At 40.9% G+C, this 144,179-nt stretch overlaps 3 protein-coding genes and 1 pseudogene across 7 annotated transcripts; 2 read left to right on the top strand and 2 right to left on the bottom strand.

Moving 5' to 3' along the window:
- Positions 1-10,628: 10,628 nt before the first annotated feature.
- GIMAP7 (GTPase, IMAP family member 7) lies at positions 10,629-17,972 on the bottom strand. The gene is made up of 3 exons (XM_015135272.3): positions 17,681-17,972; positions 16,896-17,021; positions 10,629-11,689 (listed from the first exon to the last, which is right to left on the bottom strand). Exon 3 carries the CDS (start codon positions 11,646-11,648, stop codon positions 10,770-10,772), a length of 879 nt encoding a protein of 292 aa, XP_014990758.1. The 5' UTR covers positions 11,649-11,689; positions 16,896-17,021; positions 17,681-17,972; the 3' UTR covers positions 10,629-10,769.
- A 154-nt stretch (positions 17,973-18,126) lies between these two features.
- On the top strand, positions 18,127-20,844 carry LOC713371 (STE20-related kinase adapter protein beta pseudogene; annotated as a pseudogene). The gene has a single exon (XR_013415712.1). The product of XR_013415712.1 is annotated as an STE20-related kinase adapter protein beta pseudogene (transcript).
- Positions 20,845-23,381: 2,537 nt separating this feature from the next.
- On the top strand, positions 23,382-58,856 carry LOC100428304 (GTPase IMAP family member 1-like). The gene is made up of 3 exons (XM_015135220.3): positions 23,382-23,506; positions 54,938-54,989; positions 57,548-58,856. Exons 2-3 carry the CDS (start codon positions 54,944-54,946, stop codon positions 58,324-58,326), a joined length of 825 nt encoding a protein of 274 aa, XP_014990706.3. The 5' UTR covers positions 23,382-23,506; positions 54,938-54,943; the 3' UTR covers positions 58,327-58,856.
- Positions 58,857-89,910: 31,054 nt separating this feature from the next.
- Positions 89,911-123,087, bottom strand: GIMAP8 (GTPase, IMAP family member 8). Of its 4 annotated transcripts, XM_077997711.1 has the most exons (6): positions 121,504-121,620; positions 115,454-115,548; positions 101,300-101,963; positions 97,982-98,027; positions 94,198-94,824; positions 89,911-92,150 (listed from the first exon to the last, which is right to left on the bottom strand). In XM_077997711.1, the coding sequence occupies exons 3-6, from the start codon at positions 101,933-101,935 to the stop codon at positions 91,462-91,464; spliced, it is 1,998 nt and encodes a 665-aa protein (XP_077853837.1). In that variant the 5' UTR covers positions 101,936-101,963; positions 115,454-115,548; positions 121,504-121,620; the 3' UTR covers positions 89,911-91,461. The 4 variants fall into 4 exon arrangements, with proteins under 4 accessions (XP_077853837.1, XP_001098321.3, XP_077853835.1 ...); XM_001098321.5 differs by lacking the exons at positions 115,454-115,548; positions 121,504-121,620 and adding an exon at positions 122,491-123,087; XM_077997709.1 differs by lacking the exons at positions 115,454-115,548; positions 121,504-121,620 and adding an exon at positions 122,185-122,422.
- Between the last annotated feature and the right edge of the window lie 21,092 nt (positions 123,088-144,179).

Below are 144,179 nucleotides of genomic sequence, written 5' to 3'. Positions count from 1 at the left end.
TTAGTAAATTCATAGGCATATACAACCTATCAAGATTGAATCACCAAGAAATAGAAAATCTTAATACATCAATGACAAGTAAGGAGATTAAATCCCCACCTAACAAAGAAAAACTCAAGACATGAAGGCTCCACTGGTGAATTTTAACAAACACTTACAGCAAAATGAATGTAATGCCAATTCCACTCAAACTTTTCTGAAAATTTGAAGGAAAAGGAATACTTTCAAACTCATTTTATGAGGCCACAATTACCCTAATACCAAAACCAGAGGACACTACAAGCAAAGAAAATTAGAGGCCAATATCTCTGATGAACATAGATGTAAAACTCTTCAATAAAATACAAGCATACTGAATTCAACAGCACATTAAAAAGATTATACACTTTGAGCAAGTGGGATTTATCCCTAGAATGCAAAAAAGGCTCAACATATGCAAATAAATAAGTGTGACACACTATGTTAACAAAATAATGGATAAAAATCATATGATCATCTCAATAGATGCAAAGAAAGCACTAGACAAAATTCAGTATCCTTTCATGACAAAAATGCTCAACTAATTAAGTATAGAAAGAATGTACTTTTATGGTGGCCAAGATGGCCAACGAGAAAAAATTAGTATGCATGGCTCTGATGGAGAGGAACAAAAAGAACAAGTAAATACAGCATCTCAAAGTGAAACATCAGGTACTTGCATTGCATCTAATCAAGGAAATAATTTGACCCTGGAGAATGAAGAAAAGCAAGACAGCATGACGGCCCACACAGGAGCAACACAGAGCCAGGGGAATCTCCCCCACCCAGGGAAGCAGTGAGTGCATGTGTGATCTCAGGAACCCACACTTCTCCCACAAATTTTTGCAACCCATGGGCCAGGAGATCTTCTTGTGAACCCACTCCACTGGGGTCTTTTGTGGACAAACAGAGCTGTGGAATCTCAGCAGAGCAGCTGCTCAGGCATGCATGGAGTCCTGAGAACCTTAGCTACTCAGGATTTCTGGCAAAAGTAGCTGCAACTCCAGCAAAGTGGGAGGTTAGATCCCTGCACATACCCTTAGGAAAGAGGCTGAATCCAGGGGACTGAGCAGTGACAGCCTGCAGGCCCCACTTCCATGGCACCTCACAGGATAAGACCCATTAGCTTGGAGTTCCAGCCAGCCACTGGTGGCAGCATTGCCCTTCCCAGTGATGGAGTTCCCAGGAGAAGGGGCAGGCCACCATCTTTCATCTTTGTTGTTTGAGCTACTTAGCCCCCAACCAAGCCTTCAGAATTTGGAGAGTCTTGGCTGACCACAGGCAGAAGGGACCCACTAAGAACAGCATAGCTGCTCTAACAAAATGTGGCCAAACTGCTTCTTTAAGTGGGTGCCCAATCCCATCACTCTTCCCTGAGTAGGACTTCCCAACCAGGGCCTCCAGCCACCCCCATTAGTGTTCTCCAGCCAACAGAGATTTTAATACATTGGGATGAAGCTCTCAGCATGAAGGGTGGGCCACCATCCTTGCTGTTTGGGCTACTTAGCTACTCCAACATTCAGGCTTTGGGGTGTCTGAGGCAATGGGGAACTGAAGTGGATCCCAAGCACAGCTTAGCTGCTCTATGAAATGATGGCCAGACTGCTTTTTAAAGTGGGTCCCCAATCACATTTCTCCTCATTGAGTGGGGCCTTTCTATCAGGGTCTCAGGCCACCTCCTACAGGTGTGTTCAGGCTAGCAACAGGCCTGCACCTCCCTGGAATGAAGCTCCCAGAGGGATGGGCACGTTGCCATATTTGCTATTTAACAGCCTTCACTGGTGATATCTCCAGGCACTGGAAAATCCGAGGTGACTAGGGACTGGAGTGGGCCCCTAGCATACCGCAGAAGCCCTATGGAAAAGTGGCCAGACTGTCATGTGGGTGCCCATTCCCGTATCTCCTTACCAGACAGGTCCTCCAGGCTTGGCCTCCAGACACCCACCACCAGAGCTATCAAGCCAATAGCAACTCAGCAACTCCCTGGACAGAACCTTCCAGGGCAACTGAAAACCTCTCTGCCCCTGCCTCTGCAATGGAACTGCCTTTGCCACCCTTGGACTAACATAGGAACAAAGACCCTAAGTGCCTTATACACACCTCCAACAAGCTACATTTGACCCAAGAAGAGGAAGCCAGACAATTTTCCATGGGTCCCCCACACCCCCCATTGCTCATCACCAGACAAGGAATCCCCGGCTTGGGCCCACCAGCACAGACCCTCCATCTTGGGCTAATTGCACTGAGCAGCTGCTGACCTGCATCTTTCTGGGGTAGGGCCCCTGGGAGACAAGCAAAAGACCCTTGTCCACAACCACTACTAAGGTCCTTCCTTTCTGCCTCCAATTTGAGGAAGGAACATCAACACTGAGATCACCCCAGAGCTGCAGTGGGCAGCCCAGGAGCGCCAAGCCACGATCTACAGCCAGCACTCAAAGGAGAGAGAAACCAATACTTTCAGAGCATTGAGAGGGAACATGGCCACAACTGTGAGGAAACATAGGGGAGCCACACAACCAAGCAAGAGTCTACAAACTGACCAACAAACACAACTGCCACCTGCTGGATCACACCCTAAACCTTTAACACCAAAAATACCTCACTAACATGCCCTCCTCTGAAACCAGAGACAAGAAGTCAGCTTCAAACAAAGACCCTGCACAAAGACTTGGCCCTGCGAAAACATCCAGAAAAAGAAGTCTATTGATGTATTCAATCTACACTGCAGTTAAAGGAACACCAACACGCAGAGATGAGAAAGAACCAACGCAAGAACTCCAATAACTCAAGTGGCCAGATTGTCATATGTCCTCCAAATGGCACACCAGTTATCCAACAAGAGTTCTTAACCAGGCTGAAATGGCTGGAATGACAGAAATAGAGTACAAAATATGGATAGAAACAAAAATCTTCGAGATTCAGAAGGATGGCAAAACCCAATGCAAGGAAAATAAGAATCACAATAAAGCAATACGGGAGCTGAAGGACAAAATAACCAGTATAAAAAAGAACCAATGCATCTGACAGAGCTGAATAACATAATACAATAATATCACAAGTATTAACAGCAGAATAAATCAAGCTGAGGAAAGAATCTCAGAACTTGAAGACTGGAAATAGGAACACTTTTACACTGTCAGTGGGACTGTAAACTAGTTCAACCATTGTGGAAGACAGTGTGATGATTCCTCAAGGATCTAGAACTAGACATACCATTTGACCCAGCCATCCCATTACTGGGGATATACCCAAAGGATTATAAGTCATGCTGCTTTAAAGACACATGCACATGTATGTTTATTGTGGCACTATTCACAATAGCAAAGACTTGGAATCAACCCAAATGTCCATCAGTGACAGACTGGATGAAGAAAATGTGGCACATATACACCATGGAATACTATGCAGCCATAAAAAAGGATGAGTTTATGTCCTTTGTAGGGACATGGATGCAGCTGGAAACCATCATTCTCAGCAAACTATCACAAGAACAGAAAACCAAATACCACATGTTCTCACTCATAGGTGGGAACTGAACAATGAGATCACTTGGACACAGGAAAGGGAGCGTCACACACCAGGTCCTATAGTGGGGAGGGGGTAGGGGGCAGGGATAGCATTAGGAGATATACCTAATCTAAATGGCGAGTTAATGGGTGCAGCACACCAACATGGCACATGTATACATATATATATATATATATATATATATATGTAACAAACCTGCACGTTGTGCACATGTACCCTAGAACTTAAAGTATAATAATTTTTTAAAAAATCCTATCATCCGCGAAAAAAAAAGCTATTCCACCATGGTCAATTAGGCTTTATTCCTGGGTTGCAAGGTTGGTTCCATATACACAAATCAATAAATGTGATTCATCACATGAACAGAACTAAAGACAAAAACCACATGATTAATAGACACAGAAAGTGCTTTTGACAAAATGCAACATTCTTTCATGTTAAAAATTCTCAATCAACTAGGTATTGAAGGAACACACATTAAAATAGTAAGAGCCATCTATGACAAACCCACAGCTAACATTGCTGAATTGGCAAAAGTTGGAAGCAAATCCTCTGGAAAACAAGCACAACACAAGGACGCCCTCTCTTGCCACTTCTATTCAACATAGGATGAAGTACTGGCCAGAGCAATAAGACAAGAGAAAGAAATAAAGAACATCTAAATAGGAAGAGAGGAAGTCAAACTATGTCTGTTTGCAGACAACATGATTGTATATCTAGAAAACCCTATGGTCATGGGCCAAAATCTCTTTGAGCTGATAAACAACTTCAGCAAAGCTACAGGATACAAAAATCAATGTACAAAAATCACTAGCATTCCTATACACCAACAAGATCCAAACCAAGAGTCAAGTCAGAAAGGTAATCCCATTCACAACTGCCATAAAAAGAATAAAATACCTAGGAATACAGCTAACCAGGGAGGTAAAAGATCTCTACACTGAGAATTACAAAACACTGCTCAAAGAAATCAGAAAAGACACAAACAAATGGAAAAACATTCCATGCTCATGAAGATGAAGAATTAATATTGTTTAAATGGCCATACTGCCCAAAGCAATATACAGATTAAATTCTATTGCTATCAGACTACCAACAACATTCTCCACAGAACTAGAAAAAAGGCTATTTTAAAATTGATATAGAGCCAAAAAAGAGCCCAAATAGCAAAAGCAATCCTAAGCAAAAAGAACAAAGCTGGAGGCATCACATTACTCACTTCAAACTATACTACAGAGATACAATATCCAAAACAGCATAGTACTGGTAAAAAAAAACAAACAAACAAAAAAAAAAAAAAAAAACAAAAAACAAAAAAAAAACAGGTACATAGATAAATGGAACAGATTAGAGAGACTAGAAATAAGGTCACACATCTATGACCATCTGATCTTCAACAAAGCTGACAAAAACAAGAAATGGAGAAAAGACTCCCTATTTAATAAGTGGTGCTGGGATAACTGGCTAGCCATGTGTGGAAGATTGAAACCATTGAAACTGGACCCTTTCCTTACACAATATATAAAAATCAACTCAAGATGGATTAAAGACTTAAATGGAAAACCCAGAAGTATGAACACCCTGGAAGACAACTAGGCAATACCATTCTCAACATAGGAATGAGCAAACATTTCATGACCAAGACACCAAAAGCAATCACAACAAAAGCAAAAATTGACAAACAGTTATCTAAATAAGAGTTTCTGCACAGCAAAAGAAATATCGACAGAGTCACAGATAACCTACAGAATCAGACACATTTTTGCAAACTATGCATCCGAAAAAGGTTTAATATCCAGCATGTATAAAGAACTTAAACAAATGTACAAGAAATAAAAAACTACCCCATTAAAAAGTGGGTAAAGGACATGAACAGACACTTTTCAAAAGAAGGCATATATGCAGCCAACAAGCATATGAAAAAAAGCTCAACATCACTGATCATTAGAGAAATGCAAATGAAAACCACAAAGAGATATTATCTCATACCGGTCAAGATAGCTATTATTAAAAAGCCAGAAAAATAGCATGCTGGTGAGGTTGCAGAGAAAAGGGAATGCTTATATGCTGTTGGTGGGAGTGTAAATTAGTTCAATCACTGTGGAAAGCAGTATGGCAATTTCTCAAAGAGCTAAAAGCAGAACTACCATTCAACCCAGCAATCTCATTACTTGGTATATACCCAGAGGCATATAAATCATTCTACCATAAAGACACATGCACATGAATATTCACTGCAGCTCTATTTACAATAGCAAAGACATGGAATCAACCTAAATACCCATCAATGACAGATTTGATAAAGAAAATATGGTACATATACACTATGGAATACTATGCAGCCACAAAAAGAATAAAGTTTTGCCTTTTCTGGGAACATGGATGGAGCTGGAGGCTGTTAATCCTTAGCAAACTAATGCAGGAACAGAAAACCAAAAACCGCATGTTCTCATTTATAAGGGGAAGCTAAATGATAAGAACTTATGAATGCAAAGAAGGAAACAACAGACACTGGGATCTACTTTAGGGTGAATAGTGGGAGTAGGGAGAGGTGCAGAAAAGATCACTATTGGGTACTGGGCTTAATACCTGGGTGATGAAGTAATCTAGTTTAATTTACCTAGAAATGGTAGTTTACCTATGTAACAAACTTTCACATGTATCCCTGAACCTAAAATAAAAGTTGAAAAAAGAAAGAAAAAATGTACCTCAACACAATAAAGGCCTTATATGACAAGCCCACAGGTAACACCACACTCAATGTTGAAAAGCTGAAAGCATTTCCTGCACGATCAGGAACAAGACAAGAATGCTCACTCTTGCCACTTCTAACACGGTGGGAAGTTCTAGCCAGGGCAATTAGGCAAGAAAGAGAGATAAAAGATATCCAAATTGGAAAGAAAGACATAAAATAACCTCTATTTACAGATGACATGATGTTATACATAGAAAACTAAAGACTCCACTTGAAAAACAAAATACAGAAATCAGTTGTGTTTCTACCTACTAACAATTCACTATACAAAAAAGAAATTAAAGAAACAATCTTATTTACAATAGCTACCCCTAAAATATTCACGAATAAATTTAACCAAGGAGGCAAAAGACCTATCCATTGAAAACTATAAAACGTTGATAAAAGAAATTGAAGATGACACAAATAGATACAAATATATATATATATTTGTATATATATATATCTATATAGTCAATGAAATTCTGTCAAAATTCTAATATCATTTTTCACAAGAGTTTTAAAAAATCCAAAATCTATATGGAACCACAAAAGACCCTAAGTAGCCAAAGCAATCTTCAACAAAAAGAACAAAGCTGGGGCCCTCACACTACTTAATTTCAAAATATAGTAACCAAAACAAAGCTGTGGCAATCAAAACATACTATTATAATTAAAACAAAGCTATAGTAATAAAAAATATGCTACTAGCGTAAAAATGGACATAAAGACCAATGAACAGAATAATAAACCCAGAAATAAGGCTACACATTTATGGTCAGTTGAACACAGAACATACAAAGAGAAAAGGATAGTTTCTTCAATAACGGTGTTGGGAAAACTGGATATCCACATGCAGAAGAATGAAATTGGGCCCTTATCTTAAAAAAAAAATCAACTCAAAATGGATTAAATAGTTACATGTTAGGCCTAAAACTGTAAACTACTAGAAGAAACACAGGGAAAATCTTGATCTGGGTGATGATTTTTTATGACACCAAAAGCAAAGGCCACAAAAGCAAAAATAGACAAACATGGTTACCTCAAACAAAACATATCCTGCATAGCAAAAGATGCGATCAATAGTGTGAAGAGACAACCTATGGAATAGGAGAAAATATTTGTAAATCATACATCTCACAAGGCGTTAATATCCAAAATACACAAGGAACTTAAATAACTCAAGAGCAATTAAACAAATAACCCGATTAAAAAATAGGCAAAGGACCTGAACAGACATTTCTCAAAATAAGACATACAGGTTTCTTTATGACAAGGGTATGAAAAAATGCCCAACATCAGTAATCGTCAATGAAAGGCAAATCAAAACCACAATGAGATATTATCTCATACCTGTATATTATCAAAAAGACAAAAGATATCAAGTGTTGGCAAGAATGTGGAGAAAAAGTAACTCTTGTACACTGTTGGTGGGAATGTAAATTGGTACAGCCATTATGGAAAACAGGATGGAAGTTCCCCCAAAAAATTAAAAATAAGAACTATCATATAATCCATCAAGTTTCTGGGTATATATCTGTTATATTCTGATTGTTTATGTTCCCACAAAATTGATGTGTTTAATGTGATGATAAATCTTCATGCTTAATGTGATGATAACAGGAGGTGGGGCTCTTGGAATGTGACTAGGTCATGGGGGTAGTGACCTCATAAATGTGATTAGTGCCCTTGTAAAAGAGGCTCAATAGGAAGTTTAAAACCAAAAATAAAAGAGGCTCAAGAGAAAACCCTTGTCCCTTTCACCATGTGAGGTTAGAGTGAAAAGATAGATGTCTATGAGGAAGTGGGCCTTCACTAGACACTGAATCTGCCAGTGCTTTGGACTTCTCCACCTCCAGAACTGTAGGAAATAAATTTCTGTTGCTTATAAGCCATGCAACTTATAGTATTTTGTAATAGCGGTCCAAACTAAAAGAGAAAATTGGTACCAAGAACTGAAGGTGCTGCTGTAATAAATACCTAAAATATGCAAACAGTTTTGGAACTGGGTGATAAGTATAGGCTGGGAGTGAGAGGTTTGTGCTAGAAAAAGCCTGCATTGCTATGAATGGACCATTAAGGATGATTCTGCTGAAGTTCAGAAAGCCTCAGTTTTCTTAGTGAATACCTAAGTGGATATACTAATAACTTAGGTTATTGGTAGAAATATGGCTGGTAAAGACCATTCTGATGAGATCTCACCAGAGATAAATGAAGAATGTGTTGTTTGGACAATGGAAGAACAGAAATCCTTATCATAAAGTGGCAAATAACTTGGCTGTGTTGTGTTCTTGTTCCAGTATTTTGTGGAAGGTAGAATTTGTGAGTAATGAAATTGGGTATCTGGCTGAGGAAATTTATAAGCAAAGCGTTGAAGGTACAGTGTGGCTTCTCTTCACTGCCTATAGTAAAATGTGAGAAGAGAGAAATGAAAATGGATTTGTTAGTTAAAGGGAAGTAGCATTGAAACATTTAGAAAATTCTTAGTCTGTCCATATTGGAAAAAGATAAGAAAGCTTTATCAGAAGAGAAAATGATGTGGCCTATTGATCATTTGATAAAGAAAATTAGTATGGATCAGCCATCTCAATGGAAGTCATGTGCTATTGACCAAGGCAGTGAGCCATCTAAACCCAAGCGAGGACCTATTGTCCAGGACAATGGGAAAATGACCCCAAAGGCATTTCAGAAATCAGTAGGGCTGACTGCCGTCACAGAATGCTAGGGCCCGTGGGATCAGAACAATTTCAAAGGAGGGGCCACTGCTGCCCAGAGTTACCTCACATTGTGGACTCTGCTCCCCACACTCTGTTGCCATGCTGCTCGGCTCCCCTCGGTGCTGCTCTGGCAGGCTCTGGTGTGGTGTGTGCTGAGCTCAGCAAAGCTGTGGGGACAGGCAAAGCTTTGGAAGCTGGACTACTACCAAAAAGGGTCCAAAAGGCAGGACCTCCATATCAGTGGGCCTTGAGAGCATCAAACCAAAAAAGATTATTCTTGAGTCACAGGGTTTTGGACTTGCGTGGTAACTGTCACTCCTTTATTCATTTTTATTTTTCCCTTTCAGAATGAGAATGTCTATCTTATGCCTGTCCCACCATCATATGTTTGAGGCTCATAATTTACTTGATTTCACTGATTCACAACTGGAAAGCAATTTGCCTCAGAATGAATTATACCTTAAGTCTCACACATATCTGATTTAGATGATAATTAGATGAGACTTTGGAGTTACATGTGAAAATTGATCCTGAAACAAGATTGTTGAGGCTACTGGGATGAAAGTAATGTATTTTGCATGTGATAAGGGCATACATTTTGGGGAGCCAGGAACAGAATGTTATGGTCTAAATGATTACATCCCCCCAAAATTCATATGTTGAAATCCTCACTCCCAATGGGATAGTATAAGGAGGTAGGCCCTAGGGAAGTGATTAGGTCATCGGGTCAGAGCCTCCAGAAATGAAATTAATGCCCTCATAAAAGAGGCTGAAGAGAGACCCCTGAATATATATTCCACTGAATATATATATTCTAGTGGATAAAGATATATTTAATTTCCTTTAGGTATTAGCCCATTCGGGCTGCTATAAAAATATCATGAACTAGGTGGCTTATAAACAACTATATATATATAATATATATGTATATTTTATATATATATAATATATATGTATATTTTATATATATATATTCCACTGAAATGTATCTTTATCCATTGTGAATAATGCTGCAATGAGCATTATTATAGAAATATCTGCACTCCCAGGCTCACTGCAACATTATTCACAATAGCCAAGATATAGAAATAACTCAAGTGCGTCCATGGACAGATGAATGGATAAAGAAAATGTGGTGCACTATTAACATTCCATTAACAATGGAACACTATTCAACCTTGAAAAAGAAGTAAATCGCGTCATTTGCAACAATATCAATGAACCCAGAGGACAGTATGCTAAGTAAAGTAAGCTAAGCACAGAAAGACAAGCACTGCTTGATCTCACTTCCATGTGGAATTTGATAAAGTAGAATGCACAGAAGCAAAGAATAGAATGTTGGTTGCCAGGGGCTGGGTGTTGGGGGAAATGGGGAAATGTTCGTCAAAGGGTACAAAACTTTAGTTATGCAGGATGAATAACCTCTGGAGATCTAACATACAGCATGACAACTATACTTAATAATACTGTATTGCATTTTTGCAATCTGCTAAGAGAGTAGACCTTAAATGTTCTCACCATACCAAAGAAAATAGTAACTGAGAGGTGCTAGATGTGTTAATTACCTTGATTTAATTATTTCACAATGTATATGTGTATATATACACATATATATTAAAAATCACATTATACACATTAAACATTTAATTTTTATTTATCAATGATACCTTAATAAAGCTAAAGGGAGGTAGGTATTTCTGTAACTATCTTGCAAAATACAATTCATCACATTAACAAATCATAGTAAATTAAGAAGAATAAAACTTACATTACTACCAAAAGAAATGCCATATTTTTGAAATCATCTTCAAAATCCTATTTAAAACATCTGCAAATATATTTTTTTCAGCTTCTTCCCTTATATTTTTTATTTTTTCATCACATTTTATTTTTAATAATTTTATTTTTTCCTCCTTTTCTGCCTCTGATTTATGCTCATCCTCTTTTACTAGTTTAATTTCTTCACTTAATTGATCAATGTAGATTTTCCTCAAAATCTCTTCCCGTTGTTTCAGCCTTTCCTCTGTGTCCTTGTATATGGCGTCAGAAAAGTAGGCCCCTTTGTTGCACTGCACCATTTTCTCTATCAGCTCCACCAGCTCCTGCACTTGACCTTCCTTCTCTGCCTCACTGGTTTGGCTGCTGTTGCTAAAGGCACAGCAGCGGTTCCCGCACTCCTGGACGATGCTTTTTAGGTTCACATCCGCATCTGCTATGAAGTCACTCAAGCTCTGGCCCTCCAACTCTTCTTTGCGAGTGAACAAGATGACCATGTGCTTCATGGCTGGCTTCCCAAAGACAGCCTTGATCAATGCAACAGTTTTCTGCTCTTCCTCTGTGTAGCGGCCCAGCTGCAGAACCAGGACAATAGCATGGGGCCCTGGGCAGGAGGAGATGACGCAGCGGCTGATTTCCCTACAGGTGGTTTCCAGCCTCTCCTTGGTGTCAAAGAGCCCTGGAGTGTCAACAACAAGAAGGTGTCTCCCCTGCCATTCCCGGGATGCTTTTTGACAGGTCTTGGTAACAGCTTGGGCAGCAATTCTAGACTCAAAGATTTTCTTTCCAAGGATGGTGTTCGCTGTTCCACTTTTCCCACTTCCAGTTTTCCCTACCAGAACGATCCTCAGAGAGGGGTCCTCACTCTCAGCCATGCTCACGTCAGGAGGCTCTGGAACTTAGGCACGTACAAGACCTTAAAGAGGGGAAGATAGGAAAAAAAGCCGGTTTTGGTAAGTGGGATCCATTCCCAACCTTCTTTTCTGCTTTCTCTTTCTTCCTGAAAATTTGTAACATCCTATTATCCATATTAATCCCAGTAAAGACAGAAGGATGAAATAGTCCGATTAATATGGAAGAAATAATAGAGAAAGCAGTTAAAGAGTTTCCCCACAAAGTAGTACCAGGTATAGATGGTTTCACAGGGGGATTCTATTAAACCTTTTAAGATCTGATCATCTCAAAGCTACCTAAAACTGCTCCTGGCCATATAAAAAGAAGGAAAAAGTTACATTTTTTTCTATGAAGCAAGTATATTGATTCCAAAGGCTGACAAATATTTCATCAATAAAGAAAACTACAGATGTGTCTCATTTGTGAATATTAATATAAAAATCCTAAATAAATTATTAGACTCTAATAAATAATAGACTGTGATTAAGTGTGATTTATTTCAGAAATACTATGGTGGGTCAAATATGAGAATGCTGATTGTTACAACACATCCCATTAATAGGTTAAGAAGAAAATTAGCTAGATGCAGGAAAGATATTTGGCCAAATTTAACACGGATTCGTGTTTAAAGTAGTTTGTAGAACAGAAAAAATATATATTTCTTTAACATGATTTTATATAAATATAATTTTTTAATTTTGTCATCTTTATTTTTTTTCTGGAACTAAAATAGTTGATTATAAAGTTCATTTGGATGAAGGAAAGTGCAAGTTAGCCTAGACAATCAAGGAAAAGAAGAACAGGGAAAGATTAGCTCTACCAGACAATTAAACATTATAATCTCTATAATTAAAGCAGTATGATATTGGTGAGTGAACAGAGACGGGCCATGAAACAGAAACAGAATTCACAAATAGGCCATTGCTCATTTTACATTCATTATATTCAATTCAATTACATTAACTTACATTCTGTGAAGCAACACCTCATACCAATGGGAAAGATGATGGACACTTTTATTAGTAACACTGAAATAACTATACCACCATATAATTTAATGCAATTTTATCCTTAAAATGTCATACAAATTCCAGATAGATCAGAAATTTAAATGTAAAAAACTATCCATATAAATAATAAGAGAAACACAGGTAAATTCCTTGTAACCTGGGAGTGGAGAGGATGTTAATAACTAAGATTTAAAATAGTATAAGGAAAAGACTGGTAAGTTTGATTACACAAAAATCTAAAAATTATGTAAGCCATACAACACTATAGACAAAACACAAATATCAAACTAGGAAAACATTTTTTCCAATTTATCTCAAAGACGGCTACTTTTCCTATTGTACAAAGAATATCTAAAAGTAAAGAAACAAAAGACCAATGACTTGATAGAAAATTGGGCAAAATATAAATATGCAGCCAAGGAAAAAATGCAAATTATCCTTGAATACATAAAAAGATATCCAAGTTCATTCACAATAGAGAAGAATAAATTAAAAACATAGAAAAAATAAAAAATTCTCAGAGATAACTCTTTCTCAACTATAGGTATGGCAAAAATCCACACATTTCCCAGCGTAATCTGGTGGTAAAGGTATGGGGAAAACAGGTAATGTCCTGCATGACTAATGTGAAGGAGAAAACAACCTAACACCTATAGAGGAGAAAGTAGCAATACCTTGGAAAATTACACATGCATTTACTCTTTGATTATCAATCCCAATTTTAGGATTTATCCCAGCGCTGCACTGACAAAAATACAGAAAGATATATGCATGTGGTTATTCATGCAGTACTATTAGTAATAGCAGAAGATCAAAACCCTATCAGATGGCCATCAGTGGGGACCAGTTGAATAAACTAAGGTATACTCATACAGAAAAGTACTATCCAACTGCAAAAAGGAATGAGAAATAGATCGATATACCAGTATGAAGAGATCTCTGGGATATACTGTTAAGTGAAAAAAGCCAAGTGAAGAAAATAACGTATCTTTTACTACCATTTATATAGTAAGAAGGAATATTAGTTTTATGTATAAATAATTTTTATGTGCATGTGAAAAAGCAATGGCAGAACCATTTGAAAACTAAACAAATGAAAGAATTATTTATATGAAGATGGGAGGAACAAGGTACAAGGGACAGGAACAGAAAATGGTCATTAGACTTCTTTGAATATCCTTTGTTTTTGCAAATTTGATCTTGAGACCATTTCAATGGTTTACATAATTGTACAATAACAATTATATTTTAAAACACCAGTAAAAGTTAAAAGAAATGGAACAAATAAACCTAATTGCATTTTGTGTCAAGGATGAACCACACAAAGATTTGTCCTGAGAGGCTTGAAAATATAGTATTAATAATTTCACTGTGTGTGTGTGTGTGTGTGTGTATGTGTGTGTACTGTTTTGAAGTCCATCTAAAAGGCATAAACCATGGTCAGCCAAGTAGCAATGAGTGCACTTAACACCCAGATTGTGATCTTCAAATGGCATTTCCCACAAAATAAATTAGGACTACTAGGAAAAAGTACTGATTGCAGGTCTGGGCCAGTAAACATACAAGTTTAGCCTATAACATCTTTCATACTAGAAAGCAGGGATGTTATCAAAAATTACTTAGTTTTATCAGAAGAACTTGGAAGCTATCTTAAAGAGGTTCCAACTGGACAAAGATGGAACAATTTGAGCATCACTAATAAAGATTGTTCCAATGGATTAAAATATACCAAATATATTGAAATCCAGTAGTTTATAACAACACCATGTTCCTGAAAGAAGCTAATTGCTCCCTTGGAAGTATGCTAGGAAAGTGACTCATCATGCTGAACAATGACAACTAAAGGGAAAGAAGCATTTATTTTGTCTTTCATACATCTCATCTTTTAACTATATCTCACAAAAGTGAAAGAATCGCTGAATGAAAGTTCCTTTGCATAGGACTATTCCATCTAATAAATGAATAAAGAATGATAGAATATCATCTTTTGGTAACTTTTAATGAAACAAATTCATTCTAGACAATCATTAACATCTGCTAACATCACAAAAAGAGAGACACTCAAATATTATGTGCCTTCTAATGGAAGTTTAGGATAGCATCTATGAAGTATTCCCACTAAAAAAACAAAGTCAAACTTTAATCTGATCCAACCTCCCCATTAATATAAATTCACAGAAAACACTAGAGCTAGAAGTGAATGTTAAATGACATTGTTAGGATGCATTCAGCAGTATGAATACTGTCCAGTTCTGTTGGACAAAAGACCTTCCCTTCCTTAAACAAAGAAATTTAACACAACATTAAGTGAAACTTAAGAGATGTCAAACAATTGTAATGTATGAATTTTACTTAGATCCTACCTCAAATGATTTTAAAAATTATGAGATCTTCAGGGAAATCTGAATACAACTGGTAGTATTAAAATTTATAATTGTCTTTTGAAGCCTGTTTATGAAATTGTGGAAATGCTTTTAAATGCTCTTTATCTTTCAGAGACACATATGCAAATATTTACTGATAAAATGATGTAATGTCTGACATTTGCTTCAAAATAATCTGTGATAGAGTTGAGAATAGGAGCAGATAGTTGAACAAGACTGGCATAAATTGACAACTGTTAGATTGTAGTATAGGTACAAGGAAGTTCCTTATATTATTTTTACCTTTGAATAAGTATAAATTTTCCTCAAATAAAAAAATGAACCCATGTATAGTGTAACCACTATCGAGTATATAATGCATATCAGAACACCCTGATAAAACATGTTTTGTATATTTCGTTTACTCTTCAAAAATACTCTACAGTGAAACTAATTTTATTATTCTAATTTTTTAAATGAGGAAGCTGGTGTGGCTCAAAAATTCTGGGAAACATGCCTCTGGTCACTGTGCTAATAGGTATTGAGCAGAGAAGACATTCGATTCAAAGTCTGTCTGACTCTACCATGCTCACTCTTAACCTTGCACTCTACCGCCTGTTCTTGGTTACTCTCAGGCCATGATTCTAAATTTTCATTGACATGGCATCAGAGATAGATCAGTGGAGGGCAAAGGAGATGATCCACACTTTCTGCAAAAAAGTGAGCTGGGAGCCAGCCTGTGATAAGGGAACCGTGAGGAGGGCTCTGCATTTCTCATGGACTTTTCCATCTCTCCCATATTGAGAAGCCAAACGTGAGAGAGACAGTCAGAAAAATCACTTTAAAACTTTCTCAAGTGGTTCTTGGAGATCCAGAGGACCTCCAGCTAAGAGACAGGCTGAGAAGTGACAAAAGCATTTACAACAGAGGTGGACAGTTCTAAACTGTGGCCAGACCCAACAGTTCTAGAAAATTTCATAAGCTCCTTGAGATTTAGTTCCCTCCGCTATAAAAAGGGAAAATAAAACCAATCTTGCAGGGTTGTCCTTAGGCTTTCATAGAGTGATTTCTATAAAGGTCTTTTATAGCAACTCTTTTTGTATTGAATGGCGGAGCAGCCCCACAAGTTATACTGTTAGGGACACAGCTTGTCTCTGCTTAATGCTGGAAAAACTCAGCAGGCTGAATTCTAGTGTTCCTCTGCCATGAGTGATCTGGGTACCCCTTGGATTTGGGATTCTGGGTTAGGATTCTGGGTACCCCTTGAATTGGGATTCTGATTCTTTTTCAGTAAGAAGAGGGACTTAGACAGGTGGACCCTAAATTGCCTGTCACCTCTACGAATCTGCCTTAGGAGCCCTTAATTTCTTATGCAGGTTATCAGGCAATACTCTGTGTCTATCACAACAGCCAGTGAGTGGAGGGTGCACTATGCAGCCACGCATGTTCTGTTACATATGAGATGCATAGACTCAGCAAACACATCTCCTCACTGCCCTTCCTTCTCACCCCTCCCACAACACCTTCTATGCAGTGCTGCTAGCACAGTGCCCTGTCCCTCCTCAGGGCAGAGTCCACTCCACCCACACACCCTGTCTTCACTGCCCTTCACAGCCCAATAGCACCAAGCCCTCTTCTCAGCCAGGCTCATCTTCTCTTGAACAAGTTGAGTTTTCAAGTGCAAATAAATCTCCTCACTCCCCTTCCTACTCACCCCTCCCACAGTCCCTTCTCTGCAGTGCTGCTGGCACAGTGCCTTGTCCCTCCTAAGGGCAGAGTCCACTCCACCCACACATCCTGTCCTCACTGCCCTTCACAGCCTGATACCCCCGGCCCTCTTCTCAGCCAGGCTCACCTTCTCTTGAACAAGTTGAATTTTCAGATTTTCTCCAAGGAGGCTGCTTGAGCTGTTGCTTTTGCTTTGACTATGAGGCAGAAGTGCCTGCACCCCCACCAAAGCCTCTAAGTCAGGAAGCTCAGACTGGGTGGAGCCACAAAAAAAAAAAAGTTTGTCTTTAAAGAAACAGAAATACTGATCCATAATCTGGTGATTGCTTCAATTTTGCTGGTTGAAACCTTTTGCCCATGGGCCTGCTGTAAACACCATTTCCAAAGCTACAATTTTTGCTTCAGGTTATAGTGATGGGTGCAAAAAAGCCTTATTAAACGACCCAAATATTGCCTAGAAAACAAGGCACAGGATCTGATTCTCTTCCCTGGGTGGAGTGGGAGGCTGAGGGGTGATTTGGGGAAGAAGGGAGACAGGCATATACCTTGCTGTTTCCAAGCGTAGAGCTGGGGGTTCTTACTGATTGTGTAATATGGGTTTTTAATTGTAGTCTTTCAGGAAGGCCTCAAGTTACTCATTCAAAAGTTAACAGCACTGAGGCTCAAAGGCAGAGTCTAAATCATTAGGAACCATGGAAAAAAAGGAAGGTGAGGCCTGGAAAAATAATCTGCCCTTGACCACATAGTTTCTCTAGTTGCTTTTCATATAATTCTTCCAAGTTTGAAAATACGCATGACCTAACAAGTAAAGATGCACCCATGGAATAGATCCTACATCCCTTCCCCACCTTCCTCTCTACCCCACATCTTCCTACTCCAGTCTCAGGCAGAGATAGATTTTCCCAAATTTACCCAGTGGATGGTTCCAATCTGCTCTGGAGGTTTCTTGAGGTGAGAGGCATGCTCCCAAAGCTCTCGCAGTTGACCAGATATTCCGGTTGGCTCCATAAGAATACTATGTTTAGAGTTCCAAGCCCATAGCCCCTGTCGCGGCCTTGCCACCCTCCAGCACCCCATGCCAGGAGCGGGCCTAGAGCACTCGCCTTGCCCCTCCATGATCCGGGCTCCGGCACCTGCCCAGGTCCGCACCACTGGCAGCCTGAAGGGAGTCGCTGGCCGTGGTCGCCGCTAGGTATGATGTATCTGCATCTTGAAAGGAAGATGAAACAAAAGCCTTCTTTTGAATATTTGGATTTTTGTCACTTTCTGTGAACTAAAGCGATTTGGTGTCTCCTTTGGATTGTTTCTGCACTTCAAGAACACAAGTTGGATCACTCAAACCCAAAACACAAACCTGAAACCAGCATCCATCAATACTTGGTCGATGAGCCAACCCTTTCCTGGTCGGGTCCATCCACTAGAGCCAGTGAAGTAGTATGTTCCATCAACATTTCTCACTATGAGCTCCAAGTAGAAATAGGAAGAGGATTTGACAACTTGACTTCTGTCCATCTTGCACGGCATACTCCTACAGGAACACTGGTAACTATAAAAGTTACAAATCTGGAAAACTGCAATGAAGAATGTCGAAAGTTTTACAGAAAGCCATGATTCTATCCCACTTTTTCTGGCATCCCAATATTACAACTTATTGGACAGTTTTCAGTGTTGACAGCTGGCTTTGAGTTATTTCTCCATTTATGGCCTATGGTTCAGCAAGTCAACTCTTGAGGGCCTATTTTCCTGAAGGAATGGGTAAAACTTTAATAAGAAACATTCTCTTTGGAGCAGTGAGAGGACTGAACTATCTGCACCAATATGGCTGTATTCATAGGAGTAGTAAAGCCAGCCATATCCTCATTTCTGATGATGGCCTCGTGACCCTCTCTGGCCTGTCTCATCTGCATAGTTTGGTTAAGCATGGACAGAGCCATAGGGCTGTGTATGATTTCCCACAGTTCAGCACATCAGTGCAACCATGGCTGAGTCCAGAACTACTGAGACAGGATTTACATGGGTATAATGTGAAGTCAGATATTTACAGTGTTGGGATTACAACATGTGAATTAGCCAGTACGCAGGTGCCTTTCCAGGATATGAAGAGAACTCAGATGCTGTTACAGAAACTGAAAGTTCCCCCTTATAGCCCATTGGATATCAGTATTTTCCCACAATCAGAATCCAAAATGAAAGATTCCCGGTCAGGTGTAGACTCTGGGATTGGAGCAAGTGTGCTTATCTCCAGTGGAACTCACACAGTAAATAGTGACCGATTACACACACCATCCTCAAAAACCGTCTCTCCTGCCTTATTTAGCTTTTTACCACTGTGTTTGCAACAAGATCTGGAGAAAAGGCCATCAGCAAGCAGTTTATAGTCCCATGTTTTCTTCAAACAGATGAAAGAAGATAGCCAGGATTCAATACTTTCACTGTTGCCTCCTGCTTATAACAAGCCATCAGTGTCATTGCCTCCAGTGTTACCCTGGACTGAGCCAGATTGTGATTTTCCTGATGAAAAAGACTCATATTGGGAATTCTAGGGCTGCCAAATCATTTTATGTCCTATATACTTGACACTTTCTCCTTGCTGCTTTTTCTTCTGTATTGCTAGGTACAAATACCAGAATTATACTTGAAAACACAGTTGGCGCACTGGAGAAGCTATTATTTTAAAATCACTCTGTTCAAAGGGGCATCAGTTTGTAGTCCCTTCGGTTCACACAGAGTGCTATGACAACTCCAAGGAAACATCAGAACTACTAATCTAGCTAGTGTTATTTATTCTGGAAATTATTCTAAGCTGTGACTAACTCTCTTGATCTCTCAATATAATTTTTGAGTCAGTTAATTTTTTCAGTATTTTGCTGTCCTCTTGGGAATGGTCCTTCAGAGGATAGTGCTTCCAAATACATCTTCTCCCAGATTCTCTGGCCTTTTTAATGAGCTATTGTTAAACCAACAGGCTAGTTTATCTTGCATCAGACCCTTTCATGGTAGAGGGAAAATGTCCTTACTTTCCCTTTTTCTTCTGTTAATACTTATGGTAACATCTAACTCGGCCTCACTCACATTAAATGATTCACTTGAAATATATAAAAAAGAATACTGTGTTTAAAAATAAAAATAAAAAAGGAATATTATGTTTTTGATTTTGTGTGTATGTGTATATGTGTGTGTGCACAAAACTCGGGGCTTTTTTTCTGCTGCCACAATGCTAGATAAATGCAAAGCTTAACTTATTAAGATAGTGCAGAAATAATAACAGGAGATGAAAGGTATAGTACTGTTCTAGCTCTTACACAAATTAACTATGTAACCTTCGAGTATCAGCTTGCTATTGCTATCATGACAAATTACCAAAAATGTTGTGGCATAAAACAACATAAAATTTTCCTCTTACAGTTCTGGAAGTCAGAAGTCCAAAATGAGCATTATGGGGATAAAATCAAGTTAATTAGCAGGGCATCTTCTAGAGGCTCCATGGGGGAATCTGTTCCTGGCCTCTTCCAGCATCTCTATGCTACTAGTGTTCTTTGGCTTGTGGCTGCATAGCACCAATCTCTGCTGCCATCTTCACATTGCCTTCCTTCTTTGACTTTCTTGTTTCCCTCTTAGAAAGATCTTTGTGTTCAGATTTAAACTCATCTAGATAATCCAGTCTCCTCACTGTGAAAGCCTTAATTTAATCACATCTACACATCTACAAAGACTCTTTTGCTATATAAAGCAACAGTCACTGGTACCTCCCAATATCAAGTTTGTATTAGTTTCCAGGACTGCTGTAAAAAATTACCACAAACTGGGTAGCTTAAAACAAGAAAAAATTATTGTCTCACAGTTCTTGAGGCCACAAGGTGTCAACAAGGCCACACTCTCTCTGAAGACTCTAGGGGAGGATCCTTCCTTGCCTCTTTCTGGCTTCTAGTGGTTTCTGGCAATCCTTGCTACTCTTTGACTTGTAGATGTGTCCCTTCAATCTCTGCCTCCGCAGCTACATGGTTTTCTCCCCATGTGCCTATTCAAATTTCACTCATTTTCTGAGGATAAAAGTCATTGCATTAGAAGAGCTTGCCCCAAAACCTCATCTTAACTTGATTACATCACAAAGACTGTTTCCAAATAAGGTCACATTCTCAAGTATTAGGGTACTAGGGGTTAGATCTTGAACATTTCTTTTAGTGGATACAATTCTAAATTGTGATAGAAAATTGGTTGTTAAAAAAAAGGACAGTGTACGCATTTTAAGAGTGAAACACTCTAGATCTCTCCCTTTCCAGTCCCCGTTGCAATGAATTGGTGAAGCCTACGCAGACAGTCCATGTCATGGTAGTTGGAAAGCTCTTACTGCATAAGATTTAGCATCCTTATTGCTAAGCCTGGAATTCAGCTATTGTTGCAGTGTTTCAATCTTTCTTTCTGGGCCAAATCTTCCTCTATTCCTCTCCTTGAGAGGCAATTTAACACAATGTTTCAGTGGAGCTCTGCTTACCTAAAATTCCAATCACAGTTCCTGTTAATACCAATTTCACATGGCTAAAGGAGACAGAGGTATAAAGGCAGTTTCTGAAATGTCACAGGTACTCAGTAAATGCTTTTAATGATCCCATCTTAGTTTGTATGGACTGCTATAGCAAAATACTGTAGAATGAGTAATTTATAAGCAACAGAAATTTGTTTCTCACAGTTCTGGAGGCTGAGAAATCCAAGATCAAAGTACTGACAGGTTTGTTATCTGGTGATGGCCTGTTTCCTGATTCATAGATGGTGCCTTTTTGCTGTGTCCCCACATGGTGGAAGGGGTGAAGGGTCTCTCTCCAGCCTATTCTAACGGCACTAACTCCATTCATGAGGGCTCCACCATGATGAACTAAGTACCTTCCAAAGGCCCTACCTCTTAATACCATCACTTGGGGATTAGGCTTCAATACATTAATTTGGAAGAGGATACACAAACATTCAGACAGCAGCAGATCCCTCCTCAAGTTGGTTAATCTTCTCTGTGTCTCATAGTCCCACCCCTGAGGCTTTGCTTGTGATATTTCTGTGTTTCCTGTTAAAGTAAAATTAAAAGAAAAAAAAAAGCAAGGTCATGATTTTCATGCAAATTTAAAATACATACATGTAAAAGATTTTACTTAACTTATTGATTAATGAGGAAACCAGTAAGATATTATAATTAGTTCAAAGGACATTTGTAAGGGGATAAGGTTTCCCGTGTGCCCATTTAATGACTGTTCCTAAGATGGTCATTGTATTAGTCTGTTCTTGTGCTCCTATAAAGAAATTCCTGCAACTGGGTAATTTAAAAAGAAAAGAGGTGTAATTGGCTCACAGTTCCATGGGCTGTGCAGGAAGCATGATGGCTTCTTGGAAGACCTCAGGAAACTTTCAATATGTTGGAAGGAAAAGGGGAAGTATGCATGTCTTATATGGCTGGAGCAGGAGCAAGAGTGGAAGGTGGCAGTGCTACACACTTTTAAACAGCCAGATCTCGTCAGAACTTACCCACTATCACAAGAACTGCATCAAGGGATGGTGCCAAACCGTTCCTGAAGGACCACCCCCATGACCCAATCACCTCCTACCAGGCCCCACCTCCAACATTGGGGATTACAATTTGGCATGAAATTTGGGCAGGGACATAGACCCAAACCATATCAGTCATAAAATGTAATTTTGGGGTATATGTTCTGCCAGACAAAAAAATTATTTACTTGTCTATAAGCAAAATTGCAAGTTACCTCTCAACAGAGTTGTAGTATCTTAGACATCAGCCAAGCCTCGAATCACACGGAAAGAATACCCATTAATCTATTTTGCTTATTTCCATATGTTGGATCATTTTAATGTCATTTACTACCTTGTAATCATACATAATCTCCAACAATGATTCTTGATCCCTCAACACCATTATTATGTATGGCTTGGTTATTTACAAATATACAGCAAGAGTTTTAATTAGCCAGATAGGCCTTCCTAAGCTTGCTCAGGAAATCCAGAGCCTAACAGTGTTAAATAACTACCAATGCCAAAGAATGAACTTCTGTTTGGAAATTTTCAAAATGAATCTTGAATTACAATCTTGAAAAGTTCTATTATTTGTTTTCTATCACAAATGTAGAAAACCAAGACAAAGACACTTTTTCCAATAGATTTTACATGCAGTTCTTATAAATGTAGGTGAATTTTACTTTTTTGTGAGGTCTCCAAAATTTGCAGAGGTTCCCAGCCTGACAGGTAGCAGACTGACTTACTGCCTGTGAGACTAGGAGCCTGGATGACAGGTACAATGTCAATTTTCTTGGGAGGGTTTTGGAGGCATTAGTCTCACATAGAATATTAATCACTATTCCTCAGTAGTGGCCTTATTGTACCTGATTAAATGAAAACCACTCTCAGATATCACAGTCTAAATAAGGCCCTAGTGCTGGTGTCCCTGGCTGCCTTCATCACCCATCATCTATCTGACGGTCCAGATAAAAGACAAACTGGGTCAGGCCCAATGTCTGTCCCCACATTGATCCCTGCCTGAAGGAAGGGATGTTTTGTAGCAGAAGTTTATGATTTTGCCTTTTTTGAAGACTTAGGAGGGAAGTGTTTTCAGATACATAGGCAGAGGAGGAGCTGCTGAACCACAAATCAACAGCAACTGAGAACTTTCGTATCTGCTAGTAAGGCACAGTCCTTTCTTGGAATTGGAAGGTGAGGCTGTCTGCAGTGTATAGGTAACACGAGGTAAGTGTTTTCCAAGTCTGCCACCTCTGTCTCTCCCTTTAGAGCCTTCAGTTCTATTTATGTATCTGGACACCTATGATGTGAAATTATATAATACATGAGCTTAAGGAGACCAAACCATGATCCTGAGACTGACATCAAGAGTATTACCATTACCATCACTATTGCTGACACCACTACTACTGGCTGACACTTGCTGATCACTTACTGTATGCTGAGTACCCTTCTAACCCCTTTATAGATACTACAGGCACACCTCAGAGATACTGCAAGTTCAATGCCAGCCACTGCAATAAAGCAAATGTAACTATAAAAAGAGCCACATGAATTTTTTGGTTTCTCAGTGCATATAAAAGTTATGTTTATACTACACTGTAGTCTATTACATGTGCAATAGCATTATGTCTAGGAAACAATGTATATGCTTTAATTTAAAAATACTTTATTGCCAAAAGATGCTAACAATCCTCTGAGCCTTCAGTGAGTCATAATCTTTCTGCTGGTGGAGGGACTTGCCTCAGTATTGATGGCTGCTGATTGGTCAAGATGGTGATTGCTGAAGGCTGGGGTGGCTGTAGCAATTTCCTAAAATAAAATAACAATGACATTTGTCACATAGAATGACTCTTCCTCTCACAAAATGTTTCTCTGTAGCATGTGTGATGCTGTTTGATAGGATTTTAAGTGTAGTAGAAATTCCTTCAAACTTGGAATCGATCTTCTCAAACCCTGCGGCTGTTTTATCAAGTTTATTTAATTATTCTAAATCCTTTGTTGTCATTTCAATAATGTTCACAGCATCTTCACCAAAAGTAGTTTCTTTTTTTTTTTTAAGATGAAGAAGGAGATTTTATTTATTTTTTATTTCAATAGGTTTTGGGGGGTCAGGTAGTGTTTGGTTACATGGATAGGTTCCGTAGTCGTGATTTCTGAGATTTTGGTGCCATCACCTGAGCAGTGTACACTGTGCCCAGTGTGTAGTCTTTTATTCCTCACCCCCTCCCACCCTTTCCCGAAGTCCCCAAAGTCCATTGTATCATTCTTATGCCTTTTCATTCTCATAGTGTAGTTTTCATCTCAAGAAATCAGTTTATTTGCTCATCCATAAGAAGCAACTCCTCATCCATTCAAGTTTTATCATGAGATTGCAGTAATTCAGTCACATCTTCAGCCTACATTCTTTTTTGTTGTTAGAGACAGGGTCTCACTCTGTCACCCAGGCTTGAGTACAGTCATGTGATCATAGCTCACTGCAGCCTTGAACTCCTGGGTTCAAGTGATGCTCACACCTCAGCCTTCCAAGCAGCTGGTACTATAGGCACACACCACCATGCCTGATTAATTATTTTTTGTAAAGACAGGATCTCACTGTGTTGCCCAGTGTGGTTTCAAACTCCTAGTTTCAAGTGATCCTCCCACCTTGGCCTCCCAAATTGCTAGGATTACAGGCATGAGCTAAAACACCTGGCCTCCACTTCTAATTCTACTTCTCTTGCTACCTCCACCATATCTGTAGTGATTCCCTCCAATGAAGTCTTGAACCCCTCCAAGTCATCTATGAGGGTTGGAATCAACTTCTTCCAAACTCGTTAATATTAATATTTTTATCTCCTCTCATAAATCATGAATGTTGTTAATGGCATCTAGAATGGTGAATCCTTCCCAGAAAGTTTTCAATTTACTTTGCCCAGGTCCATCAGAGGAACTATTTATGGCAACTATAGCCTTACAAAATGTATTTCTTAAATAATAAGGCTCAAAAGTCAGAATTATCCTTGATCCATGGGCTGCAGAAGGGATGTTGTATTAGCAGGCATGAAATCTCCTTGTACACCTCCATAAGAGATTTGGGTGAACAAATGCATTGTCAATGAGCAGTAATACCTTGAAAGGAATTTTTTTTCTAAACAGTAGGTATCAACAGTGGGCTTAAAATATTCAGTAAGCCATACTGTAAACAGATGTGCTGTCATCAGGCTTTATTGTTCCATTTATAGAGCACAGGAAGAATAGATTTAACATAATTCTTAAAAGCTCTAGGGTTTTTTGGAATGGTAAGTGAGCATTGACTTCAACTTAGTCATCAGCTGCATCAGCCCCTAATGAGAGAGTCGGCCTGCCCATTGAAGCTTTGGAGCCAGGCATTGACCTCTCCACTCAAGCAATGAAAGTCCTGAATGTATAATCTTCCTACAAAAGTCTGTTTTGTCTCCATCGAAAATCTGTTGTTCATTGTAGCCATCTTCATCAGTGATCTTAACTAGATCCTCTGGATGACTTGCTGCAGCTTCTCCATCAGCACTTGCTGGTTCACCTTCCACTTTTATGTAATGGGGACAAGTAATTTCCTTAAACCTCATGAACCAACATCTGCTAGCTTCAAACTTATTTCTTGCAGCTTCCTCACCTCTGTCCGCCTATATAAAATTGTGGGGTCTTTGCTCTGAATTAGACTGTGGCTTAAGGGAAAGTTGTGGCTGGCTTAATCTTCTATCCAGACCCATAAAACTTTCCTTATATCAACAGTAAGGCTGTTTAGCTTTCTTATCATTCATGTATTCACTAGAGTAGCACTTTTAATTTCCTTCAATGACTTTACTTTGGCATTCAAATTTGGCCAATTGTTTGGTGCAAGAGGTCTAGCTTTTGGTCTATCTCAGCTTTTCACATACCTTCCCCACTAAACTTAATCGTGTATAGCTTTTGGTTTAAGGTGAGAAGTGTGCGACTCTGCCTTTCATTTGAACACTTAGAGGCCACTGTAAGGTTTTTTTTTTATTATTATTATTATACTTTAAGTTCTAGGGTACATGTGCATAACGTGCAGGTTTGTTACATATGTATACTTGTGCCATGTTGGTGTGCTGCAACCATCAACTCGTCAGCACCCATCAACTCGTCATTTACATCAGGTATAACTCCCAATGCAATCCCTTCCCCCTCCCCCCTCCCCATGATAGGCCCCGGTGTGTGATGTTCCCCTTCCCGAGTTCAAGTGATCTCATTGTTCAGTTCCCACCTATAAGTGAGAACATGCAGTGTTTGGTTTTCTGTTCTTGCGATAGTTTGCTGAGAATGATGGTTTCCAGCTGCATCCATGTCCCTACAAAGGACACAAACTCATCCTTTTTTATGGCTGCAATTCAATATTGTTGTGTCAGGGAATAGGGAAGCCTGAGGCAAGGTTGAGAGACAAGGGAACAGCTGCATGGTGGAGCAGTCAGAACACACAATGATCAATTAAGTTCATCTTCTTATAAGGTGCAGTTTGTGGCACCCCAAAACAATTACAATAGGGACATCATAGATCACTGATCCCAAATCATCAGGACAGACAATAATGAAAATGTTTGAAATACTGTGAGAATTGTCAAAAAGTGACACAGACACAAAAAGTGAACACGTGTTGTTGGGAAAATGGCACCAACAGACTTGCTTGATGCAGGGTTTCTTCTATTTGTAGAAAGCACGTCATCCACAAACTGCAATGAAGTGAGGTACAATAAAATGAAGTGCACCTGTACATCCTTCCTCATTCCTCATCCACATATCTGGCCCAGATGGAACATGAAACTCTCGCTGATGAGAGAAGTAGCTGTGGGCTTTCTCCGAAGGTCATTTTAGACATTACCTGAGACTGTTCCTCGGGTACTTTTCATTTGCCGGGTCTCTCTGACTCTGCAGCTGCCTTCAACCCACTCCCTTTTACTTTACCCTTTCCTACCTCAGATCCTTTGGCAGAAGTATTTAACTTTTGTCATCAATTTATAAACACCAAGACAAAAAAAAGTGTTACCTTTAAAGACAGTCATGGGAAATTAAGGTGTGCAAACAGGCCTTTGAATCCTATGAGGAGCAGACAGACAGTTGAAACAGGAAGAGCTGAGCAGCTTATAAGGCCACCTCTGCCTAAAAGCATGTCCCAGTCTCACCAGCAGGAGCCGATTGCCTACTCTTACAGAATTTCCAATTTATATCAAAACAACTGTTTTATCACTAAAGAGGAGGGTGTTATCCCTTAAAATGAAACAAAACAAGCTTTAATGCATTTAAATATACAGGGGATTTCTCCCTGGGGGACACTGTCAGCACAAGATTACTAACTTTATCTGAGTTGTTTAAGAGTAAACGGTATCTTCCTGTTAGCCCAATGACGCCTGCTTTGTTCCATGAGCTCCAGTAGTAGATTCTCAGGTTAGCATATCAGCACTGGATGTCTCCCATTACTATACAAAACGCAGTGTCAGTGGAAAAGTGTATGAGTCTGATTCTGCCACTGGTAATATCTATGGCTTTAAAGGGGAAAAATGTTACTAAGCACCAGTATCTTTAGGCCTTACCCAATGAGTACAAATTCCCAGACTCTCTCAAATCATGAGCCCTGGCCCACCTACCCACAGTACTTCTCAGATGTTGGTCAGAACATAGTTACAAACCTACAGGGTGGTATGTTGGTCAGAACATATTTATAAACCTACAAAGTGGTGCAGAGAACAATGATCCTCAAAGAGAGACCACAAGGGACAGAACAGTCCTAGGACTTCTCTTGAGGAGTCCGACATGAGGGAGCAATATTAGTACAAGCCCTCTTCTCCCAGTGCCGTTGAGGCCCTATGGTCATGTGAGTAATGTGCAGACAGTTACAGATACCAGCTTTATGTATTACTCGGCACAGAACAGCCAACAAAGCATGAAGCAAGGAAGCAGGTATTTTTCTTCCATAGGTTTCTGCTACTCTCTCCACACCCCAGATTCCTTCCATACTTGTTTACACAGTCTTTTTAGCCCCACCCCTCTAAAATCCAGGATTTGCTTATACACTCCTGAATTCTTAGCCATTCCATAATACTAATTGTGGAAGCAAAATATGCTTAGGAGAACAGAAACTGGGGAAATAATTAAGAGGTTGCCATCGCCACCAGATAGCATTCAGTAACTTACCCTCTCTCTAGAATTTATAATTAGGCTTGTGCGATTTCTGCTATTATCTTAATTTCCTCATTTTGTTTTCAATTTAACACCCTTTCTTCTTCTGTTTCCCGTAATCCCTTATATCTTCAAGAAATAAGCTACAAGATGATTTATTGTAAATTCACTGGTTCATTTAAAAAAAAAATGCATCCTGCCTCAGCCACAGCCATTTCCTGCCTTACCTCCTTCCCATTCTGTCTTACCCATCACTTAAAGCTGTGGTCAAATCACAGGCTAGAAAGGTTATGCTACAAGGCCCAGGTCTCCATCTTTGCATCTGCTAAAGTATTCAGAAGAAATCTGAAAGAGACAGACAGTGCCAAGAAGAAATATCACCATGGAGACTGCTTTCAACTGTGCTCTGTCTCCTCCTTTGGTCCTTCTTCCAGTTGGTGCTGGCCCAGAGATGAGGCAGAAGAGTATTCCTCTGAGTCTCCAAACCCACACCAGTGCCTTATTCGGAGGTGCAATCATTATCATTCTTGACTCTGACATGAGCTAAACAAAATAAAGTTTGCTGTGAATTGGAACAGGTGCTTATGTGTGTTGCTACTTTTCTAAACCCTAACAATGAAGTTCTGAAAACTTATGTAGCTAATAAACAGTGGAGCAGACTCCGTGTTTTTAAATTGTTCGTTATGAGGAAAGATAATTTGAAAATAGTATTTAAATGACACATTTCTAAGCTGAGAAATATTATAAATGACTATCTGAAAATATAAAGAGGCATCAGCAGTTCTCTTTTTTATTGTTATATATTCTTTTTTTTCATATATATATATATATATACTTTAAGTTCTAGGGTACATGCCCACAACATGCAGGTTTGTTACATAGGTATACATGTGCCATGTTGGTATGCTGCACCCATCAACTAGTCATTTACATTAGGTATTTCTCCTAGAGCTATCCCTCCCCCAACCCCCACCCCACGACAGGCCCCAGTGTGTGATGTTCCCCACCCTGTGTCCAAGTGTTCTCATTGTTCAGTTCCCACCTATGAGTGAGAACATGCAGTGTTTGGTTTTCTGTCCTTGAGATAGTTTCCTCAGAATTATGGTTTCTAGCTTCACCCGTGTCCCTACAAAGGACACAAACTCATCCTTTTTTATGGCTGCATAGTATTCCATGGCATGTATGTGCCACATTTTCTTAATCCAGTCTATCATTGATGCACATTTGGGTTGGTTCCAAGTCTTTCCTATTGTGAATAGTGCCACAATAAACATACGTGTGCATATGTCTTTATAGTAGCATGATTTATAATCCTTTGGGTATATATACCCAGTAATGGGATTGCTGGGTCAAATGGTATTTCTAGTTCTAGATCCTTGAGGAATCACCACACTGTCTTCCACAATGGTTGAACTAGTTTACAATCCCACCAACAGTGTAAAAGCATTCCTATTTCTCCATATCCTCTCCAGCACCTGTTGTTTCCTGATTTTTTAAATGATCACCATTTTAACTGACATGAGATGGTATCTCATTGTGGTTTTGATTTGCATTTCTCTGATGACCAGTGATGATGAGCATTTTTTTCATGTGTCTGTTGGGTGCATAAATGTTTTCTTTTGAGAAATGTCTGTTCATATCCTTTGCCCACATTTTTATCGGGTTGATTTTTTTTTTGTAAGTTTGTTTAAGTTCTTTGTAGGTTCTGGATATTAGCCCTTTGTCAGACGAGTAGATTGCAAAAATTTTCTCCCATTCTGTAGGTTGCCTGTTCACTCTGATGGTAGTTTCTTTTGCCATGCAGAAGCTTTTTAGCTTAATTAGATCCCATTTGTCTATTTTGGCTTTTGTTGCCATTGCCTTTGGTGTTTTAGACATGAAGTCCTTGCTTATGCCTATGTCCTGAATGGTATTGCCTAGGTTTTCTTCTAGGGTTTTTATGGTTTTATGTCTTACATTTAAGTCTTTAATCTATCTTGAATTGATTTTTGTATAAAGGGAAAGGAAGGGATCTAGTTTCAGCTTTCTACATATGGCTAGACAGTTTTCCCAGCACCATTTATTAACTAGGGAATCCTTTCCCCATTTCTTGTTTTTGTCAGGTTTGCTAAAGATCAGATGGTTGTAGATGTGTGGTGTTATTTCTGAGGCCTCTGTTCTGTTCCATTGGTCTATATCTCTGTTTTGGTACCCATGCTGTTTTGGTTACTGAAGCCTTGTAGTGTAGTTTGAAGTCAGGTAGCGTGATGCCACCAGCTTTGTTCTTTTGGCTTAGGATTGTCTTGGCAAAGCAGGCTCTTTTTTAGTTCCACATGGACTTTAAAGTAGTTTTTACCAATTTTGTGAAGAAAGTCACTGGTAGCTTGATGGGGATGGCATTGAATCCATAAATTACCTTGCGCAGTATGGCCATTTTCATGATATAGATTCTTCCTATCCATGAGCATGGAATGTTCTTCCATTTGTTTGTGTCTTCTTTTATTTCATGGAGCAGTGGTTTGTAGTTCTCCTTGAAGGGGTCCTTCACATACATTTTTAATTGTATTCCTAGGTATTTTATTCTCTTTGAAGCTATTGTGAAGGGGAGTTCACTCATGATTTGGCTCTCTGTTTCTCTGTGATTGGTGTATAGGAATGCTTGTGATTTTTGCACATTGATTTGGTATCCTGAGACTTTGCTGAAGTAGCTTATCAGCTTAAGGAGATTTTGGGCTGAGATGATGGGGTTTTCTAAATATACAATCGTGTCATCTGCAAACAGGGACAATTTGACTTCCTCTTTTCCTGACTGAATACCCTTATTTCTTTCTCTTGCCTGACTGCCCTGGCCAGGACTTTCAACACTATGTTGAATAGGAGTGGTGAGAGAGGGCATCCCTGTCTTGTGCCGGTTTTCAAAGGGAATGCTTCCAGTTTTTGCCTATTCAGTATGATATTGGCTGTGAGTTTGTCATAAATAGTTCTTATTATTTTGAGATATGTTCCATCAATACCTAGTTAATTGAGAGTTTTTAGCATGAAGGGCTGTTGAATTTCGTCAAAGGCCTTATCTGCTCTACTAATTGTGGTTTTTGACCTTGGTTCTATTTATGTGATGGATTATGCTTATTGATTTGCATATGTTGAACCAGCCTTGCATCCCAGGGATGAAGCCAACTTGATCTTGGTGGATAAGCTGTTTGGTGTGCTGCTGGATTTGGTTTGCCAGTATTTTATTGAGGATTTTCACCTCGATGTTCATCAGGGATATTGGTCTAAAATTCTCTTTTTTCCATTGTGTCTCTGCCTGGCTATGGTATCAGGATGATGCTGGCCTGTCTTTTTCTATTGATTGGAATAGTTTCAGAAGGAATGGTACCAGCTCTTCTTTGTACCTCTGGTAGAATTCGACTGGGAATCCATCTGGTCCTGGACTTTCTTTGGTTGGTAGGCTCTTAATTATTGCCTCAATTTCAGAGCCAGTTATTGGCCTATTCAGGGATTCAATTTCTTCCTGGTTTCGTCTTGGGAGGGTGTATGTGTCCAGGAATTTATCCATTTCTTCTAGACGTTCTAGTTTATTTGCATAGAGGTGTTTATAGTATTCTCTGATGATAGTTTGTATTTCTGTGGGATTAGTGGTGATATCCCTTTTATCATTTTTTATTGTGTCTATTTGATTCTTCTCTCTTTTCTTCTTTATTAGTCTTGCTAGCAGTCTATCAATTTTGTTGATCTCTTCAAAATGCCGGCTCCTGGATTCATTGATTTTTTGAAGGGTTTTTTGTGTCTCTGTCTCCTTCAGTTCTGCTCTGATCTTACTTATTTCTTGCCTTCCGCTGGCTTTTGAATTTGTTTGCTCTTGCTTCTCTAGTTCTTTAAATTGTGGTGTTAAGGGGTCTATTTTAGATCTTTCCTGCTTTGTCTTGTGGGCAGTTAGTGCTATAAATTTCCCTCTACACGCTGCTTTAAACGTGTCCCAGAGATTCTGGTATATTGTGTCTTTGTTCTCATTGGTTTCAAAGAACATCTTTACTTCTGCCTTCATTTCGTTATTTACCCAGTAGTCATTCAGGAGCATGTTGTTCAGTTTCCATGTAGTTGTGTGGTTTTGAGTGAGTTTCTTAATCCTGATTTCTAATTTGATTGCACTGTGGTCTGAGAGACAGTTTGTTGTGATTTCTGTTCTTTTGCATTTGCTGAGGAGTGCTTTACTTCCAGCTATGTGGTCAGTTCTGGAAAAAGTGTGATGTGGTGCTGAGAAGAATGTATATTCCGTTGATTTGAGGTGGAGAGTTCTGTAGATGTCTGTTAGGTGTGCTTGATGCAGGGCTGAGTTCAAGTCCTGAATATGCTTGTTAACCTTCTGTCTCATCGATCTGTCTAATATTGACAGTGGGGTGTTAATGTCTCCCATTATTATTGTGTGGGAGTCTAAGTCTCTTTGTAAATCTCTATGGACTTGCTTTATGAATCTGGGTGCTCCTGTATTCGTTGCATATATATTTAGGATAGTTAGCTCTTCTTGTTGAATTGATCCCTTTACCATTATGTAATGGCCTTTTTTGTCTCTTTTGATCTTTGTTGGTTTAAAGTCGTTTTTATCAGAGACTAGGATTGCAACCCCGGTTTTTCTGTTTTTGTTTTTGTTTTTGTTTTGTTTTGTTTTGTTTGCTTTCCATTTTTTTGGTAGATCTTCCTCCATCCCTTCACTTTGAGCCTATGTGTGTCTCTGCACGTGAGATGGGTCTGCCGAATACAGCACACTGATGGGTCTTGACTCTTTATCCAATTTGCCAGTCCGTGTCTTTTAATTGGGGCATTTAGGCCATTTATATTTAAGGTTAATATTGTTATGTGTGAATTTGATCCTGTCATTATGATGTTAGCTAGTTATTTTGCCTGTTAGTTGATGCAGTTTCTTCCTAGCATTGATGGTCTTTACAATTTGGCATGTTTTTGCAGCGGCTGGTACCGGTTGTTCCTTTCCATGTTTATTGCTTCCTTCAGGAGCTCTTGTAAGGAAGGCCTGGTGGTGACAAAATCTCTCAGCATTTGCTTGTCTGTAAGTGATTTTATTTCTCCTTCATTGATGAAGCTTAGTTTGGCTTGATATGAAATTCTGGGTTGAAAATTCTTTTATTTAAGAATGTTCAATATTGGCCCCTACTCTCTTCTGGCTTGTAGGGTTTCTGCCGAGAGAGCCGCCATTAGTCTGATGGGCTTCCCTTTGTGGGTAACCCGACCTTTCTCGCTGGCTGCCCTTAACATTTTTTCCTTCATTTCAACCTTTGTGAATCTGACAGTTATGTGTCTTGGAGTTGCTCTTCTCAAGGAGTAACTTTGTGGTGTTCTCTGTATTTCCTGAATTTGAATATTGGCCTGCCTTGCTAGGTTGGGTAAGTTCTCCTGGATTATATCCTAGAGATGTTTTCTAGCTTTGTTCCATTCTCTCCATCACTTTCAGGTACACCAATCAAATGTAGATTTGCTCTTTTCACATAGTCCCATATTTTCTTGGAGGCTTTGTTCATTTCTTTTTACTCTTTTTTCTCTAAACTTCTCTTCTCACTTCATTTCATTAATTTGGTCTTCAATCACTGATACTCTATCTTCCACTTGGTCAAATCGGCCACTGAAGCTTGTGCATGCATCACGTAGTTCTCATGCCATGGTTTTCAGCTCTGTCTGGTAATTTAAGGTCTTCTCTACACTGTTTATTCTAGTTAGCCATTTGTCTAATCTTTTTTCAAGGTTTTTAGCTTCCTTGCAATGGATTCAAGCATCCTCCTTTAGCTCAGAGAAGTGTGTTATTACCGACCTTCTGAAGCCTACTTCTGTTGACTTGTCAACGTCATTCTCCATCCAGCTTTGTTCCATTGCTGGCAAGGATCTGCAATCCTTTGGAGGAGAATAGGCACTCTGTTTTTTAGAATTTTCAGTTTTTATGCCCTTGTTTCTCCCCATCTTTGTGGTTTTATCTAACTTTGGTCTTTGATGATGGTGACTTAATAGATGGGGTTTTGGTGTGGATGTCCTTTTTGTTGATGTTGAAGCTATTCCATTCTGTTTGTTAGTTTTCCTTCTAACAGTCATGTCCCTCAGCTGCAGGTCTGTTGGAGTTGGCTGGAGGTCCACTACAGGCCCTGTTTTCCTGGGTATCACCAGCAGAGGCAGCAGAACAGCAAATATTGCAGAACACCAGATATTGCTGCCTGATCCTTCCTCTGGAAGCTTCGTCTCATAGGGGCACCTCAGTGAATGAGGTGTCAGTAAGCCTCTACTGGGAGATGTCTCCCAGTTAGGCTACATGGGGTCAGGGAACCACTTGAGGAGGCAGTCAGTCCATTCTCAGAGCTCAAACACTGTTCTGGGAGAACCACTGCTCTCTTCAGAGCTGTCAGATAGAGACGTTTAAGTCTGCAGGAGTTTCTGCTGCCTTTTGTTCAGCTATGCCCTGCCCCCAGAGGTGGAGTCTATAGAGGCAGGCAGGCCTCATTGAGCTGCAGTGGGATCCACCCAGTTCAATCTTCTGGGCCACTTTATTTACCAACTCAAGCCTCAGCAATGATGGACACCCCTCCCCCAGCCAGGCTGCCACCTCACAGTTTGATTTCAGACTGCTGCATTAGCAGTGAGCAAGGCTCCATCAGCATGGGACCTGCTGAGCCAGTCACAGGATATAATCTCCTAGTGTGCCGTTTGCTAAGACCATTGGAAAAGCACAGTGTTTGGGTGGCAGTGTCCCGATTTTCCCAGTACAGTCTGTCACGGTTTCCCTTGGCTAAGAAAGAGAATTACCCCAACCTCTTGTGCTTCTCAGGTGAGGCAAGGCCCTGCCCTGCTTCGGCTCGCCCTCCGTGGGCTGCACCCACTGTCCAACCAGTCCCAGTGAGATGAACCAGGTACTTAAGTTGGAAATGCAGAAATCACCCATCTTCTACATCGATCACACTGGGAGCTGCAGACTGGAGCTGTTCCTATTCAGCTAGCTTGGAACCAGTCTTCAGCAGTTCTCTTATCCTTTATAAGCACAACAGATTTGCAATTAGTGGGAGACCAATGACTTACAGATAAATATAGTAACCCAGAAGACAATGTCAATGGATAATTATTTATTGTATTAGAATAAAATTGCTAAATGGCTACCCAGGTCCCCATTTAGCAATTTTATTCTAATACAATAAATAACAACAAAAAGGGAAAAATCAACCTCTGCAAAATCCACGCAATCAACAGGAAGAAGAGAGGAGTTAGCAATGTGACCAAAGTTTGATCTAAAACTACTGACAGGCTATTTCCATAGTACATTATAGACCTATACATAGATTCAATTAGCAAAACACATAGATTCAATTAGTAATTTTAAAAATTACCTACAAAGAAAACCCAGGCCCAGATGGCTTCACTAGTGGATTCCACAAAACATTTAAGAATAATTAATACCATTTCTTCACTAACTTCAAAAATTTAGAAGAGGAAGAACACTTCCCAACTCATTCTATGATACCAAACCAGAAAGAGACAAGCAAAGAAAAACACATATCATTATCTCCTATAACTACAGATTCAGAAAATCCCCAATAAAAATACTAGCAAAGAAAATTAAGCGATCTACAAAAAGGAATATACATCATGACCAAGCGGAATTTATCTTAGGAATGCAAGATTGGTTTAACATCCAAACCAACCATAATGCTGACCAAACATTATGTCAGCAAAATAATGCAGAAAAAAAAATCACATGATCATTTCTTTCTGTGAAAGAGAACTTCTACTACCTGATGAAGGGCATCTATGAAAATGTGATTACTAATACCATATTTAACAGTAAAAGCCTGAAAGCTTTCCCCCACCCAGGAACAAGACAAGAGTTCTTCTCTAGTCACATCAATTTAACATTGTATGGGAGGTTTTTATTGCTATATCAGTCTATTTTTCTTCTTGAGATAGAGTCTCACTCTGTCACCCAGGCTGGAGTGCAGTGGCATCATCTTGGCTCACTGCAACCCCCATCTCCTGGGTTCAAGTGATTCTTCTGCCTCAGCCTCCCAAGTAGCTGGGACTACAGGCACACGCCACCATGCCCAGCTAATTTTTGTATTTTTCGTAGAGATGGGGTGTCACCATATTGGCCAGTATGGTCTTGATCTCCTGACCTCAGGTGATCTACCTGCCTCGGTCTCCCAAAGTGCCAGGATTACAGGCATGAGCCACCGCACCTGGCCTATACCAGTCTGTTTTAAGCTGATAACAACTTAACTTTGATCACATTTTTTTAAAAACTCTACAGTTTTACTCAAATACACCACCAACATTTTTGATACCATAATTTACATCTTTTTATATTGCATATCCTTTACAAATTATTGTAGCTATTATTATTTTTAATAGTTTTGTCTTTTAACCTTCATACTAATAATATAAGTGGTTTATACATCATTGTGGCATTAGACTATTCTGATTTTGACTATATATTTACCTTTGCTGGTGAGTTTTATACATCCATATGTTTTTATGTTACCACTTAGTGTCTGATATGATTTGGCTGTATACCCACCCAAATCTCATATAGAATTGTAATCCAAATTGTAATCCTCACGTCAAGGGAGGGACCTGGTGGGGGGGTGATTGGATCATGGGGGCAGTTTGCCCCATGCTATTCTTGTGATAGTGCATGCATTCTCATAAGACCTAGTTGTTTGATAAGTATCTGGTGCTTCCCCCTTTTTGCTCTCTCTCTCTCTCCTGCTGGCATGTAAGACATGCTTTGCTTCCCCTTTGCCTTCCGCCATGATTATAAGTTACCTGAAGCCTCCCCAGCCATGTGGAACTGTGAGTCAATTAAACCTCTTTTCTTTATAAATTACCCAGTCTCAGGTAGTATCTTTATGGTAGTGTGAAAACAGACTAATACAGTGTCTTTTAGTTTCAGAATGAAGAACTCCCTTTAGCTTTTCTTGTAAGGCAAATCTAGTGGTGGTGAACTTTCTCAGATCTGTTGGTCTGGGAAAGTCCTTATGTCTCTCTCATTTCTGAAGGACAATGTTTCTGGGTAAAATATTCTTGGTTGACTGTTCTTTTTTTCCCTTCCATTACTTTGATTATAGTATTTGATTATAGCAGAACTTCTGGTCTGCAGGCATCATTGATAGCCTTATTGGGATTTCCTGGGATGGGATATGCTTCTTTTCTCTTACTGCTTTCAGTATTCTCTCTTTGTCTTTGATTTTTGATGGTTCATTTATAATGTGTCTTGGTGAAGTATTCTTTGGGTCGAATCTGATTCTAGACCTATAAGCTTCACATATCTGGATGTTCATATCTTTCCCCAGATTTGGGGAGCTTTAGCCATTATTTCTTTAAAGGAGCCTTCTGTTCCTTCCTCTCCCTCTACCCCCTCTAAAACTCCTAAAATGTGAATGTTAGCTCTATATGGTGTTCCATAGGATCTACAGGCTTTTTTCATTCCTTTTCATTAGTTTTTTTCTTTTTTATCCTCTGACTGGATGATTTCAAATGATCTATCTTTGAATTTACTTATTATTTTCTTGATACAGTCTGTTGTATTTTTAGTTCTTCTATTTTCAGCTCCAAAATGTGTTTGGTTGCTTTTTGTTTTCTGTCTCTCTGTTGAGCTTCTCGTTTTGTTCATGTATTATTTTCCTAATTAAGTTGTTTATCTGTGTTCTTTTGTAACTCACTGAGATTCTTTAGAACAATTATTTCGACTTCTTCATTTTTTGGGTCAATTTTTGGGGTTCTTCAATCTTTGGGGTCAATTACTGGAAGTTTATTGTGTTTCTCTAATAGTGTCATGTTTTCTTGGTTGTTTTTGATTCTTGTAGTCTTGCATTCGTGTCTGTACATTTGAAAAAGCAGTCATTTCTTCCAGACTTTATGGATTGACTTCATTAAAGAAAGGCCTTCATCTGGGGTGGGGGAATGCTGGAGTGTAGTGGAACCAGATCTAGTCATTCAGGGAATCATGTGTGGAGGCATGTAGTGGCTCCAGGTTTAGGAGGTGTGATGTCTTATCAGATCAGGTAGCTGGGGTCCATCACATCAGCAACTGTGTAGTTCTTGGTGGCAAGAGCTGTGGGAGGTCCCAGTGGCTGCAAGGGCTACTGGAGTGCTCAGCAGCCCCTCTAGATCCAGAGACAGAGGACAAGGGCAGGCACATTTGGGGCCAGAGCCTAAAACCCAAAGTGATATTGAAAGGAGTTCCTTCTTCTGAAGGTTGGGCAGGACAACGATCATCTACAGAACCAGGCATCCAAATACAATCATTAACATAGACTTCGATAGGAGTGTCCATCCATGTCCTGGCTCGAATAAGAGGAGGAAAAGGAATACAGGCCCAATATGTACAGTTTTTAACAGTTGTGGGGTGACAGAGGGTAGAAGGATCAGTGTCATCAGGAGTAGGCAGAGGTTGAGCCAGACCTGGATCGCTGGAGACAAGTTGTTCAGGATGGCTGACTGGATTGTCTGTTGTAAAGGAGTTAGTGTGGTCATTTTCTTCTTTTTGACAATTGGATGTGTTAGTTGTTTCCTGCTGTGGTGCTTTTTCAGCAAATTTCTCTGTCTTGTTGTTGCAGGCATCTTCAGGACACAATTTCAGGTGTCTAGCAGGAATCCAAACAGGAGATGGATGTTCACCTGGGGAAACACAAGCATAGCCTCTTCCCCACGTTAAAATAGAACCTTTTGACCATATACTAGATTGGACGTCTTTCCACCATACCCTTCCTTGGTTTACCGTAGGATGGTTACCAGGGAAATGTTTTTCAGTAGCAGTAATAGAACTAGATTTAGGAATATTAAAAAAATTTAACGTCAACAATGCCAAGTTTACTTGTATGTGAGGGATAGACAACTCCTTATCCCCCTCTTTTTGTTTAAGTGATCACAATTTTAAAGTTCTGTTACTTTTTTCTACAATAGCTTGGTCTTGTGGGTTATAAGGAATACCAGTAAGATGTTTAGTATGCCACTGATCAAGAAAATTTTTAAAAGCTTTACTGCAATAGGCTGGACCATTGTCTGTTTTGAGCTCACTGGGAATTCCCATAACTGCAAAACATGAAAACATATGTTTTTTAACATGAGAAGTGGCTTCTCTGGTTTGACAGGTAGCCCAGATGAAATTGTAAAAGGTGTCAACTGTGATATGCACATAAGCTAATTTTGCAAAAGAAGGAACATGAGAAACATCCACTTGCCAGATAACATTAGGAGATAGGCCTCGGGGATTAACTCCAGGAGATTGTGTGGGTAAGACAAGAACCTGACATTGAGAACAGTATTGTACAATTTGTTTAGCTTGTTTCCAACTGAGAGAATATTTATATTTAAGACTTGAGGTATTAGTATGAGTGAGTTGATGAAATTGTTCTGCATCTGTAATGGCTAGAGAAACTAGAGTATCAACTTTATGATTACCACTGGATAAAGGTCCCGGCAAGTTAGTATGAGAACGAATGTGAGTGATGAAAAAAGGATGGTTTCAGTTTCTGACAGTTTTTTGTAACAAAGAGAACAAGGAAAACAGATTAGTGTCAGCAATATTTTTGATGGTAGCTGTTTATATTGCTTTAGTGGCATGGACTACAGAAGCTGAGTCAGAGACAATATTAAGAGGCTAATCAAAATCCTGTAATGCAGAGATAACAGCAAACAACTTGGCTTTTTGAGCAGAAGTATATGGAGTAGAAATGACTTTATCTTTTGGTCCTACATACCCTGCCTTTCCATTACTGGATCCATCAGTAAAAATGGTAATGGTTGTCTCTAGTGGTGATGAACAAGTAAGTTTTGGTAGAATACCGGAATTATTTCACAGAGACTGAAAGAATTTTGACTTAGGCAAATGATTATCAGTAGTGCCAATGAAGTCAGCCAGATTAGTCTGCCAGCACAAAGATGTAGAAAAGGCATTTTCAACTTCATTTTTTGACAAAGGGACCACAATAATGTTTGGATCAAAGTCGGAAATTTTAGTGATATATTGACGTTCTAACCCAAGCAAAGTGGCTATTTGATCAAGATATATTGAAAGAGTTTTAGAGGCTGAATTAGGAAGAAATACACATTCAACTAGAGAATTGTTTTGTACTGTAAGTCCCGTAGGAGAGTGGATGGAAGGAAAAACTAAAAATTGTAAAGGTAAATTTGGGTCAATACGAGAGACTTGTGTCTCTCTCACTCATTGTTCTACAAAAGACAACTCTTGTTTTGCTGGTTCAGGTAAAGAGCGAGGACTGTTTAAATCTGTATCTCCTGATAAAGTGGCAAATAGATGAGATAATGCATAAGCACAAATGCCTAGGGTTGGTCTGAGATAATTGATGTCATCTAGTAATTTTTGAAAATCATTTAAGGTGTTTAAATTGTCAGTACGAAGTTGGACTTTTGGGGGCTTAATGGAGCGAGCTCCTAGCTGCATTCCTAAGTACAGAAAAGGAGTGGCTTGTTGAATTTTATCAGGAGCAATGTGGAGTCCTGCATTGGCAACAGTTAATTTTAAAGAGGTAAAACATTGAATTAATCCATCTTTAGTGGGGGCAGCAATCAGTATATCATCCATATAATGAAGAATGTAATTATTTTTAAAAATCTGTCGGATAGGTTGTAACACAGTACTGACAAACAACTTACAAATAGTAGGACTGTTAATCATTCCTTGAGGTAAAACTTTCCATTGATATCTAGTTGGAGGAGCAGAATTGTTAATGGATGGTATAATGAAAGCCAATTTTTCACAGTCTGACTTGTCTAAAGGAATATGAAAAAAAGTAGTCTTTATGGTCAATGATAATTACAGGCCATTCCTTAGGAATCATGGAAGGGGAGGGCACACTGGGTTGTAACGCCCCTATAGGTTTAATAACTGCATTAGCAGCTCTTAAATCTGTTACTATTCTCCATTTTCCTGACTTTTTTTGTACAACAAACACAGGTGAGTTCCATGGAGACAAGGAGAGCTCAATAGTGTTTGCTTGCAGTAAATCATTAACAATTTCCATTAAAGCCTCCAATTTGTGTTTGGAGAGTGGCCACCACTCTACCCAAACAGGTGACTCACACATCCATTGTGCAGGGGCAGAGGAAGAGAAGGAGACTGAGGGTGCTGGGATGCAGACTGGGGGGAAGCAGGATTCCAAGCCTCTGAAAGAAGGGGTCCCGGAGTGCCAAAAGAAACAGTAGGCTTAGAAGAGAGGAGAGTTTGAAAAGGACGAGAGGAATGAGAACAAGACCATTTAAATGAATGCCACATGTCCTCCTCTGGCAGAGGGGGAAACGGCTTAGTAGAAGAAGAGTTAACATATACAGGTTCCAAGATAGGAGGCAGAGGGAGGGGATCATCACCAGGTTTCTCCTCTTAGGGAGAAAACAAGGAGAGATCAAATTCTTCCTCATCATCAGGAGGGCCAGTAGGGGGGTCAGCTACCCGAGGTAAAGGGAACGGTTCACCATCCATGTTAACTTCTGGCAGTTGAAGAGGATCACCAGACTGAAAAGGAAGTAAAGCAACACGAATAAGAGCCCAGTCAGTCCAAACAGAAATAGGAAGTAAAACACCATCTCTAATGAGTTGGTGGAGAGTGGTGGCAACTCTATCCCAGTCTAACAGATCCATAGAATCTTTGTCAGCAAACCAAGGACAATATTTTTCAATAGTCTGAAATAAGAGAATAAGGTTATTGGAATCAGCTTGATTCCACCCTGTTTAAGAAGAAGTTTAATAAAAGACAGATAAGCCTGGTGTTTAGACTGCGATTGTCCCATAATGACCCTGGAATATTACCGGTTGACAAATCCAAAAAGAGGGGAGAGTCAGAAAAAGCACACCCGGAGACCTTATCATCAAGTCTGAAGACTAGCCATCATGAACCCGCACTCAGAGTGCACTGAGCTGAGGAACAAAGAAGGCCACGTTGGGCACCAGATATTACGGGATCTGGCCAGCAGCCCACAATGCAATGGGGCTCCCTCTTTGTTCCCAGGTGGACTGGCAGGTCGAGAAATAATAGACACACACAAGATAGTGAAAGCTGGGTCCAGGGGGTCACCGCCTTCTGGTCCCGTAGTGCCAACAATGTGCTGGATATGTTAGCATTTATTATTAAGTTTAGTGAGGGCAGGGGTAGGTTTGTGAGGTATTTAGGGTCATTTGATTATGAGGTGAAATGGTCACATGGGGATGAAGTAATTATTTAACATAGCATCTGTATGCAGCAGTATATACAGATACAAATTTACAATATAGTGTGTGCATCAGTAATTTCTAACAGAGCCTTAAAACAAGAATATAGCCTTTCCATAACCTATGATTAGCAAGATATTAATCAGCAGTAACAGTTACAGCAAAAGCTGGTTACAAACAATTCATAGAAACAGGACATGAAGTTAGACAACCGGTTAGACCAGAATTTCTCAGAAGGGAGTATGCCTTAACCCTAAAGAGGCCTAGAAGAGCCGCAGCAAGATGAAGGCGTTTATAGCCCTATCTTATCCATATGGACAGGCGCCCCCATGCGTCTGTTTATAGGCTCTCCACGAGGGTCACATTCTATTCCCAGAGCTATGAACATCTGCTTTTCTGGGATAGGAATCTTGGTGATGTGAAACCTCCCTGACTGCAGGTCCATTCATAGGCTCTCTGCAGGGGGAAGCACATCACGCGCTGTTGGCCCATTCTGGCAGTCCAACCTGGCATTGTCGTTACACAATCCTGCATGCAATTTTGTATTTACAATAATCAGGAGCATTTCATCTTTTATTCTGTAGCAATAGTTTCAGGGGGTCTCCCTACAGCTGTGCAGAAGCTCTTTAATTAGATCCCATTTGTCTATTTTGGCTTTTTTTGCCATTGCTTTTGGTGTGTTAGTCATGAAGTCTTTGCCCATGCCTATGTCCTGAATGGTATTGCCTAGGTTTTCTTCTAGGGTTTTTATGGTTTTAGGTCTTACACTTAAGTCTTTAATCCATCTTGAGTTAATTTTTGTATAAGGCGTAAGGAAGGGATCCAGTTTGTATATGTAAATATATTTAAATATATAATTTAAATATCATTCATAAATATACATAATATAAATTTAGGTGTTTATATAAATGTATATATTTAAATATATGTACATATAAAGAAAATTTGATATTTTATAATATGAAATATTTAATATTTAATTAAATATACTATATATATCATATATAAATGTATAACATTTTCTTTATCCAAATATTCGTTGATGGATACTTAGGTTGATTCCTTACATTTGTAAATAGTGCTGCAATAAACATGAGTGCACGTGCCTTTTATATAATAATTTCTTTTCCTTTGAGTATGTACCCAGTAGTGGGATTGCTGGACCAACTGGTAGTTTCACTTTTAGTTCTTTGAGAAATCTCCATACTGTTTTTCATAGTGGTTGTATTAATTTACATTCTAGCAGCAGTATAAGCATTCTTTTTTCTCTGCATCCTTCCCAGGATCTATTATTCTTTGTCTTTTTAATAATAACCATTCCACAATTCTAACCAAAAAAGAAAAAAACTGGAGACATCATGTTACCTGACTTCAAATTAAACTGCAAGGCTACAACAACCAAAACAGCATAGTACTGGTACAAAAACAGACACCTAGACCAATAGAACAGAATAGAGAGCCCAGAAATAATACCACACACCTGCAACCATCTGATCTTCCACAGAGCTGACAAAAGCAAGCAATAGGGAAGGAACTCCCTATTCAGTAAATGGTGCTGGGATAACTGGCTTGCTTTTTGCAGGAGGTTGAAACTGGAACCCTAACTTTACACCACATACAAAAATCGACTCCAGATGGATTAAGACTTAAATGTGAAACCTAAAACTATAAAATCTTTGGAAGACAACTTAGACAATACTATTCTGAACACAAGACTTCACAAAGATTTTATGACAAAGACACCAGAAGCAACTGCAACAAAAGCAAAAACCGACAAATGGAATCCAATTAAACTAAAGCTTCTGAACAGGAAAAAAAAAAAAAAAGAAACTATCAACAGGGTAAATAGTCAACCTACAGAATGGGAGAAAATATTTGCAAACTATCCATCTGACAAAGGTCTGATATCTAGAATCTATAATGAACTTAAATTAACAAGCAAAAAACAAACAACCCCATTAAAAAACAAAGGATATGAACAGACACTTTTCAAAAGAAGACATGCATGTGAACAAACAGCATATGAAAAAATGTTTATCACAGCAAATCAAAGCCACAATGAGATTCCATCTCACACCAGTCATAATAGTTATTATTAAAAAGTGAAAGAAAAAAAAAAGATGTTGGCAAGGCTGTGGAGAAAAGGGAACACTTATACACTGCTAGTGGAAATGTAAATTAGTTCAGCCGTTGTGGAAAGAGCAGTGTGGCAGTTCCTCAAAGAACTTAAAACAGAATTACTATTCAACCCAGCAAACACATTATTGGGTATGTACTCAAAAGAATATAAATTGTTCTACCATAAAGACACATGCGTGCATATGTTCACTGTAGCACAATTCACAATCGCAGAGACATGGAATCAACCTAAATGCTCATCAATAGTAGCTGAATAAAGAAAATGTGGTACATATACACTATGAAATACTATGCAGTCATAAAAAAGAACAAGATCAAGTCCTCTGCAGCAACATGGATAGAGTTGGAGGCCATTATCTTGAGCAGGATAGAAAAGCAAATACCATATGTTCTCACTTATAAGTGGGAGTTAACAACAAGAACACATGGATCCTAGGAGAGGAGTAACAGACACTGGGGCTTACTTGAGAGTGGAGGGTGGAAGGAGGGAGAAAACCAGAAAAAATACCTATCAGGTACTATGCTTACTATCTGGATGACAAAATTATCTGTATACCAAACCCCCATGACACATAGTTTACTTACATGACAAACCTGCACATGGACCCCTGAATCCAAAATAAAAGTTAAAATGACAATAATAGCCATTCTACTGGTGTAATATATCTCATTGTAGTTTTAATTTGCATTTCTCTGATGATTAGTGATGCTGAACATTATTTCATACGCTTGCTGACCATCTGTATGTCTTCTTTTACAAAATGCCTGTTCAGAAAAAGAAATAATAAAAATTAGAGCTGAAATCAATGAAATTAAAAATAGAAAATCAACAGAGAAACTAAGCAAAAGCTACTTCTTTGAAAAGATCAATAAAATTGATAAGCCTCCAGCCAGGATAAGAAAAAAAAAAAGAGAGGGCATAAATTACTAACATCAGAAATGAAGGAGGTGACATCATGCAGATCCCATTGACATTAAAATGATAATAAAGAAATATTATGAACAATTCTATGCCCACATATTTGGGCATAGATGAAATGGACCAATTCCTTGAAAGATTTTGTATGCTAAGATTTAGACAAGCAGAAATAGACAATCTGGATAAGTTTATATGATTAAAAAAATTAAACCATTGGGAGGTTGAGGCGGGCGGATCACAAGGTCAGGAGATCGAGACCACCCTGGCTAACTACAGTGAAACCCCGTCTCTACTAAAAATACAAAAAATTAGCCAGGCGTGGTGGCAGGCACCTGTAGTCCCAGCTACTCGGGAGGCTGAGGCAGGAGAATGGCATGAACGCAGGAGGCGGAGCTTGCAGTGAGCTGAGATCACACCACTGCACTCCAGGCTGGGCAACAGAGCAAGACTCCATCTCAAAAAAAAAAAAAAAAAAATTAAAACAGTTATTAACCTTCCAAAACAGAAAGCATCAGGCCCAGGTGGGTTCACCAGAGAATTCTACCAAACATTTAAGGAAGAAATTCTTAAATTCTCTGCAATGTCTTTCAGAAGATGGAAGCAGAATGAATACTATTTAACTCATTCTATGAGGCCAGACTCACCAAATTATCAACAACAGACAAAAACATTACCAGAAGAAAAAAAGCTAAGATTAAAATCTCTCATGAACAAAGAGGCAAAATTCCTCAGCAAAACACTAATCCAACAATGTGTAAAACAAATTATATATCATGACCAAGTGGAATTTGTGCTAAGTATGCAGATTGATTGCAGGTAATTGAAAAATTCAATTAATATAATTCATCACATCAACAGACTAAAGAAGAACAATCACATGATCAGATCAAGACACAGAAAACACATTTCACAAAATCCAACATCTATTCATGACAAAAACTCTCAGTAAACTAGATGTAGCGGGGAACTTCCTCAACTTGAAAAAGAATATCTAGAAAAATATCTAGAAAAATAGCTAACATCATACTTAATGGTGATAAACCAGAACTTTTCCCACTAAGATTGGGAACAAGTCAGGGATGACTCTTCTTATCACTCCTTTTCAACATTGTGCTAGAAGTTCCAGCTAATGCAATAAGAAAAATAAAGGGGAAAAAAGTATACAGATTGGGAAGGAAGAAATAAAACTGTATTTGTCTTATGATGTCATGATGTCATGATTGTCCATGTAGAAAATCTGAAGAATCAACAACAAAAAAAAAGCTTCTGGTACTAAAAAGTGATTTGAACAAGATTGTAGAACACAAGGTCAGTATACAAAAGTCCATCACTTTTCTATATGCCAGCAATGAACTAGTAGAATCTGAAATTAAAAACATAATATCATTTACTTAAGCAACCCCCACAATGAAATATTTGGTATAAATCTAACATGATATTATAAAATGTATATGAAAAAAACTACTAAACTCTGATGAATAAAGTGAAAGAACTAAATAAATGGGAAGGTATTCCAGGTTCATAATAGGAAGACTCAATACTGCCAAGATATCAGCTCTTCCCGATTTGATCTATAGATTCAATGCAATTCCAATCAAAATGCCAGCAAGTTATTTTATGGAGATTTACAAACTAGTTCTAAAGTTTACATGGAGAGGCAGGAGACCCAGAATAGCCAACACAATATTTAAGGAGAAGAGCAAAGTTGGAGGACTGACACTACCCAACCTCAAGCCTTACCATAAAGCTACAGTAATAAGACAATGTGGTGTTGGTGAAAGAATAAACCAATAGATCAATGGAAGAGAAGAGAAATCCAAGATATACACCCATATGAATACTGTCAATTCATTTTCAACAAAAAAGCATAGTTAATATAATTGGGAAAAATTAGTGTTGACAAGACACTGGAACAGTCAGACATCCACATTTAAAACAATAAATCTAGACATAAACCTTATTCCCTTCACACAATTAGGGAATTGTGAATTAGGGGTCAGTCTCCAGTGTAAATGCAAAAGTAAAAAACTTTTAAAAGTTAACATAGGAGAAAATCTAGATGACCATAAGAATGGCAATGACTTTAGATACAATACCAAAGGTTCAACCCATGAAAGATTGAATAAGCAGGGTGGCACCCAAGATGGCTGAATAGGAACAGCTCCAGCCTCCAGCTCCCCGCGTGAGTGACGCAGAAGACAGGTGATTTCTGCATTTTCAACTGAGGTACAGACCGACACATCACACCTCACACGACTGGGTACACCCGGAGACAAAGCTTCCAGAGCAAGAAGCAGACAGCAATACTCACTGTTCGGCAATATTCTATCTTCTGCAGCCTTCGCTGCTGATACCCGGGCAAACAGGGTCTGGAGTGGACATCAAGCAAACTCCAACAGACCTGCAGCTGAGAGTCCTGACTGTTAGAAGGAAAACTAACAAACAGAAAGAACACCTACACCAAAACCCCATCAGCATGTCACCATCATCAAAGACCAAAGGCAGATAAAAACACAAAGATGGGGAAAAAGCAGTGCAGAAAAGCTGGAAATTCAAAAAATCAGAGCGCATCTCCCCCTCCAAAGGAACGCAACTCACCGCCAGCAATGGAACAAAGCTAGATAGAGAATGGCTGATGAGTTGAGAGAAGAAGTCTTCAGTCAATCAAACTTCTCAGAGCTAAAGGAGGAACTACGTAACCAGCGCAGAGAAACTAAAAACCTTGAAAAAAGAATGGATGAATGAGTAACTAGAATAATCAATGCAGAGAAGACCTTAAAAGAACTCATAGAGATGAAAGCCATGACATGAGAATTACGTGACAAATGCACAAGCTTCAGTAACTGACTCAATCAACTGGAAGAAAGATTATCAGTGATTGAAGATCAAATGAATGAAATGAAGCAAGAAGAGAAATGTAGAGAAAAAAGAGTAAAAAGAAATGAACAAAGTCTCCAAGAAATATGGGATTATGTGAAAAGACAAAATCTACATCTGATTGGTGTGCCTGAAAGTGATGGGGAAAATGGAACCAAGTTGGAAAACACTCTTCAGGATATCATCCAGGAGAACTTCCCCAACCTAGTAAGGTGGGCCAACATTCAAATTCAGGAAATACAGAGAATGCCACAAAGATACTCCTCGAGAAGAGCAACTCCAAGACACGTAATTGTCAGATTCACCAAAGCTGAAATGAAGGAAAAAATGTTTAGGGTAGCCAGAGAGAAAGGTCGGGTTACTCACAAAGTGAAGCCCATCAGACTAACAGCAGATCTCTCGGCAGAAACTCCACAAGCCGGAAGAGAGTGGGGGCCAATATTCAACATCCCTAAAGAAAAGATTTTTCAACCCAGAATTTCATAACCAGCCAAACTAAGTTTCATAAGTGAAGGAGAAATAAAATCCTTTACAGACAAGCAAATGCTTAGAGATTTTGTCACCACTAGGCCTGCCCTACAAGAGATCCTGAAGGAAGCAATAAACATGGAAAGGAACAACAGGTACCAGCCATTGCAAAAACATGCCAAAATGTAAAGTCCATCGATGCTATGAAGAAACCGCATCAACTAACGAGAAAAATAGTTAGCTAATATCATAATGACAGGATCAAGTTCACACATAAAAATATTAACCTTAAATGTAAATGGACTAAATGGTCCAATTAAAAGACACAGACTGGCAAATTGGATAAAGAGTCAAGACCCATCAGTTTGCTATATTCAGGAGACCCATCTCACATGACACACATAGGCTCAAAATAAAGGGATGGAGGAAGATCTACCAAGCAAATGGAAAACAAAAAAAAGCAGGGGTTGCAATCCTAGTCTCTGATAAAACAGACTTTAAACCATCAAAGATCAAAAGAGACAAAGAAGGCCATTACATAATGGTAAAGGGATGAATTCATCAGGAAGAGCTGACTATCCTAAATATATATGCACCCAATACAGGAGCACCCAGATTCATAAAGTAAGTCCTTAGAGACTTACAAAGAGACTTAGACTCCCATACAATAATAATGGGAGACTTTAACACCTCACTATCAACATTAGACAGATCAACGAAACAGAAAGTTAACAAGGATATCCAGGAATTGAACTCAACTGTGCGCCAAGCGGACCTAATAGACATCTACAGAACTCTCCACCCAAAATCAACAGAATATACATTCTTCTCAGCACCACATCGCACTTATTCCAAAATCGACCACATAGTTGGAAGTAAAGCACTCCTCAGCAAATGTAAAAGAACAGAATTTATAACAAACTGTCTCTCAGACCACAGTGCAATCAAACTAGAACTCAGGACTAAGAAACTCAATCAAAACCGCTCAACTACATGGAAACTGAACAACCTGCTTCTGAATGACTACTGGGTACATAATGAAATGAAGGCAGAAATAAAGATGTTCTTTGAAACCAGTAAGAACAAAGATACAACATACCAGAATCTCTGGGACACATTTAAAGCAGTGTGTAGAGGGAAATTTATAGCACTAAATGCCCACAAGAGAAAGCAGGAAAGATCTAAAATTGACACCCTAACATCACGTTTAAAAGAACCAGAGAAGCAAGAGGAAACACATTCAAAAGTTAGCAGAAGGCAAGAAATAACTAAGATCAGAGCAGAACTGAAGAAGATAGAGACACAAAAAACACTCCAAAAAATCAATGAATACAGGAGTTGCTTTTTGAAAAGATCAACAAAATTGATAGACCGCTAGCAAGACTAATAAAGAAGAAAAGAGAGAAGAATCAAATAGATGCAATAAAATATGATAAAGGGGATATCACCACCGATCCCACAGAAATACGAACTACCATCAGAGAATACCATAAACACGACTACATAAATAAACTAGAAAACCTAGAAGAAATGGATATTTTCCGGGACGCTTACACTCTCCCAAGACTAAACGAGGATGAAGTTGAATCCCTGAATAGACCAATAGTAGGCTCTGAAATTGAGGCAATAATTAATAGCCTACCAACCAAAAAAAGTCCAGGACCAGATGGATTCACAGCCAAATTCTACCAGAGGTACAAGGAGGAGCTGGTACCATTCCTTCTGAAATTATTCCAATCAGTAGAAAAAGAGAGAATCCTCCCTAACTCATTTTATGAGGCTAACATCATCCTGATACCAAAGCCTGGCAGAGACACAACAAAAAAAGAGAATTTTAGACCAATATCCCTGATGAACATCGATGCAAAAATCCTCAATAAAATACTGGCAAACCGAATCCAGCAACACATCAAAAAGCTTATCCATCATGATCAAGTGGGCTTCATCCCTGGGATGCAAGGCTGGTTCAACATACACAAATCAATAAACATAATCCAGCATATAAACAGAAGCAACCTACAGAATGGGAGAAAATTTTTGCAATCTACTCATCTGACAAAGGGCTAATATCCAGAACCTATAAAGAACTCAAACAAATTTACAAGAAAAAAACAACAACCCCATCAAAAAGTGGGCAAAGGATATGAACAGACAGTTCTCAAAAGAAGACATTCATACAGTCAACAGACACATGAAAAAATGTTCATCATCACTCGCCATCAGAGAAATGCAAACCAAAACCACAATGAGATACCATCTCACACCAGTTAGAATGGCAATCATTAAAAAATCAGGAAACAACAGGTGCTGGAGAGGATGTGGAGAAATAGGAACACTTTTACACTGTTGATGGGACTGTAAACTAGTTCAACCATTGTGGAAGACAGTGTGGCGATTCCTCAAGGATCTAGAACTAGACATACCATTTGACCCAGCCATCCCATTACTGGGGATATACCCAAAGGATTATAAGTCATGCTGCTTTAAAGACACATGCACATGTATGTTTATTGAGGCACTATTCACAATAGCAAAGACTTGGAATCAACCCAAATGTCCATCAGTGACAGACTGGATTAAGAAAATGTGGCACATATACACCATGGAATACTATGCAGCCATAAAAAAGGATGAGTTTGTATCCTTTGTATGGACATAGACGCAGTTGGAAACCATCATTCTCAGCAAACTATCACAAGAACAGAAAACCAAATACTGCATGTTCTCACTCATAGGTGGGAATTGAACAATGAGATCACTTGGACACAGGAAGGTGAACATCACACACCAGGTCCTATTGTGGGGAGGGGACGGGGGGAGGGATAGCATTAGGAGATATACCTAATGCAAATGACGAGTTAATGGGTTCAGCACACCAACATGGCTCATGTATACTTATGTAACAAACCTACACATTGTGCACATGTACCCTAGAACCTAAAGTATAATAACAAAAAAACAAAAAACAAAAACAGAAGCAAAGACAAAAACCACATGATTATCTCAATAGATGCAGAAAAGGCCTTTGACAAAATTCAGCAGCCCTTCATGCTAAAAACTCTCAATAAATTTGGTATTAATGGAACATATCTTAAAATAGTAAGAGCTATTTATGACAAACCCACAGCCAATATCATACTGAATGGGCAAAAACTGGAAGCATTCCCTTTGAAAACTGGCACAAGACAGGGATGCCCTCTCTCACCACTCCTATTTAATGTAGTGTTGGAAGTTCTGGCCAGGGCAATCAGGCAAGAGAAAGAAATAAAAGGTATTCAGTTAGGAAAAAAAGAAGTCAAATTGTCCCTCTTTGCAGATGACATGATCATATATTTAGAAAACCCCACCGTTTCAGCCCCAAATCTCCTTAAGCTGATAAGCAACTTCAGCAAAGTCTCAGGATACAAAATCTATGTGCAAAAATCACAAGCACTCTTATACACCAGTAACAGACAAACAGAGAGCCAAATCATGAATGAATTATCATTCACAATAGCTTCAAAGAGAATAAAATACCTAGGAATCCAACTTACAAAGGATGTAAAGGACCTCTTTAAGGAGAACTACAAACCACTGCTCAGTGAAATAAAAGAGGACACAAACAAATGGAAGAACATTCCATGCTCATGGATGGGAAGAATCAATATTGTAAAAATGGCCATACTACAGAAGGTAATTTATAGATTCAATGCCATCCCCATTAAGCTAACAATGACTTTCTTCACAGAATTGGAAAAAACTGCTTTAAAGTTCATATGGAACCAAAAAAGATCCCGCATTGCCAAGACAATCCTAAGCCAAAAGAACAAAGCTGGAGGCATCATGCTACCTGACTCCAAACTATACTACAAGGCTGCAGTAACCACAACAGCATGGTACTGGTACCAAAACAGAGATATAGATCAATGGAACAGAACGGAGCCCTCAGAAATAATACCACACATCTACAGTCATCTGATCTTTGACAAACCTGACAAAAACAAGAAATGGGGAAAGGATTCCCTAGTTAATAAATGGTGCTGGGAAAATTGGCTAGCCATAAGTAGAAAGCTGAAACTGGACCCTTTCCTTACTCCTTATATGAAATTAATTCAAGATGGATTAGAGATTTAAATGTTAGACCTAAAACCATAAAAACCCTAGAAGAAAACCTAGGAAATACCATTCAGGACATAGGCATGGGCAAGGACTTCATGTCTAAAACACCAAAAGCAATGGCAACAAAAGCCAAAATTAAAAGCGAGGTGCTTATTAAAAATACAGATTAGTAAGCCACAATCTGTAAGAAATAATGCTTTTCACCTTAAAGAGTCCTTTAGACAATTTCAAAAGGTAGCAGTTTGGGGAAGCATTGAACTAGATAATTTTGGAGATACCTCAGAGTTATACAATTATAGGATTCTACACATTTTACAATCTCCATTAAATATATGCCTTTTGTAACTCCATATTTTGGCACTTAAGAACTCTGCACTAACTTTTGAAACTGTATCCCAAACTCTGTGGGAAGTTCCAAATGGCCTACCTGATTTCTCCAGGTCCCTGAGGCACACTTTCGCCTTGTCGTCGTTGACAAGTACTTTTTGATTCAGTCAAATTCTTGTCCTTTGCTCTGAATCTTGTGGCTGATTCTTCACTTTCTGCTCTGGTGTCAATTATGGTCATCTGTTAATTCCTACACACAAAATAATTAATCACATTAAGGCCCACGGAGTGAACTTTATTGGAGACTTTGGCGGGGGGAGGTTAGGGGAGTTCCTGCAGAGATACAAACAGCTTTGGAATGAGTACAAGGCAAACCTGTTCCAGAAGCCTTCAGCCAGAGACAAGTTACTCAGGCAGCCTCTCTCTCTGCCCTTCCTTCACGTATGGTGCCGATGGGAAAAAACACAGGTACCTGAGTGACCAGGGTGGAAGACACAAAGAGGTGAGTTTGACATGGATGGTGAGGCACAGACAGACGGTTGGGGAGGATCAATAATCCTAGGAGGAGAAGCAGAGCAGGTTGGAGGCCCTGAAATCTGCTGTTTGTGGAGTAGCTGACTGAGTAGGGGATCGGCTGGGAATTAGGCTGGAGACGTAGAGGCAGGGAGAAGTACATTTGTGTTCAGGAGCTTGTGTGATCAGGCAAATTGGATCACAGAGTGTTAGTTATATTAAATAATGTTAGGATTGAGCACAATTACTTTATTTAGAAAAGCCGCAGATTTGAGTAGAAGGACATCAAAAGGTGGAGGACAGCATTTGAGCCTCCACAGCAGAGTTCATATTCAGACAAGCAAATAGATACTTGGCTTTGTGAAAGCAAAGCTAAAAGCTCTGGTGAGCTTGTTGTATGTATTTGTGAACCCAAGAAACTTGAGATTTTTCCAAGTGTCTTCTCATTTGTTTGCTAGGCCAGTTCCCACTAAGGCAATTCCCTGAGTTACCGAGTACATGTTCTGACACTCAGAGTTTTTACTGAAGTCTCTTGTAATCCCCAAATTCCCTAGAAAAAAATGTATTTCTACAGTTCATGTGTCATTGACATAGAATATCCTCTTATTTAGTTTCTGAACCAGAAACTGAAAACATTAAACGGTTCCAAAATGTCCTTCTAACTCAGGAACAGGATGGGTGCCCTTATTCTTTCCTTCCAGATCCTAATATCCTAATGCTAACATTCAATATCTTAATGTCACTCCTAAAGTAGGACTTATCACTGATTCCATTTGTATTCTTGCCCCTCCCCATCCCATCCCAACTCCTACAAACACACACCACAGTACACAACTAGATTCTAAGACTCTTGAAGGCAGGGACAATGTCTTCTCGCTGTGGTTTCCCCAGAATCTTGTTCTCCTCCTGACTTTAGGTGATATATACCTATGTGACAAATGAATGGACAAATGAGCTGTGTTTGTGACTCTTCCAGGTGAGCATGGGACAACAAGGGAAGATGGGAGGCAATGAGGAGCATGTCCATGGTAAGAACTTGTATCTGGAGGGCACGTATGCCCTCTGTGTTTGTGCCTGGATTGGGTACAGGGGTGCAGAATGACTCAAGGCTGAAGACAGCTAAGATATGTTTCTTTTGGGAGAAAATTCCTTTAGCTATCTTCTAAAAGATAGAGGGGTTGTGACCAGTAGGATATCACAGTGAAAGCCCTGGCACCAACTCTGCTCCTGGTCTGCTGTGTGATGTTGTGGAAAGTCTTTTGACTGCTCTGGCCTCAGTAAGAGAGCATAGTTGAGGCTCTGTCCTTTTCAACAGGGTGAGGACCAAGGGTATAGAGGATAGAGTAAACATGATTTACCAAAGAAAGTGTTGGAGAACAATGAGTAAGAGTTAAAATATTAGGAGAGCTCAAGGGAGAGAAAATGAGGGAGGGAGAAAGAGAGAAGAAAGGGAGACTGAGAGACAGAAGATGGGAAATGGAGACTGACTGATAATGACAAAGAGAGCACCTCTCTAACATGGTTCTGCTGTTGGATTTTACAAACTAAGATCCAAGTCAAGAAGGGGAGACGAACGGGGATTCACATGCATCATTTCCTCTCAATGACCGACTTACATGGTGATGTAAGAGCGGAGTGATGACAGAGCCCAGTGAGGGCACTTAGTTGGGAGAGAGATGACATCCTGACTGAACAGGAAAAGGGGGGGTGGAATAAATCCCAATCATTTATTTCACATCCCACCTTAAAAGAAATGTCTCTGCCTACCTTCCATTTTGGCGGGGCACTACTTATTCAAATGATAAAGGACTCACTTGGTCAGGAAGCCGGCACTGCAGGACAGCCTGTGGATCAGGGGCATCATGAGTAGTTCAGTGTATGACAGGCTCTGTATGCAACATCCCACTTAATCCTCAAAGGAATCTTTAAGGTAGGTTAAACAGTTATTATCTGCATTTTTCAATATGAGGAAACTGAGGATAGCAGAGGTAAAGTAAAGTCAGAAATAATTACTGAGAAGAGCTATATATGGAAAGAAGTGACTTTTGCCATACACTACAAAATAGTTGACTTGGAAATATTGTGTGGTACTAGGATGGGTAATGAGTCATGCTAGACTCTGTGACAGAAATGAACAAACTTTGAAATTTACCAAGAGAAGTGATACAAGATTTTGGAAGGGTATATTTGGAGAGCACCTCAGGGATTATCAAAATTCAACCCCCTTCATTTAAAATGTGACAAAAGTGAAATTCAGAGATTTTCCTGTACATGGACTTCAGACAGCAGCAGGGCAGATGCCACCATTCAGGTGTTCTACCTTCCAGGTATGGGCAGCTCTTAACACCCTGTAGGTGCCTCTCTCCTAATCAGAATCAGAATCAGAAGTCAATTAGTGACTTTTGAATGGGACTAAGAAAATTCAGGAGCACTGGCTTTGTAATTTCCTTACCCCTGTTAATACAATGGCAAAGGCTGGTATGGCCCAGTTGATTAGGAATAAAGTGTTAGGCTTTGATCTCTGGGGTGGGATGGTAGATTCCACTCTGTCTGCCACTGGCCTAGATAACTTTAGACCTTGAAGTCCCCAGAGCCCCTGCAGAGAATAATGCCAGCCCTCAAATGCCCAGAGCCGGATGGACAGGGACAGAGATTTCAAAAGAAGTTGATCTTAGAGAAGTGAAAACCAATATATTGCCTCACTCTCTTAGGCTCTGTATACAAGGCTGACCTAAAAACAGTTGCCTTGTATCAGCTCAGCTTCCCAGAGATTGGCTCAAAATCACAGACAGGGGCCTTAGAAATGGCACCAAGATCTGAATTTTAGTCAGGAGACCCCCAGATCACATTCCTTATCTACCACCCAAGCTGACATGGTCTCTTATTCCCAGCCCTCTGAAAGCAACGACTTAGATTCACTAAAGATGTTCCACGTGCCAGCCACTCTGCTCAGCATGTATGCAGATTAGCTCATATAACCCTCTCAAGAACCCTCTGAGGAACCATGGATATTATTACTCCCATTTTACAGAAGAAGGAAATTAAGGCTCAGGGAGATTAAATAACTTCCCACAGCTACCCGGTTAGCCAGTGCAGAGGCGGTGGTTCAAACCCAGGGGCTGAGCTGACTCTAGCCCCCACTCAGATCCTACTCCCACTTCCAAAGGGTGGTTTCTGGAAGACTTGTTAGAGAGCCCACCACAGTTGCAGTTGTCCAGAGTGGGAAGGCCAATGCGAAAGCAGGGGAAATAAATCCCTGTGCAGCCTGCATGTGTGCAGATGACCAGAGAGAGCTACTGTCAGATGAGGTAATGGCCTGAAACTATAAAGGGTTCCCCCTGGAGAAAGGTTCCTCAAGCTCTGGGACATCAACAGGGGCATGTGGTGAAACCAAAGGGGACAGGACTGGATGAGTAAGGACCACCCGGGACGGTAAATCTCTCATTAGATCACCTCAGTGAAGGTTTGCTTTAAAAAGTGAAAGTCGAACGCACTCTTCTCCTTGATTCAGAAGGCATCCAAGAGATCCATTTACCTAGGTATGCTGGCTTAGGTTTGAAAGCTTACAAATAATTTACTCTCGCAGGTTCAGCAGAGGACACCCAGTCCCGGCAGGAGCCCACGCTGAGGCTCCTCCTTGTTGGGAGAACAGGGGCCGGAAAGAGCGCCACTGGGAACAGCATCCTGGGCAAGAGACGGTTCCTCTCCAGGCTGGGGGCCACATCTGTGACCAGGGCCTGCACCACGGCCAGCCGCAGGTGGGACAAGTGGCATGTGGAAGTAGTGGACACTCTGGACATTTTCAGCTCCGAAGTGCCTAAGACAGACCCCGGCTGTGAGGAGAGAGGTCGCTGCTACCTGCTCTCGGCCCCCGGGCCCCACGCGCTGCTCCTGGTGACCCAGCTGGGCCGGTTCACCGCCCAGGACCAGCAAGCGGTGAGGCAGGTGAGGGACATGTTCGGGAAGGACGTCCTGAAATGGACTGTCATCGTCTTCACCAGGAAGGAGGACCTGGTGGGGGGCTCCCTGCAGGATTACGTGGGCAGCACAGAGAACCGGGCCCTGCGCAAGCTGGTGGCCAAGTGCGGGGGCCAGGTCTGTGCCTTTGACAACCGGGCCACTGGCCGGGAGCAGGAGGTTCAGGCGGAGCAGCTTCTGGGGCTGGTGGAGGGCCTGGTGCGGGAGCACGAGGGCGCCCACTACTCCAACGAGTTGTACGAGCTGGCGCATCTCCTGCGCTGGGCAGGCCCGGAGGAGCGGCTCCGGAGGGTGGTGGAGGGCGTGGCCGCCCGCATGCGCAGGAGGCTGTGGGGCGCCTGGCTGCGGGCCGGGTTGTGGGCGTGGCCGAAGCCGCTCTGGAGCTAGAGGCTGGGCCTGGCCCTGCTGCGGGGGGGCGCACTCCTGTTCTGCGTGCTGCTCCACAGGCGCTGGTCGGCGGCCTTTGCTGAGGTCAGATCTGACTGACAGATTGTAAACGTGGCTCTGACCCCTCAGCTGATAATCGCTTTCATCTTCCTCACTTGGTGTTCAGAGCTCACAGACTCTCCTCTCCTCCCTCACCTCGCCTTAATCCACCACCGTGAGAGTTCTGCCGAGACCCATCTCCCACCAAAACCGTCTCATACCACCCAGCCTCCCTAAGCATTCTCACTACTGAAGCCAAAGACCACTGTTGCTTTGCCTCTTCTCCAGTGGCCTTGGCTGTCTTTCCCTGCACTGAGTTTTCTTCTCTCCAGAGAACAGATGAGGGGTGCTTGTCCCCCATTCCCTGCAGTCCCCACAGGACCACAAGCAAGAACCATCCCAACGCAGAGCTTCAGTCCTTTGCACCCTTGTTTATTCGAATGGAATTTATTTCCATAAATAAATATACTGCATGATCACATTGTGTCAAAGGAAATCAGTCTTTGTGGATGTTTGCTTATCTGTCTTACATGCCCCCTGAAAAAAGACATGACTCTGTCATCCTTACCAGCAAAAACATGCACAGAAACACACACACACACACACACACACATACATTCTTGTGTGTAACCATAAAAGAAAGTATGTTGGTGTAAATTTGCCATCTGCACCAGTTGGGGAGTGTCTCCCCATACATCCCCACTCAGACCCCTCAACAGTTGAATGCAGATGATTCTGCAAGTCCAAGGAGAATATAACTAGAGGCTCAATTCCCAGGGTTTATTGAGGGCTTGCACAAAGCTTACTTCAAGGAGGCTTATATACTCACAGAGTAAGTTATGCAAGATGAATTAGTTCTTGAGATCTGTTCAACTCAAAGATAAATAAAAAAATTAAGAGGTTTGGAAATTTTTATTTTACTAAAAAGGGGCAAACAGGTTTTTGTGGACTGAGAACCAGTGATACGATGATGGAATAGAGACTCCTCTTCTGACCCACACATACCTGGGAGAATCAGATTTCTGGTCCACGTAAAATGAGGCAGGTTAGCTTGTGCTGTCTACCCCTACAGTTCCTCCACATTCCTCCACCCATATTGACTTTGTCTCCAACCCCACCACTCTCACCCACAGATTCCAGCTCATCTCTTTGGTGTTGCTCTGTAATTCCAAACCTCTCCCCTACAGCATCTACCACCCATTGCATTCACAGCCAGAGAGACCCAGGTTACTGATGGCCTCAATGACTGAAGAGACAAGCAAAAAGGGAAAATAAGCTGCAACACCTGAGCTCATGCTGGAGAGCAAGCACACAAGTCCCTCCTGGAAGCCATTGCACACATCAACAGGAACACCAGTGCCAATTGCTGAGACTTGACATTTCCTCAGCAGCAGGGGCTTTTAGGGAGTTGGTTTAGGGAGTTGTGAACAGATCTTAGCAGAGGCCTTGGTAGGAAATCACTTTTCAATATACTCTTGCCACGAACAAACAGAGAAAAGTTCTGCCATTGGCAGCCTGAAGAGAAAGGGAATGATCATTGATGAAAATAAGTGTGAAAAAAGAATAGCAAAGTGCCCATTGTAAGCAGTTGAAGGTTTTAACCCTTGACCCAAATCAAGTGAGAAAAACTAGATTCTTGCTCTTTGGTTGAGGAGGAATGGGCCCAGACAATTCCTAAGGGGCAGTGACTCAGCTGGTGGGAATGTGGAAGGAGCACTCCAGGAATCCCAGAGAGGAAGTTGATTATCTGGTTCAACTGACACCCAGCTAGGGCTGAATGCAGGACCTGCTAGGGAAAAGGGTGTGTTTAGTATGCAGTGTGTTACAAGGCTGTCTGTAAGTAGTGGGATATACACAAAAGGATAAAGGATGTCATGAAAAATACCTGAAACAAATTAATGGGTAAAAACAACCTACAGTGCGGAGACAACTGTATATCCACATACGAAAGAATGTTGAACCCCCTACCTCACACTATATGCAAATATTAACTCAAGGCAGATCAAATACCCAAATATAAGAGTTAAAATGATTAAAGTCTTAAAAAGAAAACAGGTGTGTAGCTTCATGCCCTAGGACTAGGCAACAGTTTCTTAGATATGACACCAAAAGCACAAGCAACCGAGGAGAAATAGATACATTAGGTTTTCTGAAGTTTTAGTAAGGTGTACTTGACAAATAAAAATTTTATATACTTAAGGCATATAATTTGGTGTTTTGATATGCATATATATTGTAAAATATCACCACATAGTTACCTTTGTGCGTGGTGAGAACACGTAAGATCTACCCTTTTAGCAAACTCCAAGGACAGTAAGGAATTGCTTAATGACTGGTATGTGTTCGGAGATATGCATTATTAGGCAATTTTGGCATTGTGCAAACATTATAGAGTGTATTTACACAAACCTAGTTGGTATAGCCTACTACATACCTGGGTTATATGGCATAACCTATTATTTCTAGGCTCCAGAGAGAATGGAGTCCTCACTCTGTAGAGAAGGGAACAGAGGTGGCACACCTTTGAGAGATATATCAAGCTCTGCTTCCATCATAGTGTAGGGTTATATCCAGATTTCTCACCAGAAACCATGGTGGCCAGAAGTGACACAACATTTTTCAAGTGTTGAGAGAAAAGGGTTGTACAGCATGTTACTGTACCGAATACTGTAGGCAATTATGACACAATGGTAAGTATTTTTGTATGTAAACACATGTAAACATAGAGACATAGAAAAGGCATAATAAAAATACAGTATAAAAGATAAAAAATGGTACACCTGTATAGGGCATTTACCATGAATGGAGCATGCAGGACTGGAAGTTGCTGTGCGTAAGCTAGTGAGTAAGTGAATGGTGAGTGAATGTGAAGGCCTAGGACATTACTGTACACTACTGTAGACTTTGTAAACACTGTACACTTAGGCTACAATAAATTTATTTTAAAAATAAAGTAATTGCACTATGATTTTATGACAGCTAACATATTACTAGGCGATAGAAATTTTCAGCTCCATTATAATCTTAGAGGACAACCATCATATATGTGATTCATCATTAATTGACCAAAACATCATTATGCATCACATGACTACAACGCTGTTAACTATAGTCATACAACTTTGTTAACTATACACATGTTAACTATAGTCACATTGATTACATTAGAGCTCCATAGCTAACATTTTTCACTCTTTGACCAATATTGCCATATTTTTCATTTGCTTTAGCCCCAGGCAACCACCATTCTATGAGTTTGACTATTTTAGACGTCACAAATGAGTAAGACCATGCACTATTTGTCTCTCTGTGTTCAACCTATTTCATTTAGCATAATGACTGGATTTCTTCAAAATTAAAAATTTTCCCTATCAAAGAATGCCACTAGGAAAATGAAAAGACAACCCCTAGAATAAAGCAAAATATTTGAAAATAATATATCTGTAAAGACCAAGTATCAGAATATATAAAGAATTCTTACAACTCTAAAAATGACAAATACTTCAATTTAAAAATGGGCAAAAGATTTGAATAGACATTTCTCCAAGGAAGATACAAAAATGGCCAATAAACATATGGAAAGATGCTCATTATTATTGGTCATTAAGCAATGCAAATCAACAACCAAAATAAGATGCCACATCAGATCCACTGGGATGGTTATAATATTTTTAATGAAAAAATTAACAAATATTGATGAGGATGTGGGGAAATTAAACCCTTATACATTTCTAGTGGCTATATAAAATGGTACCACTGCTGTGGAAAACAATTTGGCATTTCTACAAAAAGTTAGACATAGACTTACCATATGACTCAGTAATTCCATTCTTTGTATGTGCCCGAGAGAAGTGAAGGCATACGCTCATACAGAAACTTCTACATGGATATTCACAGCAGCACTACTCATAATAACCCCAAAGTGGAAACAACACAAATGTCTATCAACTGATGAATGGACAAACAAATATGGCATATTCATACAATGGAATGTTATCTACCCATAAAAAGCAATGAAATACAAGTACATGCTACAATATGAATGAACCTTGAAAGTATTATTCTAGGACAAAGAAGACTGACACAAAAGATCATATAAATACATTATTCCACTGACATGAAACCTCCAGAACCAGGGTGGACTCATAAGAGTGTTCTTCAGAGGATTTTAACTTTAGTTTCTTGCATTCTGTTGACATTTATATTCTGCTTCACTTTTTAAGTTTTTCTCTACTCTTATGGTTGAATTATGTTCCCCGCAGAAAAGATATATTGAAGTCCTAACTCCCATGCCTGTGAATGTGACCTTTTTGGAAACAAGGTCTTTGCAAATTTAATCAATTTAATCAAGTTCATATTTAGTTGAGTTAAAATTAAAGTCATAAGAGTTAGACTTAATTCAATTTAATAGGTATCTTTATAACAAGAGGAAGATTTGGACAGAGACACATGCAGAGAAAAGACAGCCATGTGAAGTCGAGGCAGGGATTTAGAGTTTTACTACCACAAGCCAAGAAACACCTGGATCTATCAGAAACTGAAAGAGGCAAGCAAGGATTTTCCTTCGGCGGCTTCAGAGGGAGCACAGCCTTAACAACACCTTGATTTCAGACTCTGGACCTCTTGAATGGTGAGAGAATCAATTTTTATTGTTAAAGTCACCAAGTTTGTGATACTCTGTTATGGCAGCCCTAGGAAACCAGTATATCCTCCATGTTGAGATTCTCTAGTTAATCCTGGTCAACACTAATAATTATATGTTGATGCCATTCCGGGGATGAAAGGGAGGGTAGTATATAAGTGTGGGTAGGCAGGGCAGTGAGGGGAATACAGGCTGCCTCCAACCACCCTCCTCTGAGAAAAGCACGATGGTAGCAGCAGTGACCAAGGGAGCACATTGATCCTGAAGGACCAGGTGATGTCCAAAACCAAAGCAAGGCAAGGCCCACTATAGAACTAAGGGACATTCAAGCACAAAGTGATCCTGGAGAAGCAAATACACAAGGAAAAACTTAAAAGTCCTATGACACTTATACTCCCGACACATAAATATATTGGGATGGGGAAAAGGTGCCTAAAATCTGTAGAGAGAGAACAGAGGTGGCACACCTTTGAGAGGTATATCAAGCTCTGCTTCTATCATAGTGTAGGATTATATCCTGATTTCTCACCAGAAATCATGGTGGCCAGAAGTAAGTGACACAACATTTTTCAAGTGTTGAGAGAAAAGGATTGTCAACCCCAAATCCTATAGCCAGAGAAAATATTTTTCATGAATAAAAGAGGAGTCAAGGTATTATTATATGAAAAGAAATTACGAGAATTTGTCACCAGCAGACCTCTCTGCAAGACTAAGAGAAGTCCTGTACACAAATAGGAAACAATGCAAGAAGGAACTTGGAACAGTAGGACGGAAGAACTCAGTAAGCAACAATATGAAGAAATGCAATAGATGTTATTCTTTTGAGTTTTCTAAATTATGATTGATGGTTGAATAAAATATTACAACACTGTCTGGTGTGGTTCTAAGTTTATGTAGAGAAAACATTTATGATAATTTATATTGTAAATAGGAGAAGTTAAAGGGATGTAAAGGAAAGTAACATTTGTGTGTTTCACACAAACTGGTAAAATGATAGCATCAGTGGACTGTGATACGTTATGTATCTATATTTTAATACCTAGAACAACCACTTAAAAAGTTACACAGAAAAATACATTGAAAAAACATGATATATGGGGTAAGCATACATAATTATCACTTGTCAATTGAAAATAAATTTTAAGGCTGGGTATGGTGGCTCATGTTTGTAATCCCAGCACTTTGGGAGGCTGAGGCAGGCATATCATTTGAGACCAGGAATCTGAGACCAGCCTGGGCAACATGGTAAAACCCTGTCTCTACAAAAAAAATAAATTAACCAGGCCTAGGGTTACATGTGTGTGGTCCCAGCTACTTAGGAGGCTAAGGTGGGAGGACCACTTGAGCCTGGGAGGTCGAGGCTGCAGTAAGCTATAATTGCACCACTGCACTCCAGCCTGGATGACAGAATGACACCCTATCTCAATAAATAAATAAATAAAAATAAAATTTAAAAACACTGTATATTAATCAAAATAGAATTCTAAAATGTATTCAAGTAACCCATAGAAAATGTAGGAGATATATAAAGAAATGAAAATCAGAGAAAAATAAACTAAAATTCCAGAGAAAAATAAACTAAAATTCCAGACTTATGCCCTAATACGCCAATAATTATATTAACTATAAGGTGTCTAAATACACCAGTTAAAAGACAAAAATTGGTAGCATAGATATGACCTGATTCCATGATTTTACAAAAAAAATGTTTCTAATACAATGATAGAGATTGAAAATAAAAGGATGAATATATATATTTAATATATGCTATTTGAATAATATATATTATTCAAAAGAAAAAAATGAATGCTTATATTAATATCAGATATAGATAAAGGAGACTTCAGAGCAAATAAAATTACCAGATACAGAGAGAGACATTTTATAGGCCAACCCACCAAAAAGACATAGCAATTCTAAATGTGTGTTACCAAACAACAAGCTGCAAAAGATATGAGGCAAAACTAATAAAACTAAAAGGAGAAATAGACAAATCTACAACTATAATGGGAGACTTTATACTCCTCTCTCAGCAATCTGTAGAACAACTTCACAGAAAATGAGCAAGGATATAGAAGAATTCAACAACATCATCAACCAACAAGATCTAATTTGTATTTGTAGAACACCCCTCCCAACAATAGAATACACATTATCTTCAAGTGCCCATGGAGCATATACCAAGATAGACCATATCCTGATTTTTAAAAAAACTCAACAAAATTATAAAAATTGAAATCATACAAAGTATGTTCTCTGACCCAATGGAATTGATAACAAAAATAAGAGAAATATACAAACACTTAGAAACTTAACAACACACTTCTAAATAATCTGTAAGCCAAGAAGAAGATCTCAAAAAAATAAAAAATTATATCAAACTCAATAATGTGAAAATAAAATATATCAAAATTTGTAGGACACATCTGAAGCAATGCTGAGAGGGAAATCTATAACACTAAATGCATACATTTAAAAAGAGGAAACTTCCCAAATTAATAATCTAAACTCCCATCTCAATAACCTAGGAAAAGAAGAGCAAAATAAGCCTCTTGCAAGCAGAAGGAAGGAAATTACAAATGTGAGATCACAAATCCATGAAATAGAAAAAAAAATACAGAAAGTCAATGAAACAACAAACAAATTTCTTGAAAAGATCAATAAAATTGAAAACTCTCTAGCAAGAGTGACCAAAAAAAGAAGATACAAATTACCAATACAAGTAATGAAACAGGGGCTATCATTATAGACCCTATAGACATCAAAAGGATAATAAGAGAATACTATGAACAGCTCTACACACATAAATTTGACAACTTAGATGAAATGAGCCAATTCCTAGAAAAAAAGAAGGTGCTGCAACTCATTCCACTTGAAATGAGTAATTCGAATAGCTTTATAACAACTAAGAAAATTGAATTCATAATTTCAAAATACTAAAAATGACATCTGCATGTTCAAATGGCTTCACTGGAGATTTCTACCAAACTTTTAAATAATTAACACAAATTCTACAATCTCCTCCAAAAAATACAGAGGAGAAGACCCTCTCTCACTCATTTTGTGAAACTAGTGTTAATTATTCTGATATTGAAGCCAGGTAAAACTAGTACAAAGAAAGAAAACTACAGACCAATATTCTTCAAAGATACAGATGTAAAAAAAGGTTAACAAAATATCAGCAAATAAAATTCATCAACAAATAAAATTCAGCAGTATATAAACATCATGAACGAGTGGAGTTTATTTTAGGGATTTAAGGCTTATTCAATATTTTAACATCAATCAATATGATCCACCACATTAGCAAGCTAAAGAAAATTATATAACCATATTAATCAATGCAGAAAAAGCATTTGATAAAATTCAACATTTAAACATAATAAAAACTCTCAAAAAATAAAGAGTATCTACCAAAAAAAAAAAAAAAAAAAAAAAAAAACCCTTACAGTTAGTATTCTACTTAATAGTAAAAGAATGAATCATTTCTCCCAAGATTGAAAACCAGACAAGGTATCTACTTTTGCCACTCTTAGTGCTGGAAGTTTCAGTCAGTGCAATAAAATAAGAAAAAGAAATAAAGGGAAAACAGACAGATAAGGAAGAAATAAAACTGCATCTATTTTCAAATGACACCATTGACTATGTAGAAAAGGTCAAGGGACCTATTAAGAAAATCTCCTAAAACTAATAAGTGAGTTCAGCAAAGTCACAGGAAATGAGATAAAAATGCAAAAATAAATTGAATTTCTATACACTAACAATGAACATGTAGAAACTGATATATAAAATACAGTACCATTTCTAATTGCTTACAAGCATATGAAATACTTAGGTATGAATATAAAACCTGTACAAACTTTTTGTACACTGAATACTACACAAAACTAATGAAAGAAATCAAAGAAAATTAGGTAAATGGAGAAACATACCATTTGCATGGATTGGAAGACCCAACATAGTAAAGAGATCAATTCTCCCTAAGATACAGCAATATTTTTGTAGATATAGATAAGATTCTTCTACAATTTATATGCAAAGGAGAATGAAGTAGAATAAATGAAACAGTTTTGAGAAAAGAAGAATAAATGGGAGGAATCAGTCTACCGAATTTCAAGATGTATTATATAACTATAGTAATCAAAACTGTGTGGTATAAACAAAGAGACAGATACATAGATCAATGAAACAGAACACAGAATCAGAAATAGATTCTCACAAATATTCCAGACTGATTTTTGGCAAAGATACAAAAGCAATTTATAGGAGGAAAAGTAGCCTTTTCAACAAATGGTGCTGGAAAAAAATAAATACCAATAGGCAAAAAATGACCTTGAAGTACATCTCACACCTTATACAAAGATTAACTCAAAATGTATCACCAACCTGAATGTAAAATGTAAAGCTGTAAAACATTTTTTTTAAAGAAAGGAGAAAATCTTCTGGATCTAGGACTAGGAGAAACGTTCTTAGATGATATACCAAAAGCACAATCCATAAAAGAAAAATATGATATACTGGACTTCATCAAAACTGAAAAAAATATGATCTGCAAAAGACCTCCTTGAGAGAATGAAAAAATAAGCTACAAACTGGGAGAAAATATTTGCAAAGCACATATCTGACAAAGAAACGGTATCTAGACTAAATAAAGAACTGTCAAAACTCAACAGTAAAACAACAATCCAATTAAAAAGTAGACAAAACACATGAACAGACATTTCACTGAAGAGGATGTATAGATGATTTTTAAAAGTGCATGAAAAAATGTTCAATATCATTAGCCATTAGAAAATACAAGTCTCAATAAATTCAAAAATCAAAATCATATCTAGTATCTTCTCAGACCACAGTGGAATAAAATTAGACTCAATGCCAAGAGGAATTCCTAAAACTACACAAATACACAGAAACTAAACAACTTGCTCCTAAACAACTTTTGGGTAAAAAATGAAGTTAAAGCAGAGATCAAAAAAATTATCTGAATCAAATGAAAATAGAAACACAACATAGTAAAACCTCTGGGATACAGCAAAAGCAGTGCTGAGAAGAAATTTCATAGCATTAAATGCTTGAATCTAAAAGACAGAAAGATCTCAAATTAATAACCTAACGTTGCACCTCAAGAAACTGGAAAAACAAGAATAAACCAAACCCAAAACTAGCAGAAGAAAAGAAATAACAAAGATCTGAGCAGAACCAAATGAGACTGAGACCAGAAAAAGGTTAATTTCATTTATCAAAGGTTTAATGAAATAAGTTTAGTTCTTTGAAAAGATAAACAAAGAATGAAAAACACTTTGTAAAACATTTAGTATGTAACTGCTGTTTCTAACATATAATAAATCCAATTATTGCAGACTTACTTTGTTTTTCACAATCTCTCTGTTATATGACTGCTCCTTTGGTGCTTAAACCTCAGCAAGACGCATCTGGAGAGGTTCCAAGATGGCCAAATAGGAACAGCTCCAGTCTACAGCTCCCAGCGTCAGCAACAACACAAGATGGGTGATTTCTGCATTTCCAACTGAGGTACCGGGTTCATCTAACTGGGGCTTCTCAGACAGTGGGTGCAGGACAGTGGATGGAGCCCATGGAGCATTAGATGAAGCAGTGCAAGGCATCACCTCACCAGGGAAGTGCAAGGGGTTGGGAAATTCCCTTTCTTAGCCAAGGGAAGCCATGACAGATGGCACCTGGAAAATTGGGTCACTCCCACCCTAATACTGTGCTTTTCAAACAGTCTTAGCAAAAGGTACACCAGATTATATCCCGTGTCTGGCTCAGAGGGTCCCAGGCCCATGGAGCCTCCCTCATTGCTAGCACAGCAGTCTAAGATCAAACTGCAAGGCGGCAGTGAGACTAGGGGAGGGGCACTCACCATTGCTGAGGCTTGAGTAGGTAAACAAAGCAGCCGGAAAGCTCAAACTGGGTGGAGCCCACCACAGCTCAAGGAGGCCTGCCCGCCTCTGTAGACACCACCTCTGGGGGCAAGGCATAGCTGAACAAAAAACAACAGAAACTTCTGCAGACTTAAACGTCCCTGTCTGACAGCTTTGAAGAGAGTAGTGGTTCTCCCAGCACAGAGTTTGAGATCTGAGAATGGACAGACTGCTTCTTCAACCGGGCCCCTGACCCCTGAGTAACCTAATGGGGAGGCACCTCCCATCAGGGGCCAACTGACACCTCATACAGTCGGGTGCACCTCTGAGATGAAGATTCCAGAAGAATGATCAGACAGCAACATTTGCCATTCTGCAATATTTGCTGTTCTGCAGCCTCCGCTGGTGATACCCAGGCAAACAGGGTCTGGAGTGGACCTTCAGCAAACTAACAGACCTGCAGCTGAGGGTCCTGACTGTTAGAAGGAAAACTAACAAACAGAAAGGACATCCACACCAAAGTTCCATCGTACATCACCATCATCAAAGACCAAAGGTAGATAAAACCACAAAGAAGGGGAGAAACCAGATCAGAAAAGCTGAAAATTCTAAAAATCAGAGTGCCTTTTCTTCTCCAAAGGAACGCGGCACCTCGCCAGCAACAGAATAAAGCTGGATGGAGAATGACTTTGACGAGTTGAGAGAAGATGGCTTCAGACGATCGGTAATAACAAACTTCTCTGAGCTAAAGGAGGATGTTGGAACCCATCGCAAATAAGCTAAAACCCATGAAAAAAGATTAGATGAATGGCTCACTAGAATAAACAGTGTAGAGAAGACCTTAAATGACCTGATGGAGCTGAAAACCATGGCACAAGAATTACATGACACATGCACAAGCTTCAGTAGCTGATTTGATAAAGTGGAAGAAAGGGTATCAGTGATTGAAGATCAAATAAATGAAATGAAGCAAGGAGTGAAGTTTAGAGAAAAAAGGGTAAGAAGAAATGAACAAAGTCTCCAAGAAATATGGGACTATGAGAAAAGACCAAATCTATGTCTGATTGGTGTATCTGAAAGTGACAGGGAGAATGGAACCAAGTTGGAAAACACTCCGCAGAATATTATCCAGGAGAACTTCCCCAACCTAGCAAGGCAGGCCAACATTCAAAATCAGGAAATACAGAGAATGCCACAAAGATACTCCTCGAGAAGAGCAACTCCAAGACATATAATAATCAGATTCACTAAGGTTGAAATGAAGGAAAAAATGTTAAGGGCAGCCAGAGAGAAAGGTCGGGTTACCCACAAAGGGAAACCCATCAGACTAACAACAGACCTCCCAGCAGAAACCCTACAAGCCAGAAGAGAGTAGGGGTCAATATTCAACATTCTTAAACAAAAGAATTTTCAACCCAGAATTTCATATGGAGCCAAACTATGATTCATAGGTGAAGGAGAAATAAAATCCTTTGCAGACAAGCAAATGCTGAGAGATTTTGTCACCACCAGGCCTGCCTTACAAGAGCTCCTAAAGGAAGCACTGAATATGGAAAGGAACAACCAGAACCAGCTGCTGCAAAAACATGCTAAATTGTAAAGACCATCAATGCTAGGAAGAAACTGAATCAACTAATGAGCAAAATAACCAGTTAACATCATAATGAAAGGATCAAATTCACACATAAAAATACTAACCTAAAATTTAAATGGGCTAAATGCCCCAATTAAAAGACACAGACTGGCAAATTGGATAGTCAAGACCCATCAGTTTGCTGTATTCAGGAGATCCATCTCACGTGCAGAGACACACATAGGCTCAAAATAAAGGGATGGAGGAAGATCTACCAAGCAAATGGAAAACAGAAAAAAGCAGGGGTTGCAATGCTAGTCTCTGATAAAACAGACTTTAAACCAACAAAGATCAAAAGAGACAAAAAAGGCCATCACTTAATGGTAAAGAAATCAATTCAACAAGAAGATCTAAATATCCTAAATATATATGCAACCAATACAGGAGCACCCAGATTCATAAAGCAAGTCTGTAGAGACCCACAAAGAGATTTAGACGCCCACACAATAATAATGGGAGACTTTAACACCCCACTGTCAATATCAGACAGATCAACGAGACAGAAAGTTAACAAAGATATCGCGGAATTGAACTCAGCTCTGCACCAAGTAGACCTAATAGACATCTACAGAACTCTCCACCTCAAATCAACAGAATATACATTCTTCTCAGCACCACATCGCACTTATTCCAAAATCGACCACATAGTTGAAAGTAAAGCACTCCTCAGCAAATGTAAAAGAACAGAAATTATAACAAACTGTCTCTCAGATGGCAGTGCAATCAAACTAGAACTCAGGATTAAGAAACTCACTCAAAACCGCTCAACTACATGGAAACTGAACAACCTGTTCCTGAATGACTACTAGGTAAATAACGAAATGAAGGCAGAAATAAAGATGTTCTTTGAAACCAATGAGAACAATGACACAACATACCAGAATCTCTGGGACACATTTAAAGCAGTGTGTAGAGGGAAATTTATAGCACTAAATGCCCATAAGAGAAAGCAGGAAAGATCTAAAATTGACACCCTAACGTCAAAATTAAAAGAACTAGAGAAGCAACAGCAAACACATTCAAAAGCCAGCAGAAGGCAAGAAATAAGTAAGATCAGAGCAGATCTGAAGGAGATAGAGACACAAAAAACCCTCCAAAAAATCAATGAATCCAAGAGCTTGTTTTGTTAAAAGATCAACAAAATTGATTGACCACTAGCAAGACTGATAAAGAAGAAAAGAGAGAAGAATCAAATAGATGCAATAAAAATTGATAAAGGGACGAGTTGATGGGTGCAGCACACCAACATGGCACAAGTATACATATGTAACAAACCTGCACGTTATGCACATGTACCCTACAACTTAAAGTATAATAATAATAAATAAATTTAAAAAAAAGGAAAAAAAAATTGATAAAGGGGATATCACCACCAATCCCACAGAAATACAAACTACAATCAGAGAATACTATAAACACCTCTATGCAAATAAACTAGAAAATCTAGAAGAAATGGATACATTCCTGAATGTACATACACTCTCCAAGACTAAACCAGGAAGAAGTTGAATCCCTGAATAGACCAATAACAGGTTCTGAAATTGAGGCAATAATTAATAGCCTACCAACCAAAAAAAGTCCAGGACCAGACGGATTCACAGCCGAATTCTATCAGAGGTACAAGGAGGAGCTGGCACCATTCCTTCTGAAACTATTCCAATCAATAGAAAAAGAGGGAATCCTCCCTAACTCATTTTATGAGGCCAGCATCATCCTGATACCAAAGCCTGGCAGAAACACAACAAAAAAAGAGAATTTTAGACCAATATACCTGATGAACATCTATGCAAAAATCTTCAATAAAATACTTGCAAACCAAATCCAGCAGCACATCAAAAGCTTATCCACCATGATCAAGTGGGTTTCATCCCTGGGGTGCAAGGCTGGTTCAACATATGGAAATCAATAAATGTAATCCATCATATAAACAGAAACAAAGACAAAACCTACATAATTATCTCAATACATGCAGAAAAGGCCTTCAACAAAATTCAACAGCCCTTCATGCTAAAACTTCTCAATAAACTAGGTATTGATGAGATGTATCTCAAATCAATAAGAGCTATTTATGACAAACCCACAGCCAATAACATACCGAATGGGCAAAAACTGGGAGCATTCCCTTTGAAAACTGGTACAAGACAGAGATGCCCCCTCTCACCACTTCTATTCAACATAGTGTTAGCAGTTCTGGCCAGGGCAATCAGGCAAGAGAAAGAAATAAAGGATATTCAATTAGGAAAAGAGGAAGTCAAATTGTCCCTGTTTGCAGATGACATGATTGTATATTTAGAAAACCGCAACGTCTCAGCCCAAAATCTCCTTAAACTGATAAGCAACTTCAGCAAAGTCTCAGGACACAAAATCAATGTGCAAAAATCACAAGCATTCTTATACACCAATAACAGACAAACAGAGAGTCAAATCATGAGTGAACTCCCATTCACAATGGCTTCAAAGTGAATAAAATACCTAGGAATCCAACTTACAAGGGATGTGATGGACCTCTTCAAGGAGAACTACAAAACACTGCTCAATGAAATAAAAGAGGACACAAACAAATGGAAGAACATTCCATGCTCATGGATAGGAAGAATCAATATTGTGAAAATGGCCATACTGCCCAAGGTAATTTATAGATTCAATGCCATCCCCATTAAGCTACCAATGACTTTCTTCATAGAATTGGAAAAAACTGCTTTAAAGTTCATATGGAACTAAAAAAGAGCCCGCATTGCCAAGACAATACTAAGCCAAAAGAACAAAGCTGGAGGTATCACGCTACCTGACTTCAAACTATACTACAAGCCTTCAGTAACCAAAACAGCATGGTACTGGTACCAAAACAGAGGTAGACCTATGGAGCAGAATACAGCCCTTGGAAATAAGACCACACATCTACAACCATCTGATCTTTGACAAACCTGACAAAAAGAAGAAATGGGGAAAGGATTCCCTATTTAATAAACGGTTCTGGGGAAACTGGCTAGCCATAAGTAGAAAGCTGAAGCTGGATCCCTTCCTTACACCTTATACTAAAACTAATTCAAGATGGATTAAAGACTTAAATGTAAGACCTAAAACCATAAAAACTCTAGAAGAAAACCTAGGCAATACCATTCAGGACATAGGCATGGGCAGGTACTTCATGTCTAAAACACCAAAAGTAATGGTAACAAAAGCCAAAATTGACAAATGGGATCTAATTAAACTAAAGAGCTTCTGCACAGCAAAAGAAACTACCATCAGAGTGAACAGGCAACCTACAGAGTGGGAGAAAATTTTTACAATCTACCCATCTGATGAAGGGCTAATATCCAGAATCTACAAAGAACTTAAAAAAATTGACAAGAAAAACATCAAGCAATCCCATCAAAAAGTGGGCAAAGGATATGAACAGACAGTCCTCAAAAGAAGACATTTATGCAGCCAACAGACACATGAAAAAATGCTCATCATCACTGGCCATCAGAGAAATGCAAATCAAAACCACAATGAGATACCATCTCACACTAGTTAGAATGGGGATCATCAAAAAGTCAGGAAACAGCAGGTGCTGGAGAAGATGTGGAGAAATAGGGACACTTTTACACTGTTGGTGGGACTGTAAACTAGTTCAACCATTGTGGAAGACAGTGTGGCGATTTCTCAAAGATCTAGAACTAGAAATACCATTTGACCCAGCCATCCCATTACTGGGCATATACCCAAAGGATTATAAATCATGCTGCTATAAAGAGATATGTACATGTATATTTATGGCAGCACTATTCGCAATAGCAAAGACTTGGAACCAACCCAAATGTCTAACAATGATAGACTGGATTAAGAAAATGTGGTACATACACACCATGGAATACTATGCAGCCATAAAAAGGGATGAGTTCATGTCCTTTGTAGGGACATGGATGAAGCTAGAAACCATCATTCTGAGCAAACTATCACAAGGACAAAAAACCAAACACCACACGTTTTCACTCATAGGTGGGAATTAAGCAATGAGAACACTTGGACACAGGGTGGGGAACATCACACACTGGGGCCTGTCATGGGGTTGGCGGGGGGGAGAGCATTAGGAGACATACCTAATGTAAATGACGAGTTAATGGGTGCAATACACCAACATGGCACATGTATACATATGTAACAAACCTCCACGTTGTGCACATGTACCCTAGAACTTAAACTATAAAAAAAAATTAAAAGTACTCACATGGTATCATTGAGATGAGCTCAGATAAGAAGATCCGCAACATATAATTTCTTGTTACTAAATTAAAGTAAGCCCAAACAAGATACTATCACTTTTAATGTATTCTCAGAATGTACTTTGTGTTTTGGGAAAATCTGATTAATGAATGAATAAAATCAAGCAAACAAAAAAAAGAAAAAAAGAAAATGTGGCACATACACACCATGGCATACTATCCAGCCGTAAAAAAGGATGAGTTCATGTCCTTTGTAGTGACACAGATGAAACTGGAAACCATCGTTCTGAGCAAACTATCACAAGGACAGAAAATCAAACACCACATGTTCTCACTCATAGGTGGGAATTGAACAATGAGAACACTTGGACACAGGGTGGGGAACATCACACACCAGGGCCTGTCGTGGGGTGGAGGGAGGGAGGAGGGATAGTATTAGGAGATACACCTAATGTAAATGATGAATTAACGGGTGCAGTACACCAACATGGCACATGTATGCATATGTAACAAACCTGAACATTGTGCACATGTAACCTAAAACTTAAAGTATAATAAAATAAATAAATAATAAATAAATAAATAAAATATTAAATAATATTTTAATATTAGTATTTTAATATTAATAAATAAAATATTAAAGAAAGAAAGAAAATATAACTGTCCTCCATAGAAAAACACTTAAGTACATAGATCACTGACACTGTAAAGCAACTAAACAATCAAGTCTGCATAATAACCAGCTAACATCACAATATCAGCATCAAATCTGCACATATGAATATTAACTTGAATGTAAATGGGTTAAATGCCCTACTTAAAAGGTGCAAAGTAGTAAGTTGGATTAGGAAACAAGACCCAATGAAAACTAGAAATTAATAACAAGAGGAATTTTGAAAACTATATAAATACATGGAAATTAAATAATATGCTCCTGAATGACCAGTGGGTCAAGGAAGAAATTAAGATAGAAATTGAGAAGTTTTCTGAAACAAATAATAGTGGTAATACAACATACTAATACCTATGGGATACAGCAAAAGCAGTACTAAGAAGGAGGTTTATAGCTATAACTGCCTATATCATAAAAGAAAAGAAAAAAATTTAAATAAACAATCTAGTAATGCATCTTAAAGAACTAGAAAAGCAAGAGCAAACCCAAAATTAGTAAAAAAGAAATAATAAACATCAGAGCAGAAATAAATGAAAATGAAATGAAGAAAACAATACAAAAGATCTATGAAACCAAAAGGAGATTTCTTTGAAAAGTTAAACGAAATTGACAAACCTTCAGCCAGACTAAGAAAAAAGATAAAAGATCCAAAAAAAATAAAATCAGAATGGAAAAGAAGATATTACAATTGATACTGCAGAAATTCAAAGGATCATTAGTGTCTACTCTGAGCAGCTATAAGCCAATAAATTGGAAAATCTAGAAGAAATGGACAAATTCCTAGACACAACCTACCAAGACTGAACCAGGAAGAAGTCCAAAACCTGAACAGATCAGTAACAGCAAATGAGATCAAACCCATAATAAAGAAATGCCTGGGACCTGATGGCTTCACTGTTGAATTCTATCAAATATTTAAAGAATAACTAATATCAATCCTGCTCAAAATACTCCAAAAAATAGAAGAGGAGGGAAAACTTCCACACTCCTTCTTCAAAGCCAGTATTACCTTGATACCAAAACCAGACACAGACACATCAAAAAAAGAAAATTACAAATCAATATCCCTGATGAACATTGATGCAAAAGTCCTAAACAAAATACTAGCAAATCAAATTCAACAATACATAGAAAGATCATTTATCATGATCAAGTGAGATTTATCCCTGAAATGCAAGAATGGTTTAACATATGCAAATCAATCAATGGAATACATTGTATCAATAGAATGAAAGACAAAAACCATATGATAACTTGAATTTATGCTTAAAAATTATTTGATAAAATTAAACATCCCTTCATGATTAAAAAATACCCTCAAAAAACTAGCTATAGAAAGAACATATCTCAACATACTAAAAGCCATATATGACAGACCCACAGCTAGTACCATATAGAATAGAAAAAAACTGAAAGCCTTTCCTCTAAGATCTGGAACACAACAAGAATGCCAGCTTTCATCCCTGTTCTTCAACAGAGTACGAAGTCCTACCTAGAGCAATCAGACAAGAGAACAAAATAAAAAGCATCCAAATTGGAATGGAGGAAGTCAAATTCTCCTTGTTTGCAGATAATAAGATCTTATATTTGGGAAAACTTAAAGACTCCCCCCACAAAAAAAAAATTGTTAGAACCAATAAACAAATTCAGTAAAGTTGCAGGATACAAAATCAACATACAAAAATCAGTAGCATTTCTATATGCCAAGAGTGAACATTCTGAAAAATGAAAATTTATAATTTCCACAAATAAAATGCAATACCTAAGAATTAATTTAACTGAAGAAGTGAAAGTCCTCTATAATGAAAACTATAAAACACTAATGAAAGAAATTGAAGGAGACACCAAAAATTGGAAAGATATTCCATGTTCATGGATTGAAAGAATCAATATTGTTAAAATGTTCATACTAACAAAGCAATCTACAGATTCAATGCAATCTTCATCAAAATACCAATGACGTTCTTCACAGAGATAGGAAAAAAAATCCTAACATTTATATGGACCAACAAAAGACCCAATATAGCCAAAGCTATTCTAAGCAAAACAACAACAACAGCAACAACAAAACCACACACACACACACAAAACTGGAGAAATCACATTACCTGACTTCAAATTATACTACAGAGCTAGAGCTATATAATAATCAAAACAGCATGGTACTGGCATAAAAACAGACACATGGACCAATCCAATTGAATAGAGATCCCAGAAACAAATCCACACACCTACAGTGAACTAATTTTCAGCAAAGGTGCCAAAAACACACACTGGGAAAAACACAGTTTCTTCGATGAATGGTGCTGGGAAAACTGGATATCCATATGCAGAAGAATGAAACTAGACCCCTATCACTTGCAATAAACAAAAATCAATCAAAATAGATTAAAGACTTAAATATAAGACCTCAAACTATAAAACTACTACAAGAAAACATTGGGGAAAATCTCCAGGGCGTTGGTCTGGGCAATACACCACAAATATAGGCAACCAAAGCAAAAATGGAAGAATGGGATCACATCAAGTAGAAAAGCTTCTGCACAGCAAAGGAAATAATCAACAAACTGAAAAGACAACCCACAGAATGGGAGTAAATATTTGCAAACCAACCATCTGAAAAGGGATTAATAACCAGAATATAAAGGAGCAAAAACAACTCAATAGAAAAAACTCTAATAATACAATTTTAAAACAGGCAAAAGATCTGAATTTACATTTCTCAAAAGAAAACATACAAATGGCAAACAGGCATATGAAAAGGTCCTCGACACCACTGATCATCAGAGAAATGCAAATCAAAACTACAATGAGATATCATCTCACTCCAATTAAAATGGCTTATAACCAAAAGACAGGCAATAACAAATACTGGTGAGGATGTGGAAAAAAGGGAATTCTAGTATGCTGTTGGTAGAAATGTAAAGTAGTAAAACCACTAGGGAGAACAGTTTGGAGGTTCCTCAAAAAACTAAAAATAGAGCTATCATATGTTCTAGCAATCCCACTGCTGAGTATATACCCAAAAGAAAGGAAATCAATGTACTGAAGACATATCTGCACTTCCATCATTGTTGTAGCACTGTTCACAAGGGCCAAGATTTGGAAGCAACCTAAGTGTCCATAACAGATGAATACACAAATAAAATGTGGCGCATATACACAATGAAGTACTGTTCAGCTATCAAAAAGTATGAGATCCTGTCATTCGCAACAACATGGATGGAGCTGGAGATTACTACGTTAAGTGAAATAAGCCAGGAACAGAAAGACAAACATCGCATGCTCTCACTTATTTGTGGGATCTAAAAATCAAGACAATTGAACTCATGGACACAGAAAGTAGGACAGTTACCAGAGGTGTGAGGAGGAGGTGAGGATAGTTAATGGGTAACAAAAATATAGTTAGAATAAATAAGACCTAGTATTTGAAAACACAACAGAGTGACTACAATCGATAACAACTTAATTGTACATTTAAAAAACAACCCAAAGAGGCTAAATGGATTGTTTATAACACAAAGGATAAATGTTTCAGAAGATGAAAACCCCCTTCTCCATGATGTGATTTTTACACTTTGCATGCCTGTATCAAAATATCTCACGTATTTCATAAATATATACACCTAACATTAAAATTTTTTTTAAGTTTTAAAAAGAACAGCAATGTTCTTTATCCACTCATAATAACTGGAGGGACTCCAGCTTTCTTTTCAGAGATGGCAGAGAGACTACTATTATTTTCTAACAGAGGCGGAAACTGAGGCCCAGAAAGCTTAGATGCATAAACAAAGCCACCCACTGTGCGAGATCTGGAACCCTAATCTAAAATGGTTCATTCTCCTTCTGTCCCTTCATGCATCTCTTCAGATCTCAACCCACCTACTTAGTAATAAGATTATGGGAAATCGGGAAATGATACCTCAAGTCAAAGATTGGTGTGCAGGAATCTGAATTATGAAACAGTTTCTCTTTGGTCATCTGTGCTCAGTCTTAGGGAAAAAAAGTCCTTACAGATGTTTGGAAATAGTATACATGATTAAGAAAGTTATGGTGAAATCTCCAACTATAATTGTGAATTTGTCTGTTTCTCCATTTCTGTCAATTTTCACTTCTTGAATTTTGAAGTTCTGTTATTTTTTGAAGCTGTTAGTTATTAGTTAGGTGGATGCACAGCCAGTATTATTGTCTTGTTGATGAATTAATTTATTATTATTATACTATTTATTATTATGAAGTATTCTTCTTTATCCCTGGTGAAGAGATAGCACTGTTCTAAAGCCCACTTTGTCTGATAACTAATATAGCCATTGCCGTTTTTGTATGTCTAATGTATGCATCATATATATCTTTTTCAGTTCGTCTACATTTAACCCATTTGTGCTTTTATATTTAAAGTGACTTTCCTTTAGATAGCATACAGTGAAGTCTTGCTTTCTTATCCAATCTGACAATGTGTCTCTAATTGGAGCATTTAGAAATTTACATCTAATATGATTATCAATATGGTTGTGTTTAAATCCATCATTTTGCTATTTGTTTTTATTTGTTCCAACTATTCTTTTTGATGCCAACTTTGTTGTTTATTTTAAAATGGAGTCTTGCTCTGTCACCCATGCTGGAGTGCAGTGGCGCGATCTCGGCTGACTGCAACCTTCGCCTCCTGGGTTCAAGCGATTCTCCTGCCTCAGCTTCCCAAGTAGCTAAGACTACAGGAGTATGTCACCACACCGGGTTAATTTTTGTTTTCTTGTTTGTTTGTTTGTTTTTGTTTTTGTTTTCTGTAGTAGAGATAGGGTTTCACCTTGTTGACCAAATTGGTCTCAAACTCCTAACCACAGGTGATCCGCCTGCCTTAGCCTCCCAAAGTGCTGGGATTACAGGTGTGAGCCACTGCACCCAGCCTTTTATGGCAACTTTTTAAAATTTCTTTTTATTCCCACTATTACTTTATTAGCTGCACCTTATTTTATTCTCTGTAACATCACATTCGACCATCAGTAAATATTATGTCACTTCATCTGTAAGACCTTTATAATATTATACTTTCACTCCCTTCCTTCCATCTTCTGCATTATTGTTATCAAACATTTTACATTTACATAAAAGGTAAATACTATGAAAATGCTTTTAAGAATCTATCAGCTATCTTCCAAAGAAATGTTAAATGATAAAAATAATATTTTATATTTATCCAAGTATTTACTATTTTTGATCTCTTATTCTTTTGTGGAAATCTCAGTTGACATCTATTTTCATTTTCCACCCACTTGACCTATCTCATGAATCAGTCCTGAGCAGCCTATTGTCCAATGTCTGGAAACAATTCCTTTATATATTTTACCATTTTTCTGGTTGTTTATGGAAGGAGGGTAAGTAACAATTCCCATTACTCTATCATGGCCCAAAACAAAAGATTCTTCCCCCATTTCTTTTCTTGCAACGTATTCATTTAAAAATACCATATAATTTGTACTACTGATTTTTCTCCATTCTGAATTTTTCTGTTTAATATCACTTGCCATGTTCCTCAGTCTCATACATTTTTATAAACTGGAATTTAGTTGTAGTTGATTTGATCAAAGAGGTCACAATCAAGTTCAATTTTTCGACAATATTACTTGTAGATGGTGTTGTATGTTTCCATCAGGGGGCACTTGATGCTTTGCTTTTTCTCTTTTTATGTTAGCAGTTATTCATGAGCGTTGTGTAGATGCATTACCTTATTGGATATTGTGAACTGGTGATATCATATTCTAACATGTCCTTTCTGTTAAGTAGCTAGAATATTTTTTATTAAGATATTCTCTTCCTCTTCAATTGTTTAGTAGCTAGAAGAACAGTTTATGCAGGCAAGGGAGAAGAATTGCTTGATAAACATCAGGATGAATTACAAATGAATAAAACATTTAAATGCTAGAAAAAAATGTCTTAAGTCCTAGAAAGAAACAAAACAATTCCATTAAAATCTATACATGTGGAAGGTATGACTCAAAAACCAGAAATACATATAATTTGATTAATTTGCCTGCATAATAGTGATACACTTCTACATAACAAAAACAAAGTAAAATATGACAACCTGAAAAATAATATTTGTAACTCACAGAATAGACAAGTGACTAAGCTCTTCTTGTGTAGAGTGTCAGGCTGTGTTTACTGCTTATTACAAATGTATCACTGTGGTGCTGGATGTCAACAGCTGGGGATGCTGGGCATGTGTGAGGATAGGGAGCGTATGGGAACTCTGTGCTTTCCACTCAATTTTGCTGTGAATCTAAAACTGCTCTAAAAAATAAAGTTTGCTGATTGTAAAGATACAAAAGTCCAACAATTCATTGTAAAAATGGACAAAATATGTGAAAAAAATTTAACAGAAAAACAAACTGATATTAAACATATAGAAAAGATGCTTAATCTCACTCACATGAAGAGAAATGCAAATTCATCAGATTTTCAAAACCCATAATAGGAGAACAAACACGCACCTTCACACTTCATTAGTGAAAATACAGGGTGGCACAACCTATGTGGAGGGAAATGTAGCAAACAATGCAGTACTGTTTGAAACTGCAAAGTTTTAGAAATATCTCAGATGAAACAGTTTAACACAAATGCAGGTATTGATAGACAAAGGACTACTATGCAGTTGTATGAAACTGTAGATACTGAGATGGAGCAATCCCCATGATATGTTGTTAAGTGAAAAGAACAAGACATAGAGCCATATAAACAGTATACTACCTTTTATGTTTTAAAAAAAAAAAAAAAAAAAGGAGAGAGAAGAAATTAAGAATCTATGGCCAGGCACATAGGCTCACCTATAATCCCGACACTTTGGGAGGTCGAGGTGGGAGGATTGCTTGAAGCCAGGAGCTCAAGACCAGCTTGGGTAGTACAGTGAGACCCTCCCTGCCCCAGTCTCTGCAAAAAAAAATTTTTTTAACTAGCTGGGCATGATGACACTTGCTGGTAGTCTTAGCTACGTGGAGGCTGAGGCAGGAGGACCATGAGCTCAGGAGTTCAAGGCTGCAGTGAGCTATGATCATGCCACAGCACTCCAGCCTGGGTGACAGAGGGGTCTCTGTATCTGAAAAAAGAAAGAAAGAAATTAAGAACGTGTGCTGTGATTTGTTTATATTTTTAGAAAGAAGCAATGTAAGTATACCCAAGAAACAATGGTTATTTTTTAAAAACTGTGGGAGAACCAGGCAGACAAGGTGGAATCAATATATCTTAATGTTTGCCTTTTCATATTCTTTTGTTGTTTGAATCACGTAAATATATTATTTATTCAAAAATTAGATATGAAAAGAGTCCCCAGTCTTCCTTATCACAAAGTCGTAATATATTTTTTACACTTAAATTTATTTTATTTTTTCCAAAGGAAGTTGAATGTAACATCTGTGCTGTGTTGCAGCTGCCCCAACAACCAAAGATTGCTGTTGTACCCTTATTTGTACAGAATATAATTCTCTAGCTGAACCTTGTCTGATGTTTACAGTCTGTTTTATTTTATCTCACAGATGCAAAGGGAGAAGTGGATTTTCAGAAACAGTCGTCCATTAATGAATAAAACTTAAAACAAATATCACAAGCCCCAGAGTTTGTCTTAAAAAATTATGTACTAAGAGTTAGTAGTAGCTAGAGGTGATTTGTTCATTAATTAAAAGGGGAAATAGTTTGTAATGCTAAGCTAATATCAGAGTACTTTTGGGGAAGATAAATATGATTGAAATATTTTGGTATGCTCTTGGAGTGAAACAGAAAAACAGATTGTCTACCCCACCAGGCATGACCGTTGATATACTTAGACAAAACCTTGGCTTGCAATGTTGTTGGATTTATTCAAAGCCATTTTCTTAAAATATTTGAATCTGAATATTACCTTTATTTTTCTCTTGGCATCTCTTCTGTAACCAAACATATCTTAATTTCACCTGAGGACAGATGGGTGCCTCCAACAGAATTTAGGATGTTCATGTGCTTAGAAATACTAAAAAGTAAGCATGTTAATACTTTTCGAACCACTATTCACATGCCAGGTATTACTGTTTAGATTCAGAGTGCCGATGAGCCCCTTCTTTCCTCGATAGCTCTGAATAATAGCATATATGCATAAAGAATGAAGTCAGTTGGGCAAATGATAACCTTTTCATCCAAAACACAGAACCCCCTAAGATGTTGGAGTGAAGAACACAGCAAGAATCAAAGTTCAAAATGAGGCTTCCCAAATCTTCTTTCTAAATGGAGTAGCATGAGCCCACAGTACAACTCAGCTAACATCCATACCACATTAGACTGAGAAAAGTAAACCTGAAGAGAAAAGGTTAGCCTGAATCTGCCGAAATAGACCTACTCCAGTCAGCTTATAACATGGAAACAGGAAGCCCCAGGCAGGCTACCTACACATGGGTGCAGGGAGATCTAGGAACCCAAGAGAAGGAACATGGAATCCTGGTTTGAGGCAAAGTAACATTAGTAGTGAGATCTAAAATACAATCTAAAAGTTAACAGTGAGCTGCTACTAGGTAGTACAGCTGTCGACAAAAAAATAATTTCCAAACCAGGAACAAAACAATACTTTCCAAAACAGGTTCCAAACCAGGAAACTGTTTCCTGGTTTGAGGCAAACTAACATTAGTAGTGAGAACTAAAATACAATCTAAAAGCTACCGGTGAGTTGGTAATAGGTATGCAGATGTCGACAAAACCATAGTTTCCTACTGTCAATAACAAACATGTTTCTATATTGCAACAAATAAAATGCTATAATGTAAATACTGAAGAGTGATCCCATTTTTAATGAATTGGGCCTTCTAGGCAAACTCTTGTCAAAGCAGCAATTCTCTACTTGCTGTGTGATTGTAAACTTGACTTTGGAACTGGCTCTTGTAATACAGTCTACTGCAGCCTTCATACATATTGCCACTGTATTCATACATATTACTACTGTAGGGGTTTGGAAATCAAGGGGACAAATTGTGGGGTGTTAAAAACCACAGACTATTTTCCAAACCTATAGCTTCAAATTTTACATACTTTGCTTGGTGCCCAGATAAAGGGCAGTACAATGTTTATTCTGCATCCAATGAGATGATTCTGCAATTTTTGTCCTTCATTCTGTTAATATGGTGTAATACATGACTGATACTTGTATACTGAACCTGTCTTGCAACGATTACTACATGTGCCCCCAGGTTATGTGTGAATAATAGGTGCGAGATTTTGCATTATACTAGCTCTATCCTGCACAAGAATAGCATGCCATCAAGTGCAGAAATCCTTAGCGAAAAATTCTGGACATAGTATTTCCAATAAAATCAGTAACTCATCAAGCAGTTCTAAGTACCCTGTGAGGAGCCAATATTGCAATGACTTTTAGAACTCCAGTTAGAAGAAATGAACAAGTCATTGATCTTAAGCTGCATGAGGAGGGGCCACAGAGAATATGAAACTAGAAGGGCAAACAATAAGCCATTTCCCAAAACATCCCCTAAGAACAAAGGAAGTATGAGGCCAATCGCTGCAAAACAGGAAACACACCCCAAAATATCTTCTGTCAGCCAACATTAAGAGATTTTAAGATAGCGGGGAAAACATGAGAACCTAAGAAACTGAAAACAATCAAACAACTGAAATAATAAGCAGCAACCCGCAAACAGCTAGGAAAAAAAGCAGCTGGAGAAAATTCAAAAAGAAACAGCCCTTCTCCAGGAGCTAGAAGATTTAGAAACGAGTCTTTTAGATATTTCAGGAACATAAACGGAATGCCAGAAATCAGTATAAATATATCTTCTTGTTAAACCTAATGGGGTACTCTAAACATTCTTATGCCCATACTTGATGATCATTTATAATGTATCCAATATTCTGAATACATGGGGTTTTTAAATGTTTATTAAATTGACTTTTTCTACCTTTCAGTATAATGTGGAAGGGGGTAGGAATGAGTTTTCTTAACCAAAGCTTGACAGACTAAAAGAGAGATATTATTATCCACTAAAGAACAGTCTCTCAAAGACACAAATAAAAGCATCTTACACTTTTTTAAAAGAGAAAGGAGCAAAAGGAAGAGTGATCAAAATCAGGAAGGAAGGCTGTGTGCTGACTTTGCATGTTCTCTGCAGAATCTCCAGTAAAATTTCCTGAAACTAACACAACAGGAAAGAGAAAAAGTTGAATAGGAATAATTGTGCGTGTGAATACCAGGTTTTTTTGTTTGTTTGTTTGTTTTTTAAGTAACAGTAAAAACACCACATTTTAGGCTTTCGGAGTCTTGCACCAACAAAGAAACAGTGCAGAATTCCATAGGACTGAGGATGTAGAGGAAAGGCTGAGGAAAAAGAGGACTCTTAGAAAGTGGAGAGGATTTCAGGATTTTTCTTTCTTTTAAATTAGTTCTATATTTATTCTTTTTCATTACATTGCTCCTTTTTTAATTTTTATTTTTATTTCAATAGTTTTCAGGGTACAGGTGTTTTTTTTTTTTTTGTTACATGGATAAGTTGTCTAGTGGTGATTTCTGAGATTTTAGTGCACCTGTCACCCAAGCAGAGTACACTGTACCCAATGTGTAGTCTTTTATTCCTCATCCCCCTCCCAATCTTCCCTGCTCCCAATTCCTCAGTCCATTATATCATTCTCATGCCTTTGCGTCCTCATAGCTTAGCTCCCACTAAGAAGTGAGAAAATACACGATTTGGTTTTCCATTCCTGAGTTGCAGGTGGGATCTCCCAGGGCACCACTAGACAGATCAAATAATGACGTTTTTCTAGAAATGGGACTTTTAACGGGGTCTAACTCCATTCAGTTCCCTTCAGTGGCTTCCAGGCTGCTAGTTTTCATAGTGATTTTAGTTTTTTTGGTTTTCGAGGTTACCACGGAGTTGGGGGTAATGAGAAAGGGGCAAGTTGAAACATGACAGAACTCACTATTCTTACTACTTTTCTTGAATGAACCCTCTCAATATTGCTTCAAGCCTTGGATTGATACCCAGAGTTCTGGGAAAAAAAAAAAAAAGTTGATTCTGACTATTTTTGACAGTGTTCTCTATTTTTGTGGAGATTTTTGGAGGGCATTATTCTGCTATTCCCACTGACATCATCTCACAATTATATTTGTCTTATAAATATATAGCATTATGTTTGCAGTGTAAAAGATAATTTGAGAGAAGCAAGCCTCAAAACAGGTCCAATCCAAAGAAACAGTTGCAACAATCCAATCCAGAAATGATGGTGACCATAACTCGAGTAGAGATAAGGAAAAAAAAAATCTGGATGGGATATGAAGCCTTTATAATACACAACTCTTTGTTATTTATTGGAAGAAACAGTCAAGGCTTCTGGCTTGGACAACTTGACAGACTATGGCACCATTTGCAAAATAGGAAACCCAAGAACGAAGGGATGAACAGCCAGTGGAGCCAAAAGTGGTGCCCATGAGAACCTCATTACCCAGTGAAAACACAAATAGAGGAAAGACCAAAGGTGTTTAGCGCATGCTCCAACACCCAGTAGACCTTGCAGTGTTGACTTGAAGCTATGGTGGCCAGCAGGATTAAAAGGCATGCTTTGTAGTTAACAGTGCCTAGTAAGCAGCACACAGTGGAGAAGGATTTGGATCAGGACAAAAGTAAAAGATAAATGCCACGTGACAAGTGACAGAAATTTTCGGTAGCTAATGTAACTCATCCATTGGGAAACCTCAGAAATAAATTGAGGGGAAACAGGAACTTGCTGGCAGCCCATAGTGCTGCAAGAGCAGGTGGGTTGTAAGCTGGGAAAACATTCATAATTACTATCGACACGATGTCATTTTAAACTTCAGGTTACTGATGATTTTCGAAGGACAAATTACAAATATATTCCCAGAGGGTCTTTTAGGCATGACACCTTGGCCCTGGCTTAACCCCTTTTAATCTAGCCTACACACTGCCCTGTAATCTGTGGGTCAGGAAATGCAAGCCCGCCACACCACCACCCACCAGCATACATGAGGACGATGTGAAGTGAAGAACAATAAACAGGAGCTGTTTGTAGCTGAAGAGGAAAATACATCATGCTGATCAAGCTGTTCACAACTAGATTTTACACCAGCCTGTTGAGCATATCCTGTGTGTATTCACAGAAATACAGAGGTGCAAGAGTGAAAGCCACAGAGGTTTGTCACGAACATCAAGCTGCCTCTCATGGGAGAATGAGAGGTGAGGCCTGCCAATGCCTTCATCTGCTAGGGAGGATGATAGTGCGCTAGTGGTAGAGGCTGGACCAATGGGCCCATGGAACAAACTAATGTAATGATGGGCTAGGAAGGAGAGGGCTTTTACTGAAAAGGTGGATGCTTCATTTGAGGTAGGAGGAGAAGAGGCTCATAGCTAAGTGGCCTGGGGATTCTTCTAGGGAAGTGAGCTTGCTGGCAGGCTTCACAGATCATGTCAGCAACTCAGCTGACTCCCTTGCAGAAATTTAGCCAAATTTTATGGGATTTTCTGTCTTTATGGTATCATGAAACTTTTTTTTTTTTTTTGCTCTTTATGCTAAGCTCATCACAAAAGCCTTGTCCTTCAGTACATCTTTCTCAGTGCAGGAAAAGAGAGAAATGAAGTGAAAAGGATTGCTATGAGGAAGGAGAGGAGGCTGGGGGTGCTGGAAGACACTTTGTGAAAAAATAAGCATGTTCTTAGTGCATTAGCAAAACAGAGACACTGTAAATAGGCAAAAACCACTTCCTTAGAAGTTACCTCTCCCACTGTCTAGTGAAAAGAGGTTTGGACCATCTGTATGTCCTGCAATCTATCACATTGTTCACTGTATCAGGGTCTCTCAGCCTCGGCACTATTGACATTTTGGTCCAGATAACTCTTTGTTGTGGGAGACTGTCCTGTGCCTCTTAGGATGTTCAGTAGCATCTCCCGACTCTATTTACCACATGCCAGTAGCACCCGCTCCCTGTTGTGGCAACTAAAAATTTCTCCAGGAGGCTGGGCACAGCGGCTCACGCCTGTAATCCCAGCACTTTGGGAGGCCTAGGTGGGCAGATCACGAGGTCAGGAGATCAAGACCATCCTGGCTAACACGGTGAAACCCCATCTCTACTAAAAATTAAAAAAATTAAAAATTAGCCGGGCATGGTGGCGGGCGCCTATAGTCCCAGCTACTCGGCAGGCCAAGGCAGGAGAATAGCCTGAACCCGGGAGGCGGAGCTTGCAGTGAGCCGAGATCGCACCACTGCACTCCAGCCTGGGCGACAGAGCAAGACTCCGTCTCAAAAACAAAACAAAACAAAAAATTCTCCAGGAATTGCCAAATGTCTTCTACAGGGCAAAATTGTTCCCAGTTGAGAACTAGCACATTACCTCAATAACGTCACATTTAAGAGGCAGGACAAGCAATAGGTGCCCAGCATGATAGCGGCCTTGGTAAGGCACATATGTTTGAGAGAGCAGAATATCAATTCTGGACTTCCAGCTCAAGGAGGGTCTTCAGTGAGACATGGAGGATGTCAGCCAATTACGCCAGTGAGGAAGGGATGCCACTCTTGAAGGCTTTCACTTCAAAAAGAAACTTGCCATTCAGCTCCAAGGAATGCAGCTAGCTGGCAGCCTCCAGCTGCAAGGCTGTCAGGTCCCACCTCAGCTTCTGAGCTGAAGCCATGCTTTCTCCAGCCAGTCCCTAGCCTAAAGCTGAGCACAGCAGAGCTCCTAGTGTCTGTCCAATGCAGGACTTGGCTGTTGATCTGTCTTTGCCCCAGAATTCCCTACTGAGCTGGCCTGGGCTTTGCCAGGCTCTCCCTGCTCAACTCAGCTCCTCCCCACTTTCCTCTTGCAAGTGTCCAGTCTAAATGACAGTCTGAAGGCTTTCCCTGACCAATTCTGCTTCTTCCCTCTTTTGTCTTCCATGGGCATTCCCCACAAATAAACCTCTTGTGTTCCTAACTCTTTCTCGGCATGTACTTCTCAGAGAAACTGACACAGCAGTATTGTCGCCCTGCTCAGACTCAGACCTAAAGAAAAACAGCAAGGTATGTTAGAGCCAACCTGTGAGAGGATGCCACATTGCTTAGCCCACACATCACCCGCCTTGTGCAGCTCCCAGTGTCACCTGCTCAGCCATAGGTAGCACACTGGGATTTGTTTCTGTCTTCAAGCAGACGGGAAACTCAGGGAAGAAGCACAAAATGCCTTTCAGACTTTATTCCTCCCATGTTTCTGGTTCCAATACTGGTTATGTTTATTTGTCCTTGCTATAGTAAGATGTCCAGAGTGAAAGATAACTGAGCTGTCTGGGACCTGCCACCCAAATGGCTGTCACCCAGTCTAAATAAATGTCCTCAGGCACCAAAAATACAAAAACCTCGCCTGAATCAAGGCATCTAAACATCTCAATTGTTTCTTCATGAAGGTATGCTCCTTCCCTAAATCAGAAAAATAGAAATCAGAAAGAGAATATGAATTCATAATCTGATTCGTCTTTATTATTTGATTCAACTAAATATATTTACACACTTTTTTTTTACTTTCCAACTTTTATTTCAGGTTCAAGGGGTACATGCACAGGTTTGTTACATGGGTAAGTTGTGTATCACAAGGGTGTGGTGTACAGGTAATTTTGTCACCCAGGAAACCAGCATAACACCAAATATGCAGTTTTTCAATCTTCACCCTCCTCTCACCCTCCACCCTCAAGTAAACCCTGGTGTCTATTGTTCCCTTCTTTGTGTCCATGGCACACACATTTTCTAGAAGTTATCATGTTAAGGGTTATATGGAATCCAAAAGTATTAATGGCAACAGTCCATGCTCTTTTAAATGGATTAATGTTGACAGTAACCTGATATTGTCGAGGGGAAGAAAATGGATGACAAAGATTATGCCCTCAAACCATGTACAAAGTGCTCAACATTTAAAACATTTTACCCTATATCTACCCAGAAGAAGTTTCCAGATTTCTCTTCACATATCACCCATCTCTCAAAATAATCTGCTCAGCCATGGAAAGAACACCACTGTCTTGAAACCAAGAAGCAAACTCGAGTGTAGAAGCCACATCCCAGTGCAGGTGGGACAGAAAGATAGAACAAAACTGGGATGTTGACACCCACAGACCCAGACTGCCTACTCCTCGGCTTCCTGACATGAGATACAGGAAGCCCCTGATGTTTTTAAACCATTATGATTGGAGTTCTCTGAGTTTTAACCTGTTTCCTAACCTCAGCAGAAAGAGAGGGAAAAAGAGAAACGCAATGGAGATTCCAATTAACCTTCTCTAGAGGAAATCTAGAACAACACTTAGAATTATAGAACTTCGCAAGATTCTCTGATTTTGGCAATCTTACTGTGCTTCAAATTTCTGTTCTAGTCTCTGTCACTGTGATAATTAGCAATAAAATCATTCAGAACCTCCGTGACTCTTGTCTGTTTCCTCAGGGACAGCCAGCAAGAGGAGACTATGTCCCACTTCACACCTAGGCGTGGAATGTAAAGAGCAGTAAGGAATAGCTACCATGTGAAGAAAGGAACACTCTAGCTCTGAGTCACATCCCAAAGGAGACGGGAGAGCTCAGGGAGCCAACAGCCCTGGACAACAGAGAGGCCCTCTGGAGTCTACTGCCCACTTCTGCCATGCCCAGGAGTGTGCTGAACGCTGCCCTGGTCTCATGTATCTGGATCCCCCGAGTTGTTGCATGACTATCTATATTCTGATGCCAGGTGGCCTCAGCCTTGATCACAGTGGCTATCCTGATTCCAACCTACCTACACAGGTGAGGTGATTCTTGTGACTTGATTCTACCTCTTATTATCAGCCTAATGTCTGAAACCTTTTTCCAGATTTCCCCAACCTGTATCTTCTCTCTCCGTTATAATCCCCTATTATTCACCCCCGCCTGCAATTTATTTATCTATAAATAGCTGATACATCACAAGGCGGGATGTATTTGCCTCTCAGGCCCTTAAAGCCATGAACCCTCTTCCCTTCCCACAAGTCATACCATGTCCCGCCCCTCCCCCCAACCTGAGGGTGTCTCTAACTGAAGAGATCCCAGGCACTTCGGCTACCTATGGTAACTTATCTTTTAAATTTTTAAGGAGTTTTTTGGCTTGGGACATTTCCTGGACATTTTTGGTTAGTTTGCTGACGTTCTCCTGTGTATGGGGATACCCGGACCACCCATTCTTCTTTCTCAGATTATTGACCATTGTTAAAAGAGCTTTCACCTGGGTTTCCTGGGCCTGGCCAGTTTCTTTGTTGTTAAAAGCACAATAACGCCGCTCACACTTTTTAATAATGTTCTTAAGGGCTTTGTTATCTGAGTTCCCGATGAAGTCTTCCAGCTTCCCTGTCCCTAGGTCTTCCTTCCGGGTGAACAGCACAATCGTGTATTTCATAAAGTCTGCTCCAAAGATGGCCTCCAGTTGTGCCACCGCTGTTTTGTCCTCTTCAGTGAATCTTCCCAGCTGGAACACCAGGACAAAAAATGTGTCCCCTTTTTCACAGCAGGACAAACAGCGCTTGACCTCCTCTTCTAACTGGGATGGGTCCTTTTCGACATTCAGCATCTGGTTGAAGGAAGGAGTGTCCACAACCACCACCTCCTGTCCGTCCCAGGTCCTCCTGCCACTCTGGCTGGTCTTGGTGACCGGCTGGGCCCGGAGCTGAGAGGTGAAGATGAGGCTCCCCAGGATAGAGTTCCCGGTCGCACTCTTCCCAGTCCCACTTCTCCCCACGAGGACAATGCTCAGGGTTTCTGTCAAAGGAAAGTGGGAAAGATTCGTGACCATGGGCTGACCTGAAATTGGATTTTAAAGTTATCCCATGAAGCAACATTATATCACTAAAACAAACAGGATGTTCAAACAGCATCAAGGCCTCCTTCTCACCCAAGCAGGGGGATCTCCAAACACGGGAATGACTTGAACCAGTTTGCTTAGTCTGTGGACTCACGGCAGGACTTGGACTACAGTCTCCATCCAGGGTTCATCCACCAATGTGGCACTGTTCCTATCACTGAATTGGCTCTGCTCCCTTTTTGCAGCACCTTCCAGACTCCCTGGCACCTGTGAGTGCCCCCTGGCCTTCTTACTCTCTACTTCCCTCAGCCAGGTCCCGTCTACACATCTTATCCCTTTGTCTTCTGTTCCTGTTACAACTACATCTTCTCACTCCCAACTACTGCTAACTATAGCAACATCTCCTTACAGTATTTAAAGAATTATTCTGTAAAATTGACTTTCATGAAAAAGGAACTCTACATACCACTGATAGATTACCAGTTTCCTTAGTTATATAAAAATTCATTTCTCATTGAAACCACATTGAACTTAATTGCCTTTCACTGATGAGTCAAAGAAACTGCATGGTTATAATAATGAATATCCACTAACACTATTGGGTGTGTGGTGTCCATGACAGAGAAAGAGAATGAATTTCCCTATAAATGGAATTTACAGATGCATAGAGACCTTACAATATGTGTTCTTTGCAGATTGTCCTTATGCTTTTGTACTTGCACTGTGACAGTCCAGTGCTCATTCAAGTCTCTTCATAGTTCTCTTCCATTATGAATTTCATATCAAATAGCTAATATCTACTTCAATGCAAAGGAGGAAGAAAGCACATCTCATGCTCTTCCTTCAAGGGGAAATTATTAACCTGTTTATCCTGAACCTTCAACTTCATAGTTATGCTCAGCAGATAAACAATAGCTTAATCTTCCAACACTCCCATATTTGTCATATATTTCAGTCCCTACTTCTGTACCTACAGAGGGTATGATTCTCATATACCTCTGAAATCCGACCTCACTCCCCATCCCATATTCTCTAATTCAATATTCTTAATATTCAATGTCTTAATCTTCAACGTTCTTGGAAGATTTCCTTTAGAGATGTGAACCCCCATCTCCACCAAGATTATTCTTTTTTGTCCCCTAACAAGTGACATGCTTAGCCTGACATCTTTGCTTCAAATTGCTGGTGTACTCTCTGGAATATCTTCCAGCTTTCTGCTCAGCCATTTAATCCCTACCCATTCTCTAAAACCTGTTTCAAATTGGGTTTTCTACACACAGCCTCTCCTGAATTTCCCACGTATCTGTACTTCTAAAGGAGGGTTCAATAAGAAGATATGCTCCTTTGGGTTTTATACTCTTCCTGGATGAGGGTGTTTGAAGCAGAAAAAAAACGGGATGAGTAAGAATGGGAAAGACCTCAGCATAGGTAAACTGAACATGTAACACTAAGTGGGTGAGGAGTCCTTCTTAAGTAGTAAAAAGAGCAGTGTGCCAAGCTCTGGGCAACAGTACACTGTGGGGAAACAAAGGGTTGGAAAGCATCAGCTCCGTTCCTCAAGACCCACATCATCCAGTTGAAGAGATAGTAGGGATCATGAAAAAATTAAAGATCAGTTCAAGAGAATGCACATGGAAAGGCTCTAACTTCGGTACAATTTGAGAAGCAAAGAGAGAGAAAAGAGTTAGTGAACAGAACAGACCTGTCCTTCCTTTATTTTTCTGCCAGTTTCAATTTCTTTTCTTTTGTAATTCAACTTTTAGTTTAGGTATAGGTACATATGCACCATAGAATAATAGGCAGCCATAAAAAAAGAATGAAATCCTGTCCTTTGCAGTAACATAGATAGAGCTGGAGGCTGTCATCCTAAGCAAATTAACACAGAAACAGAAGACCTGTCCTTTTTATCTTCTCTATGCCTTTTAGAAAATAAAAAGTTATTGTATATTTTATACTTATTTTTAAATTATATATAAAAAATATATATTCTATTCACAGTTTTACCTTTTTCTCTGAAAACACAATGCTTGTTCCCATTCTGATGCACCATGCTCTCAATTTTTTCCAGGAGCTCATCCACCTGCCTTTGCTCTTCTTCTCCTGTTGCCCGGTAGTTGAAGGCAATGTATCTGTTTTTACATTTCTGAATGAGACTATGGAGAGTTTCACTGCTCCTTCTTAAGACTGTATCTAGATCCTGATCCCCTAAATCTTCTTTCCTGGTAAAGAGTATGACCATGTACTCAAAGAATTTTTCTCCAAAACTGCTTTGGATGGTGTTCAGCACTGCCTCATCATTCTTAGTGTAAAAGCCCAGTGGTGTCACCAGCAGGAAGGCATGGGGGCCTGTACAGATGTGTTTTCTAACTTCTGAGCCAATGTTCTTTAAAGTTGAGATGTCCGGAGTATCAGTGATCAAAACTTTCTTTTTTCTCCAGCTTCTGCTCTCAGACGAGAAGCTCTGGGTTACTGACCGCTCACTAAATCCGGTCTGAAAGGCCCGCCTCCCCAGAATGCTGTTTCCTGCTGCACTTTTTCCAGCACCGCGTTTCCCCACGAGGAGAACTGTCAGTTCTGATGTCCCCAGATCCTGCTCGGGTCCTGTGGACTGCAGCTGCCTCTCCCTTGGGCCTGTGGGACAAATGGACAGGTTCAGAGTCTCTTCCTGCAGTTGAATATGGATGTGGGCAGGTTTTATGATTTCTCATCCCTGCCAACTTGTATAGAGAATGGCAACAACACTGTAAACCAGTAGAACTCTACTCTTGGCCAGAGGCTCTCCATCGAGGTAAAAGCCACAAACAGGGGCAGAAGTGAACTAAAAGATATTCATGGAGCTTAAGATTCCCCAGGAACACGAGCATGCCAACTTTGGCCTTCATTGATCTTGGTCCTCAGGGTTCCCCTCATTTTGTTATCAAAGGTAAGTACTGGGACCTACCAAAGGTAAGTACTTACCAAAGGTAAGTCCAGGGGCTAAGGCAGGAGCAGGGAGAATCTGATTTTCAAATGTCCCTTGGTGTTATAAAATCAAATACACTCAGCAATTTTAAAAAAAAAAAAGGTGAACTAGTGATATGCAATATAGATGGATCTCAAAAAACACACTAAGTAAAAGAAGCAAGACACAAAAACTGCATACTATGTGATTCTACAATCTGAAGTTGAAGAACAGACCAAATTAATCTATGTTGATAGAAGTCTGGACAGTGTTTCTCTTTGGTGAGGGGCAGTAAGAATCTCTAAGAAGATGGAAATGTTCTATAGCTTTATCTAGATGGGGACCCCATACATATAGATATAGAAAAAGGTATCAAGCTGTTTACTTAAGATTTGTGCATTTTACTCTGTGTAAATCGTACCTCAGTAAATTGTTGTAAAAACCTACAAACCCGCACCCTACAACTATCTCTCCACACATCCCCTGGCTGAGGCAGCATCAACAGCAGACCCATGTACTGAGCAAAAGGGAGAGTCAGCAACTGCAGGGAGCTTTCTCTGAGGCTGAGTCATCAACAGCCTTCATGGGAAGGGTCTGAGCAGCAAGTTGGGAAGGTGGGATGGACACAGCATCAAAGGCCCTTGCTGTGTTGCCTTGGAAAACTTACTGCTTTGCGAATCTGTTTCCATGTTGGTAGAACAGGAATCTAATGCCCACACTGAGGTTCAAAAGACTAAAGGAAACAGCACCTGTAAAGCCCTTAGGACCTGACTGTTACGGAAGTGTGCATAGAAGGCTTCACAGGTAAGGAGGAACTTGAGTCAGGCCTGGAAGCACCCCTCCCTCCCTCACACTCCCCACCCCCTTCCTTTACAGCCTTCAGGACTTTTGCCCATATGATAGCACTTTCTTTGCCTCCCGTCCTAACTCCTGCTGGCTAATTGGGTTCCTGTGCAAATACAACCTCTTCAAGAGACCTTCACCTAAATTACTCCCTGCAAAACCATACAAATTAGCTGCCATGTGTAATTCCTCTATTCTCACCAAAATAATAATTTTATATTTATTTCAAATATGGACTCTCTTCAATTTGGAGAGACCATACAGTGCAGTGGTTAAAAGTAGGAGTGAGAAGGGATAATAAGTAACCCGTGAGAGCCAGGAGCTGGTCTGGCCTCCACAGCAAGGCCATGGCACCCTCCTGTCTCTCATCCACAGTATTGCAGAAAATCAGACACAAGTCTGTGGAAGACTCGTATCTTCCACAACCACTCTACAATCATGTCTGAGCACACAAAAACAACAGCATTGCCCAAACGTCCCCTGCCCTGGCTAAATAGATGACAGCTTCCTCCTGATAGCTTTAGCCTCGCTCCACCCTTGTCACTTTGGACAGAAGAATTATTCAAACACTTCATTGTGGAACTACCCCCCACTTCCTAAGAGCATCCATCCCGGAGCAAAGTCCCACTTCCCGGAACCTTCCTCAAAATCATCTAACAGGAGCCCACATCCTATAAAAAGTCCTTCCCAGCCCCGTCTTTCTGACATCCCTGTGACTCCCCATGGTGTGCTGGGCCCTCACAGCCACAGGTCAATAAAGGTACTTTTGTTCAGTCACATGTGTGTTCCTGGGGGTCTTGGCCAAAGGTCATTGCCAGAATTTTGAAATCCTTCTGCCTGAGTACACGTATTTCTGGCTGAGTGCACTCAGCTGTGAAATGAGGATGAGGCTCACAACATCTTCTTTACAAGATTGTTATGAGAATTGAACTGTGTATTTTAAGAGGATTATATATGAATATGCTATGAAGATTGAATTACATGTATATAAAAGTTATTTCCCAGGACATAATGTCAGCTGCAATTTTTTTTTTTTTTTGAGACAGGGTCTTGCTCTGTTGCCCAGACTGGAGTGCAGTGGCATGATCTCAGCTTACTGCAACCTTGTGCTCCCAGATTCAAGTGATTCTCATGTCTCAGCCTCCCGAGTAGCTGAGACGACAGGCATGCACCACCATGCCTGGCTAATTTTTGTATTTTTAGTAGAGACAGAGTTTTGCCATGTTGGCCAAGCTGGTCTTGAACTCCTGGCATCAAGTGTTCCACCCACTCGGCCTCCCAAAGTGCTGGGATTACAGGCATGAGCCAATGCACCCGACCTCAGCTGCAATTATTATCAATACTATTAAAATTATGATTTTATTATTTGGGAGATTTTCACGAGGAAAAGGATCTTATCTATCTTATTCATGACTGGATACTCAGAGCTCTCACAGGGCTGACCCAGAAATAACCCACAAATCCATCAGTAAAGGCATGGTTGCATTGGTTGTGTGTGTCCACGTTGTGAAACGAACTGCATCTACTAAATAGAAAAAGGTAGATCTATACATATTGACTTATGCAGATGTGCAGGATCTATCATTACTGGCAATTGTCACATGAATACTGCACCCCATCAGAGAATTCTCCAAGTTGGTGTTGTCCATGAAGGAGCGATTTCTGCTTTCCTAAGAGGAGTCAAAACTTGGGTAGGGCCGGATCCAAGGCCAAAAAGAAGAGTCTGAGTTAGGAAAGAAGATACAAGAGGCAAGCCCAGCTCTGTAATCCTTCAGAAAAGTCCAAGGACACCCTCGCTGGGACCAGGAACTTTGCTGGTGCTATACCTACTCACAAGTGTTAGGAGTTTCCTGGGGGACAGGTTGCGGGAACCAACCTCAGCTAGGTCCCCAGGGTGAATTTTTGTTCTGGTTTATATGGATAATGTTTCCGCTTCGCTTTGGCTGCAGAATGCATTCAAAAGAATACAAGCGTGAGCTTAATGTTTCTTAAAGATCAACTTACCATGTGGCTTGTCTCCCTCTTGAGATGCAGCTTCATTTACACAATCCTAGAAAATAAAGGAACAAAATAGTGCACACAGATCTAAAACTTCATCTTCCACAAACTTAAAAAAAAAAAGGGGGGGGGGGCAGAGTGATCTGTTGAGTCAGATGTGGTCAAATCAAGGCCCTGGTCATGGTCTTTGTTGCTCTTTGTGGACCTTTCCACAATGGCATTGGATCCTTAGATACCCTGAGGCTGCTATGACTGGTTCTCGGAGAAGGTGATGTTTCCAATGTCTCCTTCCCTCACTACTCCCAGTATGGGAAGGAAGCTTCTTCTAACCTGGGGTTAATTGTCCAATATAATTTGGAATCCTGTCCCCCACCCCGCCAAGTCTGGCCAATGGAGACAACAGGATAGAGAACCAAACACATAACTGACATCCCCTTCTCCTGCCTGGGGAATCCTTATACTTAGTTCCAAAATATTTATTGTTGTGGAATCAAGAAAGGAGGTGAAAAAAAAGTATGCAATCTCGATGAACCTGCTAGTCTTAGAAGCTTCCTAGACTTCGTTTTAACCTTATCTTTGTTAAATCTTCATGCCAGCCAAGGAAACCTTTCCTCTGCTTTCTTGCCTGGCTTTGCCCAATATCATTGATACCCTCAACCATCCCTCTCCCTGCATCCTCTCCATTTAGCTGTCATTATCAGATTTATTTAACCTTACATAGCCCAGTTCAAATTCTTTAATGTTCTCCAAATGCAAAAGATCGTTACGAGGTAAATGTCCATAATATAAAAATTAATGATCTTTGCATTCCCACTCCACCAGAAAAGTAACAGTTGTTAACTGGTATATATCCTTCTATCTTTTTCTATGTTCATACAAATACGTACAAGCATACATGAACATATGGAGACTTATTAAGTTATTCGTTCTATAATCTGCTTAACAATGCATTCTGTACATCTGTAAAAGTCAATATAGATAGAACTACATCATTCTTTAAGTAGATAGAATTTATTCCATAGTACGGACATGCATAACTGATGTAACCATCTTTTGATTGATCAATCTTCAGGTTATTTCTGGTTTTACTGTTTCAAATGATGTTGTGCTAACTATTCTTGTACATCTATCTTTATGTATACTAATTTTTTTTTTATTTCCAGGGCATAGAGTCCTCAAACTATGGCTCTGACTCAGTCTCTGGGTTGTTAAAGTTCTTAATGATTCCTTAATTTATTTAATCCTCAGGCATTTTCATAATCATAATAATAACAGCATAATTACTGAACACCTACCAAGTTTCAAGCATTTGTTAACAACTTTGTAAGCATTTCATTTAATTCTCAGAGCAATTCCTGACATACATGTGATTATTATCTCTGCTTTACAGAAGACAAAACTAAGATGCTGTAGTCAACAAAACTACAGTTATGATTTCTTCTGCCCTCATGGAGTTGGTAGGGAGACAACCAGTGAAATCACTTGATATGGTGGTGACATTGTCATGAGGAAAGGAAACTGTGGGGCTCATTCCAAGGCCTGAGAGCCAGGATGGTCAGGGAGGACTCCCTGAGGAAGTGACTTTTAGCTGATGCAGATGGAGAAATAAAAGGAAACCTGGTACAGGGTGGGAGGGGGGAGAGGAAGAGTCAGTGCAGAGAGAATCGCAGGCTTGAGACTCAGGAGTGGATGTGAGTGTAACTCAGGGGAAAACAGGAAGGCCAGCAGGGCCAAGGCATAGACAGCAGAGCACAGGGCAAGGAGTCAAGCCACATTGAGGATTCTGAACTTTACCTTACGATCAGCAGGAAGTCACTGGACTATGTTAAACAAGAGGGTTTCATTGTAGGAAACTTACTACATACCCATTCTTCTCTCTACTGACATCCCTGTTCCATGCAGCCCTCAAGGAAGAGACAGATTGTCACAGAGGAGGGAGCGCTCAGGCTAGGAGATAAGAGAGCAAGTGTCGTCAGCTCTCTTGAGCCTCAGTTTCCTCATGTGTAGAGCATCTCTCCATAGGGTTGTCACGAGGGCTTAATTAATTCATGTCTGTGTCTGGAATTTAATGGGCATTCAGTAAATGATTTCCCTCTTATTTCTATGCTGCTTGGGCTTATTACTCTTCCCTCTGAACAGTCTCTCTCTGACCTGAACGTCCCCCAGGCTCAGCATGTGCCTGCTGTACACCCTCTGGGGCTTCCCCTTGCCGAATCCTCTGTGCTAGCATCCCCCTCACACTCAGCCGGGAGCGCTTTGTTTCTTATGCATCAGCCACTCCAGTTGAAGTGTAAGCACCTCTAAGGCACAAGACTGCATTTTTGTGTCTTCCTTAGTTACAAATACATTTTCCTTTCACGTCAAAAGCTTAAATAAAATCTCACCCTGGCTGTAATGTGTGAGATGGATTGCGGGATAAAGCCCAAGAATACATGAGGAGAAAATAATTACGTTAAAATAGTATAGGCAAGAAATGATGTAGGCTTGGACCAGGTGGTGGGAGTGGGATGGAGAGAAGCAGGTGGATTCTGGGTATATTGATCCCACAAGACCTGATGATTTCTTGGCTCTCCAAGGAGAGCTACCAGGGTAGCAGAGCTGACATTGGGGTGTGTGAGTACAAAGAGCATGGTGAACATCACAGTCCTTTTCTGAAGTATGAAGGAGAAATCTTATAGATTTAAGAGAGAAAATAAAAAATGTGGACATGTTAAGTGTGAGAAAGTATAAGAGAGACAAGTGGAGATCTCCAGCAGCAATTGTGTGAAGGAAGAAAAACTCAGAGGACAGATTTGGACTAGAGTTACTACTCATTTGAAAACTGTTAGTAGTAGATGAAGTTCAATGCCATAAAAGTGTGGGATCATCTGAGAAGAGAGTACAAAGAATTGAGGAAGGCCAGAACCAAGCCCTGAGGATGTTCATTTTTAGAGGTCAGAGATAAGAGAAGGACTCAGCGATCTTTGGAATAGCCAGAAAAAGAGGGAAAAACAAACAAACAAACAAACAAGGAGAGGGCAATTATATTGAAGTCAGGGGAAGAGACAGTCTAACAAATCATTGTGTTGAATAATATGAGGGAACAAGTAAGATAAAGGTTTAAATTTGTCCATTAATTTGCTAACAAAGCCTAAAGTCCTCAGGCTGATACTTAAAGTACCCTACAGTCTGATACCTCTTAATCCTGCAAATTATGTATAAATATCTTATTAAACAAAACCCATGTTCTGTCACACAATGCAATATTTCATTTATTTGTACCCATTTTCATCCCACTAGATTCAGCAACATAGAAATCTTTCAAGATATTAACAAAATTCTTACTTGAAACCTGCTGCCTTCAGTTTTGAAGTTCACACGATAGGGTCCTCCATTCATATTCACCAAACACTCAACCTTACAAAGGAGATCCGACACCTGGGTGATCCGCTCATCCTTACTATCGGCCTTGTTGTTGAAAATGCAGTATCGGCCCTCACAGTCTTGAACCAACTGCTTGAGAGATTTGTTGTTTTCAATGAAATCTTGCAGCAAGTCATCCCCCAAATCATCCTTCCGGGTGAAGACAATAATGATGTGCCTCCTGGCTTCAGCTCCAAACACTTGTTGGATGCCTGTGACTGTTTCCTCATCCTCCCTTGTGAAATGGCCAATGGCAATTACCAAGAGCAGAGCATGGAGGCTGGGGGCAGAGAGCTCCAAGCAGCGTTGGATGTTGCGTTGCTTGTCTTCAGCACAAGTTATTGAGGAGAAAAGGTCAGGGGTGTCAATGACCACAATCTTCCTTTCTCTCAGGACCTGACTCTCTCTCTGGCACATTTTGGTCACTATCTGATCACTGAACTTGGACTTGAACACATCTTTGCCCAGAATGGCATTTCCTGTGGCACTTTTTCCCGAGCGGCATTTCCCTAGGAGGAGGAGCCGCAATTCGGACATCTGGCAGCTCTGCTCCGACATGCTTTCCTGACACAGGCTCCCGCTGGTTCTGTTGGGACAGAAAGCAACACATTAATGTTCAACTCCCACACAGAGTGGACAGGAGAACAGCAAGAAAAGACATTCTCTTTTCGACTCAAATTGCCGCCAATGAATTTGAGCTACTGAAGTGCTAGACCCGGACTAGATTAGAACAAGAAACGCTTTCCCAGGATCTTCCTGTTCCATCTCTGAGACAAACCTAGAGACCTCTTTTAGTTCCTTGAATTTTTTTTTCCCATTGGGAGCCACAAGGAGCCAGATATGTTAGAAACCATAGTAAACAAGCATGTTTCAAAGTTGAAGGAAATCTCATAATTAATAGTAATGGTCAGATGTTTAAAACATACAGATCTCTGGGACCCAACCTAGACCTATTAAATCAGAATCTCAAAGGATGGAGCTTAGAAATCTGTATTCATCAAATGTCACAGTAATTCTAATGAGTAGCCAAGTTTGGGAAGTGTTGCCCTATAAAATGCAATGAAGTAGAAATGTCTAGAGCATACAAGCAAATATAATGTATGGTATACATGATACTCGGAAAGTACTGTCACAGAAGACAAACTAGAAAACTTCGTCTGTGGGACTCATGATGCACCCAGTGCCAGGTGAAGTTAACAGAGAAGCATGATGTGGTGGGTATGACCATGGTCTTGAACTCTGACCTGGTTCACCTTCTGCTCTGCACCCATTAGCTGATTTGTAGAGGCCACTTAACCATTCTGAGACTCAGTGTCCTAATCCATAAGATAGAAGTGGTATCACCTACTTCAATGATATTTTTATAAAACTCAAATGAGATGACACATGAGAAAGTACCTTGCAAGTTTCTACATATTACCTAAATGCAAAGTGGTATTATTTCAGTATATAGATAGTGCTGCTTAGATTTAATTTTCTCCCTGCAAAGGCTTCCACCTGCCAGGCAAGTCAAGTCCAAAACCCTTGAGCTAATGTGCCAAGCTCTTTGCGTCTGTTTCCAGCCCACAGATTCAGCTCTACTTGTAGCCACTCTCCTCAACACACTGTATGCTCCAGTCAAGTGAACTATTCATCTGTATTTATTTATTCAGGCCCCACCTTGTTTGACATATGTTTTGAGCTGATTTGCTGTAACTGTTCAATCATCCTGCCATGCACAATTTCTTCTGGATTGCCCAAGAGTCACTGACCTGAAATCAAGTGAGGCCTGGAAATGCATGGCAAAACTGCTGCTGCGAGGAAACAACTCCCCTCTACCATAATCACAGGTTTTCCCTTTAGGGCACATCAGCAATTAGCTGTGATTCCCACACAGGGTTACACCAGCGATCCTGTGTTCCTCTCCTTAAAAACTTAGTTTCCAAGACTGCAAACCTGGCCATAATGCCCTCCCCTGTGAGGGTTTACCTATGCAGATCTACAAGAGAGTGACTCTCCCTATGAAACCTTCGTACAGCACCCTCTTGGATGGCCACCCCTCCAGGGTCCATGGTGAAGTCAGAAAGTTCTTCATGTTATTTCACACCCTTGGGCAGTGTCTCTGCCCCTTGATGGGTTCCTTCCTCTTCCCACCAAGCCTGCTCCAGCATCCTTTTTGCACTTGTATGAAAAGACTGAACAACAACAAATAAAACTCAGAGATGCAGCAAGCAGATAAGAAGAATGTGACACACATGAGGACAATGTTGTGGGAGCCCAGGGAGGAGTCAGTCACTGGGGACAGATTGGTACCACTCCATAAAAACTGCTCCAGCAGAGAGCAAAGATCCCTTAGCTGCCAGTTCACAATGTGCTTATACTCATTATCTGATCACTCTGCACCATAACCTCTTCATTCTTTGTATTTTTCTGATTATGAAGTTTGGTGTTTATTCTACAGAATTTGGTATATTCTGAAAATTTTAAAGAAAAAAATCTGGCTCCATCTATGGCTCCATCATACATAAGTAGCATTTGTTAAAATATGCATATAACGTCTTTTCTTTTTTTTTTCTGTTTTAGAGACAAGGTCTGTCTCTGTTGCCCAGGCTGTTGTGTAGTGGTGGGATCACAGCTCACTGTATCCTCAACCTTCTGGGTTCAAGTCATCTCCTGCCTCAACCTCCAGATTATCTAGAACTACAGGCACACACCACCATGCCTAACTACTTTTTAAAAATCTTTTGTAGAGATGGGGTCTCCCTATGTTGCCCAGATGGGTCTCAAACTCCTGACCTCAAGCAATCCTCCAGCTTTGGCCTCACAAAGTGTGTGTTGGGATTACAGACATGAGCCACCACGTCCAGCCCATAATTTCCTCATACACACATATATTTGCATCATCTAGCAATAACTTCTCTCATAAAATATATTTTCATTAAATAAGAATAACATATTCCTTAAAATAAGTTGGAAAATAAACAAAATGATGATTGGAAAGTGATCTGCCATCTGCAAAGAATCATATCAATTTGTAGTGTTTTTATTACATGTAAATGAGCATTTTAGGTTTTTTGCCATTTTATCATACTTATATGTATGTGTCCATCTGAAGCTAATGTAAACTCTGTATGAGGAAAGTTTACCCTAGAAATTACTCCAAATATTGAAAATAACAAGTAGTAGTAAAATAATTTACTTTACCCTGCCTATCACAGCTGCCACCGATACCCATACACACTGCCCAGGGGCCCAGGTTCCAGTCAGCCCAGCCCACTACTGTCACCACCATGGCCCATGCATGCCACTTGGGGCTCTAAGGGCTGGCCCACCACTGCTACTGGCACTGCTAGTGCCACATACATCATCCAGGGGCCCAAGGACTGACCCACCAAATCTGCTGCTGTGGCCAACACACACCACCTGAGAGCCCCAATACTGGCCGACGTGGGTCCTCCACCTGCCACTATCAGTGTTTGTATATGCCACCCAGAGGACTGACTACTGACCCACATAGCCCATAGCCACCAATACTGGTGCCCATGTGCATCATCCAGGGTCCAAGGGTGAGCCCACTTGGTATCTCTGTCCCCAGGAAAACCTTACCACAGCCTTCACTAACAACCACAGGCTAAACCACTGAGGAACTTGCAGACATCACTGACATTGATTACAGTCAGAGAAATCATATGAAGACTACACTCCTGCACCTACCCAAAATCAAAGCCAAAGCATCCTACCCAATCAACACTAGAGATACATGTACAGAAAAAAGTCTTTCCCTATGAAAGCCAATGCATAAAATTGAAAGAAGCAACTGTTACACCAGATGCACAGACTGCAAAAACTCAAGAAACATTAAAAAGCAAGGGAACATAATATCTCCAAAGGAACGCAGTAATTCTCTAGTAACAGATCCCAAAAAAAAGAAAATCTTGGAATGCTTGAAGAGGAATTCAAAATAATGATCTTAAGGAACATCAACAATATAAAAGAGAACACAGATTGACAATACAAAAAAAACAGGAAAAAAAAATTCATGATCTGAATGAGAAATTCAATAAAGAGATAGATACTATTTTTAAAAAATAGAGAAGAACCAAATGGAAATCCTGGACCTGAATAATTCAATGAACAAAATATATAACCAAGAGCTTCGAAAAGAGACTAGATCAAGCAGAAGAAAGAATTTCTGAACTTTAAGGCAGGTCTTTTAAAATAATTCAGTCTGAAAAAAAAACTCTTTTAAGAATAAAGAAAGCCTATATGACACATGGGACACCATAAAGTAAACAAATACTTGAATTTTGAGAGTTCTAGAAAGAGACAAGATGGGAAAAGTCATAGAAAATCTATGTAATAAATAATAGCTGGAAACTTCCAAAGTATTGTGAGAGATATAGACATTCAGATACAGGAAACTTAAGATTCTCAAATAGTTTCAATCCAAAAACATCTTCTCTGAAGCATATTGTAGTCAAATTGTCAAAAGTCAAAGACAAAGAGAGAATTCTAAAAACAGCAAGAGAAAAGTGTCAAGTCAAATTTAAGGGAATCTCCATCAGACTAACACCATGTTTTATTAGCAGAAACCTTGCAGGTCGGGAGAGAATGGGATGATATATTCAAAGTGCTGGAAAAAATTTTTTTGGCCAAGAATACTATACCCAGCAACACTATCCTTCAGAAATGAGGGAGAAATAAAGCCTTTCCCATACAAGCCAAAACTAAGGTAATCTATTACCACTGGACCAACCCTATAAGAAATGCTTAATGGAGTCCTACTTCTGAAAGTGAAAGGACAGTATCTACCACCATGAAAATGCACAAAGTGTAAAACTCATTGGTAGAGCAGATATACAAATGAGAACAAGAAAGGAATCAAATGTTATTACTATAGAAAACCACCAAATTTCAAGGATAAACAATAAGAGTAAAATAAAGGAACAATGTGTCAGGCCTCTGAGCCCAAGCTAAGCCATCATATCCCCTGTGACCTGCACATATACATCCAGATGGCCTGAAGTAACTGAAGATCCACAAAAGAAGTGAAAATAGCCTTAACTGATGACATTCCACCATTGTGATTTGTTTCTGCTCCACCATAACCGATCAATGTACTTTGTAATCTCCCTCACCCTTAAGAAGTTTCCTTATAGTCTCCCCCACCCTTAATAAGGTTCTTTGTAATTCTCCCTACCCTTGAGAATGTACATTGTGAGATCCATCCCTGCCTGCAAAACATTGCTCCTAACTCCACTGCCTATCCCAAAACCTATAAGAACTAATGATAATCCCACCACCCTTTGCTGACCCCTTTTTCAGACTCAGTCTGCCTGCACCCAGGTGAAATAAACAGCCCTGTTGCTCACACAAAGCCTGTTGGTGGACTCTCTTCACACGGACGCATGAGACATTTGGTGATGAAGACCTGGGTCAGAGGGACTCCTTCAGGAGACCAGTCCTCTGTCCTCATCCTCACTCCGTGAAGAGATCCACCTACGACCTCAGGTCCTCAGACCAACCACCCAAGGAACATCTCACCAATTTCAAATCAGGTATGCGGTCTTTTCACTCTCTTCTCCAGCCTCTCTCGCTACCCTTCAATCTCCCTGTCCTTCCAATTCCAGTTCTTTTTCCTCTCTAGTAGAGAGAAAGGAGACACATTTTATCCGTGGACCCAAAACTCCGGCGCCAGTCATGGACTCAGGAAGACAGTCTTCCCTCGGTGTTTAATCACTGCGAGGATGCCTGCCTGATTATTCACCCACACTCCATGGGTGTCTGATCACCAAGGGGACACCTGCTTTGGTCATTCAGCCACATTCCCTTAGTGGCAAGTCAATTGCGTGGATGCCTGCTTTGGCTGCTCCCCACCCCCTTCTCCTTGTCTCTACTTTTCTCTTTAAACTTACCTCCTTCACTATGGGCAACCTTCCACCCTCCATTCCCTCTTCTTCTCCCTTAGCCTGTGTTCTCAAGAATTTAAAATCTCTTCAAGTCTCGCCTGACCTAAAATCTAAGCATCTCATTTTCTTCTGCAACACTGCTTGACTCCAATACAGACTTGACAATGGTTCTAAATGGCCAAACAATGGCACTTTTGATTTCTCCATCCTATAAGACCTAGATAATTTTTGTCAAAAAATGGGCAAATGGTCTGAGGTGCCTGACGTCCAGGCATTCTTTTACACATTGGTCCCTCCCTAATCTCTGCTCCCAATGTGACTCATCCCAAATCTTTCTTCTTTCTCTCCTGTCTGTTCCTTCAGTCTCCACCCCAGTTCTGAGTCCTTTGAATCCTTCTTTTCTATGGACTCATCTGACCTCTCCCCTTCTCCCCAGGCTGCTCCTTGCCAGGCCGAGCCAAGTCCCAATTCTTCTTCAGCCTCTGCTCCCCCACCGTATAATCCTTCTATCACCTCCCCTCCTCACACCCAGTCTGGCTTACAGTTTCGTTCTGCAACTAGCCCTCCCCCACCTGCCCAACAATTTACTCTTCAAGAGGTGGCTGGAGCTAAAGGCATAGTCAAAGCTAATGCTCCTTTTTTCTTTATCCAACCTCTCCCAAATCAGTTAGCATTTAGGCTCTTTTTCATCAAATATAAAAACCCAGCCCAGTTCATTGCCCATTTGGCAACAACTCTTAGATGCTTTACTGTCCTATAACCCAGAGGAAGGCCATCTTATTCTCAATATGCATTTTATTACCCAATCCACTCCTTACATTAGAAAAAGCTCCAAAACTTAGATTCCGGCCCTCAAACCCCACAATAGGACCTAATTAACCTTGCCTTCAAGGTGTATAATAATGGAGTAGAGGCAGCCAAGTAGCAATGTATTTCTGAGTTACAGCTACTTGCCGCCGCTGTAAGACAACCCACAACCACGTCTCTAGCATACAAAAACTTCAAAACATCCAAGCCACAGCTCCCAGGGGCTCCTTCAAAACATTCTCATGGACTTTGCTTCACATGCCAAAAGCCTGGTCACTGGGCCTCAGAATGCCCACAGCCTGGGATTCCTCCTAAGCCATCCCTTGTCTGTGCAGGACCCCACTGGAGGTCTGACTGTCCAACTCACATCGCCACTGCTCCTAAACCCCTGGAGCCCAAACCCAATGTTCCTTGGCTGACTCCTTCCCAAATCTCCTTGGCTTAGTAGCTGAAGACTGACACTGCCTGATCACCTTGGAAGCCCCCTGGACCATCACAGATGCCAAGCTTCAGGTAACTCTTAGAGTGAAAGGTAAGTCCATCCCCTTCTTAATCAATACGGGGGCTACCCACTCCACATTACCTCTTTTCAAAGGCCTGTTTCCCTTGCCTCCGTAACTGTTGTGGGTGTTGATGGCCAGGCTTCTAAACCTCTTAAAACTCCCAACTCTGGTGCCAACTTGGACAATACTCTTTTAAGCACTCCTTTTTAGTTATCTTCACCTGCCCAGTTCCCTTATTAGGTCGAGGCATTTTAACTAAATTATCTGCTTCCCTGACTATTCCTAGGCTACAGCCACATCTCATTGCCACCATTTTCCCCAGTTCAAAGCCTCCTTCGCATCTTCCTCTCCTATCCCCACACCATAACCCACAAGCATAGGACATCTCTACTCCCTCCCTGGCAACTGATCATATGCCCATTACTATCTCAGTAAAACTTAATCACCCTTACCTGACTCAATGCCAATATCCCATCCCACAGCAGGCTTTAAAAGGATTAAAGCCTGTTATGACTCACCTGTTACAGCATGGCCTTTTAAAGCCTATAAACTCTTACACTTCCCCCATTTTACCTGTACAAAAACCAGACAAATCTTACAAGTTAGTTCAGGATCTGTGCCTTATCAACCAAATTATCTTGCCTATCCACCCCAAAGTGCCAAACCCATATACTTTCCTGTCCTGAATACCTCCCTCCACAACCCCTCCACGACCCATTATTCTGTTCTGGATCTCAAACATACTTTCTTTACTATTCCTTTGTATCCTTCATCCCAGCCTCTCTTCTCTTTCACTTGGACTGACCCTGACACCCATCAGGCTCAGCAACTTACCTAGGCTGCACTGCAGCAAGGCTTTGTGGATAGCCCCCATTACTTCAGTCAAGCCCAAATTTCTTCCTCTTCTGTTACCTATCTCAGCATAATTCTTCATGAAAACACATGTGCTCTCCCTGCTGATCGTGTCCAGCTAATCTCCCAAACCCCAACCACTTCTACAAAATAATGACTCCTTTCCTTCCTAGGCATGGTTAGGTACTTCCGCCTTTGGATATCTAGTTTTACCATCCTGACTAAACCATTATGTAAACTCACAAAAGCAAACCTAACTGACCCCATAAATCCGAAATCCTTTCCCCACTCCCCTTTCCATTCCTTAAAAAACAGCCCTAAAAGCTGCTCCCACACTAACTCTCCCTAACTCATCCCAACTTTTTCATTACACACAGCCAAAGTGCAGGGCTGTGTGGTCAAAATTCTTACACAAGAGTCAGGACCACACCCTGTAGCCTTTCTATCTAAAAAACTTGACCTTACTGTTTTAGGCTGGCCTCCACCCCCATGACTGTATCTCTCTAATCCACCTAGCATTCACTCAATTTCACCATATTTCCTCCTTTCCTGTTCCTCACCCTGATCATACTTGTTTTATTGATGGCAGTTCCACCAGGCCTAATTGTCATTCACCAGCAAAGGCAGGCTATGCTATAGTATCTTGCACACCTATCATTGAGGCTACTGCTCTGCCCCCCAACCCACTACCTCTCAGCAAGCCAAACTCATTGCCTTAACTCAAGCCCTCACTCTTGCAAAAGGACTACGCATCAATATTTATACTGACTCTAAATATGCCTTCCATATCCTGCACCACCATGCTGTTATATGGGCAGAAAGAGGTTTCCTCACTACACAAGGGTCCTCCATCATTAATGCCTCTTTAATAAAAACTCTTCTCAAGGCCACTTTACTTCTAAAGGAAGTTGTAGTCATTCACTGCAAGGGCCATCAAAAGGCATTAGATCCCATCACTCAGGGCAATGCTTGTGCTGATAAGGTGGCTAAAGAAGCAGCTAATGTTCCATCTTTTATCCCTTATGGCAGTTTTTCTCCTTCTCATGGGTCACTCCCACCTACTCTCCCACTGAAACTTCCACCTATCAATCTCTTCCCACATAAGGCAAATGGTTCTTGGACCAAGGAAAATAATCTACTTCCAGCCTCACAGGCCCATTCTATTCTGTCATCATTTCAAAACCTCTTCCATGTACATTACAAGCCTGCCTCTTAGAACCTCTTATTTCCTTTCTACCATGGAAATCTATCCTCAAGGAAATCACTTCTCAGTGTTCCATCTGCTATTCTACTACTCCTCAGGGATTGTTCAGGCCCTCTCCCTTCCCTACACATCAAGCTCGGGGATTTGCCCCCACCCAGGACTGGCCAATTGACTTTACTCACATGCTTCAAGTCAGGAAACTAAAATACCTCTTGGTCTAGGTAGACACTTTCACTGGATGGGTAGAGGCCTTTCCCACAGGGTCTGAGAAGGCCCCACGGTCATTTTTTCCCCTCTGTCAGACATAATTCCTTGGTTTGGCCTTCCCACCTCTATACAGTCTGATAACAGACTGGCCTTTATTAGTCAAATCACCCAAGCAGTTTTTCAGGCTCTTGGTATTCAGTGGAATCTTCATACCCCTTACCGTCCTCAATCTTCAGGAAAGGTAGAATGAACTAATGGTCTTTTAAAAACACTCTTCACCAAGCTCAGCCTCATACTTAGAAAGGAGGACTCTGACAAGGATAGAGCCCAAAAACTCACTAAACAAGCAAGTAATTATGCTGAATCCCCTTGGGCACTCTGTAATTGGATGTCCTGAGTCCTCCCAATTCTTAGTCCTTTAATACCTGTTTTTCTCCTTCTCTTATTTGGACCTTGTGTCTTCCATTTAGTTTCTCGATTCATCCAAAACCATATCCAGGCCATCACCAATCATTCTATATGACAAATGATTCTTCTAACAACCCCACAATATCACCCCTTACCACAAAATCTTCCTTCAGCTTAATCTCTCCCACTCTAGGTTCCTACATCACCCCTAATCCCGCTCGAAGCAGCCCTGAGAAATGTCGCCCATTATCTCTCCATACCACTCCAAAAAATTTTTGCTGCCCCAACACTTCAATACCATTTTATGTTATTTTTCTTATTAATATAAAAAGGCAGGTATGTCAGGCCTCTGAGCCCAAGCTAAGCCATCATATCCCCTGTGACCTGCACGTATACATCCAGATGGCCTGAAGTAACTGAAGATCCACAAAAGAAGTGAAAATAGCCTTAACTGATGACATTTCCCCATTGTGATTTATTTCTGCCTCACCCTAACTGATCAATGTACTTTGTAATCTCCCCCAACCTTAAGAAGTTTCTTTATAGTTTTCCCCACCTTAAGAAGGTTCTTTGTAATTCTCCCCACCCTTGAGAATGTACATCGTGAGATCCACCCCTTGGCCATAAAACGTTGCTCCTAACTCCACCACCTATCCCAAAACCTATAAGAACTAATGATAATCCCACCATCGTTTGCTGACTCCTTTTTTGGACTCAGCCCACCTTTACCCGGGTGAAATAAACAGCCTTGTTGCTCACACAAAGCCTGTTCATGGACTGTCTTCACATAGACACGTGAGACACAATGGATATATAAAACAATCCAAAAACAACAAAATGACAGGAGTAAGTTCATCTATCAGTAACAACCTTAAATGTAAATGGTTTAAATTCACCAATTTAAAGGTATAGACTGGCTGAATGGAATATAAAACAAGACCTAACTATATGCTGCTTACAAGAAATTCACTTCCTCTGTAAAACACATAGAATGAGAGTGAAGGGATTAAAAAAAAAGATATCCCACCCAAACAGAAACCAAAAACATGCAGGAGTAGCTATACTTAAATCAGACAAAACAGACTTTAAATCAAAAACATAAAGACACAAAGAAGATTATATTATGATAGATCAATTGAGCAAGACAGTATAATGACTATATTTGTGCACCTAATACAGAAATGTCAAGCAAATATTGTTAGGGCTACAGAGAGAGATAGACCCCAATACAATAATAGGTAGAGACTTCAATACCCCAGTTTCAACATTGGACAGATAATCTAGATAGGAAATTAACAAAGAAACATAGGACTTAATCTACACTGCAGATCATGTGGACTCAACAGATGTTTACAGAACATTTCCTCCAACGCACTTTCTTCTTATCAACACATGGAGAATTCTCCAAGCTAGACCATCTGTTATGTCAGCATTATCCTGATATGATTTGAGCATATAATTTATTAGCTCCAATGGTGCTTAAGGTATCAGTAGCCAATATGGGTTATTGTGTGGAGCCTTTGGCAGGCCCTTATAGATAACTCACAGTATAAACCCTAAAGATTTTGGAGCAAGGCCCTGTTATCGTCTATGAATAACTAGTCACCTTTTGGGAAACAACTTTTGGCCTGCCACTGGGCCTTAGTAGACACTGAACACTTAACCATGGGCCACCAAGTTGGCATGAGTATATAGTAAAGTATATAGTAAAGTTGGGTGTGCACGGAAGGACTCCATCATCAGCTGGAAGTGGTATATATGAGACTGGACCTAACTAGGCCCTAAAGGCACAAGTTACATGAAAAAGTAGCCCAACTGCCCATGATCCCTACTCCTGCTATACTGCCTTATCTCTCCCAATCTGCACTCACGACCTCATAGGGGAGTTTCCTACAATGAATTGACAGAGGAAGAGAAAATTCAGAGCTAGTTTACAGATAGTCCTACACAATATGCAGGCACTACCCAAAGTGGACAGCTTCATCACTATAGCACCAATCTGGGACATTTCTGAAGGACAGTAGTCAAGGAAAATCCTCCCAATGGGCAGAACTTTAAGCAGTGTACCTGGTTGTTCATTCTGTTTGAAAGGAGATATGGCAAGATACAATTATATACCAATTCATGGACTGTGGCCAATGGTTTGGCTGAATGGTCAGGGACCTTGAAGAAACATGATTAGAAAATTGGTAACAAGAAAGTCTGGGGAAGAAGTATGTGGATAGACCTCTTGGAATGAGTGAAAAACATGAAGAAAACATGAAGACATTTAGTCCCATATGAATGCTTACCAAAGGGTGATTTCAGCAGAGGAAGATTTTATTAAAATAATCATCAAATTGATAAAATGACCCATTCTGTGGATACCAGTCAGCCTCTTCCCCCAGCCACCCCTGACATCATCCAATATGCTCATAAACAAAGTGGCCATGCTGGCAGAGGTGAAGATTATACATGGGCCCAGCAACATGGTCTTCCATTCACTAAGGCCAATCTGGCTATGGCCACCACTGAGTACCCAATCTACTAGCAGCAGAGGCTAACACCAAGTCCCTGATATGGCACCATTCCCCAGGGTTATCAGCAAGCTACCTACGGCAGATTGATTTCATTGGACCACTTCAAACATGAAAGAGGGAGTATTTTGTTCTTATCAAAATAGACACTTACTCTGAATATGGATTTGCCTTCCCTGCATACAATGCTTTTGCCAAAACTACCATCCTTGGGCTTACATAAAACTTTACCTATTGTTACAGTTTTCCATACAGGCTTACTTCACAGGAACTCACTCCAAGGAACTCACTTCACAGCAAATAAAGTGAGGCAATGAGCCCATGTTCATGGAATTCACTGGTCTTACCACGTTCCCTGCCATCCTGAAGGAGCTGAATTGATAAAAAAGTGGAATGGCCTTCTGAAGATTCAGTTATAGCACCAGTTACATGACAATACCACCTTGTAGGACTGGGGCAAGGTTCTCCAGGAGGCTCTACATGCTCTGAATCAGCATCCAATATATGACGCTATTTCTCCCATAGCCAAGATTCATGGGTCCAGGAATCAAGGGGTAGAAACGGGAGTGGTACCACTTGCTATTACTCCTAGTGACCCACTAGTAACATTTTTGCTTCCCATCCTCAAGGCTTTATGCTGGCCTAAAGGTCTTAGTTCCAAAAGAAGAAATGCTTCCACTTGGAGATACCACAATGACTCCATTGAACTGGAAGTTAAGAATGCCACCTGGCCACTTTGGGCTCCTCATTCCTCTAAATCAACAGGCCAAGAAGGGAGTTTTGGTATTGGGGGGGTGATTGATCCTTACTACCAAGGGGAAACTGGACTACTACTCTACAATGGAGGTAAGAAAGAATATGGAATACAAGAAATCCCTTAGAGCATCTCTTAGTATTGCCACATCCTATGATTAAAGTCAATGGAAAATTACAACAACCCAATCCAGGCAGGGCTACTAATAACTCAGATTTTTAAGGAATAAAGGTCTGGGTCAGCCTCCACCTCCCCAGATAAAAAACCACAACCAGCTGAGCTCACTGATGATGGTAAAAGGAAAACAGCATGGGTGGGAAAAGGAGGTAATTATCAAAACCAGTTATGACCACACGACCAGTTACAGGAATGAGGATTATAATTCTTGTGAGTATTTCCTCCTTATTTTGTAATGAATGTATGTGTGTCAAATATATTTGTTTTCTTCCCTCTCTTATCTCTTTAACATGTAACATAAGACGTATTGATTTTACATTATAATATTTAAGTATGGTTAACTTTACATCATAGTATTTAAGTTATAGGATATCAAAGAGAAGGATAAAAGAACTTTATTTCTTTTTCTGGAGAAGGAATTAGTGCATATCAGTTGTATGCAGGACAGTTGTATCCTGTTAGATGGATTTATGACCTTGTTATTGTCTTTAATTGGGAGATTAAGTGTAGTTTAAGGAGAAGTGTATGGATTCCAGGTGGATAAGGTAAGGACGTGTGCTGGTTAATTTTATGAGTCAATTCGTCTGGGTTATGGAGCCTAGATAGTTAGTCAAACATTATTCCGAATGTTTCTGTGAGGGTGTTTTGGGATAAGATTTACATTAAAAATCAGTGGACTCTGGGTAAAGCAGATTGCCCTCACTAGTGGGGGTGGGCCTCATCCAATCAGTTGAAGACCTGATTAGAATAAAAGGCTTACCTGCCCCAAGCAAGAAGGAATCATTTAGCAGATGGCCTTTGGACTTCATCTGCCACATTGGCTCTTCCTGGTTCTACAGCAGGTTGCCTTTGGACCTAAACAGCAATTCTTTCCTGAGTCTCCAGCCTACCAGCCTCCCCCATCAGATTTTGGTCTCACCAAGTCTCCACAATCATGTAGGCCAATTCCTCAAATAAATATCTTACACACACACACACACACACACACACACACCATTCATTCTGTTTCTCTAGAGAACCCTGGCTAACACACACGGGAAAGGTGCTAAAGTGCTCAGTGCCTTACATCTGAGCAAGACAGAAGTGGTGAGGAGTTGAAGGAACCAGGCATGTGGCTCTCTGAGGAAAGAGTGTTGCAGGCAGAGGGAGCAGCAAGTTCAAAGGCCAGGGCCTGTTGGGGAAGGAGCAAGGAAGGCAGTGCAGCTGGAGTGGAGAGTGGCCGAGTGCAGCTCAAAGAACTGCCCATGAGCAAGGTAGAGCCTGTGGGACTTGCTGGGACTTGGGCCTCAGGGTGTCTGCATCTCTTCAGACCTTAATCTCATCAGACCTTCAAGATCTTACCAATCTGATAGGGGTAAAACAGTATTTCACAAATGTTTTCAGCTGTCAGAATTTATATTTTACATTTTTTCATGTGCTTGTTGGCTGTTTGGGCTGGCCCTTCTGTGAATTTTTAGTTAATATTATTTTCCCATTTGTCCCTATGGGTATTTGTATAATTTATTGATTTGTAGAAATGATGTATATGTTCTGGTTACTAAACCTTTGTTGATTCTACACATTTCATAGATCTTTTCACAGTCTGTGGCCTATTTTTAGGTTTCTAAATATGTCTTTTGTCATACACACAAAAACACTAAATTTTAATCTACTCTTATCAACCCTTTGTTTCATAATTTAAGCACTGTTGCTGGGAACAGGCCCCAAGCCTAGCCATAAATAGGCCATGAGAAACTGGCCATAAACAAGATCTCTGCAGCACTGTGACATGCTCATGATGGCTATGACACACATGCTGGAGATTGCTGGTTTACCAGAATGAGGGCAAGGAACACCTGGCCCACCCAGGGCAGAAAATCAAGGCATTCTTAAACCACAAACAATGGCATGAGTGATCTGTGCCTTAAGGACATGTTCCTGCTGCAGATAACAAGCCAGAACCTGTCCCTTTGTTCTCCGTAAAGAATACTTTTAGTTAATCTATAAACTGCAGAAACGACGGGCTTACTGTCAATAAATAGGTGGGTGAAACACTGTTTGAGACTCTCAGCTGTGAAGGCCGCCAGCCCCCTGATCCCACTCTGCACTCTATTTCTGTGTCTGTGTCTTCATTCCTCTCGCACCACTGGGTTGGGGTCTCCACAACCGAGCTGGTCTCAGTGCATTGTGCATTTTTTTCTTTAAAAATTCTGTTTTTATCATGATATCAAAGAGATATTCTTTACTTTCTTCTAAATATTTCTTACTCAATTTAGAACTTTAATCTCTCTGGAATTTGTTTTTGTGTATAGTATGAGGTAGGCAACTAATTTTATCCTTTTTCCATCTTGAACAAAATGACACTGTTGATTGGCCAAACAAACTAACCCCCTTCTCTTTTACACATCACCCACTATAAATGTTGGGGAGGGGGATCTGAGTACTCTCTGTTGTAGACAGAATGGTCACCAAGGTGTCCATGTGCTAATTCCCAGAATCTGTGGCTGTGTTACTTTACATGGAAAAAGGGACTTTGCCAATGTTATTAAGAATTTCGAGACAGATAATCTTGGATCATCCAGGTGGGCTCAGTGGTCTGTAGGAGGGTCCTTATAACAGGGATACAGGAAAGTCAGAGTGAGAAGGAGATGTGAGGACAGAGGCAGAGGTCACAGAGACAGAGGGACTTAAAGATGCCACATTGCTAGCTTTAAAGATGGAGGAAGGAGCAGGCACCAGGAGTCAAGGGGATGCAGATGGCTTCTAGAAGGTGGAAAAGGCAAGGAAATGGAGTATTCCGTAGAACCTGCAGAAGGACCACATTCCTGCCCAGAAAACCTTGATTTCAGGACTTTTGACCTCCAGAACTGTAAAATAAATTGGTGGGCTTTTAGCCACTAAGTTTGTGGCAATTTGTTACAGCAGCAGTAGGAAACTAATACACTCTCTCTCCCAGCTTCCCTTTTAACTAGGGTTGTCTATGTGACCCAGCTCTACCAGATGATAGTTACATGAAAGTCTGCTTGGAAATTCTGGGAATATTAGTACTATTTCCTTGGTGATAGAGACAGACTCAAGTAGACAGCTCCTGTTGTCATCTCCTCCCCCTTCTTCTTGCATGGGATTGAAGTGTGATATCTGGGATTGTGGCAGATAGTATGGGGCAATAAGGTCACAAATATTAAAACAAAAAGTCAACATTGCACCACCAAACAGAAAGATAAAAGGCACCTGGATTTCTACTGCTATCACTGAGCTCCCAGAACATCCCAGAGACCAACCCTTTGTTAAATGAGCACTTAATATTCTAATGATTTAAGAGCTTGTTAATCAAAGTGCAATTCACAGAGTAGCAACATCGCCAAGAACTGGTATCTCATTAGAACTGCAGAATCAGACCCTGCCCCAGATGTACTGAATCAGAATCTATAATTTAACAAGACCTAGGTTATTCTCATGAGCATTTAAGTTTAACAAGCTCTGGTTAAGCCACCTTTAGTTAAAATTGAGCATTCCTAAATGATCCCACATGAAGAGCCAAGCTTCCCAGCAGCATTTACTGAATAGTCCATGCTTTCTCCAATGATTCTATCAGATGCCAAGTGCCCGTAGGTCCACAGTTCTATCCCTAGGTTCTCTGTTTTGTCCACTGGACTCTTAGTGTATTCCTGAACCAGAATGCCTTCATTACCAAACGCCAATATTACTTAATTAGTATAACTTTAGTATAACTTTAAAATAAGTCTTAGTTAACTGATTGAGCAACTCCCAACACCTTGCTATTATTCGAAACTGTCTTGGCTCCTCTCAGCTTTTTAATCTGATATAGGACTTTTAAAATCTGCTGTCAGTTTCTTTAAGTCCTGTTGAAATGCTGAATGCCATTGCATTGCATTTTAGCTTTGTTGTTGTCTTTCCCTCTACTCTTTGTTGTCTTTCCCTCCATTCTTTGTTGTCTTTCCCTCCATTCTTTTTTGTTGACCAGTTTTAAATATGTTCTAATTTCAATTATGATTTCTTTTTGACCCAAAGGTAAAAGAAGTGACTACTAAATTTCAAAATGTATTGAGACATTGGCCACCTTTTTACTTATTTCAAATGCTGCATTGTGACCAGAGAACAATGTCTGTATAAACTATTTGTCATTGGTTGAGATTTACTTTTTGGCTCAGTAAAACTTTTGTAGGTGTTCCTGTAGGCTCTTAAAGAATGTGCAGCCTGTTACTGTGGTACCTTCCAGAATCAAGGCCCCATCCCTCCGCTGCCACCTTAGCTACAGCTTCTCAGATGGTCCAGCACACCCTTGCCTGCACCCCATCCTCCTGTCTGCCTGGAACGTTCCTACCCATTCTCCATCGCTTAGTCCAAGGACTCTGAGGCTCCATGTCAAGCCTTTCCTGACTTTTCCAGATTGAACTTGTCATCAGCTCTTCTTTGGACTTCTGCAGTAATATTAACACTGCTCCCCTGTTTCCACCCTTCTCCTGCTGTCTAATGTCCATGAATAGCCACAGTTCTCCTCTCCTGTTAAAACAAGAGACAGGTGATGTCACGCTTCATTCCAAAACCCTCCAATGGCTCTTCACTCATTCAAAGTAAAAGACAAAGCCTTTATAGTGGTCACGAGACCCTGTCTTGCGCCCAGCTGCCCTCTGACCTCATTTCCCACTCCCTTCCCCTCACTTTGTCTGCCACAGTCATGTCAGCCGGCGCTATTCTTCAAACATGCTTGCTGTTCATCTGAACTGGGGCATTCTCCCTTGCAGACACGTGCACTTCCCTTAGGTCTCTACCACACTGTCCCCTTGGTACAGGAGACCATCTCCATCCTCCATCCGCTACTAAAGAGCTGTCCGTGCCTCTGTGCCCCACTGACACCCCCGCCCCATACCCAGCACCCACCACTGCCACCCCAAGAGCTGTCCACCTCTCTGTGCCCCACTGGTACCCCCTCCACATACCCAGCACCCACCACTGCCACCCTAAGAGCTGTCCGTGCCTCTGTGCCCCACTGACACCCCCGCCCCATACCCATCACCCACCACTGCCACCCTAAGAGCCGTCCACCCCTCGGTGCCCCACTGGTACCCTCCCCATACCCAGCACCCACTACTGCCACCATAAGAGTCATGACTCCTCTGTGCCGCAGCTGCACCCCCGCCCCGTACCCAGCACCCACTACTGCCACCCTTCACATCTGCATTTACTTGCTTAATGCTTTTTAGTCTCCCACCACTAGAGGTGAGTTCCGTGAGAATAAGGACTTGCTCTGTTTTTCTCACCACCATATCTACAACATAGAGAAAGTATCTGATAAATACTTGTTTCTGGGTTGATGGTTATTGACTTGAAAAACAAGCAAAATGCAGCAGATACGCCAAAGACAGTGAAGAGTGGGAAAGTCCTTTAGCCCTTTTTCTGTGCAGTGATTTGGTGGTTCATACCTTTTCAAAAAATGGGGTCTGTGGCACTCAGGGAAGAGGCCGCACTGCAGGGAATGACCCAGGGAGGTAGTAAAGGCAGTGGCACAGCTCACTTTCAAAAAGGGCGAGGCGAAGCCCATGAGGGCCTTGACAGAGGCCTCTCTCTGGAATCATCTGGATGGCTGCACGGCACAAGGCAGAGCCCACCACAGCCTCAAACACCTCAGAACCGCAGAACCATCCACCAGGGGAAAAATACTTCTGGTGGGTTCAAACCTAATCAGCACCAGGGTCTTCTAAGATCATCTTTCACCCAGATACACCCTATGGAGAGAAGCTTTCACGCTAATGCCCTATCTCTATCTCCTGTCTGTCCTCAATTTTCTAAATAACATTGATTCTATCTGATATTATTTATTATTTTATAATTATTTATTAATTTTATTTTTAAATTTCTAAATTTTCTCTGTACTACCCCTGGTACAAAGCTCCATAATGGCATATGCCAAAACTCCAAACATGCCTGTTTTGTTCTGTGTCCCCAGGCCCTAACATTGTGCCTGGCATGTAGTATATGCTCAATACGTGGTGTTAAATGAATGGTCGATCACAGGAGAGACAGAAATATGAAGAAAAGAAGAAAAACGGTTTTTAGAACTGAGAGGAAGGCCGAGCACAGTGGCTCACTCCTGTAATCCCAACACTTTCGGAGGCCAAGGCGGGCAGATCCCTTGAGATCAGGAATTTGAGACCAGCCTAGTCAACATGATGAAACCCCATATTTATTAAAAGTACAAAAATTAGCCGGGCATGGTGGTGGGTGCCTGTAGTTCCAGCTACTTGGGAGGCTGAAGCAGGAGAATTGCTTGAAATCTGGAAGGCAGAGGTTGCAGTGAGCTGAGATCACACCACTGCACTCCACCCTGGGCGACAGAGCGAGACTCCGTCTCAAAGCAAAAAAAAAAAAAAAGAACTGAGAAGCAGACAAAAGAGATGTCACTTTGAATAGTAAAAGGGAAGTGACTTAAATTGTGTGTGTGTGTATATATATATATATGCAAGTGAAGTGAGATGTCTCTGCAAATTAATGTAAGAAAAAAAGACACTAGTGAGTAAACAGCAAGCTGAAGGAAGCAGAGGCCTCCCACAGGCCTGAAGAAGAAAGAAATTTCTTTCCCAATTAGGCGGCACAGCCTTGCATGGTTCCCCAGCAGAGTATGACCAAACCGATGAATCTTTGCTGGACTCCTGCCTGCAGCTCCACATGATGTCAAGACCTGCACACACACGCACACACACATGCACGCACACATGCACACTCCTACCACACATACAGCTTCCCAGCTGGTAGCCCTTCAGCCCAGCATGTAGAAAGTGCACTTAAGGACAAAAAGGAACCCAAACTCACCCTCCCTCACGCTCTGCCAGCCCACGTTTCCCTCTGCTCAATCTCCCAGGCCACTCTGGAGGCCCCAGCAGAGCAACTGAGAGAAAAAGAGAGCGTTCTTCCTGTAATTCACTGAAGACTGTAAAGGCAGCCTCCGCCTCCTTCTCAGGAAACAGCCCAAGGCAAATGTGGACTCAGGCATCTGAGCACAGCGTCCAGCCATGCGAGGATTCATCCCACATCTAGTCACAGTTCCCACTTATAGAGCAGGGTGGTCAGAGATGGCTCCAGAGCCCAGCGTGGGGGAGACCTTAGGCCCAGCCCAGCAGGGCAACCATCAAGAGGAAGGGAAGGGGTTAACTGCTGAGGGCCAGGTTGGCTGAAATGTAGATGAAATGAGAAATACTGTTTTTGGTAAGGTATTGACCCCTCCAATGCCCAGTTCACAGAATCCTAACTGTGCAAGGGGCAGGAAATACCAGAAAAGCAGACATGGAAAAATCAGCATCCCCCCACCCCCTGCTTTAGGAGCGCCGCTGGCTTCCTCCTGGGGGCTGCTCTGCGGCACCATCTAGCTTCATGGGACTTCTGACAGGCTCCTTCCGCCTGCTTCTTCCTCCCTTCTGCCAGCCTCAGCCCTCCTCCTCTTCAGGGCTCACGCCCACTCCCCCACGCAACTTCTGTCAGGACAGCCACTCTCACCGATGTCTGGGAATGTGCCTCTGTCCCCATCCTGCGGAATCTGCTCCCCACCAGGCTGGGGAGACACGCTTTGGACCAGGAGGAAAGCTTTCCAGGGTCCCTGCGATCCAACCCCACAAGCAGCCTCTTCTCCCATGGCTGAACAGGCGACCTTCCCGGTGCCAAGCCCATCCTCCCCCACAGCTATGCACCAGCACACACATCTACACACGTGTGCACACGTCACACATGCACTGCAGTCCTGTCCCATGGCGTCCCAGTCTCCAGGCTCTGCAATCCACCTGGCTCCATCCCTCCATCTCTCACCTGGGTGGAAGCAGCTGCTGGTCCCCCAGGGCACAGGATGTGAGGAGGGCGAGGAGGGTGAGGGGAGAACACCGGAGAGCAACCCTCTTCCCAGGCCTGGTCCTCCTGGCAGGAGGGTTTCGGGTGTTTCTGCAAAGGAAGAGATTTCTAGAAACAGCCTTCACAATCACAGAGGCATGCAGTTGGAGAGGAAGTTCCGTGTGCAGGCCACAGGCTCAGCACGTCAAGAGCCATCAGGGCTCAGGGAGGAGCCAGCATTGGGGACACACGTGCCTTCCCTGGGTGCTGAGTGCCTTGTGGAGTCACAACACAGCAGAAACTGAGGAGCCTGGCCTCTCCCGCAGCTGTAGACTGAGAGGAGGGAGGAGAAATGACAGCAGAGACTTGGCCAGGGGCTGGGGCACCGGGGCGGGTGCCAGGCTGAGCTTCAGAAGGGCTGCAAGAACAGGGGCTTGGATAGGGCAGGAGAAGGACGTCAAGCCGGTTCCTGTTCCTGAGAGGACAGAGATTGGGGCTCCGCTACAGGCTCCGAGCAAAGCCAGCTCCTGGCCTCTGTGTGCTCTGAAGTGGCCTTTAGGACTTCCTCTAACAAGTCCTTCCTCGCTTCCCTTGCCTTCCCTAAAACCCACAACCCAGGGAACTCCGAGCCTGACAGACCAGCGCTGCTTCTCAGGGAATGAATGCTTTTCCCCAGCTTGCAAAACATGTGAAATGCCATGCTTCGATGCTTTCAAATATTTCACAAAATGAAACCCCTTTTGTGAAAGAACATAGTGTCCCAAATCCCTGGTCTCTACTTCATAAGGAAGTCAAACACGGAGGAAGACTTCTTTAAAAACCTTTACTGGGGTAAAAATGATGTAACATTAAATGTACCATCTTAACCACGGTAGAAAGTACATTCACATTGTTGTGTGCCAGGTCTGCAGGACTTTTCATCCTGCAGCACCCAGATTCTCCCCATTACACCCCAACTCCCCTCCCCAAACCCCAGCCCGGGTAACCACCGTTCTACTTTCCATTTCTATGATTTTTTTTTTTTTTTTTTTTTTTTTTGAGACAGAGTCTTGCTCTGTTCCCCAGGCTGGAGTGCAATGGTGAGATCTCGGCTCACTACAACCTCCACCTCCCAAGTTCAAGCTATTCTCCTGCCTCAGCCTCCCGAGTAGCTGGGATTAGGCATCCGCCACCACACATGGCTAATATTTGTATTTTTAGTAGAAATGGGGTTTGCCATGTTGGCCAGGCTGGTCTTGAACTCCTAACCTCAAGTGATCCACCTGCCTCGGCCTTCCAAAGTGCTGGGATTACAGGTGTGAGCCACCACGCCTGGCCTGTTTCTATGATTTTTGGCAACGTCAGATACTCATGTGAGTGGAGTCCCACAATGTCTGCCCTTCTGAGACTGAGCAGAATGCCCTCGAGGTTCGTCCAAGTGAGTGCGGAACCGTCTGCACTCTGCACGCCGGGCTGTCTTCACGGAATGCAGAGGCTGGGGCCTCGAGGGACTGGAGCTCACTGCAGTTTTCCAAATGTCTGAGGTGGTGCTGAGCTTTCCAAAGGGACCCCACAGAAGGAGGAGCAGTGGGGGTAGCTGAAGTAGAGGGGCATGCTTCAGATATGAAGTCTCTATAGTAGTCAAAACCACAGGCTTTGGGGTGCTGCTGTCAGCCTATCACATCCCAAGGGATCCACCCTCTCCGTGGACTGGTCTTCATGCGCCAGCCTTGAGGGCTGCTCTACCTTGTTATGAACCTGAAGGAAACCCTGGTTATGCTGGGATGGCCCAAGAAGAGGTTTGGGGACACACAGGACACATCTTGATGGGGAAAACTGACAAAGCCCCTCCTCCCATGTCCCACTCCACCTGCCTCCTCATTAAAAGAGGATCTATTTTGGAAGAACCCCCACCCTTCCTTTGCAGTAGGTCAATGCACATAAAATCAACTCATTAAAATGATAAGACAAAAACCCTAAGCCAGGTACTGCAGTTCATGCCCGCTGCAGTACTAACAGAGGCTCAGCAAGAAACTGTTTCCCTAAAATAGAGAAGAAAAGGCTCACTCATTCTTAAATGAAATATTAAGCATCCAGGGATTGCTCTGAGTAAAACTGAAGCTGCAAATAACTCCTCAAAGATTCAGGAAGTCGATTATTTGCTGAGTTGACCATTTTGCAAAATGATCTTTCAACAAATCAGCTTAATTGATTTCCGTGCAGAAGGAAGGTTGCCGGGTTCTGGTTTGGCACCGATCTGAGGAAGGATGGGGGCTCCCTGCCCTCTAGTGGCTTTGTGGTTAATGACAAGTGCAGCAAAATGCTCCGCAGCGGGCTGAGAGCCCTGACTCAGCAGGCAGGTGAAACAGTGCGGAGAAGGACTGGACTTCCGGAAATCGAATAAGCCAGGAAGACACATGTTACGCAAGCAAGGAGAAATCCACCAGGACCAAGCACCGTATTAGACACAGAGGGCACAAAGATTAGCAAGGCAAATTCCTGACTCAAGGGGCCCTAACTCAGTCTGAGAATGGGGAAAAAGACTACGCTGTGGTCACGAAACGAGGTAATATGCTGTGACAGAGATGCGTCCAGGCTGCCATGCAAGTGAAGAGGAGACGATGTAAACCCCACAAAACGGAAAAACAACCAACTGAGGAAATAAACTTATAAACAAATCAGTAAACCCGACATTTCCTGTGGCAGGTACTGCCATGGAGAAGACTGCAAGGCACAGTGGAGCGAAGGCCGCGCGGGAAAGGTAATGCCTAAGTCTTGAAGAGCTGTAAACATTTGCCTGTCAGATGACGGAGAGGACGCCTGAGGCAGAAGGAGAATGGCAAACGCCACCGCCATCGGGGCCCTAAGACAGCCCGGCAGGTGCGGGGAAAAAGCAGTCAGGCTGGAGAGGGAAGGACCCGGAAGGACCAGTCGGAGGCTGCTGCAGCGCCAAAGCTGGAAATGAGAACTAACACAGAGACAGCAGCAAGCGGAACAGATTTATTACAAATTTAGAAAATAGAAACAATAAGGCCGGGCCTGGTGGCTCATGCCTGTAATCCCAGCACGTTGGGAGGCCAAGGTCGGCGGATCGACTGAGGTCAGGAATTCGAGACCACCCTGACCAACCTGGTTAAACTAAAAATACAAAAAATTAGCTGGGTGTGGTGGCCCGTGCCTGTAATCCCAGCTACTCAGGAGGCTAAGGCATGAGAATTGCTTGAACCTGGGAGGCTGCAGTGAGCCAAGATCCCGACACTGCACTCCAGCCCGGGCGACACGAGTGAGACTGTCTCGGAACAAGAAAAAAGAAAAGAAAAGAGGAGAGAAAAGAAGAGAAACAGTAAAAGAATTTTTTAAAAAGATGAATTCACAGTTGTTAACACGATTGGAGCAGTTGCCACATCAAAGGGAGTGCTATTCACTGCAGACGCATCTTTGTTATTTTGGAAAACATGATTATACGCTGTTTCATTTCAAAGATGGAAAATGTGTGTGTTTCCTACAGCTTTGGCAGATGGTAGTAAAGTGTCTTGTGACTAAATTTGTATGTTTTGACAATGTTTTGATGGAATTAAGTATCTTGTTCAAATGGAGTCCATGTCTGTTATAGTAATTAAGAAATATTATACTTATTTTAAAACTTTTAACTTCTCCTGTAATCCCAGCACTTTGGGAGGTCGAATCAGGTGGATCACTTGAGATCAGGAGTTTGAGACCAGCATGGCCAACATAGTGAAACTCCGTCTCTAATAAAATACAAAAATTAGCCAGGCATGGTAGCATGCACCTGTAATCCCAACTACTCGGGAGACACCTTTTTCTGATTCTCATAAAGGGCAGTGGTCACCCAGGCTGCCTGGATGTGGAGCAGCCTGGCATCACAGTACTTTCTAGTGGCCTTTATGGATAGAGGGTTGAGAGGCTGGTGTTTTACTAGAGATGAGCACATCGGCGTGGGGATACTGGGCTTGAGGCTTCTAGAGACAGAGCAAGCAGGGGCATCCAAAGGTCTTGATTGATTCCTGTTTCCCAAGGATTCTTCATGCCCATCCTCCCACTGAAAACAACTAAAAATAAAGAGGATAAAAACATTTTTAAATCTTGTCGACACCATCCAAGGGCCAATGAGATGATAAAGAATGACTTTCCTCCAGCCTGTACTCTTGCTGGGGCGCAGGCACCCTGTGCCCAGCTGCAGCCCTCAACCCCACTCTGTACCTACATTCAACACAGCTCCCCTGAGCTTTGCTTACAGGTTTCCTTTTTCTTTTCTTGTTTGTTTTTGGTTTGGTGGGGGTGGGGGGTGCCGCTATTGCTGCTGCTGCTGGTGGTGGTTTATTGCCAAGTGAGACAAAGTGCCCTCTTTTTATTGCAACGGTGACTTTTCTTCACCTTCTTAGCTGGCAGCAAAGGCCTAAAAGAGTCAAGTTGCTTCTAGAAGATTCTAGAGAGATATAGGCAGGCACAAGAGGCCCACAGACAATAATCAGGAGTGGAAATAGAAAGTTCTTAAACTCTAAGTGATTGATAGTGGTAGCAAACAGCTTTGTGAAGGTAAAAACTATGAGTCAATGGTAGTTAAAAGCTGGTGAGAGACCTGATTTTGAAATGAAAAAATCCACCAAAAGAGAAGGATCACCCAAACAGAGAGGGAGGGGCAATTCCTGTAAAATTCCACGGCAGCTTCATAAGCTCCCAGGGTTTTCCCAGCACCTCACTACTGGTTCTTCTTCCTGGGATTTTCCCAAATTCTCCATATTTTTTCACCTATAAAAAGTGAGGGCCGGGTGCGGTGGCTCACCCCTGTAATCCCAGCACTTTGGAAAGCCAAGGCAAGTAGATCACTTGATGTCAGTAGTTCAAAACCAGCCTGGTCAACATGGTGAAACCCCGTCTCTACTAAAAGTACAAAATTAGCCGGGCGGGATGGAGCACTCCTGTAGTCCCAGGTACTCGGGTAGCTGAGGCAGGAGAATCACTTGAACCCAGGAGATGGAGGTTGCAGTGAGCCAAGATCATACCACTGTACTCCAGCCTGGGCAACAGAGTGAGACTCTGTCTCAAAAAAAAAAAAATTAAGTGAGGACAGCTGGATGTGTCGGCTCTCACCTGTAATCCCAACACTTTTGGAGGCCAAGAAGGGAAGATCCTCTGAGGCCAGGATTTCAAGACCAGACTGGGAAACAAAAAGACACTCCATCTTTACCAAAAAAATTTTTTTAATTAGCTGAGCTTGGTGGTGTGCACCTGTGGTCCCAGCTACCTGGGAGGCTGAGGTGGGAGGATCACTTGAACCCAGGAGGTACAGGCTGTAGTGAGCTATGATTGCACCACTGTACTCCAGCCTGGGTAAAAGAGCAAGACTTTGTCTCAAAAAATATATACAAAAATACAAAATAAAATAAAATATTTAAAAAGTGAGTTTCTGGAATGATTTGAGCTCCACTCCAAATTGTTCCTCTGTAATATTTGATCGAGATGCGTTTCCACAGCGTTGTACCAAACAAAAGCTTTCTGAAGGTGGGGGCTATGTCTGTCTTGCTTATGACTCTATTCCAGCACCAAAACGGGGCCTGGCACACCAGAGGTGGAAGAATGAGCGAGTGAGGAACGAGAAAAACCACCACTCCTTTATTCCAGGGAATGGATGGAACAGGTGTGACCACAGCCCTCACCCCCACCCCTCCCCACCCACTCAGGTCCGGAGGGAAGCCTCAATCCTCATGGCTTAAGCCCCTCTTCCGATGTGGACACCCACCCAGTCCTGAGCCAACTCCTAACACTGGGGACACAGCGAGCAGAGGCAAAGTCCCCCAGTCTCTAACTTTGCCATCCCCTGGGCCTGGCACTAGACCAGCCTGCAGGAGCTCCAGACCCAGGCTGGCCCCACCCCGGAGCTGCATTCAGACACCCCGGGGACACAAACCCTCCCCCAGAGCCACAGCTTCCTGGTCACATGCCCACAGTTCCAACCATATGGCCTTCCCGCAGCCCTGCCCTGTGCCAGGGCCCCTGACACCTTGCCATGGCCGCTGGGCTCTCTGGGGACTCATTCTGCAGGCAGAGAAATGGACACCTGGCTTTCCACTTCAGCCTCTGGAGCTTACTGTTTCTCCTCATAGGCCTTCTGGTCAGCCTGGTTCCCTGGTCCTATAGCAGCAAATGACACAAGGCCTGTGAGGCTGCAGCTGACTGTGGCGGAGATTGTCACACAGGGGCTTCCAGGAACATTCCAGGTGGAGGTCAGAGACCCCGGCCAGCATGTCCTAACTGCAGGGAGTGGCACCTGTGTTCAGAAGGACTTGGTGACCAGGTAAAGTTCTCATTCAGCGTGTAGCCCTGGCCTCCTGCAGATCCTCAGGCATCTGGCCCCTAAACCAATAGAATGGAGGTTTCAGCCAGAACTTGGGACAGAGGAAACTGTCACCCATAGTCCCCATTCATGCAGGGTAATTAATCGGCTGGCAGCAGCCGACAGAGACATTCAAGAGAGTTCCATAACCTCGAAAGGAGCATCAGGGTCAGGAAGTCTGGGGAGCAGCAGAGCCTGAGATAAGGCAGCGTCCTACCTGCATCTGAATCCCAGCCCTGTCAATCACGCCCTGTGTGAACTTGCACAAGCTCCTGAGCTGTGCTGCCTCCCAGTTTTGTCATCTGTGTGATGGGGATACAATTGTTAGCTCATTGCATTGGAGGGGGACCGGAGGACCCAATGTCTGTCAAGCACTAAAGCACTGCCCAGGGTCCCCCATGTCATGGTGGGTGCCACAGCGTCTGTCTCCGGGTAGGGGACTGCCAGAAGCAGGACTGGGGAATGATAGCCGGCACAGCCGGCTATGAGCAGGGACACTGAAGGGCAGAGTCAAGGCTGACTCCACACATGGGGCTGTGCCCCGTGCGGTGAGTGGGGATCTGGAGGAAGAGGCCTAAGAGAGAAGAGGCCACCTGAACCATGAGACCATGAGACCCCAAAGGGCGCCCCTTGCCTCTGGCCAGGGAAACAGAGCCCTTGGCTCCAGGCTTGGGGACAAAGGCCTATTCCTTGGCTCACTCTCCCAGGCTCCTTCTCCTCTGAGAGCCTAACCAGGGTCCCTCTGGAGTCTCAGGTTCCTGCCGCAACAGCCCAGATAGATTCTGCTCTGCCTCTGAATTCCATAGTCACTCCACACAAACCACAAAGGAAATTCCAGCCCTTTCTCAGCTGAGGCCCCTTCAGGAGCTCTGCTTTCTCCATGACAGCCCTCACATTCACTGGGCACAGGTGGTGATGTTATTGTTGTTATCATTGTGGCCCCCTGGTGTTTTCTCTTGAACATAATTTCTACAGGGACCAGAGAAGGGCAGAAGTCATGAGACGCTGAGGGTGGCCCTGAGGTTGCTACTAGCACAGATGCCAAGGACCTAGGAAAAGCCCGGGGCTGGGACCAGCCAGGTCTAGATGGAGCCTGGGCCATTCTCCAGGGGAATATTGTCCCATCCTCTGGTTGTGCCCACTTGCCCCTGGAAGCAGGGGCATCCTCTTCTCTCTCTTCCATCCCGTCTCCTGTGGACATTCCCCCACATATTCTAGCACAGGCTACATGTTACACTCAACCCCTGTCAACAGGAACCTTCAGGTTCCTGCCAACACCCACAGATGAACTGGTGGCAACAAGAGCAAGAGTCGGGGCTCACTGCCATAGGGATCAAGAGATCAGGAGGCTCAAGACCAGAAAGTGTTCTCCAGCGGGAGCTTCCATCACTCCTGAGAAAAGGACATGGGCTAAACACAAATTCCAGGGCAGAGACTGATCACCCAGCCGCCCTGTGTCTCCTTCAGCACCCGTGATGATGCCACACTTCAGAAAGCAAAGGGCCCTCAGCCCCTGGCTCTCCCCAACTGCTCTCACCTCTTCGCCCCCTCCCTGGAAATGCACCCCGCAACCCAGGGCGGAGGTACAGGCTGATCAGGGAGGGTCCCTGGAACTGCTGCCAAAAATACCGTCCTTACCCATCTAGGAGAACTCCTCCCAGCTTCCCTGTGCTCTCTGCTCTGAGAAAATATCGGAGCTGAAGCGGATGAAGCTGTGGCCGCAGCCAAAACAGTGATCGTGTCAGAGGCGGTTGCGGACCCTGGAAAGGAAATGAGTCCAGGAGACACAGAACCAAACAGGAACCTGGGCGCAGGGCATAAGGCGAGTCCCCATGTCATGGCACAGGGTGAGTCCCCACGTCAGGAGCCAGTGCTATTGGCTCCCAGCAGGAAAGATGGGAGGCTACACAGCACCCCTCATGTGGGGACACCCAGCCATGCCCCCAAACTTTTAAACCCTTTCACATAGCCTGTGCCTGGGGGTGCTCTCCACAACGTCAAACTGGAAATGGGTCACAGCACGTGCAAAGGGGCAGAGAGACTGAGCAGCCTCCCCACTCATCTACCAGGAGTGCAAACTGCCTGCTTTTCCAAAGGACAGGGTCTCCCCTGAAGCCCTCCGTGCTCTCAGCTTCTCCCCAATCTCCATTTCTGACCAGTGGAACCTTCCCCTTCTTACACTGCCAACTGCTAAGATGTGACCCGTTAACCAAAATGGCTTCCATTTTTTTCTGCTGCTTCTTCACCTGCAGGTGAGAAGTAGGAAAGGGTTAGAAAAATCAAGCCGCAATCCAGGCATCGCTCGTGGCCACGTTCCTCCCTCCTTCCTGGGGTTCATCACAATAGATAGCTCCCTGTGCCACGGAGCGCTGTGTTGAGGTTTCCACCCGCACACACAGCACTGTCACCCTGGTGGCCCTGCCCTCCCATGTAGGCACTAGCAGGCTCCTGCTCTTTGACGGAAGGGAGAGGTAGAATCAGAAGAAGAAAAGGCCTGAGAGGCAACTTGACCTTGTTTCCAACAGCATCAGCCTCAGAGAGATGACGGGAGCAGGGGATCTGAGAAGACACATGGCCAGGAAGATGAAGGTAGGGGGTACGCTCAGGCCCCAGGTTTTCCCTTTGCTGCTACCCACATACCTGATGGAAGGAGAAAGGCAAGTGAGAGGCGGGCCAGGAAGCCCTGAGAGAAGGGGCCACATCCCACTTCCCAGCAGCACAGCAAGGGTGCTGGGGAGACCCCTGGGAGAAATGGCTCCCCAGGGCTCCTGGGCAGGCAGCACAGGGGCCTCAGAGCAGATACCCATACCCTGAGCTCCCTATGGAAGCTGAAAAGAAAGGCAGATCCAATAGGCCAATGGGCTGGGACCAAGGACTGGTTGAGAGGCGCTCCTGAAGACCTGCAAGGGGTAAAGGGAAGGGGAAGAGGAAGGGGAAGAGGAAGGAGAAGGAGAAGGGGAAGGGAAGGGAACAACAAATATCTCTTATGAATATAGATGTGTGGATGCAAAAGTCCTCAACAAAATGCTAGCATACCAAATCCATAAATATAGAAAAAGAATTATACACCATGAAAAAGTGGGAATTATCACAGGAATGCAAGGTTGGTTTAACATCTGAAAATGAATTAATGTAATACACCATATCAAAAGACTTTTAAGAATACACGCACACACACATACACACACATAATAATCTCAACAGATACAGAACAAATATTTGACAAAATCTAATGTATTTTTGTAATTAAACATTTCATAAACCAGGAATGGAAGGAGACTTCCTCAATTCGATACAAGGAATCTACTACCAAAAAAACACACAGATAAAATTATACTTAATAGTCAAAGATTGGATGCTTTCCCTCAAGATTAGACACAAGCCAAGGATGGCTGTTCTTGCCACATCTATTCAGCATTAAGTTGACATTCTAGCCAGGGCAATTAAGCACAAAAAAAAAAAAAAAAAAAAAAAAAAAGAATTAAAAGACATCCATATTTGAAAGGAAGAAATAAAACTATCTCTATTCACAGATTACATAGAAATTTTCTACACAGAAAATCCTAAGGAATCTACTAAATAAAACTATTAGAATGAATAAATAATTTCATCAAGCTTACAGGGTACAAGGTCAATATACAAAACCAATTATATTTCAAAACAATGCACAATCTGAAAATAAAGTTGAAACAATTCCATTTATAATGGCACCAGAAAGAATAAGAGAAATAAATTTAATAAAAGTTTAAAATTTATACTTTAAAGACTAAAAAACATAGTTGAAAGAATTAAAAGTCTAAATAAATGAAAAATACACCATATTCATGGATCTAAAAACGTAATATTGTTAATATGGCAATACTCCCAAAATTGATCTATACATTCAAGAAAGCCCTATTAGAATCCCAGGTGGCTTATTTGTAGAAGTTGACAAGCTAATTCTAAAATGCATATAAAAATTCAAAGGACCGGCTGGGCGCGGTGGCTCAAGCCTGTAATCCCAGCACTTTGGGAGGCCGAGACAGGCGGATCACAAGGTCAGGAGATCAAGACCATCCTGGCTAACACGGTGAAACCCTGTCTCTACTAAAAATACAAAAAACTAGCCGGGCAAGGTGGCGGGCGCCTGTAGTCCCAGCTACTCAGGAGGCTGAGGCAGGAGAATGGCGTGAACCTGGGAGGCGGAGCTTGCAGTGAGCTGAGATCCGGCCACTGCACTCCAGCCTGGGTGACAGAGCGAAACTCTGTCTCAAAAAAAAAAAAAAAAAAAAAAAAAATTCAAGGGACCTAGACTAGCCAAAATACTCTCATAAAAGAACAAACTGGAGGATTCATACTTCCTGATTGCCAAACTTACTACAAAGCAGCAGTAATCTACATAGTGTGATACTGGGATAAGGATAAACACATAAATCAATAAAATAGAGCTCAGAGTCCAGAAATAAAGCCTCACATATATGGTTAATTAATTTTCAACAACAGTGCCAAAACCATTCAATGGGGGAAAACATAGTCTTTTCAACAAATCATACTGAGATAACAGGATAGCCACATATAAAAATAATGACATTGAACTCTAACTTCACACCATATACAAAAATTATGATGGATCAAAGACCTAAACATAAGAGTTAAAACTACACAACTTTTAGAAAACATAGGGCAAATCTTCATGGTTGGATTTGACAATAGATTCTTAGATATGACATCAAAAGCATGAGCAACAAAAGAAAAAATAGATAAATTGGGCTTTATCAAAATCAAAACTTTTGTACTTCAAATGACATTATTTAAAAACTGAAAATACAACCCATGGAATGGGAGAAACATTTGAAAATCACATATCTCATAAGGGACATGTGTCTAACTAGGCTATACAAAGAAATGTTATGACTCAATAATAAAAAGGCAAATTACCCAATTTTTTTATTATTATACTTTAAGTTCTAGGGTACATGTGCACAACATGCAGGTTTGTTACATATGTATACAAGTGCCATGTTGGTGTGCTGCACCCATTAACTCGTCATTTACATTAGGTATATCTCCTAATGCTATCCCTCCCCCCTCCCCCCACCCCACGACAGACCCTGGTGTGTGATGTTACCCTTCCTGTGTCCAAGTGTTCTCACTGTTCAATTCCCACTGATGAATGAGAACATGTGGTGTTTGGTTTTCTATCCTTGCGATAGTTTGCTGAGAATGATGATTTACAGTTTCATCCATGTCCCTACAAAGGACATGAACTCATCCTTTTTTATGGCTGCATAGTATTCTATGGTGTATATGTGCCACTTTTTCTTAATCCAGTCTATCATTGATGGACATTTGGATTGGTTCCAAGTCTTTGCTATTGTGAATAGTGCCGCAGTAAACATATGTGTGCATGTGTCTTTATAGCAGCATGATTTATAATCCTTTGGGTATATACCCAGTAATGGAATTGTTGGGTCAAATGGTATTTCTTATTCTAGATCCTTGAGGAATCGCCATACTGTCTTCCACAGTGGTTGAACTAGTTTACAGTCTCACCAACAATGTAAAAGTGTTCCTATTTCTCCACATCCTCTCCAGCACCTGTTGTTTCCTGACTTTTTAATGATCACCATTCTAACTGGTGTGAGATGGTATCTCATTGTGGTTTTGATTTGCATTTCTCTGATGGCCAGTGATGATGAGCATTTTTTCATGTGTCTGTTGGCTGCATAAATGTCTTCTTTTGAGAAGTGTCTGTTCATATCCTTTGCCCACTTTTGGATGGGGTTGTTTTTTTCTTGTAAGTTTGTTTGAGTTCTTTGTAGATTCTGGATATTAGCCCTTTGTTAGATGAGTAGATTGCAAAAATTTTCTCCCATTCTGTAGGTTGCCTGTTCACTCTGATGATAGTTTCTTTTGCTGTGCAGAAGCTCATTAGTTTAATTAGATCCCATTTGTCAATTTTGGCTTTTGTTGCCATTGCTTTTGGTGTTTTAGACATGAAGTCCTTGCCCATGCCTATGTCCTGAGTGGTATTGCCTAGGTTTTCTTCTAGGCTTTTTATGGTTTTAGGTCTCACGTTTAAGTCTTTAATCCATCTTGAATTAATTTTAGTATAAGGTGTAAGGAAGGGATCCAGTTTCAGCTTTCTACATATGGCTAGCCAGTTTTCCCAGTACTATTTATTAAGTAGAGAATCCTTTCCCCATTTCTTGTTTATGTCAGGTTTGTCAAAGATCAGATGGTTGTAGATGTGTGGTATTATTTCTGAGGGCTCTGTTCTGTTCCGTTGGTCTATATCTCTGTTTTAGTACCAGTACCATGCTGTTTTGGTTACTGTAGCTTTGTAGTATAGTTTGAAGTCATGTAGTATGATGCTTCCAGCTTTGTTCTTTTGGCTTAGTATTGTCTTGGCAATGTGGGCTCTTTTTTCGTTCCATATGAATTTTAAAGTAGTTTTTTCCAATTCTGTGAAGAAAGTCATTGGTAGCTTGATGGGGATGGCACTGAATCTATAAATTAGCTTGGGAAAATGATATGGATAGTCATTTCTCCAAAGAAGTCACACAAATAGCCAAAAAGCACATGAAAAGATGTGTAACATCATTAGTCATAAAGGAAATGCAAATCAAAACCAAAAGAGAACACGACTTCATACCCACAAGCATGGCTATAATCAAAAAGTCAGATAACAAGAGAGTGAGGATGGGGAGAATGTGGAAGAGGTGAGAATGTGGAGAAATTGGAACCTTCATACATCGCTGGTGGGAATGTAAAATTGTGTAGTCACTTTGGAAAACAGTCTAGCAGTTCCTCACGTGGTGAAACATAATCAAATGATCCAGCAATGACATTCCTAGATATTTACCCAAAAGAAAGGAAAACATGTCTACTCAAAAACTAGTACTTGCATGTTTGTAGCAGCATTATTTATAGTAAGCAAAAAGTGGAAACAACTCAACATCAACTGATAAATGGATAAACAAAATGCAGTATTTCCATACAAGAGGATATTATTCAGCCCTAAAAAGGGATGAAGTACTGATACATGATCCAACATGGATGAACCTTGAAAACATTAGGCCACCTATTATATGATTCCAGTTACATCAAATAGAGACAGAAAGTAGATGAGTGGTTACTTAGAGCTGGGAGGAGATGGGATGAAGAGTGATCCTTAAAGTATGGGGTTTCTATATAAGGCGATAGAAATGTCATTAGGCAGACTGTGGCGCTGGGTTGCACATATCTGTAAATATACTAAAAACCATTGACTTGTACACTTTAAATGGTTGAATTTTGTGGCATGTGAATCATATCTCAAAATTGTCATAAAACAAATGAGACTTTCCTATGGCCATTTTCCTTACTGCTCTGTGATTCCTGCCACAGGTGACCCTTCTTTCTACCCTCCACATCACTCTTTTTGAAGGTGCCACAGATTCCAGCCCCAGGGTCAGCCTAGACAAAATAAGGAGGATTGACTGTGGTCTCGAGCTGGATTGGGGTATTCCTGGGTTCCTAATACAATATCATCTTTTTAAAACAAGATATTACAGGGTGTGAACAAGCATAGAAAATAACCCATGTACTCAACACCCAGTTCATTAAGTCTAAACAGTTTGTCATTTTTGCCTCAGATTTTTTAAGTGAAAATATTTCAGATACAACTGTAGCCCCTTATATACCCTTCCAGTGACGAACCTACAGGCTGCTTCCAATTTTTGCTACTACAAATAAGGTTGCAATTAACACAACTACATGTGAGAGTTCTCCTGGAGTCTATGCTGTAAAGTTAAATTTCTTTGTCTTAGGGAATGCACATTTTAAAATTCACTGGATATCATCACATTGTTCTCCTGTTTATAAAAACTTACATTTCTGTTTGACAGTGGTTGATAATTATCATTTCTCTACGTCCTCACCAATAGTTGGTATTATCAGACTTTTATTGCCAGACTGGTGGGTGTGAGATGGTATCAGGTTGTTTGATTAGCTGTGAGGCTGAGCATCCTTTAAATGTTTATTGGCCAGTCATGTTCTTCTTCTGTGTCTTGCCTATTTATATCCTTTGCCCAATTTTTTATTGGGTTGTCTGCACATTCCCTATTAAGTTATAGGCATTTGATATGCTGTATGTTTTTTATATCCTATATTTTATATTCCACATTTTTACATGTTCTTATTTTTTATTTTTGAGACAACATCTCATTCTGTTGCCCAGGCTGGGGTGCAGTAGTGCAATCTCGGATCATTGCAGCCTCAGTCTCTCGGGCTCAGGTGATCCTCTCAACTCAATCTCCCAGGTAGCTGTGATTACAGGCTTGCACCATCATGCCCAGCTAATTTTTGTATTTTTTTGTAAGATGGGCTTTTCCCATGTTGCCCAGGATGATCTCAAACTCCTGAGCTCAAGCAATCCTCCCACCTCGGTCTCCCAGAGTGCTGGGATTATAGGTGTGAGCCACCACTCCCATTTTTCTATGTTCTATATACAGATAACCCCTGACTTACACTTAGGATTGTTTGACTTACAATTTTTCAGCTTTACAATAGTAGAAAGTGATATGTATTTAGTAGAAACTGTACTTTGCATTTTGAATTTTTATCTTTCTCCAGGCTAGCAATACGTGGCACAATACTTTCTCATAATGCCCCACAGTATTCAATAAATTCCATGAGATTTTTCAATACTTTATTATAAAATGGGCTTTGTGTTAGATGACTATTGCTCAACTATAGTCTCAGGTGGGTGGCTGTTCTGAGCATGTTTAAGGTAGGCTAGGCTAAGCTATGATGTTCCATAGGTTAGATATACTAAATGCCTTTTCAATTTATATTTTCAACTTACAATGAGTTTATCAGGACATAATCCCTTCGTAAATCAAGGAGCATCTGTACTAATAATTTACTCTTTTATGTATTGCAGGTCTTTCCAAAGCCACTCTTTCCAAAGTCTCTGGCTTGTATTTTATGTAGTTTATAATGTCTTCTGTTATACAGAACTTTGATCTGGTCAAAATTATCAATATTTTCTCTTATGATTTGTGCTTTTTGTGTGTACCTTAAAAACTGAAAATCTTCTTCATATTTCTTCTGTAAGCTTCATTTTTTTTCACAGTGGAATATTTTTGTGAATAGAGATAAAAATGTAATTTTCTGGCTGGACCCAGTGGCTCACACATGTAATCCAAGCACTTTGGAAGGCCAAGGTAAGTGAATCACTTGAGGTAGAAATTCGGGATCAGCCTGGCCAACAGGGTGAAACCCCATCTCTATACAAAAAATTAGTGGGGCATGGTGGGGCGCACCTACCAGTTACTCGAGAGGCTGAGCCAGGAGAATCACTTGAACCTGGGAGGTGGAGGTTGCAGTGAGCCGAGACCACACCACTGCACTCCAGCCTGAGCGACAGAGTGTTCTTATTTTTTGTAATTTATAATTATAAAACTTATAATTTAAAAAACTATATATGTAATTTTATTTTTTCATATAAATAATTAATCGTTCTATCATTGTTTATTGAATATTTCATCCTTTACTCTCTACTAATCTGTAATGCCAGACAGACCATCTTTATACATCAAATTATAATCCAGCATTCTTTCTAATAAAGCAATATAAGTGGTATTATAAATCAATGAGAAAAAGATGACATCCTAGTCAAAAAAAATGCTCAAAGCACATAAAAAAAAATTCACAAAACAAGATATGCAAATGGTAATAACTATATGAATAAATAGTCTTATTTAATTAGTAAAGAACAGTAATTTCAAACCACAAGATACAAACGTTCATTTGCCAGTCAGAGGTTCTACCCGGCATCACTGCCAGTGGAAGAGTAACTGATAAGGTTTGGGGAGGGTATTTTGGCAATTTAGCATCCTTTAAATGTACATATGCTTTCCATTTTTAGGAATTCTACTGCCAGGATTTTATACCCACACTTGTAGAAATTATATGTCCACTTCTAATAATTTATGGTAAGGAAATAATTAACAGTATATACAAATATATGCCATAAGCATGTGATTTTAATTATAAAACCCCAAACAACCTAAATTTTCAATTAAGGGATTGGTTATAATGTTACATGGTATATAATTAAAACACATAAAAAGTTTTTAGATGATGATTTTCAACTGGTGATTTTTGTAGCAGAGCCCTGTTTTGCAAATAAGCACGCATGTGAAACCCCAATGTGTGAAAGAGATGGATGTGAGGATGCTCCCGGTGAAGGAGTCAGGTGACCCCACCACCCGCCTCCTTCAACATCTTTAGGAGGGTGCTAAAAGGAAGACTGTAAAACGCGCCACGGAACTCTGAGGACAGCACTAACACCAAGTGCATTTACCATGTATTGTTAAATGAAACAATTGGCTTTTAAAAAAAAAAAAAAGAATTGATTCATTTTTTAAATGTACATAGGAGGAGAGACTAAATGATTATATTCCAACAGTCTAGACACCAGTGTATTCACAGAAGGGTATGGAATTTTGGGGATTCCACCCTTCTTTTTTGCTTCAATGTATAAATTGCAATGCTTTTGTAATAAAGTGAAAAGCAATGGCAAATGAGACAAAACAAAGAGGCATTAATTCAGACTAGAGTACAGAGAAGAAGGAAAAGGGAATATATAGCTAGTGCCAAAATAGTGACATACAGCAAACAACCACAAAAATCGACATGGCACAGATACAGCAATAAACACATTTCTCAGTCATCTGTGGGTCCACTGGCTTCATCTTGTTCATCTTTAGGTCAGCTGGAGTGGCTTTGTCCCATGTGTCTTCATTTCAGGTACCAAGTAGAAGGAACCGAAGCCACTCAGGGAAAGCTCCCAGGCGAGGGCAGAAGCCCAGGAGGCCAGCAGAAGCCTGCAGAGTCTTACAAGAGGTGGGCTGAAACTGGGAACCCTCTCACTTTGCCCCATTCCAGTGGCCAAAGCAAGTCACAAGACCAAACCCAAATTCAATGGGCGGGGAAATACAGTCCACCCAAGATGAACAATGGCATGGGTATGAATGGAGGACAGGAAAGAATAGGAGTCAATCCTTCAATCCCTCACAGTATGGAGGGCAGGGCCTGGTGACAAGCAGCAAGGGGTACCCAGGAAGGCAGGGCCTGGTTGTCCCCACCAGTACCCCAGATACCCACCTCAGCCCAAAGAACAGCTCAGTGCCACGCTTTCTAGGCCATGAAAGGAGAGGGGCCCTTTCCCAGAGCAGACGGCAGAATAGAGACTGGGAGGAAGTTCCAGGAGGAACATGGGAAACCTCACAAGCCTCGTGCAGTTTGGTTTCTGATAACCACTTCTCTTTCTTGGTTTCATGTTCCCCTTCCTTCCTGAAGTTACTAGAAAGTCTGAATGTTTCCTTACCTTTAATTTTTTCTTTAATTTTTCTTTACCTTTTTTTTAAGTTGCCATCTAAACTACCCTTGAAATGCTCTATTCTGTGCCAGTTGTCCATTTCAAGATGGAGTCACTTGTGTCAAACCCAAGCAAAGTAGAGTCAGGAGCCTAAGAAGGGAGGGTTCTCACGCACCTGCACCTACAATAAGAACGATTACAGCCAAACACAGTGGCTCACACCTATGGTCCCAGCTACTTGCGAGGCTGTGGCAGGAGGATCACTTGAGCCCAGGAGTTGAGCCCAGGCTGCAGTAAACTATGATCACGTCGCTGCACTCCAGCTTGGGCGACAAGGCAAGACCCTATTTCTAAAAAAAAAAAGAAAAAAAAAAGAACTATTACAAAGACTCTCTGAAGGCTGTGATGTACATATGCCTGTAATAAGGACTTTTTCCAAGGGTTTTCCAAACTGCAACCTGCCACAGGAGTCATTGGACGGCCAGCCTGGTGTTGGAGCACTCTCGCCTCACATGCCGTCTCCACTAAGAAAGTGACCTCAACTTCTGTGCCTCAGTAACCAATGTTCTCTTTGTTCAAAAACAACTCAACAACTCCTGTGCACTCCTCCTTTTGCCTTTACTTTTTTGAGACCGAGTTTCACTCTTGTTGACCAGGCTAGAATGCAATGGTGTGATCTGGGCTCACTGCAACCTCCGCCTCCCAAGTTCAAGCGACTCTCCTGCCTCAGCCTCCCAAGTAACCGGGATTACAGGCATGCGCCATCATGCCCGGCTAATTTTTTGTATTTTCAGTAGACCTGGGGTCTCACCATGTTTGTCAGGCTGGTCTCGAACTCCCAACCTCAAGTGATCCACCCAGCTCGGCCTCACAAAGTGCTGGGATTACAGGCCTGAGTCACCACGCCCAGTCTTCCTTGTGCCCTTAAAAGCTTCCCCTTGCCTCAGCCTCCTGGATGCACCCATGGCTGCCATGGCACGGGCACTCCGCATCACAATCACGCTGCTCATTTCCAAATAAACTCATCATCTTTGGAGAATCGCTTCCGTTCATTATTTAGGTTGACAATTCTTCAAACAAACAAAAAGTCTATGACTTCAGTGACAAAGAGGGAAGCTAGGGGGTCAGGAGGAAGGTGTGTTAGGAAGAGTGTGTCTGACTGTGGTTAGTTGGGGTGGGACCCTTCAGCCTCGTGAGTAGGAGCAGCAGGCCTGGGGGCAGGGGAGTCTCCCTCCTAGGTCCTATTGCCTAGGCCCACATTATATCTACCTGAGGCATATGCACAAAGAAAAAGTCCTTAACATCTTATTTTTCTCCAGAACAACCTACAGTCCTAGGGACAGACACATCATCCTCCTAAGCTCTATCCCACCCTGGAAAATTGTAACAAAAAGGTGGCTGTCTCCTTGGGGTACTGCCTGCAGCCTTAGCTAGGGGCCGTCATAGTTATCTCAGTTACTCATCCAATCTGTGATCAGCCCTAAGTTCTGGCTCATTCTAGCTTTCTCCTTCGACTTCCTCATCTCTCACACGGAAGTGACTACCCCGACCTACCAGGCTGGTGTGGGAACTGAACAATGTGGCAGAGAGCTGAGCTCAGCATCCTACTGCTCCACGAGGGCCACTGAAAGGCCACTCATCTTTGGCCTGCAATGAGAGAGATTTAAAGTGGAAGCAGATCTAAGCTCACAGAGTCAGGAAGAAGGTAGAATGCTGAATACACTTCTTCCTCCAATCCCAAATGCTAGAGCTGTGTTCCTATTGAAGTTTTGTAATGGACTTTTTAGAATCAGAAAAATGATTAAGAAACATGAGCTGAGATATGCAGGTGCCTTGAGCAAATATGATTTTGTATAGCAGACTCTTCCTGGTCTCTCATTTCCTGAGATCCCCAAAGTGAGAGATAAGAAAGCTGTGGCCACAGCGGAGACTTGAAACGGTAACCAGAGACCAACTCCTCCACAGGCAGGTGTCTGCACAGAAGACTCACAGGGGCAACTGATGAAGATCTGTCTACAGCCTGGTCCACAATAAACATCAGGGGTTGGATGGGGCTGAGGCACCCAACAGGGTGGCTGGAACCTCTCCCTGTAACTATCCAGAAACTTGTGGCCCAGGGTCGAGCGCAAATAAGTGGGCACAGAAAGATGTTTCACAACACGAGCTACACACAGGCAGCCACCTGGCCATCTTCCAGCCACCCGAGGTTTGCAGATGCCCTTGATGCCACCCCCCATCCCTCCCAAGCACTCTCCTATACATGCACACACACGCTTAACAAGAGCACCTATGACTCTCCACCAACCACAGCACCAGGGACACAACGCCCCTGGGAGATGCTGCAACCAAGGCCAGATGGAAAGAACACCCCTGTGTTCTTGCTCCATGGTTGGCATCTGAGATGCACATGCCAGGGTTCCCCAGCAGGATCAAGCTCCAGTGGCCCAAAGTGGAAATGAGTTTCCAGTCATCCTCTAGTGGCCTCCTCTCTTTCTCACTTTCCCACTCCCCCGCCAGGATTTCTCAGGATCCACTCTCAAATAAACTACTTGCCCTTGAATCCTTAATTCAGGGGGAATCAAAACAAGGACAACCAATCAGAGGCAAATATTAACCATAATGATGTCTACTACCCAGATAGGATTGAAATCAACTCAGAAGAGCAGGAAAGTATGAAATCTTCTCCCTTTCCCTTCTCTGCTGAGTAATTGACTCTCATGTCCTAGAGCCTTCTCTACCCCTCTATGAGCGCGTGTATTCAAATATGAATGTCCAAGTTCAAACCCAACTCCCCACAACCCAACACTCCCAAGTCACCTAGGGAAATTTGCTTCACCTCTTCAAGTCTCCATTTCTCCAATGTTAAGACAGGAGAGTCTCAGTTCACAGCAACCAACCCACTCGTACTAGGCCACCACCCACATCACATCTTATTGGGAGATTTCTCCCATTGAGTTCAAGTTCATAGCTGGAGAATATGGAAACTGTACACTCACCATGGAAGATATCACCAAGAAGTCTTTCTCTTTCCTGCCTTCTGCTGCCGTCACCTGCCCCTCCCACCAGACTATGTTTCCCTGTGACACCCTGTAGTTTGGCCACAGCCAAGCAGATCTGAAGACCATTGCCTCCAGGAGTTGACATGAAGATTCTAAATTCTCCAGGTGGGAGCAGGAGGGGGATTTACTTATGCTTTTTAAATGTTCTAGGACTTGTGTGTCCTGTTGAACTTCAAGATCTTTGGAAAAGGGAGTCACAAGAAAGACAAAATTCTCATAGTTCCAGCTTCACAGGCACAGAAGGGCCTCAGCACCACCACGGAGCAAGCCCAGACACAGGGCTGAAGCGGGAGCTGGAGTCTCCCCAGCACCCAGGCAAAGCCCCTCTTCCCCACAGCACAAGGTTCCAACAGCCCCTCCCTCTCACTGCCTCTCCCCCTCCAAGTCTTCCAAGTATGCACTCCAGACTGGTATTGGTATTGAGTGTGGGCCGATGAAGGGAGAGTGGGGTGAAAGAGTTGGTCTGTCTCTTTTTAATAACTGCCAAGAGGACTGTTCTCTCTAGAACGTGAGGTATTTGACTGTCCTCGACTTTGAATAGAATATTCAAAGTGGGAATAGAAGCTTTCCCACTCAAAAGTTAATTACACCTAAGAAAGAAAATCAACAGTATTTTTTTATAAGCAGTATACAAAATAGTTGCCTACTTTTCTTCTTTTCCTGATAGCCCTGTGAAACTGTTTTGGAATGCATGTCATTTAAAAAAATATTCATGACCCGGCACAGTGGCTCACGCCTGTAATTCCAACTCTTTGGGAGGCCAAGGTGGGAAAATTGTTTGAACTCCAGAGTTCCAGACCAGCCTGGGCATAATACCAAGACCCCATCTCAACAAAAAATAAAAAACTAGCTGGGTATAGTGGTGCACACCTGTAGTCCCAGCTACTCAGGAGGCTGAGGTGGGAGGATCACTTGAGCTGAGGAGGTTGAG

Source organism: Macaca mulatta, chromosome 3, assembly GCF_049350105.2.
Source record: "Macaca mulatta isolate MMU2019108-1 chromosome 3, T2T-MMU8v2.0, whole genome shotgun sequence".
In the NCBI taxonomy this organism is placed as follows: Eukaryota; Metazoa; Chordata; class Mammalia; order Primates; family Cercopithecidae; genus Macaca; species Macaca mulatta.
Note: the sequence above shows the minus strand (reverse complement) of the source record. Positions and strands in the feature narration are given on the sequence as shown.

Coding starts and splice junctions, on each gene's coding strand:
- LOC100428304 (XM_015135220.3), top strand. CDS start 54,944: ATGGGACAACAAGGGAAGATGGGAGGCAATGAGGAGCATGTCCATG. Junction 54,990..57,547: donor CAATGAGGAGCATGTCCATG/GTAAGAACTTGT, acceptor TTACTCTCGCAG/GTTCAGCAGAGGACACCCAG.
- GIMAP7 (XM_015135272.3), bottom strand. CDS start 11,648: ATGGCTGAGAGTGAGGACCCCTCTCTGAGGATCGTTCTGGTAGGGAAA.
- GIMAP8 (XM_077997709.1), bottom strand. CDS start 122,387: ATGTGTGTGCTGGTGCATAGCTGTGGGGGAGGATGGGCTTGGCACCGG. Junction 98,028..101,299: donor CTGAAGGCAGCAGGTTTCAA/GTAAGAATTTTG, acceptor TTTATTTTCTAG/GATTGTGTAAATGAAGCTGC. Junction 92,151..94,197: donor TTGTGTTTTCAGAGAAAAAG/GTAAAACTGTGA, acceptor TTCCTTTGACAG/AAACCCTGAGCATTGTCCTC.